Genomic DNA, 144,179 nt, shown 5'->3' with positions numbered 1-144,179 from the left:
TCGCGCCGTCGATGTTTTCCGGGAACCCAAGAAAGCGAACATTATTTCTGCGGCTCCTATCCTCCAGGTCAATCAGTTTGCTACAGAGGTATAAAAGTTCTTGGTCTCTGTCTACCTAGGAGGCAATGTGTGTTTCCATTGACGTTACTCGCTGGTCCAAACCTGTAACTTGTGACTGAAAGCCTGCTATATCCAGGCACATGGATTTTGTCTCCGCCGTCAGCAAAGCCATGGCACTGTCCATACCTTCCAGCCTTCGGCCCACCGCTGAAATCTCCTGCAGGATGCGGTCCATGGTCACGCCCTGTGTGGTGTCCGCCATAACTACTGGGTGGAGTGAGTGGATGCTACTCTGCGGACTGGACTCCCTGGTGGCGCAAAGATTCCGAAAAGAGAAGCTGCTGGGACAACTCACCCGGTTGTTTACTTGCCGTCTTACTGGCAGGCATCGTAAGCTCCCCAGTATAGGTAGGGACTGGGAAAGCATTGATCCACTGTGCAGCAGATGTGGGGGGGCAGGCGGGCGATGCAAAAGAGGAAGAAGGGGGAGGGAGGGAGATGGGTCGCCTCCTGAGTCACAGATCCCAGCAGAGACCAAAAAGCATCCACTGGGGCGTTAGTAACTGAGGATCAGAGGGCCAGAGTGAGAGGTTAGGAGTCAAAAGTCCAAAGCGGGGTGGAAAGCGTTAGGCCCAGCTGCTTATGGTTTCAGGAGGAGAAATGGTAGACCAGAGAGGCCTCCGTTGGGCCAGCACCAGTGAGACTCCCCCAGTATTGCCAGTGCGCCAGCTCGATGGTCCAGGGTGGCACGGGGGCAGTGCGGGCCCCCCCACTGCTGCAGGTAGTGCCACTACTGATCCCCTCCTGGTGGTCAAATTAGGGTCCCACCCCCGCGGTGACCATAAGGTGTAGTGTAGAGTATCCTCACTTCCAAAAGTACAGAGGCCCACTGCATGGACTCTCCGGGCTCTACCCCACCATATGCCTCTCTGCACCACTGCAAAATACAGCCTCTCCAGTCCGCAAGCCACCCACTCCACTATCGCCAGCCAAGGGGGCCATCCTCATCAGCGCCGCTCTTTCACGCTCCTGGTACCTGTAGCGGCTATTTCCTTGAGCCAGTAGATTGCGCCGATGCGCAGATCCGCACTCCCGGGAAGCTGCCCGGGTGGTGCGGGGGCAGGTCAAGCCACTGTCCCCCTATCCCTCGTCGTGGTCCTAGTTGCCTGGTCACTGAAAACCGGGCTCCAGATGCTGCCCCGGGCCTCCGCGAGGGGGAAAGATGGCAGAGTAGTAGGAGGGTAGGGTGGGCAAAGGCACTCAAATGGGCGAGGGCCTGGCCACAGTCTAAGCCCTCGCTCGCCCGCCGAGTCTGCCACCCTCGTAAGCGCCCTCCGCCAGGATGCCCGAAGCCCTTGGGGAGTCGTGTGCTCCGAGCCAGGCCTCCAGATCACGTGAGGCCGCGGCTTGACAGCCCCATGTAGGCCGCCAGGCCGCCGCGGCTCTCGAGCCTCCCGGACGGAAGCAGGAGTCCCCTGCAGGTGTTCATGGGAAGGGGGGGTCCCCGGTATCAGCAGCCTCCAATGCTCCTTCCACGATCGAAGGAGGGAATCTGGCATACCCCTAGCGCCACCGCCCCCGGTCCAAGGCCCGCCACTCCACGGAGCTCTGCACTCAGGCGGCCATCTCGATACGTTGCCAGACCACGCCCCCGGCAACAGACATCTTAACTCCAGGCACAGGATTGTGGGAGCCTCTTGCCCTTTTTGCCCCCAGTGCCTGAACTCTCAGTCACCTGCTGCTGCAATGGGGACCACCTTTCCCCCAATTCCTATGCTGTCTAGGGCATCACATGGGTGGCCACTGACGCTCCCATCAGAAGAGCAATTAGAGCAGCACGTTACACTCACCTGCACACTAAGGGGCAGAGTCCCATAACACCACCATCACAGAGCCACCAATCACAATGTGCTTCAACTGACACCTCGCACCTGCTTCCATTGGGGGTGCATAGCAGGGATCTCTCCCTCCCAGAGCTTTGCATGATTGGGTACCATGATAACTCGATGCCGAGATCACAACGCTCAGTGCCAGGCCCTTAATCCCTGCAGGGAAACCCCATGACCTCAGGCAGCCACAATGCCGGACTACTGCAGCAACAGGAATGGCTTCCCCGAGGGCCCCCGACACCACCACAAAGACGCGTGGTGTAGCAGGGCCATAACATGGGATGAGGAATCCAGTTACTGTGCCACAGGCTGTGGCCTTCCCTGCATCCGACTAGGAGCATCACAACTCTGTCGGCCTGCATCGGGCCTCTAGGCATCTCTGCCACCCCCAGGTATGGCCTCATGAACAGGGTAGTACTCCCACTGCCTCACCACCTTTAATATCACCTTTTTCCAGCCTGCATCAGACTCGCTCCCCACTTTGAAGCAACTGCATTTAATTGAATGCCTCCTTGCATTGCTGGGACTACAAGGCCCTCATCACAACCTGCCTTGCTCCCACTGACACCTACACTCCGCACCTACATTGGGGTGCATCTTCCACTAACTGCTTGCCTCCCTACATTATAATTATCACACCTGGGAGCCACATATCCCCAACAACAGACATGATTGTGGGAGCTTCTTGCCTTTTTTGGGCCCAGCACCTGAACTCTCGGTCTTCTGCTGCTGAAAGGGGGTCACCCTTTCCCCCTACCTACTGTGTCTAGGGCATCACATGGACCGCCACTGCCGTGCACATCAGGAGAGCTATCAGAGCAGCATGTTCCACTCAGTTGCACTTTTAGAGGCAGAGTCCCCTACCCCACCACCATAGAGATGCAAACTACAACATTCCTCAACTGACTCCTTGCACTGGCCTAGATTGGGGGTGCATAGCTGCCTGTGGTGATAGGGGAGCTCCCACCCAAAGGAGCACTGGGTGTTACAACCTGGGTCCTACTGGGGGGAACAGCCCTGGCAGCACACAATCCTCAGTGCTCATTTTGGGTCATGGCGTGGTACCTGATTAGGTTACTTGACGGACACCCTTACCCTTCACCCTTTCTGCATCTGGTCCAGCTGTCTTGGAGACTGCCACAGCAAGAACCCAATACCCAGTGAACCCTTATCATCACAGTCTGGAGGCAAAGAATCACCTCCCCCCAGCACCACTGATCATGGGCCGTCCAAAAGCCAATGCACCAGGATACCAGCCAATCGGTCCCTGACCCCCCATCCACTATACAGTGCACCACCCAGATGTGTGTCACAGGAAATCCTCCGGAGCCCCCTCCGCAATAAACTGGACCAAGACCTGGAAGCCTTTAGGTCTCTCATCTTGTGATTGAGCTTCCTTAGAGAAAACCACCAAAAACCGTCAGATCAGGTGACCTAAGGGGAGAAGACAACAGCCGAACTTAAGCCCCAAACCACTGGCAACCAGGGGGCCATTTGTGATCTGCAGGAACGTGTCCAAACCTTAGAGATGAGGGTGCATGATGCAGAAGATAAGTCTCACAGGAGCAATATCTGCATTCTGGGCAGACTGGAAGGCTTGGAGGCAAAGGATCCATTGAAATTCCTGGAAACATGTTGCAGGTTCTTTGTCCCCTCTTCGGAGTTCACACCATTTTTCTTCTTGGAGAGAGCGCACCGTGTCCTAGCAAACTGTCCCCCACCGTGGGAACACTTCTGTATCCTCTGTTTGCTAAATTCCTGCATTTCCAGGACTGTGACAATATTTTACGGGTGACCCCGACAGCCAACCCCCTACATCTTGAATACAAACACATTATGCTTTCTCGAGCAACACAATTGTTATCTTTCTAGAAGCCAAACGGTGACTCTGCCAAATGGGGGTATAATAGTTTTTACTCTTCCCAGCCTACCTCAAAATACTGGAGCAGATCAACTCACACTTATTCCCCGACCCCAAAGATGTTAGGGACTGGATAGACCATCACTCAGGCACCTCCTTACCTAAAATAGTGGACAGATCATCTCAGCCTTTAAGACCCAGCCAGAAATGGCGAAGCCGCTCTCGAAGGGGCCCTTCCTCGAATTCCTTGCCTTGAGCAAATCATAGAAGGCCATCGGCAGGGCTTCAAAGCTGCAGCCAACCTGGCTGCCAAGGCTGGCCCTTTGGACGAAGACAGTGCCCCATACACATTCTCCTCTGATGGCGAGTCAGACTCCTCCCAGCTTTCACAAAAACTACACCTCATCTCCCCCTGGTGACGTCAAAGATGACAGAGGACATTATGTGGCTGACCTCCACACCCCAGAATACCGTACTATGACTGTTGTTAAAATGCTCATGTCTTCCTAATGTGATGTACATTGAATACATCCTGCTGCATTCTTTCCTCCTTAATACTAAACGGCCACGTTACTGTCTCACCAGCTACTCTGTTTCTCAAATGGATTTACTCCCCCTACAGCTCACATATACTTGATCTGCTCCCACTGGCAGTCGGACAGAGAATGTCACTGCATTACTACATTGCACCCATACTGCAGGGCCCAGGCTGTCTACACTGTTAATACAAGGGATGGACTGCACTTCCACCCTTTTCCGACTTTTCACCCTGGCCACCACCCACGTATTACATGCTGTTCTTACCGACACCCAGTTTGGGCGTACTGACTGTTGTAGTACTCTCTGCTTGTTCTCCTTAGTTCATAAATCCCTGCATGCCTCTTATCCCTATTCACACTGCATGGAGGTGGACAACTCAGGCTTGCTATTTCTGTCCCGGGACAGAGAAAGAGGACGCAGGGCAGGAACTGCCTTTTATTCCCTCCTCCCTGATAAGGCCCCCAACTGCGACAGGAATGATACCTCCAACCACCATTTGACTCCTTACACTCAACATCAGGGGCATTCACACTGCATGGAAGAGATACTTCATATATCCTTACCTCAAAAGTTAGTAAGCACATATTGTTTTCCTTTGGGAGAAGCACACTACCACTACGGAGTTACCCCAACTCCAGAAACACAGGTGTGGGTCCATATATGCTACAACGTATTCTGCATACGTGAGAGGAGCCATGATTTGGGTTTGTCCTGGTGTTCCCTTTCAGGCCTCAGACACAATAATAGAAGGGTTGACATGTACTACTGGAAGGTCACCTAAATGGCCTTCCTATCCTTTCAGGAAGCATCTGTGCCCCAAGCTTCAATCAAGACATGTTCTGGACAGCACTCCCTGCGGTCCTGGCTCAAATAACTTATGGGCCTTGAAACCTGGGGGGCAACTACAACTGTGCCCTAGACCTACAGCTAGACTGATCTCACCCCCACTCGACACCCCCCCCCTCTTCCTAGACAGAACACTTAACCAACTGGGTAGAGCACTGGGCTCTGGCTGATGTGTGGAGGACTCACCATCCTTCATCTCTGGTATATTCCTTCTCTTTGGTCCCTTATGACCTATATGTATGCCTGGACCGTGTGCTCTGCTCTCACACCCTACTGCCCTCGTTTCAATCTGAAGATCATCTGGACCATGTGGTATCTGACCACGATATCCATATAGTAGATATGCAATGGGATGTTCCCCATCCCCCAGCCCCTAATTGGTGCCTACCCCGAGACTGCCTTGAAGACCCAGTTTTTAAAGAGTCACAAGAAACACACATACGTAATTATTTCACAAAGAATGAGGGTTCTGCATCTACAAAGCTTCTAAGGACATTATTGAGATGGAGCGACACCTGACCCTGGAGAGAAAAGCCGAACACACTGCTTCCCATCACCCCACATTACTTGAGCTAAATGTCAACATGCAGCCCTCTTACAGCACCTACGGAGCTTTAACTTTACCACATATGTGGTTAAGATTCATATGGAAGGTGATAAATCAGGTCAGCTTCTCTCCTGCCTGATTTGCCAAGAGCAGAGAAAAGCCCCTATCCTGGCCTTAACCTCCCCTGCTGGCACTACTCTAAATGGGCAGCATGACATTCTCTATAGAGCACCTCTTGCTCACCCTGAGGGAGCTGAGGTTTAGTTTGTTGCACACCTTCTCCTACCATCCATTGCAACTTCGATCCGCGATACGTTAGACAAAGTAATAACATCGGCAGAAGTTAACAAGGCGATCCAAGACATGGTCAGGAATAAGACGCCAGGCCTTGACGGTCTCCTCATAGAACACTACAGCACCTCTGCCAGCAATGTAGCACCCAGACTCGCCGCCATGTAAAATGAGGCCCTTAAAGCTGGTCAAACTGCCCACCTGACTCAGGGAATCCCTCCTGGTCTCTCTGCCCAAACCAAAACAAATCACGACCCCACCTGTGTATCTTCTTACTGCCCAATTGCTATATTAGGGGAGGCTACAAGATATTAGGAAAGATTCTATCTACAAGGTACTCCCAGACCCTTCTGGGACTCATTCATGCAGACCACAAAGGATTTGTCCCATGGGCAAGCATCTCTTCGCATACACCCAACTATTGTACAATAATCCTCTCTCATGGATTTGACTCAGGTTCCACATATCACTCACATTCCCAGTTGAGCGTGGCACCCAGCCGGGCTGCCCCTACTTACCTTTATTCTTCATGATGGCTATGGAGCCCCTGGCCGTCCATTTCCGACAGGACAGCAAACACTGGGGTATCTTCCTCGAAGATAGGATACATACAGTGTTGTTATATGCTGATAACCTTTTACTGTTTATCCGAGATACTACAATGGATCTCACTTTCATTCAGGAGGCACTTCAGGCTTTCTCCCTTTTATCTGCCCTTTCAGTCAATTGGGGTAAGTCCTCTGTCTGTCCACTCCACTCTGATTTAAACCTAATGGATATCACCCTAGGAGGGACACCCCTTAGCTAGCAGACCTCTGTGATGAGATATTTGAAAATCTGCTTCTACCAATCCACACCTGATCTCTACAATGGCAACCTGAGACCAATCCTGGCTGCACTAGGATCCTCTGTCTGTTTCTGGAAAAAGCTCTCTTGCAACAACAGGAAACATCCCTCTATCCAAAATGGTAGTACTGCCACGCCTCTTGTATTACTTTGACATCCTCCCGATAGTTCCCACCGCAGTTTCTACAGAGATCTTGACTCACTACTTACTGAACTCATATGAGTTGGTGACCGCCATCAAATAACGTTGAATAAACTACAACTGCCTACTAGAGAGGGTGGGCTAGGAGTTCCCTCCTTTGAGGCATACTTCCTGGTGGCGCAACTCTAATGGGTTACTATATGAATAGCCAATCACAATCTTGAGAAGACCAGCTACCACTCCCCCCCACTTCGGACCAGAGCTATCCGTGGCCTCTTGCTTCCAGGATGGCCCCGTCTGCCCCACAATCATTACAAGTTCAAGTTGTCCATGAATGTGTCACCCAAATCTGCTTCCTTAGCCAAAAAGTTCTTCCATATGCTCTGGGATTCCCACTGCAGGGCCTCCTTGCTACACAGGCACATACACAACTTCCATCCTACACAGCTGGGGAGAGCATTCACTAACCACTGTTGGCGACTTATTTTCAGACAGCCATCTCCTCTCCTTTGAACTGCAAGCAGACCATGGCCTCCCGGGTGGGCAATTTCTCTATTGTCGCCACTTAGATTACACCTTCCTAACCCTATGGTTGACCAGATACGAGGAGCCCCCCACACATGCTGTACTCAGTCAAGGCGCTTCTCACTATAGGAGACGGCATTCACTCAAGTACTTGGCTTTACAGAGCGATTCGTAAACACACAGGAATTTCTCTGGGACCGCTATGTGCTAAGTGGGAAGACGACATAGAGAGCACTACATGGTAAAGAGTGGACCCAGGATCTAGACTTCCCCCACACTGTCTCCAGAAACACCAGGATCAAAAATATCCAACTCCACATCCTCCACTGAGCATATTTAACTCCCTCTCAGTTCAATCACTATTTCCCCACAGCAGACGTGTGATGCCCCCGTTGCAACTATGGGGAGGACGACCTCCACCATATGCTGTGGTCCTGCCCTGACCTGGTCACCTAATGGTAGGACATACATAATACGCTTCGAGAGGTCACAGAACTTACTGACATATACTTATGGGAGGCTGTGCTCTCTGAGTTTTCAAGCGTAGGAAAAGACACACTGTCCACATATACTTCGCCAGCTTGGCCCTACTACTAACCAAAAGAACACTTACAATGCACTGGAGTGGTACAACTGCACCTCCAGTGACAGTCTGGCAGGACACGGTACATAAATGGGGGACTGCTGAGGGAAGTGAGGGAACCCCCCCCCCTGCTATTAAGAAGCACGCCATATCCAAAAAAGCCCCATCTCCCCAGAATGGGACACACTAATGGCACAATTCCTCAACCTTATGCCCCAAAACAACGCCTCTCAATGCAGGTCTCACCCCCAAGCTCCAACCCTTAGAACCTAACCCACTTACTCCCTTTTATCCATTGACTTATTCACACCCGCCTACCTGATATATAACCCTCTAACCCCTTTCAGTGCTCTAAAACCAATGGCTGCATCTGAGCCGCCCCCCACCTCGTCCCTGCAGAATATCTTCGCTCAGTAGCATTACCTCCACCTTTGCTTGCTTCTAGCTGCTACCCAATAGATTTCATCCACCTCCATCCCTACCCCTCCTCTTCATAGTTTGCTGTGCAGGTCACGCACAGCAGTTGCCCCCTCACCCTCTTTTTGGCTTGCTTTATATACAAGATGTTGTACCGCTGTTTGCAAAATGCTATGTATACACAATGCCTTGGCCTATTGAGTCTATGCATTCTTCCATTTTTCTTAATATAGTGATTCATGCAGGTATCCTGGTATTCAAGCACCATGAAAAACCCTAATAAAAATATACTTTTTTAGAGTGTAAAGTATTTATGTAGTGCTAAAACAGTAGTAAAGTTGAAATACAAAACAATTAAAAAAAATAGAAAAATATAGTAAACTTTAATAAACAAAATTACACTAAAATGACAAACATCCAAAAAGGGTAACCGGAAATATTAATTTTTAAAGTTTTAAGTAGAAATAGCACCAAGAACAGGATGTGCCAATGATAGTCAATAGTCATGATAGAACAGGACGTAGGTGAAATTTGATGCTGACAGCTGTAGAGCATGGGTGAGATACACTAACCAAGTTTGTAATAGTGCACTATTTCACTTGGGCTGCAATGGCAGTCCTAAAGAAAGGTTTGTTCAAGGTAAACAGTCTAAGCAACTAAGGTGGCAAGGTCAATGTCACCATCAGAGACTAAAACACCCTCAGTGGTCTCCCTAACTAGACTTTCCCCACTACATTACCAAAAGTGAGCCCAGCTACACCCTTTGTTTGGCTATTTGTAGAATGTTTCCCACCACCTCTGCTATTACTAGGGGCACTAGTAGAAGCAATGCAGGTTGTGGTGGTGGGAGGCTTGGTGTTTCTCTTTGGACAAGTGGGGTCACTTGTCCAATGGCCTTTATACTTACATAAATAACACCAATGCTTTTTCTGCTGATTATGGGAGGATTTGGACCCACCACCCCCAGAGTATTTTTGTGGGCCTGATGAAGACTCTGATGATTTTTTATCTTTGTCCCCACCTTTGTCATGTGACTTACCATCCTTCTTCTTGCTGTCCTTGTCACCCCCTGCATGAGCTTTTCTGCTCACCCTTGTTCTGACCCATTTGTCTGCCTTCTTTCCTAATTCTTGGGGAGAGGTCAGATATGAGTCCACTAGATATTGGGGCAACAAATCAGACACACAATTGTTAAGAATATGCTCTCTCAAAATCAGATTGTATAAGCCTTGCTGCCATGCAACCAACATTCTAAGGCCTTCACTGAACAGCCTACAAAATCTATCCAAACCTGTGAAGACTTTTTTCTGTTTTCTCTGAACTTGATTTCATATTGTTGAGTGGTTAAGCCAAATCCATCCAAGAGTGCAGTTTTGAGAACATTGTAGTTGTCTCAGTCATCTTCTCTAACAGTAAGGAGTCTATCTCTCCCCTTGCTAGAGAAAGACAACCACAGGATAGCATCCCACTTTACCTGAGGGACCCTCTGAACTTTACAGGCCCTCTCAAGTGCAGCAAACCACTTGTAAATGTCATCCCCCTCCTTGTAAGTGGGGACAATCTTGAACAGGTTTCTAGAATCAAATGTGTTTTCTTTAACACTGGAACTTCTGAAACTACTGCTGCCACTGCCACCATGGGGCACTAACCCAAACCCCTGTCTTTCCCTTTCCACAGCTACGGATTCCCTATCTAAGGCCAACTGTTGCTGCTGCAGCCTCAGTCTGGCCTCTTCCATCCTCAGCTTTCTGAGATCCCTATCTAGGGATTGATCCTCAGGGTTGGATGTGTGGGACACTTCTGATACAGAAGTGACATGGGAATGAGCAGAGGTTGACCTTTCCCTAACGTGAGTTACTCTAGTGACCTGGCCTCTAGGTGTGAAGGGTTCCCTACCTGTATGTGACTCCCCCCTCCCACTACCAGCTACACTTAGAGGTTTGGTAAGGGAAATATCTGTAGAAGGACCCTCACCTGGATCTTCAGGACCCTCTCCTGAATCTACCTGGGTGTAATCTCCCTCTACCTCCCATTCCGATTGTACCTGACCAGTAGGATGTTCCTGGTCATCTTACAAGAGGAGATTCAAGAGAAATGCCTTGTTAGGGTTCTTCACAATCCCTAAGCTTCTCTCCAAGCAGAGACCCCTCAAACTTTTGAAATTCAGATTTTCATAAGTGGCCTCTACAACAGACACGGTAAAAGAAAAGGTTAGGGAGAAGAGTAAAAAGTTAGCAACCTATTATACCTAGCTTTTTAGAGGAAAAGAAAAAAAAATCAGAACTTTGTAAAACTTTTAGAAAGTTGGAAAGAACCTTTTGAAAGTGAAAAAATGACTGCTAGGTATAGTTGTACATAACTCTTAGTATTGGAGTACACTTTTCTTGTGAAAAGCACTAGTAACAAAGTGGCAAAGCAATTGCAAGTAATTATCCCACTGCTGCACCACCAATGTGGGAGGCTGGCCTGGTTTGTAGAGGGTACCTAAGGTACTTACACCTTACACCAGGTCTAGTTATCCCTTATTAGTGAAATGTAGGCAGTGTTCTAGCAGATTAGGTTGTCTAGAGGTAGTTGTAGCAGAGCAGCTTAGGCTGAACTAGGAGACAAGCAAAGCTCCTGCAATATCACTATAGTTACACAGTACTTATATAAAATAAAAGACAACTCAGTGTTACCAAAAATAAAGGTACTTTATTTTAGTGACACAAGGCCAAAAATATCTTAGAGGCAATACTCCTTCTGGAGGTAAGTATTATAGACAATATACACACTAGTAACCAAAATCAGGTACGTAAACAGTCATAGAATAGTGCAAACAGTAGAAAATACCATAGTTTGCAATGGGCCTAGGGGCCACACAAACCATATACTAAAATAGTGGAATGCGAATGTTGAATTCCCCCCTAGGCAAGTGTAGTGTGTAGAGGGGTGCTGGGTGTGTAAGAGATCACCAAAGGTAAGTAAAATACCCCACCCCAGAGCCCAGGAAAGCAGGAGTAAACTACAGCAGGTTTCCTCAGGCCACACTACAAGTCGTGATAAGGGATTTTGCAAGAACCAAGCAAGACTGCAAGCAACAAACAATGGATTCCTGGACCTGAAGACCCGTGGAGAGAGGAGACCAAGTCCAGAAGTTGAGGAAGTGTCCAGGAAGGACAGGAACCCCTGCCAACCTAGAAGGAGATGCTGAAGTATATCCTCCGGTCAGAAGAAAAGTACAGAAGAGCACCAAAGAAGATGGCTGCAGGTTCCTGCTTAGTGCAGGAGATGTCCCATGTCGAGTTGTTGGGCACAGGCTGTTTGCGTCACTGGATTCCACCAACAAGCCTTGGTTCAAGCAAGTACGCAGTTTGCATCAAAAATGAGCTGTCTGGACCCAGGAGGGACCTGGGGTCTCAACTCGGAATGAGGAAACAGAGGGGGCACTCAGCACTTCAGAGAGCCCTCAGAAGACCAGGCAGCACCCTCGGGAGTCCCTGAACACGGGGACAAAGAAGATCCAAAGTGCAGTCATTGCAGCACTACACCGGAAGGTCCCACGCTGCTCAATCCCCAGGAGGGCCGAAACCTGCCTGTGAGGTGGCAGCAGCTGGGGCTGCAGTGGAGACCTCAGGGAGCTGGTTTGGCAGTACTGGGGGTCCATGGTGGAGCCCCCAGGGTGCATGGGATTGCCACCCCCAATACCAGATTTAGATTGGGGGGTCAATTCCATGACCTTAGACACCTCACATGGCCATATTCGGAGTGACCATTGTGAAGCTACATATATGTATTGCACGCTTATAATAGTGACCCCGCACTCACAAATTGGCACTGGACAATGTGGGGGCACCTTTGCTAGTGCAAGGGTGCCCTCACACATAGTAACTTTGCACCTAGCCTTCACTAAAGGAAGGTTAGACATATAGGTGACTTATAAGTTACTTAGTGCAGTGTAAAATGGCTGTGAAATAGTGTGTGCACTATTTCACTCAGGATGCAGTGGCAGTCCTGAAGAAAGGTTTGTATGAGCTCCGTATGGGTGGCAAAAGAAATGCTGCAGCCCATAAGGATCTCCTGGAACCCCACTGCCCCGGGTACCTAGGTACCATATACTAGGTACTTATAAGTTGGGTCTAGTGTGCCAATAAGAAATGGAATAGGGAGTCACTAAACTGTAGTGACAAATTTGGTAAGTAGAGAGAGCATAATCACTGGAGTTCTGGTTAGCAGAACTTTAGTGACACAAGCAAGCATACTGACAACACATATAGGCCACAAACTATGAGCTGGCTAGCAGGATCCCAGTGAGACAGGCAAAACACACTGACAAACAGACAGAAATTGGGGGTAACATGCCAGGAAAGATGGTACTTTCCTACAGTGGGAAGAAGGAGCTGGGAACAGGCTCACTTACACCTGAATAGAGTGTGTCCTGTCCCCACACAAAGGGCTGCATACCCCGTGTAGTTAGTCTGGAGCCAGGGTAGGGAGGATACTGCTATCTGTGCACTTCAAAGGCATGTTTCTGAAGTCTCCCCCACTTCAAAGGCACTACTGGGTATAAGAACTAGACCTCAGACACCACCACTTCAGTACACTTTTGGACCTGTGTATACTCTGTCAGGAAGAAGGACTGCTGTGCTGCTGAAGGACTGCCATTGTGCTGGACTACACTTCACTGGACTCCTGCTTTGCTGTGCTGGCCTGCTGTCCTCTTGCCTGGGTGAGAAGGACTGGACTTGCATCTCTCTTGAACCTTGAACCCAGAGTGACTGCAAAGGCTAGTTCGCTGGCCTCCTGATCTGAAATCTCAGGGACATAAAAAGACTTCCAACCACCCTGCTTCTGCACCTAGACCCTGCCAAGTGGTGCCACCCCGTCCTGGACCCTTGGAAGTAGGCGGAAGGTGCTTACCAGCAGAACTGATGCAGCACCTCTGCTGAGCGGGCTAATCTCGAGCAGAACAGACGCATCTCCTGTATGGATCGGCACATCCACAAGCAGAACCAGGGCACTGCCACTACTGCATAGATTGGACCTGTCGCATAAGACTTGCATCGCCACAGCAACCCGCAAATTGAACCTGACTTATCACCTTTGGAACCACTGCTAAACAATGCTCTCCCTGGAGCAGCTCCTCATATCCCTCATCAACTGCAATCTCTATGATGACGCCAAAACTCGGCATCGCAGCTTCACCACTCATTGAAAGCAAAGCATCATCTTGACTGCGTAACGCATCCCCGACACTGGTCTTCCTATTGTAAGCCCAGTCGATGGGATTCTAGAAGTCAGTGCAACAGGACCTTGCACCGCAGCCTCACTGCATCTCGGAACTAGCTCATCGCCTTGCCAGCACAACGCAGCTTCAACTCGGTTCCATGCAACGCTTCGCAACCAGGATTTAAGGTGTTTCGTTCAGCGGGCCTAACTGGGGCCCTGTAGCTGGCCTACACTCCATCACAGTCAGCCTGAACTTGTGACTATGTCCTTGTCTAGCACAACTGGATATCCCCAATGGGGCTTTGTGCTGTTTGGTGCTATTTTTACTTAAAACTTTAATCCAGTACCACAGGTTGTACTGATTGGATTTTTGTCATTTTGGTCTTGTGTTATTTATTAAAATCTAGTCTATTTCTCAGACTTCATTGTGGGCTCCTTTTGTGGTATGTTTTCACAATTTTACTGTTTTAAGTGTGGCAAAAATACTTTACACATTGCCTCTAAATGAAGCCTGACTGCTCTGTGCCAAAATACCAGGGGTTGAGCACAGGTTAATTTGGTGTTTGCTTGTGTTTTTTGTGACAAGGATTGTGGTTGTTGTTTGAATGAAGTTCATCCCTCAGTCACCCAACAACACAATTTCTTACAGTGCTGACATGTTTCAACAAGAATTATGAAGCATTTGTTTATTTGACAGGCCTGGGGGTGTAGGCCTGGCAGCATGGCCACCAGGATGTAGATTTTCAAGCTCTCATCCTGGCCCATGGCAATCCTCCAACAACTGAGCATGTGTTCGTTCAGAGACAAGCCTATAGGATTCCCAGTGTTGGAAAATGGGTTATTGGTAAGGGCTGGTAGGTACCTACACTTAGCAATAGGCCACTAACCTCCACTTAGGTCCAGTTAGGTCTCAGTAACTTAAACCCAGCTCAACCCTTGGTAGCTTGGCACCGAGAAACAAGGCTTAACTTAGGAGACAGAGTTTAAAGCATTCAAATATCACAAAAAAGTAATTAAATAAAACAAAGGAAACATTTCAAAAATCCAAAAACCAATTTATGACAATTTGATTATATTTATATCTTTAAAATGACACAAAAACGAATAAAATCGGATAAGGGGAACCGGAGATATGAATTTTTAAAGAATTATAGTTTTTTTAGCGCCTAGAAACAAAAAAGCGCCAATCAGGTCATCTGTTTGCACCTCGACCGGGGCAAAGTCAAAGTTTAAGGCCGACCGCGATGGAGCCCGGCTCGGCTACAGCCCACGGGAGGCCTCAGTCAAGTGAATTTTCTTCAGCAGGATGAACCTGCCACTCCAATCCGACCTCCTAGAACCCTTCTCCGGATACGCGTCGCAGGAGCCCTCAGTGGAGATTTTTACCTTCGGACTTAGTTGTTTCTTCGAGGTGAAAATCCTTTGACTGGGGTAAACCTGGATCTTGATCCGAGGTCCTTGGAGCCCTCCTCAGATACGCTGCCTGGGAGGCCCCGGTCAACTTTCTACGTTCTGACTTAGGTGGTCATTACAACCCTAGCGGTCGGTGTTAAAGCAGCAGTAAAACCGCCAACAGGCCAGCAGTAAAAAAAAAAATGGAATTACGACCGTGGCGGAAACCGCCAACATAGACAGCCACTTTAACACTCCGACCGCCACGGCGGTACAAACACCGCGGCGGTAACCACCAACAGACAGGCGGAATACAAGGTTCCGCCCACTGTATTACAACAGTCCAATCCGCCACCTTTTCCGGGGCGGATTCACCGCGAACAAAAACACGGCGGAAACAGGACTTGGAAGGGAAAACGCTCACCTCTACACACCCCACGAGGAACCAGGACGCCATGGAACCCGAGCTCCAGATACTCCCAGCCTTTGTCTTCCTGCTCCTCTACCAGGAACATCAAAGACAGCGGCAAAGACCACGGTGAGTACTGCACCTACGACACAGGGGAGGGGGAGGGAAAAAAGAGTGACACACACACGCAACACTCCAACCCCCACCCTCACCCACTACAACACACACACAAGTACATGTTGATACATTACATTTACAACCCCAACCCCCCCTGGAAGAATGCAAGGACAAAAGGAAATGAGTTGAACGTTTGTAATCTATTAAAATACAGTAATCAAAAATATATATATATTTACATTATAAATAAATATATCCACCAAGAATACAAGTCCAAGGTATTCCACCATTAAAGTCCGTGGACCACTGGGCCCAAAATGCATGGGCGAGGCCCACACTCAATACCCGATCAAAACGGAGAGAACACTGCAGGGGCATCAGATGGAAATACAACAGGTACCTCAGGGGGAAAGAAAGGGGGGGCACCTCAGCCGGATGAGTGCACGACGCCAGATCCACGAGGGGGCTCCATGCCCATTGATGTATCCTGGGGAGTGCAAAGCCACAGTCTCACAAGTCATTACAGTGGGTGGTTTGCCCACTGCAGCATCCTGGGGAGTGCAAAGCCACAGTCTCACAAGTCTTTACAGTGAGTGGTTTGCTCACTGCTGCATCCTGGGGAGTGCAAAGCCACAGTCTCACAAGTCTTTACAGTGGGTGGTTTGCCAACTGCTGCATCCTGGGGAGTGCAAAGCCACAGTCTCACAAGTGGATAACAGTCTCTATTGGTTCTGGAGGGAGCTTGGTGCCCAGAGTGCTTCATCCTGCCAAGGACTGAGGTAGTGGATGCCTTTCTCCACTGGTTCGGGAGGGTGCTTGGTGCCCAGAGTGCTTCATCCTGCCAAGGACTGAGATAGTGGATGTGAATCTACACTGGTTCTGGAGGGGGCTTGGTGCCCAGAGTGCTTCATCCTGCCAAGGACTGAGGTAGTGGATGTGAATCTCCACTGGTTCTGGAGGGGGCTTGGTGCCCAGAGTGCTTCATCCTGCCAAGGACTGAGGTAGTGGATGCCTTTCTCCGCTGGTTCTGGAGGGGGCTTGGTGCCCAGAGTGCTTCATCCTGCCAAGGACTGAGGTAGTGGATGCCTTTCTCTGCTGGTTCTGGAGGGGGCTTGGTGCCCAGAGTGCTTCATCCTGCCAAGGACTGAGGTAGTGAATGCCTTTCTCCACTGGTTCTGGAAGGGGCTTGGTGCCCAGAGTGCTTCATCCTGCGCGTGACGGCCTCAGTAGCGTCCGAGTTTTTGGCGCTCATTGGCCTGCAGTGCTGGTGGCCGCGGTGTCCTGTTCAGCGGTGCTGGTGGCGGCGGTGTCCTGTTCAGCAGTGCTGGTGGCAGTGGTGTCCTGTTCAGCAGTGCTGGTGGCAGCGGTGTCCTTGGCAGCGGTGCTCTGTTCAGCGGTGCTGGTGGCAGTCTTGTCCACCGTGCAGGTTTTTGGCGACTTGCCTGTTTTTCTGTGCCCCTTCCCCACCTTGGATGGTGGTGCAGCTGTCTTCCCACTCCCAACTGTACTCCTGGGAGAGGCTTTGGTGGTAGATGTTTTGCCTCTCTCCCGCCGGGCAGCTGCCAACTTTTTGTGCTTTTGAGGTGGGGGACTGCCCGTGGTCTGGCTCCTTGGCACACTGGCTGCCCTGCTGCTTGGCGCACTCCAGAAGCCAATTACTACTGGCACCACTGTTCCCACAGATGTTGTGGCTGAGGTGCTGGATTGGGACCTTGAAAGGCGGGCCCTAGGGGACTGAAGGGGTGGGGGAGGTGAGGGGTAGAGGTCAAGGTTGGACAGGAAAAGTTTTTGGGACACACTGGGACGGGTAGATGGAGGGGGTTTGGGAGTGGAGGGATTGGTAGTGGTTGGAGGAGGTGTACGTCTGCTGACTTTGGGTGAAGGTGCATGGGCTGGAGGCTGTCGTGAGGTGAATGGCTGTTGGGTGGGTGTGTGGCTGTGTTTGTGTACCTTGGGAGGTGGGCTCACAGACACACTGGGAGAGGACACAGGGGATGTGTGAATGGTAGTGGGGGTGGTGAGTGCAAGTGAGCAGGGTGTGGTAGTGGGTGTGCTGATGATGGAGGTAGTGGCTGAAGATGTAGTGCATGCAGGTGTGAGTGGAGATGAGATTGGGAGGGAGGAGGGAGACGAGGAGGAGGGGGACACAGTGGAGGCAGTGGATGTTGGTATGTCTGCATGTGTATGATGCTTGCGTGAGTGCCTGTGGGATGTGTGGTGCTTATGTTTGACTGAGATTCCCTTGTGTGTTGAGGTGTGTGCATGCTGGTCTGATGATATGCTTGGGATAGGCTGAGGTATAGGTGTTTGGGTCTGGGTGGAGGAAGTTGGAGGGGGGAGGTTGGACACAGGGACGATGGCTGCTATCAGTGCCGAGGCCAGAATCTGAAAAGCTCGCTGTTGGGCTGCCTGACCAGAATGAATGCCCTCCAGGAATGCATTCGTCTGTTGCAACTGCCTCTCTACACCCTGGATGGCATTCAAAATGGTAGACTGGCCAACAGTGAGGGACCTGAGGAGGTCAATAGCCTCCTCACTGAGGGCAGCAGGGTTGACCGGCACAGGGGCTGAGGTGCCTGGGGCGAAGGAGATGCCCACCCTCCTGGGTGAGCGGCCACGGGGCACACACTGAGGGGCCGCTGGGAGGGCGGTGCTGGTAGGAGGGGTGGCGGCCATACCTGTAGATGCGGGGGGCACAGAGGGGCCCACCACCGCAAGGGAGCTCCCATCAGAGGAGGAGTCTGTGTCACTGGTTTCAGCTCCTGTCCCCGCCGTGGAGCTCCCCTCACCCTCTGTCCCACTGGTGGCTTCTGACTCCGTTGTGTCGCCCTCCAGGGCCATGTGGGATGGAGCTCCCTCCTGCTCCGGTGCCACTGCTTCTCTGTCTGATGATGCTAATGCACACAAGAACAGGGAGACCACAAAAAGGGGGGGAGGGAGACAGAAGAAAGACATGTTCAGTGCATGCAATACCGCTACCGTAGGTGGACACCACAGACACAGAAGCCCCCTGCACTATGCCGTGCACTTTGAGTTCCCTAATTAATCACAGGGACATGGGGTACAAGGCCTATGCCCGATTGCTGTACACATGGAAGTCACAAGAGCCTGACTAGGTGTAGTTGACTCTGAACACAGGTGGGGTGGGGTGCCACATGGTCTGCCTTAAGAAGGGACCTTGGGGGTCATTCTGACCCTGGCGGTCGGCGGTGAAGCGGCGGTAAGACCGCCAACAGGCTGGCGGTCTTTTTTCATGTATTCTGACCATGGCGGTTACCGCCATGGTCAGCCGCCGCTTCACCGTTCCGACCGCCACGGCGGTAACGAACGCCGGGCTGGAGACCTGGGTCCAGCCCGGCGGTCGTCACATACCGCCGGCGGTATTCCAACCCGCCTGACCCCGGCTTACCGCCATGGATTTCATGCGGTTGGTGACCACCATGCAATCCATGGCGGTAAGCACTATCAGTGCCAGGGAATCCCTTCCCTGGCACTGATAGGGGTCTCTCCCACCCCCAACCCCCACCCGACTCCCTCCCCTACCCCCCCACCACCCCTGCCACCCCCAAAAGGTTGCAGGACCCCCGTCCCTCACCCCGATCCCCAACATATACACACACATACACACATACAGGCACGCATTCATGCACATACACACACCCCCCGCATTCATGCACGCATTCATGCACATACACACACACCCCCGCATTCATGCACGCATTCATGCACATACACACACACCCCCGCATTCATGCACGCATTCATGCACATACACACACCCCCCGCATTCATGCACGCATTCACACGCCCCCTCAATATACACACATGCACACCCCCATGCACGCACACAACTCACAACATCCCCCCACCCCCCTTCCCTAGCGGACGATCACCTTACCTGTTCCTGGTGATCCTCCGGGAGGGAACGGGCAGCTCCGCCGACACCGACACGCCAACAGAACACCGCCACAGCGAATCACAGGTCGTGATTCGCTGGGCGGTGTTCTGTTGGCGTGGCGGTGGAGGTGGAGCTACCTCCACTTCCCCGCCTGCCGCCATTATGGCTGTTGGCGGCTCTTCGTCCGGAAACGGGCGGAGCGCTGCCAACAGTCAGAATGACCCATGCGGAAGACCGCCAGCAGTGGCGGTCTTCCGTACGGCGGTCCCTCGGCGGTCTATTGAAAAGACCGCCGAGGTCGGAATGACCCCCCTTGCCTACTAAACTCGGCCTGGCATCAGGGAACCCACAGCCCACCTCCCCCCACCCAGACACCTACAATGTGCGCTGAATCAGCAGAATGAGAGTGTACTCACCCCATTGTGGCTGCTGTGATGCCCTCAAGCGCCCATCCAACTCCGGATACGCCACCGCCAGGATCTGGAACATCAGGGGGGTCATGATGCGACGGGCACCCCTCCCACGTTGGTAGGCCATCCCCAGCTGGGCCTCCGCCGTCTTCTTGCTCCAGCGGCGAATGTCCTCCCATCTTTTACAGCAGTGGGTGCTCCGTCTGTGGTGGATGCCCAGGGTCCCGACTTCCTTGGCGATGGCACGCCAAATATCTTTCTTCTGGTGGGCGCTGACCTACATAAATAGTACAGGGGAAAAGGAGAAGATATAACAATCTGCCCCGTCACAGTCATTGGCCCGCATCCCTACCCTTGCCATGACCCACATGCACTCACCGTCATTTCATGCACGCCTCATTCTCCCCCCCCCAATCTCATCCACACCACTCCACACAGGCATTGCCCATTCGGAATGCTCAGAGTGTATTTACCTGTTTGTCTGGAGGACCGTAGGGTAGCGTGTACTGGGGAGGACCCCATCCACTAGTTTCTCCAACTCCTCCGTGCTGAAGGCAGGGGCCCTTTCCCCAGACACATGAGCCATTGTCTCTTCCAGACTGAGGTCACAGCAGCACTTGCAGTGTAGGTCCTCTCCTGTCGAAGATCAGGTATCAAGTGAGTGAACAGACAGAAAATGGCGGTCACGTCCGCGGTGGTGCATACCGTCACCGCCGGCGTACATCGTCATTGGCTCCTGGAACCCATAGAGTCCAATGTTAACCAATGCAGGATTGCGCCGCGGTCTTCGACGCCTACGGCGACAATGTACAACGCCAGCGCAGTTACATCATATCCCCTTGACCCACCTTACAGGTCAGGCAGCCGCCATTTCAGGGGGCCACATGGTATTCATTTTGACTGCGTCACACATATCTAGGCCTTGCATAAACACTAATACAGGCATATATTGATTTACAAAAATTATGGAATAAAGTTGTGTTTACGTACCTCAGTGTTGGTTGACTCTCTGCTCGCTGTTCTCCTCCATAGAGCACGTCTGCTATGGGAGGTGAGGAGATGGCGGCATCCTCCGGTGTACAGACCGCTGGTGGACCTGTCGACAATGGAGGAGCGACATGTAATTGTCACATACAGACTTGATCGGACCACAATCCTAGAACTGTGTGCCCAGTTGTCAGCTATCCGCCATCCCACAGGAATCGCCCCTCTAGTGCAGGTCCTGTCAGTACTCCATTTCCTGGCAAGTGGGTCTTTTCAAACAACAGTGGCCATTGCATCAGGGATGTCCCAGCCTATGTTCTCCAACGTGTTGTCCAGAGTTTTGTCTGCCCTGCTGAAACACATGCGCCGCTACATCGTGTTCCCTCAGGTGGAGGATTTGCCTACAGTGAAAGGTGACTTCTATGCCCTGGGACATATCCCCAACATCATAGGTGCCACTGATGGGACACATGTGGCATTGGTCCCCCCCGTAGGAGTGAACAGGTGTACAGAAACTGGAAGATTTACCATTCTTTGAATGTGCAGATGGTGTGTTTGGCCGATGTTGGGGTTTTTGGTTGACAGTCAGGTTACCCCCTGTTCAAGCAAGGACCCTCACTCTAGTCAGGGTAAAAGAGAATCACCCTCAGCTAACCCCTGCTTACCCCCTTGGTAGCTTTGCAGAGCAGTAGGCTTAACTTCAGAGCGCTAGCTGTAAAGTATTTGTACCAACACAGTAAATTAATTAAAACACTACAAAATGACACAACACCAGTTTAGAAAAAATAGGAAATATTTGTCTAAACAAAACAAGACCAAAACGACAAAAATCCAACATACACAAGTCAAGTTATGAATTTGTTAAGATTAAACTCAAAAATAGCACTTAGAAACAAAAATGCTTAGATGAGATGTTAACAGGGCGTTGTGACGGAGTCGTTTCCAACAAGCCGACACCAGCGGCGCCGGACACGGAGTCGTGTAGACCCCCAAGTACAGTACCTTTGGTGAAGAGTGAAAACAAGCCGATGCGCGAAGTCGGGGATCGCAGCGTCTGTGCGAAACGTTGAATCCGCGCACTTCGAGCGGCGTCGGTCACGACGTGGTGCGGCGACTTCCACGGAGTCGCGGACTTCAGCGGGGCTGCTGCGGCGTCGGGCCTGCGAAGAGTGTCGCGTTCCAGCGAAGGTCACGGCATCAGGTGCAGGAGGCGTTACCGGATTCAGCAGCGGCGGCGGTCCGAAGTCGTCCGAAGTCGATTTCCTTGGATTCCACCAGCTTTCCTTTCAAGGGCCCAGGGACTGGATAGGGCACCACTTGTCGGGGCAGGAGTCTCTCCAGAGACTCCAGGTGCTGGCAGAGAGAAGTCTTTGCTGTCCCTGAGACTTCAAACAACAGGAGGCAAGCTCTAACTCAAGCCCTTGGAGATTTCTTCACAAGATGGAAGGCACACAAAGTCCAGTCTTTGCCCTCTTACTCTGGCAGAAGCAGCACTGCAGGAAAGCTCCACAAAGCACAGTCACAGGCAGGGCAGCACTTCTTCCTCAGCTATCACCTCTTCTCCAGGCAGAGGTTCCTCTTGGTTCCAGAAGTGTTTCTCCAGTCTGTAGATTTGGGTGTCCTTCTTATACCCATTTTAGTCTTTGAAGTCACCTTTCTTCAAAGGGGACTCACACCTACTTGTGAAATCCTGCCTTGCCCAGGCAAGGCCTCAGACACACACCAGGGGGTTGGAGCCGGCATTGTCAGAGGCAGGCCCATTCCTTTCAGATGAAAGTGACCACTCCACCCCTCCCTCCTGGCAGAGAAGGCTAATCAGGAAATGCAGGTTACACCCCAGCTCCCTTTGTGTCACTGTCTAGTGTGAGGTGAAAAACAACCCAACTGTCAAACTGACCCAGACAGGGAATCCACAAACAAGGCAGAGTCACAGAATGGTTTAAGCAAGAAAATGCTCACTTTCTAAAAGTGGCATTTTCACACGCACAATCTTAAAATCAACTTTACTAAAAGATGTATTTTTGAATTGTGAGTTCAGGGACCCCAAACTCCACATGTCCATCTACTCTCTAGGGGAATCTACACTTTAATCATATTTAAAGGTAGCCCCTATATTATCCTATGAGAGAGACAGGCCTTGCAACAGTGAAAAACGAAATTGGCAGTATTTCACTGACAGGACATATAAACCACATTACTATATGTCCTACCTTATCCATACACTGCACCCTGCCCTTGGGGCTACCTAGGGCCTACCTTAGGGGTGCCTTACATATAAGAAAAGGGAAGGTTTAGGTCTGGCAAGTGGGTACACTTGCCAAGTCGAATTTACAGTGTAAAAATACACTTACAGACACTGCAGTGGCAGGTCTGAGACATGATTACAGGGTTACTTGTGTGGGTGGCACAACCAGTGCTGCAGGCCCACTAGTAACATTTGATTTACAGGCCCTGGGCACTTCTAGTGCACTTTACTAGGGACTTAACAGTAAAACAAATATGCTAATCATGGAGAACCAATTACGTACACATTTAAACAGGAGCACTTGCACTTTAGCACTGGTTAGCAGTGGTAAAGTGCCCAGAGTAACAAAAACAGTAAAATCAGAGTCCAGCACACATCAACAACCTGGGGAACAGAGGCAAAAAGTTAAGGGAGACCACGCCAAGGATGAAAAGTCTAACAGCCGACCAGTACATCTCCCATGTGAACGCCAAGTTTCCTGGCTCAGTGCATGACGCTTACATTCTGTGGAATAGCAGTATCCCTTTTGTGATGGGGAAACTCCAGAGGCACTGTGTGTGGTTATTAGTTGAGGACATGGACCCAATACAGTGTGACTAGGAGTCTGGGGATGTCCCTAAGAGTTTGTGTGTGTCTAGCAGTTGTCCCTCGACATTTGCTGGTGAATCTGGCTACCCCAACCTGTCACGGCTACTGATCCCAGTGAGGAATCCCAGGACAAGGGCAGAGGAACGCTACAATGAGGCCCATGGGCGAACTAGGACGGTTATAGAAAGGACCTTCGGCCTCCTGAAGGCCAGGTTCAGGTGCCTCTATATGACAGGTGGTTCCCTATTCTACTCACCAAAGAAGGTGTGCCAGATCATCGTGGCCTGCTGTATGCTTCACAACTTGGCTTTGCGACGACAGGTGCCTTTTCTGCAGGAGGATGGTCCAGATGACGGTGTTGTGGCAGCTGTGGAGCCTGTGGACAGTGAAGATGAGGAAGCAGAAGAAGAGGACATAGACAACAGGAACACGGTGATTCATCAATACTTCCAGTGAGACACGGGTAAGAAGACAACACTGCCTGCTACATCTGATTTAATTCTTCTACCTCTCATCTGTCTGTCACTTTCACCCAGTGTATGGACCCTGATTTGTCACTTTCCCTTTCAATTTCACAGATGTGACATCTGCTTTGTTTCCACATGGACTAGAGCTGTGTGACATAGGTATGTTGGCAATACATTGGATATGGCATTTTTCCACAGTTATTGCAAATACACATTTTCGAAAGCACAGACTGACTCCAGATTGTTTTGTGATTTAAGGTTGTTTATTTAAGTGCAAAATAGTGGAGGGGGTTGTAAATTGGTCAGGGGTGATGGTGGAGGAATGTCCATGGCAGAGTCCAGTCTATTAGTCTCACAGGTGCATTGTCCAAAGGGGCATGGGAAGTGGAGCTAAGGTACTTTGAGAATGGACAGGGTGACAAAGTGGAACAGAAGGATGACATTCAGGGTGGTCTCATTTCTTGGCGGGGCTCTTGGCATTGTTCTCTGTCTTTGTCCTGGATCTTAGGGACCACTTGCGGGGTGGTTCTCCATCTACAGGGGGAGGGGTGCTGGTGTTGTGGTCCTATGGCGGTGCCTCCTGTCCACTAGTGCCGGCGGAGGTGGTGGGCAGTTCATCGTCTGGAGCTAGTGTCAGGGGACCCTTGTTGTGCCACAGTGTCCCTCCTGGTGTTGAAGAGTTCCTTCAGCACCTCTACAATGGTGCCCAGGGTGGTGTTGATGGATTTGAGTTCCTCCCTGAACCCCAAATACTGTTCCTCCTGCAGCCGCTGGGTCTCCTGATACTTGGCCAGTACCGTTGCCATCGTCTCCTGGGAATGGTGGTAGGCTCCCATGATGTTGGAGAAGGCCTTGTGGAGAGTGGGTTCCCTGGCCTGTCCTCCCCCTGTCACACAGCAGCCCTCCCAGTTACCCTGTGTTCCTGGGCCTCTGTCCCCTGAACCGTGTGCTCACTACCACTGCCCCCAGGTCCCTGGTGTTGTTGGGGTGGTGGGTTAGCCTGGGTTCCCTGTAGTGGTGGACACACTGCTGATTGACGTGTCCAGGGGACAGAGGTATGGGCCCGCTGGGTGGGTGCTGGTGTTTCCAGAGGGGGGAAGCTCTGTAGTGGCCTGTGCCAGTGTGAGGGGAACCGACTGTCCCGAGGTCCCAGATGGGCCGGGCTGGTCATCTAGATCCAGTTGGACAGAGCTGTTGTCATCACTGTGGTCTTCTTCTGTGGGTGGAGTGGACATGTCGGGACCCTCCTGTCCGGTGACGTTGGGTAGGGGTCTGGCAGGGGTGTAAAGGCATGATTATTGCATCTGTATGTCTCATGGTGTGCAATGGGTGGGTGACCCTGTACCCCAGTGCTTGAATTCTTGTGTGGGACCTTGCGTGATAATGGTTTAGGGGGCTGTATGGGTATGTGCAGTGGCCATGCCTTGGTGATGGGTGTCCATGCTTTGGTGTTGCATGCAGGGCTTGGGTTTGGGATGTGTGGTTTGTGATAGTGGTACATGTGTGAGGAGTTGGAGTGATGGGGTGAGGGCGAGGGTGGGGGTATGTGCTAGCATACAGGTAGGGTGGGGGATGAATTAGTTAAGATTCCATTCCTCCAGCTGCTCTTGCGAGGCCCTCAGGATGCAGTATAGCCAAGACTTGCTCCTCCCATGTTGTTAGTTGTGGGGGAGGAGGTGGGGATCCACCGCCAGTCCTCTGAACTGCAATCTGGTGTCTTGAGACAACGGAACGCACCTTCCCCCGTAGGTCGTTCCACCTCTTCCTGATGTCATCCCGTGTTCTCGGGTGCTGTCCCACTGAGTTGACCCTGTCCACGATTCTGCGCCATAGCTCCATCTTCCTAGCTATGGTGGTGTGCTGCACCTGTGATCCGAATAGCTGTGGCTCTACCCGGATGATTTCCTCCACCATGACCCTGAGCTCCTCCTCAGAAAACCTGGGGTGTCTTTGCGGTGCCATGGGGTGGTGTGGGTGATGTGTGGGGTGGTGTGTGTTGTGATGTGTGGGGTGATATTTAGGGGTGGGTTGTGTGAGGTGCGTGGATGTTGTGTGAGTGATGGTGTTGAGTGCCTGTGGATGCTAGTGTTGTTTCTGGTGGTGTCTCTCTCTGGCCTTCTGTCGCAATTTTTGTCGTAGGGGTTTGTGGGTGATGTGGGTGTGTGTTTTATATTGTATTGAGTGTGTGGGAGTGGTGTGTGTATGTGTATCAGGTGTGTGTATTTGGAATTGTCCAATGTGGATGTGTTTTGTAAGAGTGTGTGTATTTTGAGCGCGGCGGTGTGTACCACCAATGGAATACCGCGGTTGAAAGACCACCGCGTGGATTCGTGGGTCGTGATAGTATGGGCGTATTCCTGTTTGCGTGACGGTGGAGGTTTTGTTATCGCCAGTTTATCACTTACCTTTGGTGTGGCGGACTTGTTTGGGTGTCTAAATTTTGGCGGATTCTGAGCTGTGGGTCATAATAGCTGTGGCGGAATTCTGCAGCCGCGGCGGTGTGTTTGCGGTCTTCTGCACGGCGGTAAGTGCCATTTACCGCCAATGTTGTAATGACCCCCTTTGTCTCTTTTTGGGAGATTTTCCTCACCGGGACGAACCTGCAAGTCAGACAGGGTCGCGGTTGAGGCAAGCCGGCTAGAGTTGCCGCGGCGGGTCAGTCCCTCTATGGAGCTTTTTTTTTCAAAAGTTCTCCAAACTTCTGGATCTTCTCCCAGATGTTCCTTTGAGGTTCTTTTGGGGTCCATAGCTCTCCCCAAGATTCCAGAAGCTCTGAGATTATCCTTGGGGGTGTGGACTACAACTCCCAGAATGCACCTGGCGCAAACTCCTTTTTGGCCACTGGACAGTGGTCAGCTGGTTGATTTCTTCAGGAGTTGGTGCAGGGGACTCTGGTTAGCAATTTTTCACCTGTAGCAAACAGGGAGTCCCTCCTTGAACCAGTTGAAGCCAGGCAAAGTCCTTCTTGTGGTGAAGCCCCAGTGTGCATCTGTTGCAGTCCTTCAGAGTGCAGGGTCTAGGTGCAGGCCAGGGGTCCAGCAGGGCAGTCCTTCTTCTCCTTTGGTTCTTCCTTGTTGGAATCTGATAAGGATCGCAGGTGTGGGTGCAGGTCTGCCAGTTTTATCCTTGCTCCTGGGTGAAAAACAGGGGGGTCCTGATTCTCCAATCAGGTGCAGGGTCCTTCCCCCTGTGATGACCACTTCCTGGGAAGTGTGGCAAAAATCTATCCCAGGAGGCAACATTCCTCAAAACTCCATCATGGCTGAAAGTGATTTTTGGAGGTTACATCTGGCTGAGCCCACCCCCTGGTTTGGCTAAAAATCATAAACACACCCCTCTCCTGCCCTCTCCTAATCTAATCAAGGGGGCACCTAGTTGTCTGGGGTTGTAATGTGTGAGTGTTGCTCCAAATGTCCTTCTCTGCCTTTAAAGACCAGTTTGGCAGCCCTCCCCTTCCTGCCTCACCATCTGCTGATGGGAGATCTTCTCCCACAGGCACATCTCTTTGTTAAGCCAGGCCACTTCACACCTCATCAAGGCAGCTTGGCCAATCAGAGTACTGCAGCAAAACTGTTTAAAACTCTTTACCTGAACAAGTTATATTAAATCCAACAACTGGAAGTTGTGGGATCTATTATAACAATTAATTCGATACCAAACTCTTTGTATCTGTCACTTAAGGGGAGTTTTAAAATTAAAATAAAGTCTTACAATTCTAGCCTTTGAAGGCCATTCACTACAATGAGAGAAAAATGAATTTGGGTGTTTTTACCTCACCAGGGCTTATAAAACTATTTGTATAAGGTCCCTGCTTATAGTTACATGGCACCCAGCCCTAGGGGCACATAGGACACACCTTAGGGGTGACTTATATGTAAATATAAGGTAGTTTAAGACTTTGGAACTACTTTTAATTCCAAAGTCGAATTGGCATATAACTTTAATTTAAAAGCAGCTAGCAAGGCAGGCCTGCCTTTAAAATGACACTGGGCACCTCAGCAGTGCACCTATGGGTGCACTACCTATGCTGTGGTCCCTAAACCTACATGCCCTACCATATACTAGGAACTTATAGGTAGGTTAACTGCATATCCACTTTACACAGAGCACTGGCCCTGGGACTGGTAAGCAGTACCCAGGGCACAGCCAAGAGTCAGTAACCACCAGTACCTGTCCAAAACGTGTGGGGGTGACCAGGGCAAAAAGGAGGACTTTCCTACACCCAGTGCCATTGTGATCTCTGTGGCCTCCCATTTTGTGGCCTGGGGGGCGTTGGTGTGGCTCTGTCTCTGCAAGTGGGGCTGGCAGCTGAGTAGGGGCATACCTGTGGTTTCTGGGGCTGCAGAAACTGCCAGCAGGGCCGGCAAGGAGAGAAGTGCCCTGGAGCCTGCGGCCAGTGGTTGAAGCCTGTGCCGCATGGCTGCAGCTCGGCATGTGTTGCAACATATCCAGCAGCTGTGCCTGCTGAGTCATGAGGCAACAACGAACCACAAGGGGCCGATTCAGGGACCTGGAAGTGGTGTTGAGCCCTGGTGCCCTGCAGCCAGTGGTTGAGCCTGGCTGCAGTGAACTGGAGAGTGTAGCAGTGGTTTGGAGGCTGGGCCTGGAGAGGTGCGGGCAGCAGTGCTGTGTCAGGAACAAGTGCGGTTGTACAGTCTCCAGGTCAGGAGGCAGGGGCAGCAGTTGGAGCGCCACAAGGGAGAGGAGATCAGAGGTTGACCTTGTGCAGGCAGCCCAAGGGCAGACAATCTGCAGGACTAAATGCACTGAGGAGGGCCGGGTCCCTCTGACTACCCCCCTACTGCCCACTTTCACAAGCTTGTTAAAAACTCTTCAAGAGGCACAAAGCTGTAGGGTGCTGCAGCATTCCAAGCGCGAAGCTCAGAGAGTTATGCTCCCCAAGCCAGGAAGGGACACCACAGGCTCAGGCTCTTATAGAATCTTGGGTATGTTGGGGTTGACACTAAAATACTAACAAAAGCCTTTGCGACCAGACTGCGTGGAGTAGTCGTCCACTTAGTGCACAGGGATCAGTGTGGATTTATGCCAGGTAGAGGGACCCACATGAACATATGTAGGTTGTCAAATGTGTTACACTCTGTGGCTGACAGGGACATTGAGGCTGCGTTGGTCGCTTTCTACACTGAGAAAGCATTTTACATGCTCAATTGGGAATATCTCTGGGAGGTCCTCCAGAGGATGGGCTTGGGGCTGGACTGTTTTTTTCTGTCTTGGGTGTGGCCGCTCTATCCTAAGCCAGCCGTGTGAGTTCACACCGGACATGTGGTGTTGGAGTGTATCCATATTGAGAGGGGCAAAAGACAGGGGTACTCATTGCTCTGGTGATGGATGTGCTGGCAATTCAGCTCTGTCGTGATATGACCGAGTGAGGTATTGATGTGGCAGGCATCATGCAGTTGGGGTTGCTTTATGCGAATGAAGCACTTATTTATGTCACACACCCAGAGAGGCTGGTTCGGGTGTTGTTGCAATTCATGAATGATTTTGGCGCAGTGTCTGTTCTGCGGGTCAGCAGGCAAAAGACTGTACTGTTGCCTCTAGCAGTGCTGGCGATTGCATTTACAGCTTCTTTCCCTGTGACTGAGCTGAGATTAGAAAGAGAATATTTCTAGTACCTGGGGATTCATGTGGTAAACACCTCACAGGCCCACTACCACCTCAACATAGGCAGGGTTCTCAAAGGCCTAGATGCGTCAATTCACTTCTGGGTGCACTTGCTTCTGTTAGTGATGGGCAGAGTTGCCGTGTAAAATAGTTTTATTGCCCTGCTGTCTGTATGTCCTGCATAGCGCCATGTATAGGATTCAGAAATCCACATTTATGCTAAATTGAATTGGCCCCTGGTGTTCCTTGTGTGGACTGGTAAATAAACGATGCAGGGTTAAATTAGATATCCTAAAATTGGACATTGAGCTAGGGGGCCTAGGGTTGCCAGATCTAAAGATATATTATTTTGCGATTCTCTTACAATACAAAGCACAGTGGTGCATAGAAGGACTAAATGTGGTGAAGACTGCACTGCCTGATGCAGGGGGTGGGTCTCCAGAGCAATCATCCATTTATTGTCCGACAGGCGGAGGTAACCACTCCTTATGGTAGGATGTTGCCCCTCAGATGGCTAAAGCCCTTCAGGGCTATACAGTCAGTGATGAATATGTCACAGTAGTTCAGGGGAGTAGCACCACGGCTGGCAAACTGTTTCTAAATGTCACTTTCCCCACAAGGAGACATGAGACTTATTTCATCTACAGCAGGGCCAGCTTTTGCGATATGCAAACGTATCTTGAATGTTCCGTGAGATCTGGACAGAGTTTCCTGCTGAGCCTGTGGAGTCCCAAACACCCTTACCTTCTTAGACCCAGGCTCCATTCAATGTTTGATTTCTCATATTTGAGGTTCTTAAGGGTGATCATCAGACTGACATGACAGGGGTCTGGGACAGACAGGCTAATGACCTGCCCAAACCACTTTCTCAGGGCAAATGGAGGTGAGCTTTGCAGAAGTTAAAGAGGTGGCTAGCAACGCGTGGTTCAAGCTTGTCCAGTTTTAAGACTTCCACGACACTTACCTGACCCCGCAATACTTCCATACTATTAACAGAGACCACTCTGCTGCTTGCCCTAGGCGTGGGTCAGCTCCAGTGTCCTTTTTTCATATGACATTGGAGGTCATAAGGGTGCAGGTAGAAGCTTCAGTCAACCACTGCCTACTTAGGGTGCTCCCGACCCCTTAGGGTGGAGCAAAGATGAGTAATAGGTTTGCACTTCAGGGTCTGGTTCTGGCTAAGCGAAGTGTAGCTATCTACTGGATGCATCCCAGTGCACCAGCAGTTCAAAAATGGATTGTGGATATGAATGAATGGGGGGTAGTGGAGGAGAGAAGGCTGCGCGTGGTGCCTACATATGATAAAGCCGAACAAGATTTGAAACTCTGGGGGGGGGGACATGTTAGACAATTTGGCAGAGATTAATATACCGGTGGCTGATTCCCCGATTGCCGGGGTCACCTCCAGTGGAGGTTTCAAGGAGCTACATTACATATTGAATTTTGAGTGTGCCTGTTCCTCTGTGTGCTTCTGAATACTGGTGTCAAATTGTTGGGGGTCACGAGGATTGCTCCTTCCCCCCTCCTCTTTGCCACCTTCTTGCCCCTTTCCCTCCCTGTCCTCCCCTTCTGGGTGGTGGGGGGATTTTATTACTAGAGAAGTATGGATACAGTTGACCACTGCAGCTGCTTATTTTTTACATTGCTTTTTGCTATGTATTTTGTATATTGTTCCCTGTTTACAATACCTTTTGTTACTTAATAACAGGACATTCACTCAGCTGTCCTGTTCTACTTTATGCAACTGTCAAGCAGAGTGGAAATGGGGTGGTGACTTCCCCGGAAACTGGTGAAAATGAGGGGATATTGCCTTGACTGATGCTTCCTACAGGGTCGAATGCACTCTTTACTTGTGCCTTGCATTCTACTGATTTCAATACCATTGTGTTAAAAAAGCAGCCTTTTTTTGTTAGTGAACTCATGCACTCTCCAGGATTACATCTAATTTCAGATGGATCGAAACATACACAAACACATACAATAACAGTTTGAGTATGGAGGGTCGGGTTACCCTATCAATAGTAGAACAGGGTCTCATGGGGTACAGGACCTAGTGTACTCTTAGTTACACTATGCAATATATATATGCTACAGTCAATAAAAATCTATTTGGCTAACGCTCCTGCTTATTTTGTGGTGATTCTTAGAGCAAAATTATACCCACTGCTTCTCAAGGTAGCACCTACTCTGTACCAACAGTTGCAAGTCCACTCATGCCTGAACATTGTGGATGGGAGCCATTACTGCTTTTTAAAGAGGTCTGATCTGGCCACCATCCTTCCTGGCTTCCACTTGTTCGATGATGATGCTACACAGTGATGTACCACGTATGCGCCTGACAGAGCACATTGTGTAGTGGAAGGAAAACAGTGTTTGTATATTCCTGGATGATACAATGTAAGTGTCATCTTGGAACTGGATGTGGAAGACCTATTCCCATTTGAGAGCAATGAACAAAGATTGACATTGGCAGTTTTGGCCTATTGCCTCTATCATCTTCATGGCAAAGATATGTTGCATTGCACTCTCTTCCCTAAAAGTGCAAATATGCTTTTGATACTTCTTTCCCATGTCTTTGAATCATTGATTCTCTCAGTGAGCAGCATTAGACAATGCCAACCCCCTGCATGCATGATAGTCTGACATGGTTAGCAGGTTGTCTAGCACAAAAAGGCGTGAGATCTGGACAGTTGTGGGGCAGAGAATGATGGATACCTGTTCCTCACCTGGGGTGTTCTCGTCATCAGATGACTGAGAAAAGACAAAAGATGCACCTTCGTGGGAGGAGTGTGTAGGTGGTTTCTTTTAGATAAGGCCATTGTGGATTTAACTGATGAATAGGCAGAACAAGCATTTGTGGCTGCTTAGCTAATGACTGGGGACTGGCAATCCTCAAACGTGTTTTAGGAGGAACACTGCTGCCAGGCTGTGAGGTGGCTTTCCTGGAGATGTTATGTGTGGGGGCAACAATGTACTCTTCCTCATCTAGGACCTCTTCCTCCCCCTTAACCAGCTCATGCTCCACCTCCTTTTCTTGTCAAGCAATGTTGGAGGTTGCTACTGTTGCTTGGAGAAGGATTTGACTCTATTCTCTGTTTGCCGACCATTCTACGATTGTAGATAGTTCAACAGCATTGTTTCGCACAATATCCCCAGTACCTGGAAGAAGATGTCTGCGGTTGAAGTACATCAAATATAATTTGTATCTAAATTTCAAAATAGTGCTTTAACAAACATTGTTCTGCACATAAATAATAAGGGTCGTACCAGGTGAGCATAAAAAAAGAATGAAATTGAGGGATGATCCATGGATAGAATTATATGGCAACAATGTGATTTTTGGAGGCACCCCGTGAGGTCAGCTACTGAACCTGTGTCTTTGTAGTTTGTGTTTCCAAAGTATCTCTAATCTGACTGGTGGAAGGCAGAGGGCTAGGATGTCCCAAGATGTCATCGATGTTGTTGCTCTCAAGGTAGACAGGGGTTGTTGTACCACAGATGCTGACTCGAGAGAGAGATATACATGCAGGAGTAAGTCATTGTAAATCATACAAGAAGACGTAGAAGGCTTTAATACTAAATTTAAAAACCACAAATATTATTCTCCTCAAAATAGGGCAAGGGCTAACAGCTATCTTATAGTCTACTCTTATATTGGCAAGTTAAATGGCAATTTTATAAGGCAGTTCATAATATCTAAAAGAATAGCATTACATTAGACACAGCACCAATAGGGATGTGTGACAAAAGACATACAGTTAACCTGTCAGTGATAAATACAGAGGTTGGATCCAAAGGCAAAAGAACAGGCATTAACTTACCAGTCTCTACCATATGTCTTCTTTGTGGTGCCAATCTCAATTTTGGCGCACTGCTAGGAACCAAGGTCAATGTTGGGGCAGGTGGTGGATGAGACAGCACAGGGCTTTAAAAAGGTTAAAATAAAAGTATGAATATATCATATGTAAAAGGATAAACATCAAGGTTAAATGTGAATAAAAGTGAAAGCCATCCTAGAACACATTGTCAAATATAGTGTTCTGATTTAACAAGACTAGGGATAGAAATCTTCTCTAGCATGTTAGTTAGATTGTTAGCATAAGGACATACCTGTGTGTGTAGGCGGGTTGCATAGCAAGACCTGCCTTGTATGTTGCACTGCTGCTTTTGCATTAGATCCTGCCCCCACTGAGGAAACCAATGTACTTGAGTTTCTGTATGGAAATAGTAAATAAAAATATAATTATCCAATACATATGAATTTATAGGGCTTATGTTAGAGGGTGTTTTTGAGATGTATATATGTGATATGTGCCTGTGAATGCAGGTATGAGTGAAGGACAGATGTTTGTGAGTGACTGTAGGTTTGATTTTTAGTGAGAAGGAGAATTTAGAATCTTACCTGGCACAACATTAGTGTTGTCTGAAACAGGCAGCCCATAGAGCAGGGGGGAGGTGCATTGCAGAGAGAACACCCTCCTCAAGGAGAGTGTACCTCACGTGGTGAGGTGTGGGTCTCCTACCTCAATGTATGTACAGCCATCGCCTCCTGCCAAAAGATATCTTCTGGTTTCCAGTGAGGGTGAATGGAGGCAGCCTATGTAGTTGTTTGTAGTATTTTACCACAAATTTAACTACGACTGTCCATTCCACAATGAAATTTATTTTCCTCTTCAGATCTGTGGTCTGCATCCTTCAGGCAAAATGTGGTAGCTGCATGATATGAAAGATGAAGAGGAAAACAGCAGATCCTACGGTGTGGGCAATATTTATGTTGTTGGAAGGGTATGTGTGTTGGGTGTCTTACACTGGTTTCAGGTATATAGAATCCTCCTAGAATCCTCCTATTTCCTTCCATGAGAAGTTATCAACGCCAGTTGTGGAGGTCTGGGCATAGATTCCTCAAAGTGCAGAATGTAAAATACAGTTGTAAAGTTGCTAGCAACTTTGCGGTCATAAATTATGTTTATTCTGACCCTTCTCTTTAAACTGTTGTACTACAAAATTAAACACACTAAGGATCAGATAGTAAGTTTTGCAAAAAGTGATTGGCACGAGTGTAATGCAAGTCAGATTAAAAAATGCAATACCCCTAGATCTGGGGAAACATGCAGAGATTCTATCTTTTATGTAATGAACTATACAGTTTTGAAAAACATGTTGCCATAAACAACCTACTTTTGCTGATTACTTTTTCTTTTTAGAAAAAGATATTAGAAGGAGAAAATGCCAGTTCCCATTTTTCCTTCTTTTCTTCTTTAAACCACTGCTGTAATTATGCTCAGTGGCCTCCTTTCACCTTTTCTGATAGCTCTGGCAGCAGGCACTGTGATGTCAGAAGCCAACTGTAATAACTTATTACAATAGAGCAGCTATTCCACTTCTTTGTTACAGGTGACTAGAGACGTCCCAAGTAGCTCGTTATAATTAGAGACGGACTTCTATAAAGTGATCGGAGAGTTTCATGTATTATAAATAAATAAATTAAATGACAGCGCTTAGTCTGAATAGAAGGGGTGTTCAAAAAGATCTAAGTGACAAACGTGATAGGTTTAGGAAACACCATTAGGTACACAGAGTCCAAGCATTTGTGTGTCACCTATTAACTGATTTTTTTCAGGGTTCTGTGTTCTTGGGGGGCTTTTTTGGAAACATCCCAAGATCCTGAAGGGACCAAGGCTCTTACATTTCAGCATCTTAACATTTTCCACTCTTGACATGAAGGAATGGGAGCAGTCACACGGGTGCCAGCTGTATCGTTGCTCCACCAACCATTCGTTCCCTGCTAGACGAAACTATCATTTCAATATTTGTGCATTGTTTAAAAAAAATATCAAGTGTCACAGATCCCAAGTTAACAGTTGTGTGAATTGTAAACATTCACGCAAATGGCAGAACAGGTTCCTAAACACTACATATGCTCCAATAATGTAAACTCTCCGTTACAAAATCGCATTCTTCCTTTTCATGCCATCTTGAAATGAACACGGATGTGATACCCGCACACAGGCTATACACCAATCCAAAGATTGGGAAAGCCCATCCCTAAAGGAACTGTGTTCCATTAGTGACGTTACTGAGAGGACAATGAAAAGAGAATTAGGCACGTGACTAATGCAATATAGCATCTGATGAACGGGAAACGTGCCTCCCATAAAGTGGCATGTTTGGTGCCATACATGCTAATAGAAGTGGGTTGTAAATCTGCTGTTAAGAGATAATCCTATCAGGATACTTGGAACTGAAACACCATAGATAAAATCTCTGACCCAGCTCCCAGGGGCATCTGCTTCTCTAGTCCTAAATCCAATCTACATTATACACCACTTCCGCCACATTAGAAGAAATGAAAATGAAGTCAGTGCGCAGCCACCGCGGTTATAAAGCGCGCGGCTTTAATACTATCTGGACCCTCCGAAGGTGGCATTCAAAGCTGCAGCAAATCACCATGGAGAACTACACTGCTCAAACTCCTCCGCAGCTCAACTTCACTCTGCCACACGACCTTCTCCCAAGGTCGGGCTACAGCATTTTATCATTTCTGATGTTTCTTAACGCTATTTTTTCAATATTTAACAATGTTTTAGTTATCGTCGTGACGGCGAAAAATCCACAACTTCGGAACCCGATCAATATTTTCATCTTAAACTTGTCCATTTCCGATCTTATGATTGCGGTCTGCGGCACCACCGTCGCCGTAGTCACAAATTACCACGGCTATTTCTACCTCGGAGAAAAGATCTGTATTTTCCAAGGGTTTGCCGTCAACTACTTTGGTAAGCTGCCTTGCCACTAAGAGACAATTTGGTTTTTTAACGCATCACGTGCAAAAGGGCATAGCTATGAAAACTATCATGTTTGAGAATCCCTATACAATATTGATTTTCCCCATTTCTTATAGAATGGCATTTTTCTTTGTGCAGTTTTCCAGTTAGTTATTTTCTGCAGTTGCCTAATGTGTGTAATATGACAAACTGCAGGTCAACGCATTGGGCTACTGTTCTAGCCTGTTAATTCATATTAGTAGTTCTGATCACAATGACTATCTATAACTCGTGTGGGATTTTTATGCTAAATGTTTTTCTGTGTATGTAGAAGAGCACAATATCACGTACCACAACCCTGTCCAAAAGATTAAAACAGTCAAAAATAGCATGAAAACATTGCATTTGGTGAACTTTGTGAAACAAATGATTTTAAATGACAAACCCTTTACTCACCTAATACAACAACCTACATGCGTATGTGAAATGCGGACTGTCTTTTTGTCCTTAGTAAACATTTATGAACCCAAAGGATTGAAAACTCTGAAATCAAAACCCAACTGATATGTGATTTTATTGCGTACGAAAGACGTATGGGAATTAAGTATAGATTTGGTAAATCAATATTTGTATTGGTCTGTGTCGCTTTTTTCGTGTTTTCTATTTGTTTTTCAGTTTTAAGGAAGTATTGATTTTTTTGTTTTTGAACCAACTTTTTTAACTGTTCTTTGCAAATAAGAAAGCTGCTCCTTAGTGTTGATTGGGTGTTCATTACCGTTGGCACCTAGTGGTATAGATTTAAGTTGTGTACACTAAGAGGTCTTTTGATAACCTTTCAGCAGTAGGAGCTATTTATGCTCAAAGAAAATATTATTAGTGTTGTTACACTTACCATTTCAAGCACGATTACAATAGTGGCCACACTATGCAGCATTTCCAGCAGAGATCACATTAGTGCAGTGTCACCAGCAGTTGTGTAAAAAAGGCTTTGTGAATTCGGAATGCCTCTACATGGGTAATACATAACAGCCATAGATGTACTGCTCCTTCCACCAAAGCAATAATATCACCAATAGTTCTCTCCAACACCACATGTTCAACGTTTAATTACTAGTTTTAAGTATGTTTTAGAAATCACAAATTCTGACATTTTTGTCTCAAATACACACTACTCAATTTTGGTACAATATATTCACTTAACACAGCAAAAGCTTCTAATTTATTAGGCTGGACTTCATCTGGGAGAGCTATTTACAGGTAGTGGGAGAGGTACCAGAGGTTCACAAACTACTCGTTGGAGAAGTCTGATATAAAGCCTAGTGTGCAGTGAACCCTCTTAGGATGTAAAATGTGTTTTATTGGTTAAGTCCACTACATGTTTGTACTCATTTCTCTTAACAACCCCTTGGTATGCTTTGTAGACTGAATGAGTGTTTAGGGAACTATGCAAGACGATTGGTTATAAGTAGAATTAGTAAACAATGTGGTCATATTTATTTTATTTTTCAAATGCATTCGTGTTCCAAGAACAGAATTGTAAATCTTTTGTTTGCATTCAATAACTACCATACAAATTGCAAGTGAGTAAGACTTTCTAGACGAAGAATCATAGGCTGGCAATGATGACACCTTGGTGGTTTTGTACAGGTCAGTCTCTGGCCTTAGGGGGCATATAATTGACTGCTTTGTAAGCAGGATTGGACCAATCAAGTACCATTTGACAGCAGTATAGGATCATCTCACATATGATACCCTGTTTTATTTGTGGTTGTTAATGTGAGGTGTTTATTTCAACTAAGTAAAACAGTAAGTGAAATTCTGGGCTAAACTATTTGGTATAAGACAATACAATTATTTAACTTTGTAGTATGAAATGTAGAGATTTAGAAAAAACACTATTTGCGTTGTTAAAAATAAATATGTCAGTAAATGAGAGACTATTGAAGTTGTTCTCTGTCAGGTGCATCTGCCAAATGACACTAAATCAGGATGATCAGGATTTGATTCACTTTTACAAACAAAACATTAATTAAAGAATGAACAAGTGCAAGCTATGTAGTGGTTTGAGGCTATAATTATGATTTCACACAAACCTATGAGATATATTCTATATTATCACAGGGACCTGCAAAATAGTTTCCATATTTCATGACTATCTTTCAAATATAGTTTTAATACTACTGCATTTCTGCATGTATATTTTACATAACTGGGTTGGCAAAAGAGGCTGTGTAGTTATGTTTAGGATGCATTTTCCGTTGAAAATCTCCAGGATGCCTCCTTCAAAGAAAGCACACCTGGCAGAACAGCTCCTGCAGCCTCCATGACTAAAAGGTACCCACTGCTTTCAGGTACTGAAACTTCATTCTTTCTATTGATGGGTTTGTCCTCTCTGTGACTTAACAAGGACCGTCTGTAAATGTAACCCACCGTCTGTTACTGATATCAAAACAGAGGTAATTGAAGTGGCGTTGAATTTACAGATGGCCCAGGTTAAGTTACAGAGAAAGGACAAAACAATCAATAACAAGATGGACATTCAAAACCTGAGCAATGCTGGGCTAAATGTACAGTTTATCAAACATGGGATGATGTCTGCACCCATATTACTCACCACACGCACTGTGTCCCAGAAGAACGTCAAAAAGCTGCTGAATGAGGGTCTGCTGGTGCCACAGGGAAAGGAGGCTAGGAATGAAGATATGGAGATATGGTATTCGGACAGGGAAGAGGAAGATATCATACGAGAAGCAGTTTTGATTATTTGAAACAATTAATTAACTTGATAGGCTAAATGCACTGACAGACTGAAATATATATTTGCCTTAAAAAAGATGTCTTTCTCCATAAAATACTTATTGGCTGTCTGAAGTTTATGATAAACTGATTCTTAATGAATTGAATGAAAAATAAATATTGAAGTACAGTATCTTTGGATTTTGTTAGAAATGGGGTTTCTGGTTGGCAGAGCTATATACCTTGCCTAAGCAGCAGTGCCTAATTTCTAAAGAAAAACGTGCCGGTGCCCAAAGCCCTCCTCTTAAACATGCGGCTGCTGCATTTAAATGTGCGAGCCGAAATACTGAAGCAGCATAATCCTGAATCCATCTCTGGCCTCTTCAATCTATTTACAGCCACTCCCTGCCCCATCAACTCACTTTAGCAGCTTTCTGCTTTCTATCTTTGTGACGCTTTTTCATTTTTTTCTTCCTCTGTCTTTCCTATATGTGTCTTTTGCTCACAGCAAATGCTTGAGGCAGAAGACTAAGCACCGGCCCACAAAAATAAGTGCTGGTGCTCAGCACCGGAAACAACAAGCACAAATTAAGCACTGCTAAGCAGGAACCACATTCCTAGTCAAGGAATCTGCAGGGAGTCAGTAACATCCTTCTACCTAGCCTTCTCCTAAGTCTTCTGATAAAAATGGTACATCACTTGTGTGGGTAGGCCTAGTGCCGCAGCAGGAAATGGACCAAAACGCAACATTGATACATCACATTTTTCCACACAAAACTGATCTGTTTTTTGCAAAGTGGGTAGCTGTGGCTCTTTATCCCTAGCTCAGGTAGCACCAAGGGAAATCTAGTAAACCTGTACATTTCTGGAAACAAGACATCTAGGGAAATCCCGGATGGGGTGACTTGCTTGGCTCTCACCGTTTTTTTTACCCAGAATCCTTTGCGTACTTCAAACTTTGACATAGAAAACACACTTTCCCCACAATTCTGTAATGGAAAGTTCTGGAATCTGCAAGGGGCCACAAACTCCTTTCCACCCAGCATTCCCCTAAGTCTTCTGATAAAAATGGTATGCGATTTGTGTTGGTAGGCCTAGTGCCCATGACAGAAAACAGCCCAGAAAGCAACTTGGATACGTCACATGTTTTTACTCAAAACTGACCCGTTCTTTGCAAAGTAGGTACCTGTGGTTGTTGGGCACCAGCTCAGCCATCACCTAGGGAAACCTAGCAAACCTGTACATGTTTGAAAACTAGACACCTAGGGGAATCCAGGATGTGGTGATTTGCATCGATCCCATGAGGTTTCTTTTACCCACAGTGCCCTGCAAACCTCAAACTTTGCCTGAAATCATGCATTTTCCATACATTGCTGTGATGGAAACAAAGGTCAATAGGCATCCTCATGCAAGGGCTCCCATTGTCCTTGGTTTGATCTGGCACTATGCCCAGCCATGCAAGTGGTGCAGCATTTTTATCGGCACCAGTGGGGCAATCCTGGATGGTAAGAATTTTGTGGATTCCTGCGGATTCTGGAAGTTTCCATCACAGAAATGATAGGAAAAATGTGTGCTTTTAGTCAATATTTGAGGTTTTCAGGGCATTGTGGGTAAGAAAATGATGTGGGATGCATGCGAAGATCACCACCCTAGACTCCCCCAGATTTCTAGTTCTCAGAGCTGTCTGGATCTGGTAGGTTTTTCCAGGTGGCAGCCTTTTTGATTTTGTGAAGCAAAAAAGACTACATCCAAAGGTAAAACCTTAGACTGTGTCAAGACAGCAGATCTATCTGACCAGCAAAGCACCTGTCAAAGTCGGATTCCTCGGGATTTGTGTCTTTGTTCTATTATGATTTATTGTTGGCAATTATCACTTCAAATATCATACTCAAAAGGGAAAAAGAAGATCAGCATGAAAGGCAATCTAAAGAGAAAAGTTTCTTAGACATGCATAGAAGACAATTACAAGGATATTTAAACATTTATCCAATATTTATTATAAGGCAAGTAATACGCAAATATTTAATAATATATTCACAAAAATACTATCTGAGAAGAAATATTAATATCCTTCAAATATGTTATCTAATAATTAAAATATAATATGAAATCTACAATGTCTTTTAGTTAACATCTTTTTGTCCAAAATTGCACAATGAATTCTAAAACTGTAACTTTTCCACTTTGTAAAAATACCTATGAATCTTTCTTCTCAATAAACACAGTGAATTCTAATGTTTAACCTTTCACAATAGAATGCGCTCTTATATTGATTCTTTCTTCAGTTAAACAAAACATTTAAATAAGAAGTCTTTTTAAAACATGAGTGCACATGTGTAAATGTGTCATCTGTTTAAACATTTAAGAATAACATAATTCAATTCAGCTGGAACCATTTATAAAGTCTGCAAATGACCGTGCTTAGTTTTACTTAAAAGAATCCTTTTAAACAAAAATATGTTGCACTAGAATTGTAACTAATCCCCAGGGCATATTTAAACTAAAATAACACAAAGCTTTGGATATTCCTAAAGCAATGTTGTTAAAGGTCAAACAGGCTTCCCTTTTCAGATTTTTAACTAAACAAAGATACTGAAGATTAAACAAGTGATGACTTCAGTTTCCTATCCTAAATAAACAATGTTACTAAAAATGAAACTCTCAGCTTGGATTCTGTCTGCAAAATAAACAATGTTATTAAACATGAAACATTCCGCTTTGGTGCAGTCTTTCAAAAAAGAAATGTTCCTGAAAAGTAAACACTCTAACGACAGCAAGTCCGTCCACTTGCTTCTTGGAACTCCAGAGACCATCCACTGCACGGCAGGGGACCAAAAGGGCAAATCCAGATGGGAATCACCAAACCAAATCCAATCCAGGCAAAGTCCAAAATAGTAAGCACAGGGAAATGGGAGTGGTCCGTTTTTATAGCAGAACCACGCCCTCAATCATGAAAATTCCAGAAAGAACTACACCCTTAATCATGTGTACTCCAGGATGCTGGGAATTGTAGTTCCATCAACATAGACATCGTGGATTTGAGCAGTTTAACCACCACCGAACACTCTTATTACACAAATGCATTTTTCCACATGAATAAAGAGGAGAATGTTTTTTAATAGAACAAAGTAGGCAAGAACGTTTGGTAGGAGAGATACTATGTTTAGAGGTATGATTACGCCAAAGTCTGACAATACACCCCCCTCCCGGGCGTGGTTGAGGACCAGGTTTATTTGGATGAAGACGATGAAACTTGGTTACCAAACGAGGAGCATGAACCTGCGTAGCGGGTTCCCAGGAATTTTCTTCTGGTCCATAACCTTTCCATGCTATTAAATACCATAAAGAGGAACCACGGAATCGAGAATCTAAAATGGCACATACTTCATACTCCCAGTGTCCTTGTACCAATAATGGAGCTGGCCGAGATGTGCTTGATGAAGTGGCAGGCTTTAATAAAGACGTATGAAATACTGGATGTATTTTCAGAGAGGGAGGCAATTTCAATTTGTAAGTTACTAGATTAACTTGACGAAGGACTTCATAAGGACCTATGAATTTAGGATTAAATGTATTGTGATCTTTGAATGTAAAATTCTTGGTGGATAACCAAACTTTGTCATGTATTTTGTAAATGGGGCCAGGTTGATGTTTCTTGTCATATTGTAACTTATAATTGTATTTGGCTTGACGTAAATTAGCTTGTAATCGTGTATGTACCTTTTGCATATGATATAAAATGTCTTGAACCGAAGGCATTTTATGGGATGTAACTGGTAAAGTGACAGGCAGTATTTGTGGATGTCGACCATACAGACCATAAAACGGGGTTTCTTTTATAGACGAATGATAAGAATTGTTATATGCTAGTTCAGCAAGCCATAAAAGATCTGGCCATATTGTAGGGGTGTCAGAGGCATAACAACGTAAATACTGTTTCAGTGTCTGATTCAATCTTTCGGTTTGACCATCAGTTTGTGGATGGTAACTAGTAGATAGAGCAGAGTCTATTTGTAAAGCTTGACACAAAGTTTGCCAAAAGCGAGCTGAAAATTGCGTGCCTCTATCTGAAAGGATTACCTTTGGAAGTCCATGAAGACGGACAATATTTTGAAGTATAATATTGGCTAGAGTGCTGGATGTTGGAAGCGCCTTGCATGCTATGAAATGAGCGTATTTTGTGAGACTGTCTACAACTACCAAAATTGTGTTTGTATGATTTACTGCTGGGAGTCCAGTGATGAAATCCATTGTGATGTGTTCCCAAGGGTAGTTTGGAGTCGGTAAGAGAATTAATAATCCTTTTGGTTTACTATGTTTACTCTTGCAGCGAGCACAAATTTCACAGGATTGTACACATTTTTTAACATTCTCAGAAAACGTGGGCCACCAAAAATACCTTTTCAAAAGTTCCATGGTTTTTTGAGGTCCTGGGTGGCCTGCCATAGGATGAGTATGTAGCCATTGGAAGGCTGTTTGTCTTAAATCTTTAGTTGGTAAATATACTTGAGACTCGAATAATGGTAAGCCTTGTTGAATGGTATGTTTATTGCTTTGCTGTAACCAATTCTGCCAATCTGTGATATGAAAGTGAGAGCGAATAAGATCTAAAAAATCATCAGCAGCTATTAAACAGAGCACTTTGGTAGGATCTATAATAGACTGTGGTTGTTGTTTTTCATGAGAGAGAGAAGAGTCCTGTCTTGTGAGAGCATCTGCTTTTCTATTTTCAGTGCCAGGACGGAATGTTACAATAAAATCGAATTCTGCGAAGAACAACATCCATCTTAATTGTCTGGGAGTCAATATCCGAGCAGAACTCATAAACTTGAGATTTCGATGATCAGAGTATACTGTGATTTTATGCTTAGATCCTGATACATAGTGTCTCCATTCTTTGAAAGCGTCTTTTATTGCTAAAAGTTCTTTCTCCACAATAGTATAGTTTTGTTCAGCGACATTCAATTTTCTGGACATGAATGCAACTGGATGGAGTTGTCCAGTGTATGGTTGACGTTGTGATAAAATGGCTCCTATAGCCACATCTGAAGCATCGGCTTCCACAATAAAAAGGTCCGTGACTCTCGGTGGGCAAAAACAGGTGCAGTAGTAAATGCCTGTTTTAACATGATGAATGCTGCATTAGCTTCTTCAGACCAACAAAAAGGAACATTTTTACGTAACAGTCTAGTGATGGGTGCCACCTTATGGGAGAAATGATCTATAAACCATCGGTAAAAATTTGCAAAACCTAAAAAACATTGTACATCACGTACAGATTTAGGCGTAGGCCATTCCATTACGCATTGGATTTTTCTTTCGGTCATCTGCATTCCTTTGGGTGTTAAAATAACTCCCAAAAACTCCACTGTGGTTACGTGAAATTCACATTTACTAAGCTTACAAAATAAATGATGAATTCTTAACATATGTAAAACCTTTTTTACATGTTCCTCATGTAATTGTACTGAGGTAGAATAGATCAGAATATCATCAATATATACAATTACAAAAATATCATGATATTCTCTTAGCACATCATTAAGAAAATATTGAAAAGCAGCAGGAGCATTACACAAACCAAAAGGCATTACCAGATATTCAAACAGGCCATAACAAGTTTTAAAAGCTGTTTTCCATTCATCACCTTCACAAATACGAACCAAATGATAAGCACCTTGTAAATCAAGTTTAGTATAAATTATTGCATTCTTAACTTGATCTAATAGTACTGGGATTAATGGTAATGGATATTTATTCTTTACTGTGATCTTATTCATGGCTCTATAGTCTATGCATGGTCATAATTCACCATTTGACTTTGGTACAAAAAATAGTGGAGAGGCAGCTGGTGAACGTGAAGGACGAATCAAATTATTTTCTAAACATTGATCAAGATAGTTGTGTAAAACAAGATTCTCCTTTTCAGATAAAGCATAGATTCTACAATTAGGTATGATAGATCCTGGCATGAGATCTATTTGACAATCGTACGTTCTATGTGGGGGTAAGGTACTTGTGGCTTGTTCACTAAAAACATCTTCATATTCTTTATAAATATGAGGTAAGCTAGTATCTTTTTCTGCTGCAGTAGCGATACATTGTGAAACAATTTTCTGATCATTATGAAAACAATTCTTTTGACAGAATTCTGAAAGAAAGTTAACTGTTTGTTCTTTCCAGTCGATATGTGGATTGTGTAATACTAACCATGGCATTCCAAATATGAAACCATACTGGGGTGCTTGGATAATATCGAAAGAAACGCTTTCTTGATGTTCTTGACCATTAATGTTTTTACAAATTGTGTGAATAGGTACAGTACAACAGGGCCTCCAGATAATTCAGTTCCGTCCACAGCTTGTAAAATCTCGGGTATTTGTTTTTTTTGTACATGTGAGTTTCAGTGATTTAACAGTTTGAGAATCTACAAAATTTCCAGTGGCACCTGAATCTATTAGTGCTTAAACTGTCTGCCATTTTCCTTGAACTATAATTTGTATAGAAAGTCGTAAATGTCTAATATGATGACTAGTTTTGGGATGTACAGAAGGGATCATTTTTGTACCCAAGAGATCCCCTTCCTTGATTCTTGGGCCCACTAGTTTTCCTCGGAATTTTCAAGCATAGCAATTTGTTTCTTTGAATTAAAATTTAAATCCGATTTGTTCTTTGGTTTTGATAGACAATCTCTCACAAAGTGTCCTTTCTTACCACAATAAAGACATTGTCCCTTGCGGCAACGAAGTTCTGTTTCTTCCTTAGTTAGGGGTTGACGAATTGTTCCTATTTCCATGGGTTCGCCAGTATTATCTGATGATGAAGTGGATGTAAATGTATTTCGATTTTGTGCAGAACGCCAGAAACTCCGTTCACGACATTTTCTGTCTCCTCTTCTTTCTTTAAGTCTATGATCTAATCTTTAAGTGAGATCTATCAAATCATTGCAAGTTTTAGGTTGAGGATCAATTTGTGCTAGAATATCTTTTAATTCGACTTTAAGTCCCTGATAGAAAATTGCGGCTCTTTTCTCCTCAGGTCAAGATGTTTCCATAACCAGACGATTAAAGTGAGAGAGATAGGTGATAAGATCTTTATTTCCTTGTCGTAACTCTAAAAGTTCTTTATCAGCTGATAAGGTAACAGATCGTCGATCAAAAACTTTTTCAAACTCTTCTATAAACATGCGCCAATTGTATAATAGCCTACTATCTTGACGTACTAATGGTACTGCCCATGCAGCAGCATCTCCAGTTAAATATGAAATGAGGAAGGCTATTCTCAACTGTGGATCTGGAAAAGCAGCTGGACGGCATGTAAAATGTAACTCCACTTGCGTGAGGAAAATCTGTACTTTAGAGGAATCTCCTGAGAATCTTTCTGGAGCAGCAAGAGGAATTTGAGTGGGAACATGTACTGAAATGTTACTGGGAGAAGGAGAATCATGTGATTGGGCAGTGGCTCCTTGTTGCATTGTTGTTGCGCCATCTACCTTGCCTGTAATTGTGTCATCTTTGTGACGAGAGCTGCTGTGGTATTTTTTGATTCTTGCAATTCTTTTTGTAATTGGTTCAAAGCTTGCATAACAGTATCCAAAGTGGCCATTTTTGAAACAGTAACACAAACCAAGAGGAAAATAAATTTCGTTGGCTTACTATTCTGTCAAAGTCGGATTCCTCGGGATTTGTGTCTTTGTTCTGTTATGATTTATTGTTGGCAATTATCACTTCAAATATCATACTCAAAAGGGAAAAAGAAGATCAGCATGAAAGGCAATCTAAAGAGAAAAGTTTCTTAGACATGCATAGAAGACAATTACAAGGATATTTTAACATTTATCCAATATTTATTATAAGGCAAGTAATACGCAAATATTTAATAATATATTCACAAAAATACTATATGAGAAGAAATATTAATATCCTTCAAATATGTTTATCTATAATTATTAAAATATTATATGAAATCTACAATGTCTTTTAGTTAACATCTTTTTGTCCAAAATTGCACAATGAATTCTAAAACTGTAACATTTCCACTTTGTAAAAATACCTATGAATCTTTCTTCTCAAGAAACACAGTGAATTCTAATGTTTAACCTTTCACAATAGAATGCGCTCTTATATTGATTCTTTCTTCAAATAAACAAAACATTTAAATAAGAAGTATTTTTAAAACATGAGCGCGCACGTGTAAATGAGTCATCTGTATAAACATTTAAGAATAACATAATTCAATTCAGCTGGAACCATTTATAAAGTCTGCAAATGACCGTGCTTAGTTTTACTTAAAAGAATCCTTTTAAACAAAAATATGTTGCACTAGAATTGTAACTAATCCCCAGGGCATATTTAAACTAAAATAACACAAAGCTTCAGATATTCCTAAAGCAATGTTGTTAAAGGTCAAACACTTGGCTTCGCTTTTCAGATTTTTAACTAAACAAAGATACTGAAGATTAAACAAGCGATGACTTCAGTTTCCTATCCTAAATAAACAATGTTACTAAACATGAAACTCTCAGCTTCGATTCTGTCTGCAAAATAAATAATGTTATTAAACATGAAACATTCGGCTTCGGTGCAGTCTTTCAAAAAAGAAATGTTCCTGAAAAGTAAACACTCTTACGATAGCAAGTCCGTCCACTTGCTTCTTGGAACTCCTGAGACCATCCACTGCACGGCAGGGGACCAAAAGGGCAAATCCAGATGGGAATCACCAAACCAAATCCAATCCAGGCAAAGTCCAAAATAGTAAGCACAGGGAAATGGGAGTGGTCGGTTTTTATAGCAGAACCACGCCCTCAATCATGAAAAGTCCAGAAAGAACTACACCCATAATCATGTGTACTCCAGGATGCTGGGAATTGTAGTTCCATCAACATAGACATCGTGGATTTGAGCAGTTTAACCACCACCGAGCACTCTTATTACACAAATGCATTTTTCCACATGAATAAAGAGGAGAACGTTTTTTAATAGAACAAAGTGTGTGGCAAGAACGTTTGGTAGGAGAGATACTATGTTTAGAGGTATGATTACGCCAAAGTCTGACAGCACCCTTGGGGCAGCACTGTCAACTCTGAACAACTTGTACCAAAACCAACAGCTTTAGTAGGAGCTCAACAACAATGTACCTGACTTTGAAGGCCACTCACTGACCAAGCCCATGCTGGAAGATTTTTACTTTAATTTCAGAGACTAAGGGCCCTATTACAAGTCTGGAAGTCTGAAGACTGTCAGACTCGTGGTGGAGGTCGGACCGCCGCAGCTGTGGCAGTCCGACCGCCACATTAGGACCCTGGTGGTTGAACCGCCAAAAGACCACGTCTCCACCAGGATCTTTGATCCAGACAGGATGACAGCGGCTGTGGTTGTATCAGCCACAGCAGAGCTGAAGTCAGCACCACTGTGTTGATTACAATCATGTTCTCCGCCAGCCTTTTCATGGCGGTTCAACTGCCGTAAAAAGGCTGGCGGAGAACAAATGCTGGGGGCCACAGGGGGAGGCCAGCACTGCCCATGGCTTTGTCGTGGGCAGTGCATGGTCCCCCTTCCCAAGCCCCATCGGAATGCACACTGCCTGCATAGAAGACAGTGTGCAATTACGAGGGTGCTAGGAGGGCCCCCTTTGCAACAGCATTGGACTCAGCTCTACTAGTTTCCACTGGTCAGCCCAGTGGAAAACTTGTAATGGGGCCGGTGGGGAGACCGGCAGCACCGTGGCAGTCTCCTCATTGGGAGTTTGGCGGTCAAGTTTTTCCAACAGCCAAACTCAAAATCAGCCTCTTTGTCCAAAGTAAAATCTCTGAACTGCCTGCTATATCCGACCTCTACTCAATCGCAGTCAGCCTAACATTGCACCTAGGTCCCAGTCAACTGTGAATCTTTGGTTTTTCATTGTGACTTTCACATCCCAGTACCTCTTTTCCAATTATAATGATCTTGGTGGCCATTTGCTCATTAAAAAAGTTCTCTGTTTTTGTAAAGTTGTTTGTAAATGGTATTTGGTTGTTTTCTCGAGTTAGAGATTGTTAGTATGCTTAACATGCATTTCCATGGAGAATGCCTATTAAATTGTTACATAAATTAAATTACTCCTTGACCAAGTTTAGTGTAATTCATGCTAAATGTTAATAATGAAGGTTTGAGTTTAATTTTATTTATTTCAACATACATGAGGTTTGGTGTAGCACATAATGTATTTGAATTGGAACTCAATATAAATAATGGTGTATGCATGCACTATCCAGGATGTTACTGTGAACAATATTACATTGGAGCTAAGGCTGCTTAAAATCCTGGTTCAGGCTTGAAAGTAGTTGAATGTTTGAAAGTCTGGAAGAACTTGTCAAATTGGGAGATTTTGACTTTATATAGTGAGCTAGACTTAAAGGTCCAGATGTAAACACTCATGAAAAGTACTGCTGGAAGAGGCTGCCATTGTAAGTGAAAATGTTTAACAGACATAATGCTGGATTTTATATCTGACTTATCTCGGTGTAAATTGGTGTTTTAACTACATTGGGCAAAGCTATACTCATAACCACAATACTTAATCCAAGCAATAACAACAATAGCCAATTCTAAGCAACTAATAATCTACAAATTGATACACTCAAGGTTAATAAATTATAAAAATAAATGACTTAGTATTAACAAGAAAGTTAGAAATATTGAACATTGCATCTATTAAATTGAAGAAGAGCAAAGGGGCTAAGAGTTATAACTGTGCACAGTTACACATTGAACCTATTTAGTCCTGTGCTACTTGTAAATCATCCTGGGTCCCATCATCTGACCAGTGCAAAATCAGTTCCAGATTGACTAGTAACACAATGCTTCACTCATTTGTCCATTGATTAGCTAACATAGGCAGTAAGATCTTCTTTAACCAAGCAGCACACTTATGGGACTTGTGAGACACCCTGCCATTCTGAATTAGGTTTGATCCCCACTGACTAAATTCTGATTCACTCTTAAGAATTACCTTATTTCCCTAGGCCTAACAAGATGTGATAATATAGCTGAAGGTAGTAAATGACTAGTACCAAGAAAATATCAGTACCGTCTTTAAAGGTCTACAATGATCAAAGTATGTAGAGTACACACTGTTAATGGTCCATCAAAGGTGCCTGCAAATTATTTTCTCATTTTATTGATTTTATTGATGGCATCCATGTTTACCATTTGCAGCAATATTTCTGAAAAAAATGTATTCTTGTTGAAGGACTGTTAATTGACAACTATAAGTAAAAATGTCAATTTCCTAAAACACTCTCCACTGGAAAAATATTTGGTGAAATCTGAAGAGGGAGTACACAAACACAATTAAATTTTACAACAATGTTTCTGTTTTTCATACTTTTTATATAAATTATACAATGCTAGATTTCCTATACAAATGTGTGAAATGATCTATTTAGAGCAACATCTTTGACCGACAGAATAATCAAACATCATTAGCTCTGTTTTTTAAAATATATTGTACATAATTTTAAAAGTGGGATTCAATTTTAGTGTCATGCAACTCACAGACTTATAATAACAACAGTTACAATGGTCACTTAAGGCTGTATGCATGAACTCTTACATTTTTCTTTTCATTTTCCAGGCATAATTTCCTTGTGGTCACTTACTATCTTAGCCCTCGAACGATACAATGTGGTATGCAAGCCAGGTGGAGCTCTGAAGCTGAACCATAAGAGAGGTTTCCTTGGTTTGACATTCATCTGGCTTTTCTGTCTCATTTGGGCTGTGGCACCGCTCTTTGGGTGGAGCTCCTATGGACCAGAAGGCGTGAAAACATCATGTTCTGTCTCATGGGAGAAAAGATCATGGAGCAACTACAGCTATATTATTGCCTACTTCATAACATGTTTCATCATACCATTAACTATCATTGGATTTTCCTATTACAATATCCTGAAATCATTGTATAAGGTAGCTCTATTTTGGTTATTTCATTTAAAAATTGTTTTTATTTAATCTAAGCAACAAATTTGATTTCTGCAAATTAATCCTAACATGTGTAATTACTCCTAATCTGGTAAAATATTTCACACGCCACTGCATTACATTTAAATGTAACAAAAAGCAATGTGTGAATCTCTAAATTACATTGTTGTGGATAGTAATTGGAATGTGTGTTGAATGCGTATAAGAATTTGAGCATTACATCAAAAACTTTGTGATTGAAACAAATGTGTTAAGGATATTGTTTTTTCGTCAGTATGTAGAGCTATATATTGCTAAGGGCATCCCATGTCTGTTTGCTGTCTCCCATAAAAAGAGGGTATTCAGGCAGTATATGTTATTACACTCTTTCCCCTATGTTCTTAGTCAACGAGTATTCTAAAATGTACCATCACCGAACAAGATATAGCACAACCTAAAGGCTTGTAAGCATCACAACACAAGTCCCCCTTGACTGCAAGCCTCAATAGTGAAGGTCTCTGGATGCAACAGCAGAACCTGAAGGGCCAATCATACTATCCCATTAGCAAGTAAAGTTCCCATCTCTGTCAAGGGAATAAGGGCAACTGCATTATCAAAGGCTGAAAAGATTACTAATCGTGTAATCATGTTTCTGGGTTCAAGTAATAATTTATTGAATGGAAATATGGTATATCATGCACAATTACCTCAGCACCCTCTTGAGTCCCAGTGCAAGAGAGGAAATCCTGGAAGATCATGGAGGGTATATAGTGGGGACTGACCAGCTATGTTCCAAGGATCGCATTGCATTCACAACTGTAAGGCATTGGCCAATGTGATGTTGCTTGCTAGCCTCATTTTCCTTAGTCTATTGTCTTGAGTAAAAATACCCTGACTCAGACAATAGCTAATATGGGTGAGTCTAGTAATTGTGGATGGTGGCTTGTGTTTATTGCATTCTACTTTTTATCACAATGGAACCCTCTTTTGTTGTCTGAAAGTCCTGATTACATCTTCACACAATATTGGGATGTTCTTTTCACCCCATGTCTTTCTGCAACCCAACTTGATCTGTATTTTTTCCTGGCTAATGCAGCATGTAATATGCAAGCCTATAGAATTATTCTGTTTGGAAATAACAGACTGGGAAGTGCCAATCTATCACGTTTTTTTGCATTTACCTTTGGGTTTCTATCTTTTACCATTCCACTTATTTGTGGTGAAATCACCTTGTCTTGCAATTGCATTTAGATAAGTGACTTATGATTTACACATTCCACCATAAACTCTATAAATTTTGGAAGAAAATTGATTTCTAGAGTTTGTGGAAAAATAATTGAGCCAATTCAAGGCTGACTCGGTTATAAGTATCTAATGCCCTTGGTTTCCAAGTTCATTCTCTTTCCTTTCCAGTGCTTGCCTTATTCTCATCAAACTCTTCCTATGCCCAGATCTTCCTTCTTTTCAAACAGTTCAAAGAGTTTACCATAGAGATGTAGCCTCTCCTTATACCCACATTTCTTCACCATTTATAAAGCTTCCTCTGGACCCCCTACCATATCATCTGTGCCACTGTTGCTTTCCTGTCCTCAGCCCTTCTTTCTGTATGCTTACTTGTTTTCTTTTTTTTTAATTTCTGCTTCCTTCTTTTTCATTTCTGTCTTTCTTGTTTGTGCCATTCTTTTTGCTTGCTCACTTCTAATTATCAGTATTACTTTATCACAACATCTGTACTTTTTGTATCACTTTACCCATTTGTTGTTCTACTCTGCACAAACCGAGGCGACTGTCAAAAGCAGATGGTTACCTAAAGAGTAGCATATGTCCATATCCCATATTAGTATGAAAAAGGCGCTAAAGCTATTTGCCTTAGCAACAAAGTCGCAGACACAAGGAGGAAGGAATTAGGAAGGGAACAGTGGAGGAAATATACTAGAAGGCTTGGACCAGAGTCAGCAATATCTACTAAGGAAATTCAACATTCTGAAACACATACCTTGCAATGATTTGTAATGTCCTAGAATGGACATTCGGTACACTTGTAAAAGAAGATACTGTGTTTGTTCTTGTGTGTTTGTGTGTGTATGTATGTGTGTGTGTGTCGGTGCCTTGGTCTGCTTTATAACCCTTCCCGATTATCAAAGCGCGCATGGAGTTAGAATAGTAAATGCACACTTCATTATGGTCAATGGCCGGTCCTCCTAATTGTAGTTATGTCATGCTGTGTGTGTGGCGTGTGTGTGTGGGTAGGACACGAGTGTGTGTATGTTCTTTCCTAGGGAACACGTGCCCATTGAAAATAAAAAATACTACCATTGTGCCACCAGACCCAGAATAAGGAGGTGTTCAAAATTTGGAAATTTAAGGTTATAAGCATGCACTGAAACAAGCAACTTTAACACACAACCACTGTGCAGTTATAGTTAGGTAAGTGTTTTTTCTTTTGCTAATATGTTTGCCACTGTTTAACAAAACTTCACAAAATTTGACAAAAAAATGTAATTAACTTTAATATTTTTCTGGTAAGATTTGGGGTCATCCATCAAGTGGCGGACAACAAGAAGGGGGGGACCCAAAACCTTATTATCCAATGTTAATATTTTGGGAAGTAATACAGACAAAATGGCTTGGCAGAAAGCTAGAACTGTACTAAAAAATGGATGCTTTTATTTTAGTTAATCAATCTACTTTCCTCCTTAATTATACTCTGATGGTGTTTTCTTCACTTTTAGACGGCCTCAGATAAATGTAAACTTTTTAAATGTCTTGCAGCAACCATGAGTTCTAAGTTGTTCAGAAATTAGTGCTGAATGTTAGGTACTTTGTAAATGCATGTCTTTAAGCTTCAGGTGAAAAGAACCAGTAGTGACAGCCTACCTGAGAGTTACGTACCCAAATGATGTGTGCAATAACAAACCTAGGAGGCAAATAGCTTGAACTATCAGTATATCCTTTCTGGCCACAACAGAGATATACTTCAGCAGAATCACTTGAACGCTAATGTGCATCACTTGTGCCTAGCAACCTATTTTTGTGAAATTTTTGTTAAATCAAAGTGGAAACTATGGGCCAGATGTAGGAAGCCGTTTGCATGGTGCAAACTGCGAAAATCGCAGTTTGCGCCATGCAAACAGCCTTCTGCGATGCACATTCACAATTTGCGAGCCGGTACCGACTCGCAAATTGTGAATGCGACTCGCAAATAGAAAGGGGTGTTCCCTTCCTATTTGCGACTCGCATCGCAATGCAGAATTGCTTTGTGACTGCGAATGTAAAGCAATTCGCAGTTACCACCAGTGTTACACTGGTGGTAACTCATTCGCAAAAGGGAAGGGGTCACATTTGTGAATGTTGGCAAAAAGGTTTTTTCAGAGCAGGCCAGAGCAGTGGTCCAATGGACCACTGCCTACACTGAAAAAACAAAACCAAATGGTTTCGTTATTTTTTTTATTTTGCAACTCGTTTTCCTTTAAGGAAAACGGGCTGCAAAATTAAAAAAAAAACTGCTTTATTGAAAAAGCAGTCACAGACATGGAGGTCTGCTGACTTCAGCAGGCCACCATCCCTGTGAGTGCAGGGACTCGCCATGGGGTCGCAAAATGCGACCCACCTCATTAATATTAATGAGGTGGGTCTTTGCGACCCCATAGCGAGTCGCAGACGGTGTCTGAGACACCGTTCTGCATCCGAATTTGCGATTCGGAAATTGCGAGTCGCACCGACTCGCAATTTCCGAATCGCAAATTCGGACCTTGCTACATCTGGCCCTTAGTGCATAATACATGAGTCAACAATGACTTCAGTATTCTTATTTTCGATCAGGGCTAAGCCTACATACAAAAGTTTACTGTTTCAGCTGGAAACCTTTGAATCAGCATTTCTCTGTCATAGGGCCACCAGGCCACAGTGGCAGAAAGCCCTAGACTTTTTAGGATAGCATGTAACTAGGGGCCAGATGTACCAAAAGATTTTTCCCATTCTGTGTCTATGGGAAAAAGCTTTCGTAAATATGGCCCTAAAATTCTTAGTCCTAGTATGACAGTGCCAGGAAGGGAAAATAATCCACAACCCTAACGTGCAAGGAGAAACTTCCCCCTACACATAAGTACCATTAAGTGGCATATTTCATAAAATAAATCCTACTTTGGGAGTTTCTTTGTGATCTATTATTCTTAAGTGGATGTTCTGTATCTGTATTGGATGCTTATATGTCTCCCCTACAGGAGCATACTCTATCTGTTCTCTGCAAAGGAAGCAGATACTAAGGACTCCACTGACTTGGCAGGCTGCCCAATAAGGTTTAAATGACTCTGTTAGTGCCACAGATGATTTGAGAATCCAGAACACCATGATGAAGTAGTTACTGCCTAAAAGGATACAGGAGGAAATATTGCTAAAGGCAATGCAAAGAATGACATTGGGGCCAACGAATGTATTTTTGGCACAGCCAGAAGGTAGAAATCATGTTGTATGAGGGACAAGTCACAAGTTGCTAACATTCTAGTTCCCTTTGTAGGGAATTTGGGGCATAGCACAGATATTGTATAGCCATGCACTTATTAAATGCATGCAAAGGAAAAGTCTTCAGGTGGATAATTGAGCCTACACCAGAATGGTTTGTAGAAAGTTATGGTGCAGATTTATTTGATGAGGTAATGGGTTAACATATAGGCAATCGTAGGGCAACCAGCAACAATATAACCTAAGCTGGCTGCCCACCTTATTAGCCATTGAGGACCAGGAATACACAACGTGTGGTGCTGAACATTCTTCACTCCTTATCAGGACCCCATAGTCCAGGAAAAGAACTCAAGCAGAGGTGGAGTGTTATCAGGCAAGCCCCCAGTTGCTGAGGTTTACTGCCCATGGGAATAATGGGGCAATGTCGCTTTCATCCATGGGTCCTGCTGTAAGAGCTCCTAGAGTACTGGTAAAAGCCCATATGGGCTCTGTCTTGTGGTTACTTTTCACACCAAAGGCCTTTTAGATTGCCCTGTAACTTGGTCTGCAATGCAGAACAAAAGAAAATAAAACATCGCAACACTTGCATTGCATGACTAATCACAGACATGCCAATAAATGTAAATGGTAGGATGGGTTTCATTGTACTGTACTGTATTGCCAAAAGAGGATAAGCCGTAGAGTTGTGCTGCATATAAAGGAGAACTCCCACCCTGGCAACAACTTTTCTGAAGATTTTTGGCCTTCCTCTCCATATGTAACCACTCCCCCCAGCATCCCTGACCATCCAACGATAAGGATAACGTTGATGGAAGGGTGTACAGCCTGGCAGGGGAATGCTGCACTAAGCTGCTGCCCACCCAAATGTCACCCTGCATGCGACGCAGGCAGCCACAGAGCCAGTATAAAAAGATTTATAATTGGCTCAAATCTGAAAGAATTCCAGGAGTACTCCTGAGAAGCTGTGATTGGTATATCTTTCCATGAGCACCTGGACAATTATGCGTTTGGAAATCCTCAGCAAGTGATTTTGCAGATGCTCGTTTTTTGCCTCCACAGGGAAAAATATTTTTCCCCATGGAGAAACTCTGTAATCTAAACCCCAGCAATTATGTTGTGGGTTCCTTCCTCACTCCTCGCTTGCTTAGGGACTTACCAGTACCAGAAGAATTCTCCAACCCACGACGGAAATGTTTCTCTTAACCCCTTCTGTGCCCAGGCCATAATGGTTACGTCCTGAGGCACAGTGCTCGTGTGCCCAGGACGTAACCATTACGCCCTGGGCACAGAGCACAAAGGGAGCGCTAGATCCCTCTGTGGGGTTCCTCCCAACCCCCTCCAAGGCAGGGATGGAAGGGGAAGCCCTTACCCTTCCACCCCAGATCCCCCACACCCCTGTGACATCAGCGTGCGATCGCGCGCTGACTATCAAAGAGGCCTCCTCCCATTTGTATTTCTCTTCCGATCATGTGGAGGAGGCCGGAGAGGCTTCAAAGGGAAGGAAATGAATTTCCTTCCCTTTCAATTCTCTCTGAGTGTTTTAGCAGCCGGATTGCAAGCAATCCGGCTGCTAAAACGCCCACTAGACACCAGGGATTTTTTTTTGGGGGGGGAATTGGCATGAGGGAGTGACCCCTTGGGCAAGGGACGCTCCCGGGGGGGCATTTTTTAAGGCCTTTTCTGCACCCCCTTCGGGCAGATCAGCCTATTATTAGGCCGATCTGCCCCCGGGGGGGCAGAAACCTCTTGGCACCAGGGATAATTTTTTTTTTTTTTTTTTTTTTTTGTTATTTTTGTTTATTTAGAGGTAGGGAGCGACCCCTTAGGCAAGGGTCGCTCCCCTAGGGGGCAAATTATATTTAGGCCATTAGATTGGCCTATTTTTATGAGGCCAATCTGCCACCAAGGGGGACAGAACCGACTAGACACCAGGGAGTTTTTTTTTCTCGTGAATTTCACGCAAGGGGAGCGACCCCTTAGGCAAGGGTCGTTCCCCTGGGGGGCAAATTTATTTTAGGCCATTTCTGCCCCCCTGGGGGGGCAGATCAGCCTATTTTAATTAGGCCGATCTGCCCCCATGGGGGGCAGAAACCACTAGGCACCGGGGATTTTTTGTTGTTGTTGTTGTTTTACAGATGGGGAGCGACCCCTTAGGCAAGGGTCGCTCCCCTGGAGGGGCAAAATGTATTTAGGACATTTCGGCCCCATTGTTATCAGGCCGATCTACCCCCGGGGGGGGCAGAAACCTCTAGGGGCCTGGGCACTTTCTTTTTGTGTGTTTTATTTTGTTTGTTTTTTTTTTTTAGAGATGGGGAGCGACCCATTAGGCAAGGGTTGCTCCCCTGGGGGGCAAATTGCATTTAGACCATTTCTGTCCCTCTTTGGGGCAGATCGGCTGATTTTTGTTAGGCCAATCTGCCCCCATGGCACTTAGGCACCAGGGATTGGTGTGTGTGTATGTGTGTGTTTTCTTTAGGGGGGCAGCCCCTTGGGTAAGGGTCGCTCCCCATGGGGGCACATTACTGTTGGTCATATCTGCCCCCCATTGGGGGCAAATGGGCCTATTTTTGGAAGCCCACCAGAGGCCAGGGAAGTTTTTTTTTCCATACCCCCACCCCAAATAAATGGGGCTAAAGTTGTTCTGCCCACCAGTGGGCAGATGGGGCAATTACCCCTGATCCACACCCTGGGGGGGGGCAGAAAGTCTACTAGATGCCAGGGAATTAAAAAAATATATGTATATATTGGGGTGGTGGCTACCAACCAGTATGGGCCTGGTTACGCCCCCACCTCAACTGAAAGGGGTAACAGTCTTTCAGCTCTCCCCTGCACTCTAAAACATCTTATCCCACAGCAAGCAAGAAGACATTTGATTATTTTGGGTTTTAGTTTTACATTTGGGCCATGAGAACTTGGTTTACTCTCAAGTCCCACTTGGAATTGTGAGGGCTGCACTTTATGGACTTTGGGACGCTGCCATGTAGAAAAATCCACAAGAACTAGACACATCTGAAAACTAAACTTCTGGGTGATTCCAGGGTGGTGTGTTTCACATGCACCCGCACCGTTTTTGTACCCACAATCCCCTGCAAACCTCCAACTTTGTGGAAATCACACATTTTTCCCACATTTTTGTGATGGAACCTTCCGGAATCCACCCAGCATTGTCTCATTTATACCGATAAAAATTCTGCTGCACTTGTCAGCCTAAAAATGTTTTTTTGCAAACTGCCCTTTTGCACCCCATTTGTTCCCCCTCAATATTGACATGATTTGGCTCTTCCCTTTCACAAGCACTTAGCCCACCTACACAAATGAGGTATCATTTTTACCGGGAGATTGAGGGGAACATTGGGTGGTATGAAATGTGTCCCAGTGCGGTGATCCCACACAGAAATGTGGGAAAAATTTGATTTTTTAGCTAAATTTGAGGTTTGCTGGGGATTCTGGGTAAGAAAACATTGGGAGATCCACGCAAGTCACACCTCACTGGACTCCCTCGGGTGTCTAGTTTTCAGAAATGTCTGGATTTAGCAGGTTTCCCTAGAAGGCTGCTGAGCCCAGGACCAAAAACGCAGGTGCCCCCCTGCAAAAACAGGTAGTTTTGTATTTGATAATTTTGATGTGTCTAGATAGTGTTTTGGGGCATTTCCTTTCGTGGGCGCTAGGCCTACCCACACAAGTGAGGTACCATTTTTATCTGGAGACTTGGGGGAACGCTGAGTGGAAGGAAATGTGTGGCTCCTCTCAGATTCCAGAACTTTCTGTCCCCGAAATGAGAGGAAAAAGTGTTTTTTTGGTCAAATTTTGAGGTTTGCAAATGATTCTGGGTAACAGAACCTGGTCAGAGCCCCACAAGTCACCCCATCTTGGATTCCCCTAGGTGTCTAGTTTGCAAAAATGTGCTGATTTGCTAGGTTTCCCCAGGTGCCAGCGAACCTAGAGGCCAAAATCCACCGGTAGGCACTTTGCAAAAAACACCTCTGTTTTCTGTGAAAAAATGTGATGTGTCCACGTTGTGTTTTGGGCCATTTCCTTTTGTGGGCGCTAGGCCTACCCACGCAAGTGAGGTACCATTTTTATCGGGAGATTTGGGGGAACGCTGGGTGGAAGGAAGTTTGTGGCTCCTCTCAGATTCTGGAACTTTCTGTCACCGAAATGAGAGGAAAAAGTGTTTTTTGGTCAAATTTTGAGGTTTGCAAAGGATTTTGGGTAACAGAACCTGGTCAGAGCCTCACAAGTCACCCCATCTTGGATTCCCCTAGTTGTCTAGTTTTCATAAATGTGCTGGTGTGCTTGGTTTCCCCAGGTGCCGGCTGAGCTAGAGGCCAAAATCCACAGGTAGGCACTTTGTAAAAAACACCTCTGTTTTCTGTGAAAAAATGTGATGTGTTCACGTTGTGTTTTGGGCCATTTCCTTTCATGGGCGCTAGGCCTACCCACACAAGTGAGGTACCATTTTTATCCGGAGACTTGGGGGAACGCTGGGTGGAAGGAAATTTGTGGCTCCTCTCAGATTCCAGAACTTTCTGTCACTGAAATGAGAGGAAAACGTGTTTTTTTGGCCATAGTTTGAGGTGTGCAAAGGATTCTGGGTAACAGAACCTGGTCAGAGCCCCACAAGTCACCCCATCTTGGATTCCCCTAGGTGTCTAGTTTTTAAAAATGTGCTGGTTTGCTAGGTTTCCCCAGGTGCCGGCTGAGCTAGAGGCCAAAATACACAGGTAGGCACTTTGTAAAAACACCTCTGTTTTCTGTGAAAAAATGTGATGTTCCCACGTTGTGTTTTGGGCCATTTCCCTACGTGGGTGCTAGGCCTACCCACACAAGTGAGGTACCATTTTTATTGGGAGTCTCGAGGGAACACTGGGTGGGAGGACATTTGTGGCTCCTCTCAGATTCCAGAACTTTCTGTCACCGAAATGAGAGGAAAAAGTGTTTTTGGGCCAAATTGAGAGGTTTGCAAAGGATTCTGGGTAACAGAACCTGGTCAGAGCCCCACAAGTCACCCCATCTTGAATTCCCCTAGGTGTCTAGTTTTTAAAAATGTGCTGGTTTGCTAGGTTTCCCCAGGTGCCGGCTGAGCTAGAGGCCAAAATACACTGGTAGGCACTTTGTAAAAACACCTCTGTTTTCTGTGAAAAAATGTGATGTTCCCACGTTGTGTTTTGGGCCATTTCCCTACGTGGGTGCTAGGCCTACCCACACAAGTGAGGTACCATTTTTATCGGGAGACGTGGGGGAACGCTGGGTGGAAGGAAATTTGTGGCTCCTCTCAGATTCCAGAACTTTCTGTCACCGAAATGAGAGGAAAAAGGGTTTTTTTGGCCATAGTTTGAGGTTTGCAAAGGATTCTGGGTAACAGAACCTGGTCAAAGCCCCACAAGTCACCCCATCTTGGATTCCCCTAGGTGTCTAGTTTTTAAAAATGTGCTGGTTTGCTAGGTTTCCCCAGGTGCCGGCTGAGCTAGAGGCCAAAATACACAGGTAGGCACTTTGTAAAAAACACCTCTGTTTTCTGTGAAAAAATGTGATGTTCCCACGTTGTGTTTTGGGCCATTTCCCTACGTGGGCGCTAGCCTACCCACACAAGTGAGGTACCATTTTTATTGGGAGTCTCGAGGGAACGCTGGTGGGAGGACATTTGTGGCTCCTTTCAGATTCCAGAACTTTCTGTCACCGAAATGAGAGGAAAAAGTGTTTTTTGGCCAAATTGTGAGGTTTGCAAAGGATTCTGGGTAACAGAACCTGGTCAGAGCCCCACAAGTCACCCCATCTTAGATTCCCCTAGGTGTCTAGTTTTAAAAAATGTGCTGGTTTGCTAGGTTTCCCCAGGTGCCGGCTGAGCTAGAGGCCAAAATCCACAGGTAGGCACTTTGTACAAAACACTTCTGTTTTCTGTGAAAAAATGTGATGTGTCCACGTTGTGTTTTGGGCCATTTCCTTTTGTGGGCCCTAGGCCTACCCACACAAGTGAGGTACAATTTTTATCAGGTGACTTGGGGGAACGCTGGGTGGAAGGAAATTTGTGGCTCCTCTCAGATTCCAGAACTTTCTGTCACCGAAATGAGAGGAAAAAGTGTTTTTTTTGGTCAAATTTTGAGGTTTGAAAAGGATTCTGGGTAACAGAACCTGGTCAGAGCCCCACAAGTCACCCCATCTTGGATTCCCCTAGGTGTCTAGTTTTTAAAAATTTGCTGGTTTGCTAGGTTTCCCCAGGTGCCGGCTGAGGTAGAGGCCAAAATACACTGGTAGGCACTTTGTAAAACACCTCTGTTTTCTGTGAAAAAATGTGATGTGTCCATGTTGTGTTTTGGGCCATTTCCTTTCGTGGGCTCTAGGCCTACCCACACAAGTGAGGTACCATTTTTATTGGGAGTCTTGAGGGAACGCTGGGTGGGAGGACATTTGTGGCTCCTCTCAGATTCCAGAACTTTCTGTCACCGAAATGAGAGCAAAAAGTGTTTTTTGGCCAAATGTGTAACAGAACCTGGTCAGAGCCCCACAAGTCACCCCATCTTAGATTCCCCTAGGTGTCTAGTTTTAAAAAATGTGCTGGTTTGCTAGGTTTCCCCAGGTGCCGACTGAGCTAGAGGCCAAAATACACAGGTAGGCACTTTGTAAAAAACACCTCTGTTTTCTGTGAAAAAATGTGATGTGTCCACGTTGCGTTTTGGGCCATTTCCTTTTGTGGGCACTAGGCCTACCCACACAAGTGAGGTACAATTTTTATCAGGTGACTTGGGGGAACGCTGGGTGGAAGGAAATTTGTGGCTCCTCTCAGATTCCAGAACTTTCTGTCACCGAAATGAGAGGAAAAAGTGTTTTTTTGGTCAAATTTAGAGGTTTGAAAAGGATTCTGGGTAACAGAACCTGGTCAGAGCCCCACAAGTCACCCCTTCTTGGATTTCCCTAGGTGTCTAGTTTTTAAAAATTTGGTAGTTTGCTAGTTTTCCCCAGGTGCCGAGTGAGCTACAGGCCAAAATCCACAGGTAGGCACTTTGCAAAAAACACCTCTGTTTCTATGAAAAAATGTGATGTGTCTACGTTGTGTTTTGAGCCATTTCCTTTTGTGGGCGCTAGGCCTACCCACACAAGTGAGGTACCATTTTTATCGGCGGGAGACTTGGGGGAACACAGAATAGCAAAACAAGTGTTATTGCCCCTTGTCTTTCTCTACATTTTTTCCTTCCAAATGTAAGGCAGTGTGTAAAAAAGACGTCTATTTGAGAAATGCCCTGTAATTCACATGCTAGAATGGGCACCCTGGAATTCATAGATGTGCAAATAACCACTGCTTCTCAACACCTTATCTTGTGGCCACTTTGTATATACAAAGGTTTTCTTGATACCTATTTTTCACTTTTTATATTTCAGCAAATGAATTGCTGTATACCCAGTATAGAATAAAAACCCATTGAAAGGTGCAGCTCATTTATTGGCTCTGGGTACCTAGAGTTCTTGATGAACCTACAAGCCCTATATATCCCCGCAACCAGAAGAGTCCAGCTGACATAACGGTATATTGCTTTAAAAAATCTGATTTCGCAGGAAAAAGTTACAGAGTAAAACGTGGAAAAAAATGGCTGTTTTTTTACCTCAATTTCAATATTTATTTATTTCAGCTGCTATTTTCTGTACGAAACACTTGTAGGATCTACACAAAGGACCCCTTGCTGAATTCAGAATTTTGTCTACTTTTCAGAAATGTTTAGCTGTCTGGGATCCAGCATTGGTTTCTCACCCATTTTGGTCACTAACTGGAAGGAGCCTGAAAGCACAAAAAGTAGTAAAAATGCGGTATGTCCCGGTAAAATGTCAAAATTTTATTGAAAAATGGGTTTTTCCAATTCAAGTCTGCCTGTTCCTGAAAGCTGGGAAGATGGTGATCTTGCCACTGCAAACCCTTTGTTGATGCCATTTTCAGGGGAAAAAACACGAGTTGCCTTCTGCAGCCCTTTTTTCCCATTTTTTTTAAAATAACTAAGTTTTCACTGTATTTTGGCTAATTTCTTGGTCTCCTTCAGGGAAACCCACAAAGTCTCTGCCTATACCTCTATAATCCCTAGGATGTTGGAAAAAAAGGACACAAATTTGGCGTGGGTAGCTTATGTGAACAAAAAGTTATGAGGACCTAAGCGCGAACTGCCCCAAATAGCCAAAAAAAGGCTCAGCACAGGATGGGGAAAAGGCCTGGCAGCGAGGGGTTAAGACTAAGTGAAAACACACACACAATTTTACGTTTCTAGCTGGTCACGCCATTCCCACCCTTGAATGTCCCTTCCATTTCTTTGGAAACAGTTTTACTTTCCCATGATATTATACCATAGTGTTGGAATATTAAGTGTGACCACTTTTGATTTACACGTCAACACTTGCTTTTTGTGTATTGTAGCATGAATTTGCACTTACAAATTATGATAGCTGTGCTCCTACCTTAAACTTGGCTGCACAAATGGTTTTGTGAATCGAGGTGCCTCATCATTAATTATATGTTTTACCAAATACAACCTTCTTGTTCAACATCTCCATCTTATCATAACTTATTTTGCTAATAAGCAAACAAAAATACTTGTGCCATGCTCACCCCGAAGGTCCCCACTTCACATAAAGCTTCTGGTAGAAAATATTCTTTACTAATAGCTTTCCAAACCAATGCAATACCTCTGCCCCTCTTATAATCAAAACATTATTTTCTGCCGCTACCTAAACATTATGCGAACAATCTTCTAAATGGCTCTCCATCAGCCTAATATTTTTGCATTATCCGCAATGGTGCATGCGGTTCTTGACAGTGAAATAGTCCCTGATTTCATAATTAATTAACGTCTTAGCTGCTTGGCCTTTCTCCTCCTCCCCCCAGTGCTGAGCCCTTTTTTGGCTATTTGGGGTAGTTCGCGCTTAGGCCTTCATAACATTTTGTCCACATAAGCTATCCACGCCAAATTTGCATCCTTTTTTTCCAACATCCTAGGGATTCTAAATGTACCCAGAGTTTCTGGGTTCCCCTGGAGGAGACCAAGAAATTAGCCAAAATACACCTAAAAAAAAAAAAAAATCAGAAAAATTGGAAAAAAGGGCTGCCGAAGAAGGCTTGTGGTTTTTTCCCTGAAAATGGCATGAACAAAAGGTTTGTGGTGCTAAAATCACCATCTTCCCAGCTTTCAGGAACAGGGAGACTTGCATCAGAAAATCACATTTTTCAACACAATTTTGGCATTTTACTGGGACATACCCCATTTTTACTATTTTTGGTGCTTTCAGTTAGTGACAGGAATGGGTCTGACACCAATACTGGATCCCGGAACGCTAAGCATTTCTGAAAAGTAGACAAAATACTGAATTCAGCAAGGGCTCATTTGTGTAGATCCTACAAGGTTTTCCTACAGAAAATAACAGCTGAAAAATAAAAATATTGAAATTGAGCTGAAAAAAACAGCCATTTTTCTCAGCGTTTTACTCTGTAACTTTTTCCTGCAATATCAGATTTTTTAAAGCAATATACCGTTACGTGTGCTGGACTCTTCTGGTTGCAGGGATAGAGCTTGTAGGTTCATCAAGATCCCTAGGTACCCAGAACCAATAAATGAGCTGCACCTTGCAATGGGTTTTCATTCTATACCGGGTATACAGCAATTTATTTGCTGAAATATAAAGAGTGAAAAATAGGTATCAAGAAAAACTTTGTATTTCCAAAATGGGCATAAGATAAGGTATTGAGCAGCAGTGGTTATTTGCCCATCTCTGAATTCTGGGGTGCCCATACTAGCATGTGAATTACAGGCCATTTCTCAAATAGATGTCTTTTTTACACACTGTCTTACATTTGGAAGGAAAAAAATGTAGAGAAAGACAAGGGGCAATAACACTTGTTGTGCTATTCTGTGTTCCCCCAAGTCTTCTGATAAAAATGGTACCTCACTTGCGTGGGTAGTCCTAATGCACGCGACAGGAAAGACAACATGGACACATCACATTTTTACATTGAAATCTGACGTGTTTTTTGCAAAGTGCCTAGCTGTAGGTTTTGGCCTCTAGCTCAGCCGGCACCTAAGGAAAGCTACAAAACCTACACATTTTTTAAAACTAGTCACCTAGGGGAATCCAGGATGGGCTGACTTGTGGGGCTCTGATCAGGTTCTGTTTCCCAGAATCCTTTGCACACCTCAAAATGTGTCCAAAAAAACACTTTTTCCTCACATTTCGGTGACAGAAAGTTCTGGAATCTGAGAGGAGCCACAAATTTCCTTCCACCCAGCGTTCCCCCAAGTCTCCTGATAAAAATTATACCTCACTTGTAGGGGTAGGCCTAGTGCCCGTGACAGGAAATGCCCCAAAACACAACATGGACAAATCACATTTTGACAAAGAAAACAGAGCTGTTTTTTGCAAAGTGCCTAGCTGTGGATTTTGGCCTCTAGCTCAGCAGGCACCTAGGGAAACCTAGCAAACCTGCACAGTTTTGAAAACTAGACACCTAGGGGAATCCAAGATGGGGTGACTTGTGGGGCTCTGATCAGGTTCTGTTACCCAGAATCCTTTGCAAACCTCAAAATGTGGCCAAACAAACACTTTTTCCTCACATTTCGGTGACAGAAAGTTCTGGAATCTGAGAGGAGCCACAAATTTCCTTCCACCCAGCGTTCCCCCAAGACTCCAAATACAAATGGTACCTCACTTGTGTGGGTAGGCGTAGTGCCCACGAAAGGAAATAGCCCAAAACACAACGTGGACATATCACATTTTTTCACAGAAAACAGAGGTGTTTTTTGCAAAGTGCCTACCTGTGGATTTTGGCCTCTAGCTCAGCAGGCACCTAGGGAAACCTAGCAAAGCTGCACAGTTTTGAAAACTAGACTCCTAGGGGAATCCAAGATGGGGTGACTTGTGGGGCTCGGATCAGGTTCTGTTACCCAGAATCCTTTGCAAACCTAAACAAATGTGGCCCAAAAAACACTTTTTCCTCACATTTCGGTGACAGAAAGTTCTGGAATCTGAGAGGGGCCACAAATTTCCTTCCACCAAGCGTTCCCCCAAGTCTCCAGATAAAAATGATACCTCACTTGTGGGGGTAGGCCTAGTGCCCGCGACAGGAAATGCCCCAAAACACAACATGGACACATCACATTTTGACAAGGAAAACAGAGCTGTTTTTTGCAAAGTGCCTAGCTGTGGATTTTGGCCTCTAGCTCAGCAGGCACCTAGGGAAACCTAACAAAGCTGCACAGTTTTGAAAATTAGACTCCTAGGGGAATCCAAGATGGGGTGACTTGTGGGGCTCTGATCAGGTTCTGTTACCCAGAATCCTTTGCAAACCTCAAAATGTGGCCAAACACTTTTTCCTCACATTTCGGTGACAGAAAGTTCTGGAATCTGAGAGGAGCCACAAATTTCCTTCCACCCAGCGTTCCCCCAAGACTCCAAATACAAATGGTACCTCACTTGTGTGGGTAGGCGTAGCGTCCACGAAAGGAAATAGCCCAAAACACAACGTGGACATATCACATTTTTTCACAGAAAACAGAGGTGTTTTTTGCAAAGTGCCTACCTGTGGATTTTGGCCTCTAGCTCAGCAGGCACCTAGGGAAACCTAGCAAAGCTGCACAGTTTTGAAAACTAGACTCCTAGGGGAATCCAAGATGTGGTGACTTGTGGGGCTCTGATCAGGTTCTGTTACCCAGAATCCTTTGCAAACCTCAAAATGTGGCCCAAAAAACACTTTTTCCTCACATTTCGGTGACAGAAAGTTCTGGAATCTGAGAGGGGCCACAAATTTCCTTCCACCAAGCGTTGCCCCAAGTCTCCAGATAAAAATGATACCTCACTTGTGGGGGTAGGCCTAGTGCCCGCGACAGGAAATCCCCCAAACACAACATGGACACATCACATTTTGACAAGGAAAACAGAGCTGTTTTTTTGCAAAGTGCCTAGCTGTGGATTTTGGTCTCTAGCTCAGCAGGCACCTAGGGAAACCTAGCAAAGCTGCACAGTTTTGAAAACTAGCCTCCTAGGGGAATCCAAGATGGGGTGACTTGTGGGGCTCTGATCAGGTTCTGTTACCCAGAATCCTTTGCAAACCTCAAAATGTGGCCAAAAAAGCACTTTTTTCTCACATTTCAGTGACAGAAAGTTCTGGAATCTGAGAGGAGCCACAAATTTCCTTCTACCCAGCCTTCCCCCAAGTCTCCCGATAAAAATTATACCTCACTTGTGGGGGTAGGCCTAGTGCCCGCAACAGGAAATGCTCCAAAACACAACATGGACACATCATATTTTAACAAAGAAAACAGAGCTGTTTTTTGCAAAGTGCCTAGCCGTGTATTTAGGCCTCTAGCTCAGCATGCACCTAGGGAAACCTAGCAAACCTGCACATTTTTAAAACTAGACACCTAGGGGAATCCAAGATGGGTTGACTTGTGGGGCTCTGATCAGGTTCTGTTACCCAGAATCCTTTGCAAACCTCAAAATGTGGCCAAAAAAACACTATTTCCTCACATTTCGGTGACAGAAAGTTCTGGAATCTGAGAGGAGCCACAAATGTCCTTCCACCCAGCATTCCCCGAAGTCTCTCGATAGAAATGGTACCTCACTTGTGTGGGTAGGCTTAGTGCTTGCGACAGGAATAGATCACACAGCAGTCAATGTTGGTACTTACATGAGGCAACTGTTGACCCTGGGGAGATCCATTCCTTACGCAGGCACTAGGTATAGGCACTCAAGTGGGGTAGTGTTTTTTATCAGGACAGGTGAGGAATCACTGGGTGGTAGGAATTTTGTGGATCGCAGCATATTCCTGTAGTTTGTGTGACAGAAATGCAAGAAAGAGTTTTTATTCAACATTTCAGCTTTGCAGGGTATTCTGGGTAAGAAAACTTTGGGGAATCCACAGAAGTCACACCTCTGTGGACTCCCCCGGATGTCTAGTTTCCAGAAATGTTTGGGTTTAGTATGTTTCCCTATATAGCTGCCGAACCCAGGACCAAAAACACAGGTGCCTGCCTTACAAAACCAGTTTGTTTTGTGATAGATAATATTGATGTCTCCACAATATAATTTGGGCAGTGGAATTCGGGGCTGAACTAAATTGGGGAGCTCCCAAGAGAGCACCCTCTCTGTGCTTGCCCCCGCATTCACCTGCTCTCTGGGTTGGGCTAACCCACTATTGCCCTGTTGCACAGACTGTGCTAGCGAAGGGACAACAGGACTGCCCTCATCACCTCCCTCACAATTTACTGGAAGGAGTTATCCAATGGGACTCCTCCAACTGAAAAATCACTCCCAGAGTCTGCGCCATTGTCCTATCCCTCAGATGCTGTCTCAGTATCTGCTGTCTCAGTCTCTGATCCAATGTAAGAGCTGTCCTCTATAACCAGAGTGACGTCAGCAGCAGTCATCCATCAAGATGCCATCTCTGCTATTGGCTAAACTGTTGCTCTAAAACACTAGCCTACATAGACAGTCACAAAATTGCTGGTATGTGTGATACGTGCAACAGTAGAGACCACCTTACCTGGGCTTCCTCCCTCAATAAGCACGTTCTTTCAAGACACTCAAACACCTTGTCACATACCGTTCGTCATAGTCTTTAGCACCTCCTGTGCCCAGTCCAACAATCATTATTGGTGCTCCCACTCCCATGTCCTCCTCCTCGGATTCCCTCATTACCCCCCAGCAAACATGCTCGTCATCTCTCCATAGCCACCCATCACCCCGCACATACATTTAATTTGTATTATAGCGCAGGTAGTGGCTGACTTTACTAACGTACTCAGCTATTTACTTAAAATACAGATTTGCTCTTTGCAGTAGTCATATAAACCTTCTGCGCTTCTTTATGGCACTAAAACTGCCAATAGACAAAAGTCTGATCTTTTTGTAGCAGAAACATAATCACAAGACTTACTTGACTTCTTTATTGCTGCCTAAAAGCTACAGTTGAAATGCATCAGTTGAAGTATGTGCACTGCTTTGAAGACGCAAGCTGCAACTGCAAGACAACTGGTGGCAAATATATATATATAGATATATATATAGATCACTTTTATATGTGGGTCTGGTTTTCCTGGAGGCAGATTGCAGCCCCCAGGGAAACCACACATGCACTGACAAAAGTGATATATATATATATATATATATATATATATATATATATATAGATAAATCTATCTACATGGATATATCTATAGATATATATATATGTATATATATATATATATATATATACATATATATATAGATTTATATATATAGATATATATAGATATATAGATCTATATATCTATAGATATATCCATGTAGATAGACATATATATATATATATATATATAATATTTGTTTGTAGTTGTATGGGCGACCCCCTGTCAATTATATATATATTTTTTTATAAATTAGCCATTGGGGGTGGTGCGATCGCACCCCCCCACCCCCAGGGGGCCCCAACATCAAAATAGAAAAATATGGCCCCACAGGGGTTCGCCCTGCCTACGGGTGACCCCCTGTCAATGTCCTTATTTATTTTTTTAATTAGCCCCTGGGGGTGGCGCGATCGCGCCTCCCCCCATGTGACCCCAACATTTAAAAAATATTGGCCAACCCCCCCAAGTGAAATCCCTGGCATCTAGTGGTGTTTCCTGGCCCCCGATCGCAGCTGTGCTGCGATCGGGGGGCCAGGAAACGCATTCAGGAAGGCCTCGTATGAAAGGGGAGGGTCTCCCCTTTCATACGAGGCCTTCCCGAACGTGGGGAAGGCCGTTTGGGGCCGTTTTCCCATCGGAGCAGGAAGTGGCCCTACGACCGCTTCCAGCTCCGATGGCGAAAACAACACAGTGATGTCAGCGTGCCTCGTGGCGCGCTCACGTCACAAAGGCGTGGGTGGGGGGCAAGGGGGAAGACACGGAACCTTCCGTGTCTCCCAAGGGTAAAAAAAAAAAAAAGAAAATCCTCTCTGGTGTCTCCCACTGGTCGTGACCCGCACCAGGGAGGTAGTGCGGGCGTCGGCCAGTGGCCGACGCCCGCATCAAAGGGGTAAAAACTTTCAGTGGGATATTTTCGTACCAAAAAGACAACAAAGTTTACGGTCTGGAGAAAACCTAGGGTACATGTAGAAAATCTTTGGAACTTGTGCAATGACGTGGCTATTCTTAGTTGGCGAGATATGCTAAGTCAGAGAGTTACAATAATCATGTATCTAATGCCTAATATGTAAAAGGATATGCCCTGAATCTATTTCGTTTTGTGAATGTAGCAAAGCATCTGTTGGCTTTTCAGCCTCTTTATAAGCACAAATTTTAACACTCATTTCCTCATTTTGTGAAGTACGTTTCAGTCATTTACGATGAACTATATTGTTGTATAGGGCATTTCAGTTCAAAGGCTGTGTTAATTCAAAAACGTTACAATACTTTGGCAGTCTAACAAGTGGAGTACATATTGAGCTCCATTTGTCTTTATTTGAAAAATTAGATAATAGAGTGATTGTTAGGACTCACCTCTGGCATAGGTTTGAAGCTTTCCTTTCCTAACGCTTATATTTCTCCCAATTAAAAAAAATGTTGGGGTGTAAAACTTATGTTTATGAAAAATAAGTATGCAAGGTTTTGAAAGCACATGGATTCTAATATCCTAGATGTAAGGAATTGGGATGTTCATTGACTGGGATGTGAACCCTGGTCAAGCAGCAACCACAATCCTTGTCAGGGTAAGGACAAGCAAACCCCAATTTAACCTGTGCTCAACCCCATGGTAGCTTTGCACAGGGCAGTTTGACTTAACTTACAAACAATGAGTAAAGTATCTGTTCAACACTTCAAACAGTCAAACAGTGAAAAGACCAAACAAAAGATCCCACACCAGGTTAGCAAAATAGAGCAGAATTTAATAAATAAAGCAAGACCAAGCAAGACCAAAATGGAAAAAATCAAATCAGTAGAACCAGAGCTTTGAATTCTTAAAGATTAAACTGCAATATGGTGCCTAAAGGCATAAAGCGCCAACGTGGCTATCTGGTCACTCTGGACTGTGTCAAAGTCAAGTTATGTAGTGCAGGTCAGATACAGTCCCAGATTAATCCTGCTGAAGTTTTACCTTCTCAAGCTGTGCAGAAAAAGTTCACCAGGAGCAAAGAGAGTGCCTCTGGCAATAGTTGACATGAACCGAGGAGCAGGCCGGGTGTTGTGGTCTGGCATGCTGGAGCCTCACATTGGCAATCCACACAGGCTGATGCTGCATGCTGTGTGAAAAGACAGATTTGAAGCAGCTCACACTGATTTTCCATGCGAGCAGTGTAGTTCCAGTGCAAACGGGCCAGTTTGCAGTCACAAACAGACCAAAAGCTTGATTTTAAGAGCTAGAGAGACACACATATGGCCTGGGACCTGTGAGGTGCCTCTTAGGGGTCACGAGTTAGCTGAAGACAGGATCAGGAGCTGTGGGGAGCCTATTATGTCCCTAAGGCACTGATCAGGAGACTAGCCCTTTGAGTCACTCCAGAGTCCTGGGCTCAAGATGAAGTTGCAGGTCCAGTTCATCCTCCCCTTGCAGTAGGGTAACTGGCAGCAGGTCAGCACAGCAAAGCAGCAGCTCCTTCAGAGTAGCAGTCCAGCAGAGTGGCAGTCCTTTTAATAGCACAGCAGTCCTTTCTTGCAGAGGAGTATCCACAGCTCCAGAAGTGTACTGAAGTGGTAGCATCCAAGATCCATCTTTTATACCTGGGTGCCACGGTTTTGGAAGGTGGAAGAAACTTCTAGACAGTGGCTTTGAAGTCCAAAGAATTCTCTGCCTATTCTGCCCTAGCTCCAAGCTGGCTGGAATGACAATGCAGTGTTCTAAGGCCAACACAAATGAATTCAGCAAAACGGGGTGGAGGAAGGCAAAAGGTTTGGGGGTAACCCTGCAGAGAGAGCCATTTCCAACACTGGAAAATGGTGCTCACTTTTTAAAATAATTTAATGACATATTATAGCCTACAGTAGAAATGTTTAATATGCCAGTCCTTCAGCAGTTTCTCGCCTTTTTGTATTTAACACTTCGTTTATTCTCATAATTTCATTTACCATGTCAACCTGCATTTTTATTTATACATGTGATTTTTTTAATATAAAGCTACAGAATAACTTATAATTGCTGTTACCACAATAAACACAGTTATTGTTATTGTTTTCCAACACAATCCTGCAGGGTATTCCCTAATATTGAAATAAACAAGATGGTCATTTTTCTATCTCCCATCAATTTTGAATCTCAACATAGAAGCTTTTGGCACAAAGCACATGTGATTGCAAACCCAAGTTGATTTTGTTCTTTACAAGTTACTGCTTTTCTATAACATTAAATGCCTGGAATAGAAGTGCGAGGCCTTTTTAAGTGTGCATTTAGGCTTAATCTCTTTAAAAATGTAGGGTCTTAGCTTACTAACAGACTAATCATTCTTTGGGTTTCCTTATTTTCCACTGTCCTCTTTATCTTGCAAATATTGCTAATTTTTTGTGGACTTTGTGGACATTCTGAAGTCTATTGTGAAGGTTTTCAATGTCCAATCTTCAATTGGTTGCAGTGTGTTTAAAATATTTCTCCCAGGTGCGATCTCTGAGAAATGTTCTTTAACTGGCTGGTGGCTAATAGGTTTCAGTAGAACACCTCCCTGAGCTTCTCCCACCACATGTTCCTTCATAAAGGTTCAGCAAGTAGGATGGGCTGCTCTGACCCTTCTCTTTTAGTCTCAATCTTGAAAAAAAGTAGGCAGGGGGATTTCTACTTGCACTTCAGTTAATGTATTTTAGATAGGTAACAGTGAATAATTGTTAGACATGTCAGTCATAGCGTTGTCTTCCCACAAACCCTTTGCCGAATTCACTGAATTCATTTTTGTTGGCCTTAGTACTCTTTGCCCTTTACCACCGTTAACCAGTGCTAAAGTGCCTATGCTCACACTCTAAAACATGGTACATTTGGCTGACACCGAATTGGCATATTTAATTTACTCATAAGTCCTTGGTAAATTGGTATATCATATACCCAGGACTAGTAAATTAAATGCTAATAATGGACCTGGAACACTTATTGTGATACCCAGTTCAGTAGCTTTTAGAAACATGTCCCAGGCCTGCCATCACATCCTGAATTCCGAATTTAAACTACCAATTTAACCTGGCAATATAACCCCCTTGCTAAGCCTTAAACTCCCCCTTTTTAAGTATATCACCTCTTACGTAGGCACTATGTTGCCCATAGGGCAGGGTGCATTGTAATTAAACGGTTAGACATGTAATTTCATGTTTTACATGTCCTGGCAGTGAAAAACTCACAAATGTGTTTTTCACTACTATGAGGCCAAATTCTCCCATAGGATAACATTATGTTGCCTTATTTCAATTAATAAGTGCTAACGTTTGATTGGGAGCAAGTAAGGATTTCATGTTTGGTATCTGAGAAATTGGAATTAAAAATCCTATTTAATGGTAAAGTCAGATTTTAAGTTACATGAAAATGTGGCATTTTCCTGCCTTACCTAGTTGGCGTCTGCAGCTTGTCCCTGGGTCACATGACTGAGGGTAGTTAGCAGCTGAACACTTTCTATTCCTTCAAAATAACCACATAATAGAGGGATTGGGTGTGACTGGATGGACCATTACTGGCAGGATGGGGTGCAGAGCTGGGCACACCCCCACTTGCAAATCAATAGGCTGTGCCCTGCCTTCACACAAAGGACTTTACACCACTTCATGTTCATGCATCTAGACCGGAGTTTGGGCAGAGGAGGAAGGAAATTCCAATCACTTCTAATGGAATTTTCTAGAAACTTCTCCTACTTCAAAGAACACAGCAGGTATAAAAATAGGACCCTCAGACACAGTCTTCAGTTCACTTTCTGTATCTGCAGGAGGGCTCGCAGAGAACTGCCTGCTGCTGTGGCCTGCTCTGTACTTCAGAATACTGCTTTGCTACACCTGGAAAGACTGCTTTGCTGCCTGAAGCCTGATGAACCCCAGAAGTCTGCCCTGCTGTTTGAGCCCTTGTTCCACTGCTTGAACCCAAGAATACTAGAGTGACGGCAAGGGCCAGTTGACTGGCCTCCTGATTAGAGCTTCGGGGACAGAAAAGGCTCCTGCCATCTTGACCCCTACCTGGACCTAGTCTGAGTGAGTCTCAACCCTTGAAGTAATGCAAACCCTGTCCTGGACCTTTGGAAGTGGTGCTAAATGTGCCCAGGAAACCAAAATACAAAACTTGTGACTTAAAAAATGTTTGGGTAAAAACTGTTAAGAGAACTGGGAGGAGACCGGGACCAACCTGCTTATCCATCTGCCTTTAGGTGCATTGCTGGTTGGCCTGACTTCATGGCAACTCCTGCTATGTTCTTCTCTGCAACAGCAAATCCTGGTCATTGGTCCTTTCCAGAAGTGGTATCCAGCCTCGCACAGCCCTCATCGGCTACAGCCTCCAGCCTCATCCCACTGGAGATTTTCAACTTCCAAAAAGACACAAAGTCCGAACATTGAAATTTGCACCGAAACTTCACCCAACTGCTTCCGAATGATGACGCCTCCTCCTCTGACACTGCCTGCATTCTTGCCCTGCAGAACGTCTACCTTCTCAAGATATTTTGGTTGAAATTTCTTCCAAGTTTGGAGGTAAGTGCTGAGCAGACACAATCCACTTTTTGTATCCAACTCACGTACCATTGCGGTCCGCCATATTTGTTCAACTTTGACCCGGCCTTGAGCGAGTAGATATCCATGGTTGGTGCTTTGATCTTTTAGGCTCTAGTTTTTAACTTAAACTTTAAAAAGTCATAACTCTGGTTCTATTGATTGGATTTTATCCTTTTTGTGTCAAATAATTTATTAAAATGTACTCTATTCTTCTAATTCAGTGGTCTTCAAACTTTTTAATGCTGCGCCCCCCCAGGTTGAAAAATAAAAATCTTTGGGCCCCCCTCAGAATTTTTCAAAATTATTTTAGAAGTTGCCAATGTTTAAATATGTCTAAACCTATTTAAACATTGCAGTTAAGTACTGTTACCTTTTAAAACTGCAATAACATGCTTCTGCCTAAAACAAACGCATGTTATCTGTATAATATTTCTTTTGGCCAGAGTTTGGCGCCCCCCCCTGGGATCACTTGAGGCCCCCCTAGGGGGGCCCACCCCCCAGTTTGAAGACCTCTGTTCTAATTGGTTGTGGGAGTTTTCTTGTGTTGTTTTTTTACTTTATTACTGCTAGTTCTCTTTACGCAGCTTTACACATTTCCTCTAGGTTAAGCCTGACTTCTTTTGTGCCAGTCAACCAGAGGGTTAAACACAGGTTAATTTAATTGCTTTAATGGTTCGCCCTGACAGGAATTGCGGCTATTGCTTGAGCAGGGTAAATAGCCCTACTCACCCAACAATCAAATTTCTCACACTAATTATGGTGTTTCCTATCAAAGGGTTCAGAGTGACAACAAATAGACAATAAGAGTGAGACTTGTGTTTTCTGTTACAACACTGAAAATGTCCCTGGTACTATGTTTTGTACGCCCTCACAAAATATTCTGCCCTGCTTTCAATACCTACACAGGAGTAATGAAGGAGCAATACAGATCATAGACCCTTCTGCCACGCCATCTGCCCTGTGATATACTTAGGGCTTCATTATGAGTTTGGCGGATGGTTTAGGCCGCCTGCCGAACTTCCAACGGGGAGGTTGCAGACATAGTGGACACCCCACCGTCCTCACCCAGCAGCTCTTAGCTGGTATTCTGCTCTCATGGACACACCACCGCCCTCACCCAGCAGCTCCTAGCTGGTATGCTGCACTCGGGGACCCCACACTCTCCCCGCCGGGCCCAATAAGAGTTTCCTGCTAGGTCAGCGGGCAAAAACTCAAAGCAAAGCGGACAGTTAACATTGCAATGGTGCTAGCCAGGAGGACCCCTGCACTGCCAATGCCAAGTGCATGGGCTGCATGGGCAGTGCAGGGGGACCCCGATACACCCTGCACCCATTCTCCACCAGACATTTCATGGTGATGCTACCACTGTGAAATCGCTGGTGGAGAATGAGGTCGTAACCGTCAGGGCAGCGCTGCAAATGTGGATTAGGACTGTCGCAACCACCGGAATCTCTTATCTCGACAGTGTTGGTGGTCCAACTGCAGCACAACTGCGTGGTCATAATATGGCACTCGGACCATCACCGTGAGTCTGGAGGTCAAGTGACCACCAGACTTGTGATGAGGCCCTTAGTGTACAGCCACCCATCACTAATCATGAACAGTTAAGAAAATAAATACCTTGCACCGTTCCACCTTCTCATACCAGTCTTAACATTAATCCTCCACTCCCACTCAAAAATGTAAAAAATAACACCAGGACTCTTGCCACCCACTGCCACCACCATCTGCATGTACACTCTCCCAACAACTTTGAAGAAAATACCTGGATGCCTGCCTCCCATCCCCACCACCCTCTGTATATATTCACTCCTTCCCACTTTGAAAAAAATATTTGCTTGTGTTGCTGCTGCTGCAGCGGCCATCCAACCCACCATACCCTCGGGTCTCACTTTAGGTCGGCGGGATGCGCAGCCTCCTCAGCACTCTAAGTGTAGGGTGGTGCACTTCCGCCCTGGCAGGATACCACCCTTCCTGAAGAGACATACCTTTTGACAGCTGGCCTACCTGTTCACTTGTGTCACCCTACGCTCCTCCCCGTGGGGGGGGTCTCCTCGATGATACGCATGCAGCATTTTCAATGGAGCAGACTTCTATTTCCAGGCTCCTCTGTAGAGATCCTTGGGAAGGAATACTTCCCAATTCAAACTGGCCTCCATGTTTTTTTGCTTCTTCAGTAACCTTCCCAAACTAAGATGAAGGACAGCTAGTTTTACATAATTTCCTGCTTTCTGGCTTTAAAAGGTCACAAGCCTTTTATTCCTCGAGTGACAATGCTTCAAGTAGTACTTCATCATGTTTCCTCACTCAAGACTCTTTCTTGAATTGTTTCACAGTATTTTTCTTCCCAGCTTCCTGTTTTCTTCTGCCTCTCTTTCTACAGGCTCCATCATCACTCTCCAGCTTCTGTTTCATGTATTTTGTTGGAAATATTGCATTCTGCTGGTTCTCTCTTGTCCTTGTGCTGCCTAGCTGTGTATTTGAATCAATACCTTCTGGTCGACTCCAGAGCTTCACCACCATCTGGAGGTTTTTTACCCTTGGACTTTTTCCTCCTTGGGGCTCCTTCTAGGGGACACATTCTACTGGATGCTAATTGGTGTCTACAGCAACGTGGCTACTGGAAGTGGTCACCCTTACTTCTGGCAGGCCAAGACAGCAAAGAGCTGGATGTCAGGGTACCAGAAGTCTCGTAAAAGACTCCATCAGGTGTCTTTCATGTGACACCAGCCTTCTACTACCCCCCTACATTCACCTCTGTTCCTTACCCATCATCCCTTTCTCCAGTCACACATTGTTGGAGGAGTGCTGGTGCCACACTGACAATAATTTTGTGAGGGTGATTTATAATTGTGGAATGATTTTGCTGTCAGTATAGGTCATTAGGGACCCACACTGACAAGGAGTGTAGTAGCTGGAACAGGCAGCAAGCCACACTTGTACTCCTACCTCCCTCAGGTCTGTGGCGATTGCAGAGAGGTGGAAGAAGGTGAATGAGACTTCCAGCTGCCATTCTGTTGCCTCCCTCCAGTCTCCACAGATCTGGGTGAGGCAAGGAAACTTAAATGAACTGAGTTCTCCCCTTTGTTCTTATGTTAACCATTGAAAAAACGCATTTTTCATCTGGATATTTATGCCAATAGTACTCAGTGAGAGTCATGCATAAAATATAATGATATACATTATGATTGTCATGTACATTATTTGCACCCAATATTTAAGAATGGGATTTTTGACTTTCAATAAATAAATTACATATTTGAAAGTATGCAAATGTATAGCTTTCGCTTCCAGAGAGGTAACAGAAGTCATGCTCGTGTAAATGTTTTATTTTTTTCAGTAACACTGTTTGAATTTTTACAACTACTGACTTCAGTTGTGTATCAAGCACCCATCAAGTCTTCCTGCGGGTGCTGTATTAACGGTTACAAGATTCCTTCTATGTTCTCTCCTCAGTGTTTCCTAGCCCACATTTAGAATTCACACAGACAATGGCACAATTCTTCCTCTTTTGCTGTTTCATATCTGAAGTGTCATTTAACTGACTTTTCCTTTGCCTCTTGACTTTCCTGTTACTATGTTTTGGGTCCCTGTGGTATTTCTACCAATCCTTTTTAATGCTGTTCCTAGAAAACCTGCTGATTTGTGTTTGGGTTTGCCAAATGCCCTAAAGGGATAACATCAATGACAATATTGAGTGCTTTGTACTCTGATGACTTACCACTTGTAGTCTGTTTTATAATTTATTATCCCTTTTTCAATCCATCTCTTTTGCTTCTGATATTTGTAAGGCATCTCGTTGATCACCATTTATCCCTTTTTGCTAATTTGTTAAAACTAAAACGCATCTATATTTACCTATTTCTCTACGCTCTTTTTAGCGTGGAAGTGGTAGGATGTTCCATTCCATTTTCATACTTACTTAATATGATTGGCATTGCTTCTAAATTATTTGCAGTAAGTAATATTTAAAGTGTGTTTTGTTTTTTTAACTATAGTCTTATAACCGATTTGTTTATTCTTGGACCAAAACATTTATTTAAATCCATAGCCCAAGAAAAGTACACTTCCAAAGCATAGCTTCATGCTCCCTCACCAGTATTTTAATTGTCTCCTTTTCTTTCAATGATCCCCTTACTGTGCTTTCTCTACAGTACTGGATATTCGTTGCCCCTATGATCATCTGAAAAATTTATAGTCGTTTTTTATGGTAGTCTGAACATGTCTTTTCTCATTGTAAATATTTGTGTTCCATTGTTTTTCTAAGGGATACATCGAGTCACAACCTTGTGTCTTCAAATGGCTAGAGTGTAATAGATTTTGTCCCTGGAATCTTTAGGGCAAATGTATTTTTTGTATTTCAGGTACCAGTTTTTCATGTTGTTGTTCCTTTTAAGATATTTCAAAATATGTATGGCCCTGCTGTGATGTTACAGTAATATATAAGAAAAAGCATTTATATTCAATTATTGAAAAAGATGGTACCTCTTTTATGATTGAACTAACTGGGACAACATGGTACAATATCATTAAACAGTGAGGGGAAGCACTGATTTGAAAATGATATGAGATTACAGAAAAAGCCAAGAACCAGGACAAATACCAAGACAATTAAGTCAATGTAGCAGTAATGATGCATCATTTCCTACACCTGAAGGCAGTAAGAGATGTTAATTAGCTTCTGCACCCTTATGGGCCCAAGCTTTACACAAAGATACATACCAAGCAGGGCAATCAACAGTCAAGATAAAGGCAAAACAGTTATAAAGCTAGATGCTCTTCCCTGCAAAAATGGGTGAGGGGGCACTGTGGAAGCAGAAACTGCCTCTTACTTGAAATATATGTTGAATGAAAAAAAGGTTTCATTCTCTCATAGTACTCCCTCAGCCTTTTCTGAACCAGATACTGCTCTGATAAAAGGGAAGCCCAATCAGCCAAAAAGTAGAAAACATACCTTTCTGGGGCATTCAAGTATATCAATGAGTGACCCACACACACACAAACACACACACACACATGTGCAACTAAATAGATGTCCATGCTCTTAGACCAATAACATAAGGCCTGCTCTTCATCCATACAACTCCTCTAACAAACAAACACAAAAGTAATTAATAATCCAAAGAGAGAAATAGACATTTCTCAACCACTAGCCCATTAAACAGAAATATCTTACAAATGAACACAAATTTAGTTGATTCTGCTGGCCTTTGTTATGCAGTTTTTCCAGTATCCAAATTCAAAATTACAGAGCAGTCAAAATAAATGAGGGAGGAGCCCGTGGGACAGGAAGACGTTGGCACTGGATATTCCGCATTTGTGGTGCCTATTGCTCTCAATGGACTGTGTTGTAAAAACATAAAAATGCAGAATTGCTAAGTAAAACCTCCAAGAACTGTGCTCCACATTGGATATCCACTAATATTATAAATCACTAAATTTCAAGTTGAAGTGAATAAATAGAATTTTGTAAAGAGAAAAGGTTAGTTTCTATAGGTTGCATGGAGAATGTTGCCAGTGTTTGACAGTACTCATGACATTTCAGCATCAAATAAATCTTTTTGGAGAAAAATACATAGTCTGGGGTTGAAGAAGAGAAAACAAGAAACTCTTCAAACTATGTGAAACACAAAGCGCAATCTTGCATAATAAAAACTTTGCACACACCTGTAGGCCCAAGCACACTGCATCAAGGGCCTCATACATTAATATGAAACCAGTGTATCAAGTGGGCAATCACTGGTGTACTCAGTGCAGCCAAGGAGACAGAACCAGATCTCACCTATATGGTAGATCTTTAAAAAGAACTAGTGGACTGCTGTACACCCAATACCTTTTTCTGCATTGTTGAAGGGTGGCTGTCTCATGGTTACCAACAGTGCCACCAAGACTTTCAATTAATATACACAAAGCTTTCCATTCAAGAAGACAGAAGGATTTAATTATACTCAACTATGGCATTGAGTTCTGCAACCAGATTTGAGGGAGTTCTGCAACCAGATTTGAGGGAAGCAGCAACCAGAGACCTTATCATATTGGAGAAATGGGTGCTTACAAGCAACAGGTGCTAGGGGCATAAACATAGAGCTTTATGCAACCTTGTACAGGTGATGACATATGATCAGAAAAGATAGAAACAAAGATGGCAAAATCTGGTGAGGGAGGCACTCACAAACATGCAGTGTCATGCTTTCTGGAGGGATCGCCACCAAGCTGTACACAACATCTCAGGCATAGAAGCACACTAAACTACTCTTGGACATGTATTGCTACCCAGCCAAACTCCACAGATTGCAGCCCCAAGTGAGTCCCAAATGCTGGAGAGGCTCAGAAGCCATTGGTTACATGAGACATATCTAGTGGGACTGCCCCCCTATTTCCTCATTCTGGTGTGAAGTTCTAGAGGCACTTAGAGTGATTCTGTCTTATCCTGCCACTAAAGACACAGCCACAGTTCTCTTGTGAGTGAGACCTGCTGAGCTGAGATAACAGATGAATGCAAATAGGATGATTCTATATAATTGCCTGAAAGCAGCCAAAATTACAGTGGTCTCCCACTGGAAAAACACCCTTCCCCCAAGTAACACATTGGCATGCTCGTTTATGGGGCATATTGGCTATGGAGAAACTGACTGACAATACAACAGACAGAAAAATGGCTTTGAAGAGCTTTGAAGCCCTGTGTTGCCCTACTTGTTAGACGGTGTTCCTTTTCTCTCCATGTTAGCATTGAAAATACTGACGCTCTAACGCTGCCAAGGGCAAAGGTTCACAGTGGCTATTAAGATGGACCTTAGATGGACAGTCAGGGGAGTTTTGACACTTAGGGGGTCATTATGAGTTTGGCGGATGGAAAAGGCCGACCTCCAAACTCCTGCAGTCAGGTTACCGCCAGTGAGGTCCCCTTCCCGCAGGCCCCATTACAAGTTTCTAGCTGGGTGAGCAGGAAACAGCCCACAACATTGACGCCGGCTCATAATTGAGCCAGTGGCAATGCTGCAGTGTGTAGCGTGCATCAGCACTTGTCGCACTTTTCACTGTCTGCAAAGCAGACAGCTAAAAAAGCATGACAGGGCTGGCTATGAGGGCCCCTGCACAGCCCATGCCAAGTGCATTCTGCAGTTCAGGGGCCCCTATGGAGCCCCCTGCACTCCGTCTTTGCCAGCCTTTACATGGTGGGACTACCGCCATGTAATCACTGGCGGAGAAGGGACTGGTAATCCCCAGGGCAGCATTGCTTGCAGCGCTGCCCTGGCGGATTAGGACCACCAGCACTTCTAGCCCCTCCAGTGAAGGAAAAGTGGCGGGCGGCGGTCCAACTGTGGAGCAACCTCCACAGTCGTAATGTGGATGTCAGACCGCCACATTGGCGGAGGTCCGACCTCCACCACGTCCCTAGCAGTCTTAAGACCACCAGGGTCATAATGAGGCCCTAAATTTCTCTCCCTCATTAGTTGAAGGGACAAAGAGACCACTGTTTATAGAATGGGTACTATGGCAACATTGTGCATGCTTTGATTGGGGAGAAGAAGGGGGAAGTTGGATTATAGTTCTGTTTTCCATTTAGAATGGAATTGTAAGAGGTGGATTGAAGCAGTGTAGATCTGAAATATTGTTCTGGATATCATTGACTTAATATTGATTGTGTTCCAGACACTGCAGAAGTATACATTTCATGCTGTGTTCTGCTATATTTCTAAACTAAACCACTATACTAAAATTGTCTATATTAAAAACAAGAACTTGCAGCTCACAAGGGCATCATCCTAGACCCTACCTGCCGGTTACAAAGATGTCAGAAAGGATCTTATCGATAAGGCAATAAAACCTACATAATGGTTATGTAATCACAGCATTGTAACTTTCCAACCACAATCATTCAACTTTGAGCTGCCATATCCAATCTATGTCAACATCTAAAGCTATGTTGCACAATGTTGAAAAGTTGGTGAAGATCAAGGTAGACGAAATACTGGCTCTGACATTTGAAGGAACTTTGAAAGAAGATGTGTGCGAAAAGCTATCTTTTCAATGGTCCCCACATTTACTGGTGTTTTTTGTTGGTATAAATCTCTTTTCGCTTTTGCATTGCCTTTATATGTCACGGCACATATGATTTTAATTACACGTGCACGGTTGAAGTAGTACGCCAAACTGACATTGTTTACGTTTAGAGTACGGCCTTCGTAAATCGGTGCAGGTAATAGCCCAGTCACAAGTAAATTAAATGTCATGTGGGGCTGCAATTAATAATTAAACCGCCCACATATCTGACTAAAAATATGTGGCTCATTTTGATCTGGCTAACAGCAGTTTAAAAGCCAGACCAGTATATCACGTGGGGAATCACTGTACAGAGAAAAGTGATGTGCTATGGAGAAAAAACTACTTTTATATAATACACAAGTCACCTCTGAGTGTGTCTTGTAAGCTCGCCGAACTGAGGGCCAGATGTAGCAAGTTTGCAAATTGCGACTTGCAATTTGCGAGTCCGAGCGACTCGCAAATTGCAACTCGCAATTTACAATGCAGAACGGTGTCTCAGACACCGTCTGCGAGTCGCTATGGGGTCGCAAAGACCCACCTCATTAATATTAATGAGGGGGGTCGCAAATTGCGGCCCCATAGCGACTATGGGCACTCACTAACATGGAGGCCTGCTGTAGTCAGCAGACCTCCATGTCCGTGACTGCTTGTCAATAAAGCAGTTTTTTTTTTTTAAGTGTAGCCCGTTTTCCTTAAAGGAAAACGAGCTGCATATAAAAAAAAATCCGAATCCTTTTGTTTCGGAATTTTTTCAGGGCAGGTAGTGGTCCCTTGGACCACTACCTGCCCTGAAAAAATATTTTGGGGTCCATTCACAAAGGGGAATGGGTCCCATGGGGACCCCTTCCAATTTGCGAGTGGGTTACCATCCACTTCAAGTGGATGGTAACTGCGACTCCATTTGCGACCGCGTACGCGGTCGCAAATGGAATTGCATACCACTGCGAGTCGCAAATAGGAAGGGAACACCCCTTCCTATTTGCGAGTCGGAAATGCATTTTGCGAGTCGGTTCCGACTCGCAAAATGCATTTCTGCATAGGAAATTCCGGTTTGCGACTCGCAAACGGCAATTTTTGCCGTTTGCGAGTCGCAAACTGTTTCCTACATCTGGCCCTGAGTGCTTAATGGAACAAAAGTGGGGCATGCCACAAATTAAAGGAAAGTATTAAAGGGCAGCTAGCAAACCCTGAATGACATTATGCAATTACGAGACTTTTGCTATCGGAAGGAATAATTGTTAATAAAAGCCATTTGTTAGAGGTTTTCCTAAAAATAACAGACCCCTGCTTAAAGTGTGTTTAGTCAAACTCTAATTCCGTTGCAAAAGTAGATTTGTGATGTCGTAGTTGGAAAAGTAAAATTTTCACAAATCACACTTTGTGCTGTCTGAAAGTCACAGTATTAAGCCTCCAACGGCAGTAATTAGTTTTATAATTAGGCGGGAAGCGTTGAGTCGCCAGGGAATAATGCGTCAGCTTCTGAAGGTATGAAAACTGTTGTAAGACAAACACCAAACCACTTCATGAGCTATTTGGAATGGGGCGGGGACGTCCGGCATCACAAACGATCAGAGTAACAGCCTTCCTTTTCGCATGAAGACACCTTAAATTTACAGATGCCTTTCACCTACAGGGTCTTTCAGACATTCATCTCTGAGCACAGAAAGAACATACGCTTTAGCTGATAAGAACCATGAGATAATTCCACATTATAGAGACTAACATGAGATTCACAGGTCACAAGAAGGAAGTCAGACTGCCCTAGTTTTGCAGAAAGGCTTCCGGTAATGTTTGCAGAATCTGCTAAAAAAATAGGGCCGGTTGTGGTAGTAATTGTGCGGGCTTTTATCCGATGAAAACCTTAAATCACTCAAACCTCAAATCCCTGACATCTGCATAAACGTGAAACCCCACCACTAGCTCCTGAGAACATTCCTCGACATGGAAGAAAAGATATGAAGAAGCGGAAAATCTGTCAGGCCAGTTAAGGAAAGATCTTTACATGACTCCTGCTCTCCACCACTTGCATCCGATGTCTTTGCTCTGATCACTTTCGAATATATGGTGTCTAGTATCTACTTAAAATGTTTAGTGTCCATGTAATGAATATCTTTGACCATAGTATACCTATACAGTCCTGTTAAGAGTGCAAAAATCCTAGGGGATACTGCTCAGTAACTGTTCCCTTTATCTGTAGAGAGAAAGTGTAATGACATGTCAAAGAATGCAAGGACAATGACAGTTGTGTTATTGTAAAATACAGAGTCATAAAAAAAATTCTGCTTTAAAAAACGTGCAATTGAAACACTACCAAGCATTTTAGCAGAAATTTTCTTTTAGTGCAACGCTGTCAAGTATGAGCATTAGTTGTATCCTAAATCAATTCATTTTTTATAAATACAAAAATTATGTTCAGGAGATGATACAGCAGTTAATTGAGCCAACACAAGATAACTTATTTCTTATGTAAGTCTGTTTGAATTATCAGACACGACTCTGGAAATTACACATTTCCATTTGGGAGCCTTAAATAACATTCAGTGGAAACCCCTAGGATGTTTTGTGTGCAGTTTCCATGTCAATAGTTATTTTAAAAATCTCAAATTGAGATAAGCATAGATTTTGAATCAGTACTTCAAGTGCTGTTTACCCTCCTATGTATCCTTCTAGGTAGGAGAGTTATCGTCAAAGAAGACAAAACAAAATAGTTCAATGTTCTGTTGCATTTGTACCCAACCACAAATGTGAATAGCATGTATTATTGTCAAAACTGTACTCACTTGTCTGTTCTAGGTCTAAGAGGGGTCCTTTAATAATCAGTCTATTATTACCTCCCTCTGAAACATTCAAAGATGAGGGAGTTCGTTTTAGGATGAACCAAACTTGACAGAATGATCTTAACAAAAAGGAGGTCATTTCCAAAAGAGTTCTAATTTGTGGTACAATGGTGTCACTGGTGGACCAAAGAATAAAGACATTCAAGCATTTAAAATTCAGCCAGTAGGAAAACCCAATTAAAAAAATAACTTGCCCATTAGAAAACGGGTGCCAATTATTAGTCTATATCAGTAGCAATCTTAGAATGGCCTGGGATTTTTGTCATCCTTTTTCTCCTATGAGGCTTTTTTTCCTTTCTTGTTCCTCTGGTTAGTAGCTGTCCTGAACATCCCAAAAGGCTTTTCACCCCTATCTTTCCATCTTTTTCTATCTCTGCACTTTTGAGGGGTTGTGTTTGCCCTCTGCCTTACCTGATCTTTTGCAGTTACATTCGTTTGAATGTGAGACTGGCACTCATGATAGGAGGAAGACACAATTGAAAGCACGAAGGTTGATTTTATTTAGTTAGGATAATAATTTTACCATTTAACAATAGTGTTCCGTTTAAGAGAAATGCAAGTCTTATTCATTGTGGAAGTCCTGCAATAGTTCTCATTGCTTCTTGAGGGACTTTCCCAATTATGAATGTGTTGTATGTGTGAATGTGTGTGTGTATTTACAATACTTTATTCGGTATGAAAATTATCAACCATACAAATAAATTAACAACACAACTCATATCACTTTCAAAAATCACTATCAAAAATACAATCTTGCACCTATCCTATCCAATAAATACTTCAAAACAAAAATTAAAAAGAAGTTCATTAAACCAGTTTGAATATCACCTCATGTCCTACTAACCATTTTACATATATAAAAATTACATTCCAAATTTCATTAAAGAATAAGATTTCAGTAAGATAAAAACATTTAACTCATTTAAAAATACTCTATATTGTTCTGCCAGGTTATAGCTCCCTTAAGAAAAGACCCCACCCCGCCACACCAGCGCATCAGAAGCCATACGCAGCCACAGGAAAGCTGGGCGATATTGCACAAAACCCCTAGACATCAGTAGGCAGAATAAATAGCGTCGCCTAAAGGGGGCATGAAAGTCACAGAACAAAGAAAAATGACTTAAGGTCTGCAGAGGCACTCCATCGAAAGGGCATGGTTTTATGGATTTTTCTTCAAACTGACCTAGCGGAAAACACAGATTGCTTCTGATAACCCCTAGACGGAATCACGAGATAAGAGTCCTTTCCCTCACATTTCTTATCTCCAAGAGATAAGCCTCAGGACCCACCCCCATCTTTAACATTATAAAATCCCTTACTGATTTTTTTCTTAATTCCTCCTCCTCCCTCTTAACCCCCAAGATTTTGAAGAAATTCTCCTTAGTCCAACATTTGGCAGAGCTAGTTAGACCCTCTGGAGCCTCGTACATATCCGGCCACCCCAGTACATATGCTACTTTTCTTATATACATCAATAAGGGAATATCCTTCGCACACTTACTTGCCATACAATCACGCATAATCTCTCTATTAAAAGCGGCAAACTAGTTAATCCAGATAGAGATCCATAACATGAGGGGCGCAATCTTGATAGTATCTTCTATGAAGTATAAATCCAATTCAGCATGCAAACAGAAGCCAGAAGTATTTTGGCCAACTCCTAACAGCCTTCTGCAAAAGCGATCTTCCTCTATCGCAGGGGCCCTGTTCTCTGTGTAACCCTAAAGTGGAGTCCAATACAGCAGGACTGGGAGACATTTTCACCTATAAACTTCAAGCAAGGCCTTAATAGGTTTATTTCCCACCCTTGCGGCAAACTTGAAAGTGGCACCAACTGTTGCATTGAAAAGCACCCCTCTCCTGGAAATACAAGATTTCCAGGTACCCTTGTCATCGAAATTAACCCCTAAGTAGGAGAATTCCTGAACCTTACTGATTGCTTGCTCATTTAGCTTCAGCCCCACCACCCTGCTGAGTGGTTTCCCATACACCATAAAGTGTGATTTATTGCAATTTATCTCTAGGTCTAAAGCTGACATAAAAATTTCATAGGCTCTAACCGCCGAGTGGCTGGGACTGCAAACCTATGATAACCATGCCAGGCTGCTTGCCCATCCGACCGTACTGAGCCAGAGGTTATCCATGGTGATATTAGCATTTGGGGGGTTCTACCGTGTCCTCAATATATCTCCATGCATAACGTCAATCCACCCCCTCCAGATCTGGAGTGCTAATAATATAATTCCTCAAACTGGTTAACTGTGGGGCACCCTGGCCTTGATGAAGATTCCTAAGATTTCCAAATTGAGACTCAACAGACTCAACAGTCTACCATGTATGCTTATAAAGGAAACCCCGGGGGACCATACCAATTTATCCCTTTCTCTGGGAAGCCAGGCTTTGTGTTGAAAGGAGCTGCTGGGCCAGACCAGGAATTCTGCAATTTATGATAATACAATCCCCATTTTCGCTTTTACTCAAGGCCCAACCCAATCATTTCTTCTGACAAACAGGATATCCCTGAGGTCCTTGCAAGCAAAGTCACAGTTTTTACTCAGCCAATGGCCAGTCTTATTTTTTAGTTGGTCCGTGGATTCGCTGGTACCTGGAGCAAGAACAGGAACGTCTGTCAACACCACCACATAGGGGGCACAAGCCGGAGGGAGCTCCAAACAAACAAGTGAGGGACTTTTCTCCAAATGCAGATCTTGTGCTCTGCCACTTTGTAGCGACTCCCTCCCATTTTCCACAGACCCACTGCCAGATGGCATACCAGCTCTTAGCCTGTTTTTTCCCCCTATGCCTATTGATAGATCAGCTAAGGCAACCGGGGCAGCCTCCACACAAATACCATGAGCCCCTGAGTTTACAAAGTTTGCAGGTTGCCGTATGGCTCTATCCAGTACCCTGGGATAACCCTCACTAGGGAACTCCCCCTTGGATGGTTGGTTTTGGCATCTAAAGTCCGAGGGGCTGCCCTCAAGTGTGACAGGGCTGAGCCTCTCCTGCCCACACATCCAGGAAACTGCTTTCTCAAGCACCAGCAATTTTGCCAAAACTGGGGCCAGACTAGCCTTGACCATCTCCTTGAACTTCATCAATAAGATATTAGCAGCACATCCTGGGGACTGGCTGAAGCCAGTGCCATCCATCAAGCCCATAGGATTCAAATTTGCTGACAGAGGCGGTTTTAATTTAGTCCCAGCTTTCTTCAGTGCCTTTTTCTTTTTCAGGGGTAGACTGCTACTCTCCAGGCGGGAACCGGGGGGGAGGGGGACACTTTAAAAGCCTCTTACTTTTCCTTAAAGTCCCAGCCAAACCATTTGCCCCTGTCTCTGCAGGCAGCAAGATTTCAGATACAGCTCCTTGCTCTCTCCATGAGGGACCAGCCTCATCATCCAACAGCCCCTGAGCCTCACTTTATATAGAAATTTGGCACCAGTCACTCATTTCCAAAGAAAGCCTCCTGTCCGCCAAGTCAATCTCCTTGGTAACTACCCCAACAGCTCTAGCGAAAAAGGAGTCCAGAGTTGTATTTGAGCTTCCCTTCCCTCCTCCACTCTGGTCCCCAGTTTGTAGGGCCCTTCTCCTGCCCATCCTCACAGTATGTCAGGGGAGGCCTTTCTATGGGACAGTAGGTCAGCTACAGCCACAGTTAAAAGTTAGAATAGTAGTTTCTTACTGGGGAGGGAGACAAAAAGCAATAAGGCTTAGGACAGATGTCTTTAGATAACAGAACAGTGTCAAAACACTCACCCACCGAGCAGGATTAAAAGGGGTGGCCCAGCCTGGCCTCTTTCGGTCGATGACAGGCAAAGGACGGTCCCACCCTTGGCCCAGGCTTTGCCAGGGCATGGCACACACATGTCCCGTGCGGCAGTGTGGTGATCAGCGATTAATAGCGCACTGGTGAATAGGCCCGCCTCCTCCATTCCTTCTGGGACTCGAAGTCCCTGCTCCTAGTGCCTGGTGCCATGCGTATATATAAAATGTGTGTGTCTGTGTGTGTGTGTGTGTATATATATATATATATATATATATATATATATTTATATATATATATTACCTACTGGCGGTCACCATTAATTATAATTAGGATCATGTTTCCATAAAAAAAGGGTTTTTTGACTTGCCTTTATCTTTGGCACCGCTTGATGAATCTTCACAAAATGTTCCAGAAATGGAGTGCTGGTGATTCTTGTTGCGCAAGGATGTTTTGGGGTGATCTGTCAAGCGGGGGAAAAGAAAAAGAGGGGGTTCAAAAAACATGTGTTTCCCATGTTAATTCCCATAGGAGCTTTTTAAACGACTACAACCAGAACTTCTGAACGGAATTACACCAAGTTTGACAGAAAGGTAGGTTTCGTACACAGATTACCCTTTTGCATATTTGATGTAAATCCATTCAGTAGTTTTCAAGACATTAAATAAATTTGCATGTCTAGGGCCGTGGATCTGTCACTATGTTTTCGCCGCAATTGTGGCAAATTCACAAATGCACACACCAACAGGAATTATGTGATTTGCTGGCCGCAACCTGACCCGAAAGTTGCAGCCGCCATTTTAGGTTACGGGACGCAGTCCCTGGCGATGAAAAATAAAATCAAAAGTGGAATTAGGAGAAAGGGTGGATGTACCCTCACCCCAGGTTTGTGATGAAGGGGTGTTTGAGAGTCAAACTATGACCTTAAAAATATTTCTTTCATGCCTCGCAATATTTACGAATACGCCGCAACACTCAGCGCAGTCCCACGTATAATATCTCACCAAATTTGCGAATATTAGTGAAACGTTTAGTAAAAATAAACATTCACACACTCATTCATACTCTAAATTATTCCCTCATAGAGACCCAGTCGCAGACCCACTCAGAGAGTTATACACACACTTTCAGACCCACTGAGACAATTGCACACCAACTCACAGACCCACTCAGTCACTCACTCCCCCACTCACAGACCCACTCAGACCATCACATGTCCACTCACAGACCCACTCAGACCTTCACGCACCCACTCTTACACCCAGACAGATCCTCACACGCCCACTCACAGACCCACTCAGACACTCATGCTCCCATTCAGAGACCAGCTCAGACCCTTAAGCACCTACTAACAGACCTACTCAGACATTGATACACCCATTTACAGACCCACTCAGACCCGCATGCACCCACTCACAGACCCAGTCAGATACTTGTGCACCCACTCAAAGACCCACTCAGACCCTCACGCTCCCACTTTAAGTACCCACTCCCACCCACTCTTACACCCAGAGACACTCTCTCACACCTATTCTCAAACCTAGAGAGACAGACCCTGTGGCCAACTCCCACCACACACGGCCTTTGGCTGTGCTCAGTGCAAGGTTGCCAAGCACAGCCTTTGGCGAAGTGCAGTGTGAGGTTGGGTGGCTATGGGGAGTTGGCCATGCCCTGCGGCCAACCTCCTCCGCGCACGGCCAAAGGCTGTACCATGGCAGGGGTTGGATTAATGTATAGTAATTAAAATTACTTTATGTTAAAGAAAAGCCCATAGAAATTTACTGAAAAAAACAAAGGTTACAGGGACATTATAGTTAGGAAATATAATTTAAAAAAATAGAAATTCACTGAAAAAAACAAAGGTTACAGGGATGTTAAAGTTAGGATCTGATTTTACCCATACAAAACCATAGAAATTCAGCAATTTTAAATAAACCCACATATTGTAAAGCGCAGCAAATTACCCATGAGGGTCTCAAGGTGCTCAATTGTAGGTAAAGGGACATTAAGTGATTTGCCCAGAATCACAGGATGATGAGCCTATGACGAAACTCAAACCTGGTTCCCCCAGCTCCAAAGTCGGCAGCTCAAGTCGTTAAGTCACATCCTCTTCCTATAGTTATACTTATAGTTATATTTATGTCAAGAAATTATAACTCCTTGCCCAAAGTTACTTTCCGGCATGAGTTATAGTTTCTTCAGATAAATATAACTATAACTGCTGAATTTCTATGGTTTTGTATAGGTAAAACACCAATTTAACTATAACATTCCTGTAACCTTTGTTTTTTTTCACTGAATTTCTATGATTTTTGCAATGTAAAGGTTAATATTCCTGTCAGGTTGCGGCCAGCCAATCAGTGCCTCCTGGATTCGAGGAGGATCCGCAGAGGATTTGATGAGGATCCACACCCTCTACATTCATTTAATAACTAATAAACTACTAGATGAATTTGCAGCTGATTACAAAAATGACACTTTCTGGACCAAGAGCTAGCTTTCTGCCAAATTTGGTTTGAATCTGTCCAGCGGTTCAGGCTGTAGTTGTGTTCAAAGCTCCTATGGAAATTAACATGAGGAAAACGCATTTTAGGAAGAGCAACCTTACTGACCTGGTCAGTGAACTGCTCTGCCTCCGCATAGCTCCACCAGTAAGTGGAAGCCCATTCTGACTTGAACTCTGACCTCGACCAGAAGTTCGAGGACCTCCTCCACCTGCAGGCTTCGGCCTTCGCCTCATCCCTGGTGTCTAGTGGGAGAGCCCTGCTGGGCTGCCCTCTGCCCCTTTTTTTTTTTCTCCTTGTTTTTTCTCTTTCGTGTGCTGTTTTTGTGCCATTCGCTTTTTGCGCTTACCTCTATCTTTCCCTCGTTTTTCTCCTCACTCCTCTCCTTCTCGCATCTCTCTCTCTCTCGTCTCTCCCTCATTCTCCCCGCCGCTGCTGCCCCCAACCCCCTTTTTGGCATTGTTCCCGCCTCCCAGCTGTCCTTTCCTCCCCCCTCCCTACTTAATGGCGGCCACTGTGTGGCCGCACTGCTGGTGCGCCAAAGGCATGCCTAAGGCAAGCCTGTCTGTGCCCGTCTGTGAAAACAACAAGTGATGGACGGAATGCTGAACATTGTCAAACACTCACCCCCAGTCATAGATCTGGGTTTAATCCATCGCTCTTTTGCTCACCATGCCACCCCAGTTTGGACCCAGCCATATGCAAATCAGTCTTGACCCTGTTCCTCATGGGAACAGTCCAGACCGAACTGCCAAGCCAGGTCCTCACTGGACCAGAAACAAGCATCCTGGGACCGGTTTCGGGGTTTCACCCCTCATCAGCCAGGCTAGGTTGAATCCAGTGGCATGGGAAGCACGGGACCCACGTCTGAGCATACCCTTCCCACTTAGGGCGACAAAGCAAAAACAACAAGTGATGGACGGAATGCTGAACATTGTCAAACACTCACCCCCAGTCATAGATCTGGGTTTAATCCATCGTTCTTTTGCTCACCATGCCACCCCAGTTTGGACCCAGCCATATGCAAATCAGTCTTGACCCTGTTCCTCATGGGAACAGTCCAGACCGAACTGCCAAGCCAGGTCCTCACTGGACCTGAAACAAGCATCCTGGGCCTCATCAGCCAGGCTAGCTTGAATCCAGTGGCATGGGAAGCACGGGACCCACGTCTGGGCATACCCTTCCCACTTAGGGCGACAAAGCAAAAACAACAAGTGATGGACGGAATGCTGAACATTGTCAAACACTCACCCCCAGTCATAGATCTGGGTTTAATCCATCGTTCTTTTGCACACGATGCCACCCCAGTTTGAACCCAGCCATATGCAAATGACGTCCTCACTGGACCAGAAACAAGCATCCTGGGACCGGTTTCGGGGTTTCACCCCTCATCAGCCAGGCTAGCTTGAATCCAGTGGCATGAGAAGCACGGGACCCGAGTCTGGCCATACCCTTCCCACTTAGGGCGACAAAGCAAAAACAAGTGATGGACGGAATGCTGAACATTGTCAAACACTCACCCCCAGTCATAGATCTGGGTTTAATCCATCGTTCTTTTGCTCACCATGCCACCCAAGTTTGGACCCAGCCATATGCAAATCAGTCTTGACCCTGTTCCTCATGGGAACAGTCCAGACCGAACTGCCAAGCCAGGTCCTCACTGGACCAGAAACAAGCATCCTGGGACCGGTTTCGGGGTTTCACCCCTCATCAGCCAGGCTAGCTTGAATCCAGTGGCATGGGAAGCACGGGACCCACGTCTGGGCATACCCTTCTCACTTAGGGCGACAAAGCAAAAACAACAAGTGATGGACGGAATGCTGAACATTGTCAAACACTCACCCCCAGTCATACATCTGGGTTTAATCCATCGTTCTTTTGCTCACCATGCCACCCCAGTTTGGACCCAGCCATATGCAAATCAGTCTTGACCCTGTTCCTCATGGGAACAGTCCAGACCGAACTGCCAAGCCAGGTCCTCACTGGACCAGAAACAAGCATCCTGGGACCGGTTTTGGGGTTTCACCCCTCATCAGCCAGGCTAGCTTGAATCCAGTGGCATGGGAAGCAAGGGACCCACGTCTGGGCATACCCTTCCCACTAAGGGCGACAAAGCAAAAACAACAAGTGATGGACGGAATGCTGAACATTGTCAAACACTCACCCCCAGTCATAGATCTGGGTTTAATCCATCGTTCTTTTGCTCACCATGCCACCCCAGTTTGGACCCAGCCAGGCATGGGAAGCACGGGACCCACGTCTGGGCATACCCTTCCCACTTAGGGCGACAAAGCAAAAATAACAAGTGATGGACGCAATGCTGAACATTGTCAAACACTCACCCCCAGTCATACATCTGGGTTTAATCCATCGTTCTTTTGCTCACCATGCCACCCCAGTTTGGACCCAGCCATATGCAAATCAGTCTTGACCCTGTTCCTCATGGGAACAGTCCAGACCGAACTGCCAAGCCAGGTCCTCACTGGACCAGAAACAAGCATCCTGGGACCGGTTTTGGGGTTTCACCCCTCATCAGCCAGGCTAGCTTGAATCCAGTGGCATGGGAAGCACGGGACCCACGTCTGGGCATACCCTTCCCACTAAGGGCGACAAAGCAAAAACAACAAGTGATGGACGGAATGCTGAACATTGTCAAACACTCACCCCCAGTCATAGATCTGGGTTTAATCCATCGTTCTTTTGCTCACCATGCCACCCCAGTTTGGACCCAGCCATATGCAAATCAGTCTTGACCCTGTTCCTCATGGGAACAGTCCAGACCGAACTGCCAAGCCAGGTCCTCACTGGACCAGAAACAAGCATCCTGGGACCGGTTTTGGGGTTTCACCCCTCATCAGCCAGGCTAGCTTGAATCCAGTGGCATGGGAAGCACGGGACCCACGTCTGGGCATACCCGTCTGTGACCCGACTGCAACCAGCGCCAGGACCCCTGGACCTCTCGTCCACCACCGCTACACGCCAGCAGCACTCATCGCTCTCAACCCTGGGACACGACAACTGTAAGCAGGCATCACCAAGACCCAACCCTTACACCACTATGCGGGGCGCCCTCATCTACAGGCCACCGGGCCCGCCCCCATTCTGCAACACCATTGCTGACCTCGCCACCACCCACGCACTTGCTTCCAAGGACTACACCCTCCTCCGGGACCTCAACTTCCACCTGGAGAACCTCAATGACACAACTCCATGACGCTGCTCGAAAACCTCGCCAAACTTGGACTCAAGCAACTCATCACCGCACCCACCCACACCGCCGGAGACACACTTGACCCCATATTCACCACCAGAAACCACATCTCCATTAGCCACATCACCGAACTCCAATGGACCGACCACCACGGTAAGCACTTTACCTTCAGCAAAACCCCAGACTGACACCTCGCTCACCTACCCCACCCCCACAGGACCCTCAACAACTCACCCCCCCAGACGTCCTTGACACTAACACAGCTGCCCAAGACCTCATCAACTGGAAATCAGACTGCACCAACACCTTAGCCCCCCATCAACAAACCCTCCAACAGGTGCACATCAACAAAAGCCAATTGGTTCATCCCCGCCCTCAAGGTGTCCAAACAAAAGTGCAGAAGCCTCAGAAGAAAATGGCGCACCAACAAGACCCCCACCAACCACAAAGCCTTCAAAAAACCAATAAACACACACCACCAACTCATTAGGACCACCAAGAGAAACGCCTTCCAGGAACGCATCAACAACAAAGCACACAACAACATGGAACTCTTCACGATCATCAGCGAACTGACCAACCCCAGAGCGAACTCCACGGATAGCCTTCCCTCACAAGAACTCTGCAATAACCTCTACTCCCACTTCCACCACAAGATAGCAGACATCTACGACAGCTTTCAGACTCAGGACCTTCCCATGCCCACCACCGGCATATCCACCACTGATGCTCCTCTAAACCCCCACCACCTACTCTGCTGGGCCAACATCCCCGACGAAGAAACCCTCACCATCATAAACTCCATCCACTTCGGCTCTCCCTGCGATCCATGCCCCCACCACATCTTCAACAAAGCAAGCAGCACCATCGCACCCAAACTCTGGCACATCATCAACCGCTCCTTCGAAACCGCCACCTTCCCAGAAATCTGGAAACACGCCGAAATCAAGCCATTACTGACGAAATCCCCCACAGACTCAGATGATCTCAAGAACTTCCGGCCCATCTCTCTACTCCCCTTTCCAGCTAAGGTCATCAAGAATGCTGTCAACAGACAACTCACTAGACACATTGAACTCAACAACATCCTGGACCCTCACAGTCAGGCTTCCGGAGCAACCAAGCACTGAGACTGCCTTCCTGGCTGCCACAGACGACATCTGCATCCTCCTAGACAGGGGTGAGACCGTGGCTCTCATCCTCCTCGACCTGTTCGCCACCTTCGATACCATCTCCCACTGCATGCTACAGACTCGTTTCAACAAAGCTGGCATCTGAGACAAAGAACTAGAATGGATCACCTCCTTCCTCTCCAACAGAACCTGCTCCTCTCTGAGCCCCACTCTCTTCAACCTCTACATGGCCCCCCTAGCCGCCGTCGACAGACACCATGCACTCAACATCGTCTCATACCCCGACGACACTCAGCTAATCATCTCCCTCCCCAACGACCCGCACACAGCCAAAACCAACTTCAACAACAGAATGAGGTCAGTCGCCACCATGATGAAGAAGAGCTGCCTCAAGCTTAATACCAAAAAAAAAGTCCTCATTGGCAACAACCACTCAGCCTTGGACATCTCCTGGTGGCCCACTGCCCTCGGAAGCGCTCCGGCCCCCACCGACCACACCCGCGACCTCAGCTTCATCCTGGACTCAGCACTCTCGATGAACTGCTTCAACACCATGCGCATGCTCTGGAAGATCCTCAAATGGATCCCAACGAGTCCAAAAGAACAGTCACCCAGGCCCTCGTCTGCAGCCGCCTGGACTACGGCAACTCACTCTACACCAGAATCCCCACCAAGGTACAGAAAAACTGCATTGCATCCGGAACGCCTCCACCCGTCTCATCATGAACACCCCCGAACACAGCCAGACCTCCGCTCTACTGAGAGTCCTGCACTGGCTCTCAATAGAGAGGAGAATCACATTCAAGCTTCTCACGCATGCCTACAAAGCCCCCCAAAACACCAGACCAGAATACCTCAACCAAAGACTCCACTTCTACATGGCCACCAGACAGCTCCACTCCGCGTACCTAACACTCGCCACCATCCCACGCGTCCGGAAGGACACAGCAGGAGGAAGATCCTTCTCCCAACACACCGCCAAGACCTGGAACTCCCTTCCCATCCAACTTGTAAGTTCTCCCACTCTATCACAATTCAGAAAGGACCTCAAAACTTGGCTCCTCACCTGATTCACGCCTTTCTTCTACGGCTTCTCACTTACTGCCCCCCCAGCGCCTTGAGACCCTAGCGGTGACTAGTCGCACTTTACAAGTATTATGATTGATTGATTGTATTATAATTGATTGACCCCCCTTTTCTCAGCCCCTACTTGACAGATCACACCAAATCTTTCCAGACAGCAGCTGAAGTAAGCGTCAAATTGGTTTAGAACATTTTGTGAAGATTAATCGACCAGCACCACAGATATAGGCAAGTCAAAAAATGCATTTTCAGTGGAAACAAGGTACTAACTATAACTACCTAATGCGAACCCTTTGTTTTTTCTCACCACTTAGACCTGGAGTTAGGAGGCTGTAAATGTGGCAGTCCCAATATAACTTTGCACCATAATACTCCCCAAGAGCAGGACCACTCAGACACTCTTGGATGCTTTAACTCAATTCATTTAGACAGTGTAGCTTGTCCCTTATGCGTTTCAGCTGTAGACTTGATCAGGGATAGAGAGTGAAACTGACACATCTTTTACAAATAATTTGTATAACATAAACAAAACACTAGCTAACCCATTTGGTGCTCAGACAAAAACAACTGTAGCCACCATCTTAGAGTGTTCAGCGGAGCATATTTCACTGTTAACATTATCAAGAACAATTTGCAAAATGTATTACATTAATCATAACAATTACACTTCATGTCAAGAAACATTACGAAAAGAAAATCATGAAACAGAGGTCTGAGGATAGAAGCTACAGCATGAAGGTAGTTGCTCAATCATGTGCAAAAGTAGAAGAGATTCCCAGGGTACAGCTATTGCACCCGAGCAGCAACTCCAGGGTGGATGCACAGGATTCAGTAAGGTTTCTCACCACTTACTTGAATCAAGCCTATAATGTGAGAAAGAAACTGAACAGGCTGGCTTATCTTGAAAATGGATCCAGTACTGGATAAATAACTGCATAACACCCCACAGATCACTTTTCATCTGTTTTCCTGCCTGCTTACAGATGAAACATTGCTCCCGCCCACAGGGAGCAGCATTTTTAGCCGCTCCCTGCCGGTCAAAGCAATGCTGGCTCTTGCTAAGGGAGGGTGGAGCCGGTTGGGGCTGTGGGGGCATTGGGGATTCCCCCGTGGCCTCCAATAAGGATGAATTGTGTGCCCTGGTTGGGCTCTATGGCGCCCACCTTTTAATGGCAAGGCCCTGGAGTATGGAGCCCTCGGTCCAAAATTGGACTAAGAAGTGTGCACCCCCTCCCCTATTAATATTTGGCAAGGCCCCGGAGGATGGGGTCACTGGGGCTGATATTGGTCCAAGGAGGGGGACTGCATGACATGTCTCCCTATTTAAAAAGGTAAAAGGTCCCAGGGGACGGGGACCCCTAGGTCAGAAATCAGCCTCAGGAGTGGCGCTTTGTGCCCGCTTCCTAGTTACAATATGTCAGGGCCCCAGGAGATGGGGCCCCCAGTCTGGAAAATGGCCTGGGGTGGGGGAGGGCTGCACACCTCCTACCCCATAAATATAGCCGTGGAGCCCATAGAAGGGGGTCCCCCAGGGCCAAATATGGCCTAGGTTGGGGGGCCACATACCCTCTCCTCTAACAAAAATGTGGCAGTCCCCCTCCATAGTTGGCTACCTTTTGGGGGATGGCCACATGCCAGGCCCTGCAGTCTATGCCCCACCGAGCCCAGCTGAAGGCTGTGTGTACCGTGGGGTTGGATACATGTGGGGGTTAGCTGCAGGCCCATGTGGGCAACCCCCCACCGTGCATGACCGAAGGCTGTGCGCATCGCATTTGGATTCACGTATGGTAATTAAATATTACTTTATGTAAAAAAAAAACTAAAAATTCACTGAAAAAAAGCCAAAGGTTACAGGAACTTTATAGTTAGGAAATAGAATTTTAAAAAACCTTCTAAATTCTCTAAAAAACATAGGTTACAGGGACCTTATTGTTAGGGTCAGGATTTATATACACAAAACCATACATTATACATTAACTATAATTTGCTCCTTCTTTATGCATTGCTTATACTGTATCATAAATCATAATTTATACCATAATTTTACTTTTCCTAATAACAGTTATCCTACCTAAAATAAAATAATGTATGACAACAGTGTGCATACTATTAATTATAGTTAATGTGCTGTGTGTATTTTTTTTATATCCAAACAGTGCTGTGAGGTTAGTGACCAATACTATTGTTTGGTCGGAGTACAAGAAAGAAGTTAGCGTTATAACTGTAATGTTTGAATTTCAAATGTTTGTGTAGTTTAAAATGTAAGATATTGTTAAAATAATTAACGCATTATAACTATAGCTAACCTTTGTTGTTTTCCTTGAAAATATATATTTATATATATATATATATATATTTATAGTGACGTAATATATTTGAGATCATGTTGACAGCAGAAAGTTTCACACTGAAGCTTGTGACATTACTTTTCTAAAACAATATAGTTTGCATCAACTGACCACAATCTAGTATCCAGCCAAATAAATAAATGAATGCATGCAGTGGAAGTTGATTACAAAGTCTCTGTTGGTAATCACCGCTTGACTTGCATTGTTTATTACCAGCTCAACAGGAAAATCGAGCAACAAGGAGGCAAGAGAAACTCAGCAGAAGAGAAGCGGGCAGTGAAAATGGTGCTGGCTATGGTGACTGCTTTTCTTATTTGTTGGCTGCCATACACAATCTTCGCTCTCATCATTGTCATCAATCCCTCTATTTACATTTCACCAATTGCTGCAACACTGCCAACATATTTTGCTAAAACGAGTCCTGTCTATAATCCAATTATTTACCTTTTCTTCAACCGGCAGGTAAGGGCATCTATGATTGTAACTCTTACTTATATATAGCTTCTATTTTTTATAGGATTGTATGATTAATGACAGGAAAATACATTTTTAACAAAGTAGGGCTTTGTAGGTGTGTTTATTCTATTTAGTGACGCATCACTGATTTCATTGAGCACTCTGGAGGAAGCCGATCTCCTAATATAAAGACTAGAGATTCTTACAAAAACTGCGAAGACCCGGCTCATAGCAAAAAAATATCTTGCTTTTCCCCTAACAAAGCGCGATGACAGGTATGCACAGCGTCACACGCTAAGGACCAGCTCCTAATGGTACGGAGGGCACATGCACCAGGCTCTAATACGCCTCTCAAAACACACGGTTTGTATTCAGGAAAGTGGAACAATGTGTCATTTGTAGAGATACCTTCTTGTGGCAAATGGCGAAGTCCACAAGCAAACCACGAAGTTATGGGGTCACAGTGAAATGGATACGTCCACCCCTTGAAAAAATGGTAGTGTCCATAGGCCCTTAAGTCCTTTAAAAGAGGGAGGATTTGTCTCAGTCCCAGCTACAAAACAACAAAACAATTAGGATCATTGTCTGTTAATAAATAAGTTATTTCCTTTAATCCTGAGTCAGTTTAGAAAATCAACCTCTCCAATAGGCTCAAGGATTTGTTTTCTGCATGACACTAAAATACCACTATCTCAAAGAGTAGATATCCATGATGCAATAACGTGCACCTTTTCAAACACATTTTATCACTATTTTATAGTGAGGAAATCTGTAACCTGGAAAGCAATCTGTATAGGTCTGAAATGGAGACATCCTGTGGACTTTGGGAGGTCACTTGTGCAGCAAATCCATCTTTTCTGCATGGTCACTCAGATTTTTCTCCTTTTTGTGGACCCTATTATCTCTGATTGGCATATTTAATTTGCCTACAAGTCCTTAGTATATGGTGTATAAAATGTATCCTGCGCCTGAAAGTTAAATGGCACCTCTGGACTGCAGCACCTATTGTACCATCCACAGGGTAGGGCTGTAAAAACATGGATTTAGGCCTACCATGCATAGCCTCACCGCAGCAGCCTAAAAATGTGCTGTCAAACTTGTCAAAATAACCCTTTTTGAAAAGCAAGAAACTCTGCTTTTAAATATTACTAAGTGACCCCTAAGTCCACTTTGTTACCAGAAGGATGTGTGCCTCCTATTTAAAAGTGTAACGTGTGGAATTAAAGTTGAGCTGTTTCTCCACTGACAAACCTCTAAAAGCTATTTTCACTTAATCTGTAATTTGTGACAGGAACAGCTACTGTGAGAATGCGGTTTATTCGTTTGGGGGGAATGGGCCAACCAAAGGTAAGAAAGTCACCATCCTGTGAGGCTCAGTCAGTATTTCAGTAATTTAAACCTGAGCTCAAGCCTTGGTAGTAATGGGAGAGAGCAGAGAGGCTTAACTTTATGAAAATGTGTAATGTATTTAGGAACACCAAAACCTTAAACAAGCTGAAAATAAAACACAATAAAAATCCTACTCAGATTTATATAAAAATAGAGAAAACTTTAATAAAGAAAATGACACCAAATTGACAAAAATCCAATAAGAGGTAGTAGAGATAGGAATTCTTATAACCATAAGCGAAAATTGCACCAAAAATTGCAAAGCGCCCATGGCAATATTTGGTCATGGTTGACATCGAGTGGAAATGCCCCGCTAGGACCTGATAGTAGGGAAACTCGAAAACGCTTTTTAGGTCCTAATCTGAAAAAAGACTTTGTCATTTTTCTGAAGAAAATTCTTCTGTTCTCCACCTGGGAGAAACTTGAAATTCAATCTTACACTGTAGAACTGACATACCTTATGTGGTCAGTCCCCTTGATGCTCTGAAGCAAACATTTTGTAAACGTACCCACACTTTTTTTTAGTGCCCAAACAACCACAGGAGTACACCTCAAAGGCCCCCCAGGACCTCAGGGGGAGTACTTATAGACTCTCAGGGTGTGAGGCAGAGGGCAACAACAAAGTCTAGTCCAAGTCCACTTGTCACTTGTCACTCGTCAGCTGGGATTGTTCACAGGAATATCCTCTTCACCTTTTTTTATTTTCTTGGAGCCATCCAGGGAATCAGTGTTAAGATCATTGTAGGTCTTTCTGTTCTTGGATGTCAAGTGGAATGGGGTCCATCTTCCTCAGGTCTTTCTCACATGTCACAGAGGCCAACTGCAGCAGTCTGCCTGGTATCCATTCACAAGTCCAGCAGAGTTTTGAGAAAGGCTGGGTGAGGGTCCAGTTTTGTGAGAATCACCGGCCCATAGGTGGAGGACACACTAAGACACTCCTTGTCCCTCTTTGACCACAGGAGGAATTGTTCCCAGGCCCTTCTCCCCCTACATTTTTAGTAGTTCCTGTTTGTCTCACAGCAAGCAGGCCCAAGATACGCCATGTGGAATCCAAGATGGTGAAATTATTTGGCCACACTAAACATGGGCTCTGAAGGCTAGGATTGTTTAAGGGAGTGGACTTTGGTAATCACCAGTGTCCACCCATTACTAACACCAAAACCAGTTTTAAGTAGGCACTGTATCCACAAGAAGTCCAGAAACATAAGTTAGGTAGGACAAAAGCAGGGTCTTTCAGCAATTAGGCAGGTGATACACAAGAATTACCTTTGCAACTAGTTCTCTCCTTTTCAAGGTTGCCACCATGTTACAGGTGGTTCAGATGACCTGTCAGGCAGGACTTGACACTGTAAATAGCCTTCTGACAATTCAGGCGGGTAAACGGTAAATTTCTAAAAGTTATTTTCTCTGGTATTTATTAAAAAAATCCAACTTTATCATTGAATTGGATTTTTATTAACTGTTAAAAAACATCATTTGACTATGATTTTCGCTTTTCCCATTTTGAGATACAATATTACTATTTGAATCTGTACTGTTAATGTCTACATAGGCCATCTGGGCCTTCCAGAGTGAAAACAGCTTTTAGGGTGTTCTCACTGTAAGGACATGCTAACATTAATTTTCTACATTTCCCACTTTTAATTACCATGTACCCTGCCTTGTAGACTGCAATGCATACATAGGGAGGCTTACTGACATTTAAAATGGAGGTTTTAACCTGTTGAAAAGGGTTTGTTTAACAGAACGCACTAGAGGTTTTACATTGCAGCAGTTAGATCACTATGGTGGGCATTAAGCCATGTTTTCCTTTGTCACTATGGAGTATAGCACAATGACTGGGCAGTCTGCAGGTGATGTGATGGTTGTATTTCTGCACCATATTCTATGGCCTTATAAAAATGTTGAGGTTGCCAATTAGGAGTTAGCCAATTATGTCAAACTATAGAAGCAAAGGCACAAAGGCTGAACCTGTTTAGCAGTGTCCTTCTGACAGAGTCAGAAAACCAGCAGCATCAATCCAGAAAAACAGCACTGATCACACTAAAAGGGGGAACTTTCCCACAGCTACAAAAGTCATTTAAAACTATTTGTAATGTTTATTAAAATTCCATTTAAACAGTATCATCATATTTTTAAATATTCTGGGAAAGTACTTTTTTAACATTACCTTTTACCTTCCTGAACCTCAGTTGCTAATTAGTATTGATCTACTGACAGCTGGTGTACTACTGCTTGGCTTTAATTAAATGAGAAAACTGCTCCCAGAACAGGAAGAATGACTTGGGAATGGATAAGTGTTTTCTTGCCCTTGCAGGAAGGCTAGTTAGGCAGGACCCAGGATCTTCATTTACTTGTAAAAGCCTGCATAGATTGTTCAGTGAAGAAAAAGAACAGTATGCACATCAACAGCTTCAGCCACTAACATCACATAAGGCTGTCCATGACAGGCCAGGTAGAGGGGATTGGACAAAGGTAACAGAAGAAAAAGCAGTCCATGTCAGCGATGTGCAGAGGCGGGTGCTCTGAACAAAGTTTCATACAATGTTAACACTGGGAATCTTCCACTTACTGTAAGTATCTCAGAATTTCATTTACAAATGTTGAATTAACAGCCAGAGAAATATGGTGAGCAGGACACATATCTCTTAAGGGATTTGCGGTGCAGTTTTTTCTGTCTTCTGCACAAGCTGATTGTCGACTTGTTGCCACATTTGTTTGCTTTAGTTGTGATGGCAGGAGATACACAACGCTTCCAATTGGCAGCACTGGGTTTATTGAGTAAAACAGTAACGCGGCCACAGCACATTCAAACACGGCAAAAGGAGAATTCCAAAATCAAGTAGTCAATGCTCTTATTTTAAAGAGGAAAATAACTTAAAACAATGTATATGGGATGTAAATCATCTAAAAATATTCCACAGCACAAACTTCATAAGTGACTGGTTGAGGGCTTAATCAAATCACGTAAATACCACTGGCATTTGTAAACATTTGCCAACAGGGGACAGAGTGGACATACAATTAAGATACTTTCCTTAGTAGCACCTGATATTTATTTATTTTAGACGTGCACTTTATGTGTCAATAGTAGGCTACTTATTTTCCTAAAACTGCTCTACAATTGTATGCATCAATGGTACTGTCAGTTCTTTTTATTTAGGTCAGTATCCTATCATTCATCTCAAACTCTTACATTTTATTAAATATATTGTTTTTCTTTATAGCAAAACCATTTTCTATTTCCCATTTCCTATATAATGACAACAGAAGGTGAAGCCTGTCTCAGTTGTTGACTAGGGTTAGCATGCGTCTCTTATCGAATTAGGTGACCTCATAATAAAATGAAACAGAGGAAATACATTGATATGATAAAGATGCAAGTGCACATATTTTGTAGTACCTAGATATTTTCATGTTATTTTCATTATTTGTTAGTTTCATATGAATCATTTATGTGGAATTCTTATGAGAAATGTACAAGCTTCACATTTTGAAATTAGGGTATTTGTCTCGAATTCTTTATAAGTATGCTTGTGCCCCATATTTTCAGTTTTGCATAAGCCAGTCTACACTGGTTCCGGGAACCCCCAGCCCCTGCTCTGGCGTGAAACTGGACAAAGGAAAGGGGAGAGACCACTCCCCTGTACATCACCACCCCAGGGGTGGTGCCCAGAGCTCCTTCAATGTGTCCCAGACCTCTGCTATCTTGGATCCAGAGGTGTGAGGGCACTCTTGAGGTCTCTGAGTGGCCAGAGCCAGTAGGTGACGTCAGAGACCCCTCTTGATAGGTGCTTTACCTGACTAGGTGGCCAATCCTCCTCTGAGGGCTATTTAGGGTCTCTCCTGTGGGCTTTTCCTCAAGAAACGACTTGCAAGAATTCACCAGAGTTCCTCTGCACCTCTCTCTTCGACTTCTGCCAAGGATTGACCGCTGACTGCTCCAGGATGCCTGCAAAACTGCAACAAAGTAGCCAGAAGACTACCAGCGACATTGTAGTGTCTAATCCTGCCGGCTTTCTCAACTGTTTCCTGGTAGTGCATGCTTTAGGGGCTGCCTGCCTTCATCCTGCACTGGAAGCCATGAAGAAATCTCCCGTGGGTTGACGGAATCTTCCCCCTGCTTCAGCAGGCACCAAACTTCAGCATCACCGGTACTCTGGAACCCCTCTCATCCTGATGAGCGTGGCCCTTGGAACACAGGTGGTAGACCCAAGTGACCCAGACTGTCCAGTGGTCCAACTGTCCAAATTTGGAGGAGGTAAGTCCTTGCATCCCCTCTCCAGACAGTAATCCTGTGCACTGCGTGAACTGCAGCTACAAGGGCTTCTGTGCGCATTTTCATGAAATCCTGCATGCACAGTCAAGCCTAGGTCCCCAGCACTCTGTCCCGCGATGCTCAGCTCCCTGAGTTGATCTCTGGTGTTGTGGGACCCTCATTTGCAGTGTTGAGATGACCGCCATGTTCAGACTTCCTGAACCCGTGTTCAAGGACTTCTGTGGGTGCTACCTTCTTGTGCGTGGGCTCTCTACGTTGCTGTGGGCCTCCTCTGTCTCCTCTCCCAAGTGGCAACATCCTGGTCCTTCCTGGGCCCAGACAGCACCATTTTTCTTCAATCGTGACTCTTGCACCTAGCAAGGCTTGTTTACGGTATTTTGCCAAGAAAAGAGCTCTGCATCCACCAGCACTCCGTGGGACATCTCCTGCACGAAGGAGAAGTTCCTAGCATCTTTCGTTGTTGCAGAATCTTCAGCTTCTTCCATCCAGAGGCAGCCATTTTGCACCTTCATCTGGGGTTTAGTGGGCTCCTGGCCCCCGGACACTTTCACGACTCTTGGACTTGGTCCCCTTCCTTTGCAGGTCCTCAGGTCCAGGAATCCGTCTTCAGTGCTTTGCAGTCTGTTGTGGTCTTGGCAAAATCCTCTATCATGACATTAGTGTGTTTCTGGGGAAATAGTAGTACTTTACTCCTACTTTCCAGGGTCTTGGGGTGGGGTATCTTGGACACCCTTAGTGTTTTCTTACACTCCCTCTACACACTACACTAGCCTAGCAGTCCACTCATGGTTCGCATTCCACTTTCTTAGTATATGGTTTGTGTTGCCCCTAGGCCTATTGCATCCTATTGTATTCTACAGTGTTTGCACTACTTTCTGACTGTTTTATTTACCTGATTTTGGTTTGTGTGTATATTTTGTGTATTTTACTTACCTCCTAAGGGAGTATATCCTCTGAGATATTTTTGGCACATTGTCACTAAAATAAAGTACCTTTATTTTTAGTAACTCTGAGCATTGTCTTTCTTATGATATAGTACCTGCATGATATAAGTGGTATAGTAGGAGCTTTGTATGTCTCCTAGTTCAGCCTAAGCTGCTCTGCTATAGCTACCTCTATCAGCCTAAGCTGCTAGAACACTACTAATCTACTAATAAGGGATAACTGGACCTGGCACAAGGTGTAAGTACCATCAGGCACCCACTGAATCTATGTATTATCTAGATGCTCTAAATGTTTCAAACAGTTTTCAATGTTTTTAGGATTTTATCACCTTGAATCATAACTAAGAGGAATCTAGAATTTGTCACTGTTTTACTCCCCTTACCGCACCAGAACGAGCCCTGAGCCCAAAACCTCTGACCAAAACACAGCTGAGAAGGTAATAATTAAATACACCACGGAGGTCTTATATGCTGTGAATGCTAAGATCCAGAGCTCTTGTGCTAAGGTTATGGATCCAAGAAGTAAGGAATATAGAGGCCCGGTACGCTACTGGTCTCCCCAATATTCTGTTGATCCGCAAACGATTCAGGAATGTTATAAACAATCTATTTTCCTGGTTAACTGCCGCTCCTAAGGGGCTCATAAAACTGATACTTACCTTCTTTTGGAACAAACTAAACCAATGGCTCTGTTTCTTACTGAAACACGGCTGGAGGAACGTTCTGCACCAGACATTGCGATGGCATTACCCACAGGTTATAATATTAGTAGGATAGACAGGCCTACCAGGGGTGGTGGAATCGCAGTTGTTTATAGGGGCACATGCGCGATCACAATGACTCCCTCACAGATCGATGGATGTGAAAGCATGTTTTTTTCAATTAGTGCGAACCCTCATCATACTTTGTCTGGTGTCCTGATCTATCGGCCTCCGGACCCTATTGGAGATTTTCTGTCCTCTTTGGCAGAGAATATCTCACAACTAGCCTGTACTAAATCCAATCTGACTCTGCTAGGTGATTTTAACATACATGCAGAGGACATTGATAATGTATCAACAAGGCTGCTGTTAGCAGATATGAAGGCATGTGGTTTAACACAGTTGAATCAAGGACCCACTCACAATAAAGGTCACACAATCGACCTTGTTTTTTCTAACACCCCAGGACTAAAATATTTAACCTCTCGTCCTTTGACATGGTCTGATCACTACTTGATGGAATTAGAAATGACCATTCCTAAGCACAAGGTTATGATTGTTAATGCTCCATTACGCAAAAGAAGGTGGCATAAATTAAAAGTGCCCAACTTTATTAACTCACTGCAAAAAAAACAGAACAGAAAATAAAAACATTCTTTTAATAAATCGATTAGTGTTAGTCTGGATGAACTCATACCCCTTTCTGATTCAAGACATAGGCCACAGAGGAGGACATCCCCGTGGTTCACTTTAAGCCTACTTGAGAAAAAAAGAGAATGTAGAAGACAAGAGAGGAAATGGAGACAAATGCAAGATGATGCACTGAAAGAGGAATATAGGAATTTGATCCGATCTTATCATGCTGAAATAAAAAATACACAGGCTAAATATTACTCCTCAGGAATAGAAGCAGCAGCTAACTCTCCAAAAGAGATCTTTAAGGCTCTTAAGGAACGTATTCATCCTCCTGACGACCTAGAACCTATGGACACTCCGCAGTTGCATGTCGATAATCTGGCGTCTTTTTTTCATGAAAAAATCCAGGATATTTATCTATCCTTTCCTCACACCCCTAAAGGAGATCATACTTCTATTAGGCAGGAATTAAGGGAAGGGATAACCCTATCAAACCTTACTCCCATTCATACGGACACAGTAACAAAATTCCTGGGATCTATTAAATCAGGCTCCCCCCTGGACCCAGCTACACCCCAGATACTTTTTATGGGAGCGCCAGTGTTAGGTCCTGTAATCGCTAGCCTTTTTAATGTCTCACTTTCCTCTGGGACAGTGCCAGACCTATGGAAACAGGCCATTGTCAAGCCTGTTTTAAAAAAATCTAATTAGGATTCAAAGGTGATGAATAACTATCGACCAGTTTCATTGCTACCTATATTGGCTGAAATAGTAGAAAAACATGTGCAGGCCCAGCTCTCCGTCCTTCTGAAAGAGAGAAAGATCTTACACCCCACTCAGAGGGGTTTTAGGCCATCACACGGGATGGAGACCGCACTGATTGCCATTACAGAGGAAGCAAAAAAGAGGCTGGATAAAGGGATTGAAACAGCCATCATTCTCCTAGACCTCAGCGCGGCTTTTGATACAGTAGACGTGAATATCCTAAAAAAACAGGATGCAGGGGATTGGAATCTTTGGAACCGCTTTAGAATGGATCTTCTCATTTATTTACGGAAGATCTTTTCAGGTGTTAGACAGATAATGTATATCCAAATGTATTATGAGCAGTTGCGGAGTGCCTCAGGGTTCCTCTCTAAGCCTGTTACTGTTTAATATCTATATGTTGCCATTAGCAGCGATTGTCCAGTCATTTGGCCTGAAATTGGTGTCATATGCAGATGATACTCAACTTATTGTCTCCTTCTCCAATAAGCAACTGGATCTTGGGACAGCATTGGGACCCTGTCTACAAGCAGTTGCTGCCTGGATGACGGAAAGTAAATTAAAGCTTAATGACGGAAAAACTGAGGTGCTGTTTTTTGGGCAACCAAAAAATCCCTTGACAAACCCAGCTATAATAAAAGGAGTTGGTGTACTCCAGCCCCCTAAAGACCTTATTAAAAGTCTGGGAGTATGGTTGGACCCCCAACCTTCAATGTTTGCAACACGCTAATAGAATAGCTTGAACCTCTTTTGCGCTTCTTAGGACCCTGAGGAAGATCCTGGAGATTCTGCCTATTGTCACCAAAAGATTGATTATTCAGGCCCTGATAGGATCACGCATTGACTATGGCAATGCGTTGTTTATAGGATCACCTAGATATGTCATAGATAGACTACAGAGGGTGCACAATGCAGCTGCATGTCTGCTCTTAAATGTTCCAAAACAACAATCTGTACGTAATGGAATTGCCTCTTTACATTGGCTTTCAGTAGCCAAAAGGATCCAATTCAAGGCATTATGCCATATCCATAGAGCATTATATTACCAAGGTCCTGAGATGCTCAGAATATTAGCCTCTTTTTATGCACCAAGCAGACTACTCAGATCCTCCTTAGCCATGTTAGTTACACTTCCAAAAGTGAAAAAGGCAAGATGGGGAGGGAGGTCATTGACCTATCAAGCAGCCAAACTCTGGAATAGTTTACCTCCTAACATCAGATCAAGTTCTCAAGAAATTTCTTTTAGGAAAGCCCTAAAAACATGGTTATTTACAGCTTGAATTAATGTGAGGTTGTGTACTATTGCGATTCTGCGTTGCAGTGTAAGCGCTACGAGACCCTTGGGCAGGTTAAGCGCTACATAAGCAATTATAACATATCATCAGGTACCCACTATAAGCCAGGCCACCTCCCACAGATATGATACGCCAGTAAAAATATTACTATATTATTATATACGCCAGCCTCTATGAGATGGCCAGCAAGTTCATATCTGCACCCAAGTAGCTTGACTTTCAATGTTTAACAGTTGCTTCTTTCGCTTGTGGTCGCTGCATTCCTGTAGTCCACACTTGTATATTGGAGAAAATCTAGTAGCTTTGAGGACAACTCAAACGGTTCCACTTCATGTAAGCCACATGGTATGTGTACTGTGCAACTAGGGGTGTCTGCCAAAAATCTCAGAAGGGGGGGAGAATGGCTGGAAGAAAAAAAAAAGTACTTGTCCTGCCGCTGCTGTCACTGTTCCTCTTCTCTCCCAATGGTGATGGTGTCCCAGCAGTCCCTAGGGCACCAGCAAAGACTCCCCACGCAATCCTGGTGCTCCTCTCATGCTATACCTAGCATGACAGCAGTGCCAAGATTGGTCTGAGTGGCTTGATCTCCCGCACAGACAGTGCATTGGAGTCTGTGCTGTTTCTCTAACCCAGATGTGCAACACAGATGGCAGACCAAACTGAAATGTGCACTTAAGTGCACTGCATTGACTCCACTCCTTCTCCCCTCCTCCCATGGCCCAGCCTCGCCCTTCCCTGCCCATGCTGACTCAGCCACCAACTGAAAAATAAAATGATGATAAAAGATTATTTTCTTTTTCAGCTGCTGGCTCATAGTCAATGGGGCGACGCTCCTTCGCCGTTGCGGAGGAGCCGCCCCTGTGTGCAACTAAATTGTGTAAGAGCTACACCAATAACCTAAGCTGATAATTTAGACTCTGAACCCTTAAATTACATCTGACTTCAGCATACATTGTTTTCAATTTAAAAAAAGGCCTGTTACATACCTTGTATCAAACAGCTTAAAACGGTGTGCTGCTGGAATGCCTCCAATTTACTAACCCGACATAAATGGTATGAGTCCTTCATTAGTCTTATGTGCAGGGTATTCAAAAAGTCCTATATAATCAAACAATCATTAATACACTCATGAAAGATACATTGGAATGAACCAGTTATACTGATGTATCCACTTAATTAGTCCAATCACTTATCCGGGATGCAACATCTGAAGTTGTTCTTCTGGTTTACTGGTTCTGCATTTCCTGAGAAAAAACTGCTAACATAGAGTTTTTTGAAGGGCTGTTACTCATATAAAATAATGTATAAAAAGCATTGTGGGCCACATATATGGTGCTAAATAGTAAAGTCAAAAATATCATGGAACAGAATACAGAGGGTAAGGATATGGTTTTTTTAGTTATTAAATATATTTTTAGATATAGTTATATATAATTTAGCTGCATTTAATATAGTACTATAAAGTGTCATTTTTATATAGTTTGACAGTATCAATTATTTTGGTATTATTAGGATTATGACACTATTTGTGTTTAATTTGTTTCAGTATAGTTGGTACGTTTTCATATTGTATAGTTATTTTAGTATTATTATTAGGATTATGATAATATTTGTCTTTACGTTTTTTAGTACAGTTTGTACATTTTCATATATAATTTTACTTTGATTTAATAAAAAAATGTTAATTTAGGAGAAGGTTGTTGGGTTTGTAGGAAGTTTCCTAAAATGTAATTTATTTATTTTTGATTTATCAATACTGTGTATTTAATTTAATGTTTTAATTATACAAAGTATTTAGTTTTATATAATTGATTATATAAATATATGTTTTGTTATTTTAATTGTTTGTTGATTTGTAGTTTCTTTTTAATTGGTTAATCAGTTTAATTGCTACATTATTGTAATTAATTATATATGTAATTTTTGTCTTAATTTTATTAATATTTTTTATTCTTATACTATTTTTATTTTTTTATTTTAATTGTTTGCCAGTGTTTGTTTTTAGCTTGATGTGGAAGGAAGTGTTTTCATTTAAAATATATATTATATTTTTTATTTACTTTTTATACGTAATATAAAATGTTTATTTTTTATGTAATTTTATTTGTTTTCTAGTGCATACATAATGTAGTTTTAGGTCTGTATTTAAACAGTGAAGTGGAAAAAATAAAGATAACCCCTTCTATTTACAACACATTTCCTATTGTTGCTTAAAATGGACAGGAAATAGAAAGTCTTCCTCCTCCAGTGTCCAACACGTTTCTTACATTTGCTGATGATGAAGTGCAATAGAAATTCTGAGCCCTCCAAATTCCAACACTTTCACTACTGTTGCTTAGATTTGAGTGGGGAAAGTGAATTTGCCCCCTTCAAAGTACAACACTTTTCATACTTTTCCTTATGTTTACATGGTGTAGCACTTATAGATTTCTGTCAAAATAGTTGACAAAATTCTCAAGATGTAGTCTGAGAGTTCCAATCATGCAGAAATTCCTGATTTAGCAGCAATTCAAAATAATGAGCTGCTTGCCCAGATGCCTGGGACATCAGAGTGGTTCTGTACTGTGGAAGCAATAGTTTTAGATTTGAATGAAAAACTGTTCAACAGCCAGAAAGTTCTGACCTGGCTCAGTCTGCCGTAGTGTCTGTGACAATGGACAAAGATAACAAATGGTTAATAAATGCTAGAGTGGTTTGCAAGATTTACCATTTTCATTACTTGTATTCGATCAAGCATACAGCAATCTCACAGCAAACCTGGCAAAAGCACAAACTTTGTTTCCATACCTGGCAACACTTATTCCACCATACAAAACAGAAAACATGTCACAGGCTGCAATCATTACTTATCTGAACTTTAAGTCTACACACCCACATCTTGTGCCCTTTGTGCTACTTGTGGTGATTAGTGAGGTAGAAACCCCTCAATTTGGGGGTTTTATAGATTGACATTGTACACCCTGCAGTTTAGCACAACAATGCAGCTGATAGATAACATGCTGCAAATGTTTGGAAATAGAATGCTGAAATAACATTCTCTCAATAGTTTGTGATGTGCACTAATGTTCCCTGTTATCTGCCCTCTCAACATCAGAGGGGGCCTCATGTGGAATACCATTCATCATAGGTGTGACAATGGTAGACGAATCTTTGAAGGTATGTTTCATGATACATACCCCATGCATTCCATACTCTCATTACAGGCCCACTGACACCATACACACCAGCAAGTTGAACATCATTGAGGTTGGTTTGATGGAGTATGCAGCTGTCGTGCTCGGTACCTTGTTAACCTGCACAATGTTCTGTTGTGCAATAACAGTCATGTAAAATTAAAGTATGTCACGTTTTTTTACTTCCCATACAAACGTCAAGCTCTATCTGCCCAAGAACATCCCTCAATCCAAAGTTTCTTTTTGAGCCAAAAACCTGAAACTCAAGAGATCCCGAATCAGAGGCTTAACCTTTTCCATTGGAAAGCAAAATCGGGAAGCTCCATTCTGGTACAATTATCATTGATCCTTTGGTCTTTAGTAAGGATTTAATTACCAAGATCTCCCCAACTCTCTGAACTCATAATCATAGAACCTAGGAGAACCATACTATGGAATACCTCAGGGTGAATATAAACAAATTGGTATGAAATTACCGTAGTATTTTAGCTAGACATGTGCTTAATATGCCATGATTTAAACATATCACTGACCCTTATGCATAGCATCCAACATATCTTCATAGCTTCTGATTCACACGATTGTACACATGGGCAACTAGCCTCTGCATCACTCGCTAAACTGTTAAGTAATACAGCTTTGTAGAGCGAACAATCACCTAGGAAGGTTACCTGGCACTGAGCAGGTGAGAGTCTAGCCACATTTAGGGCCTAGAGGGAGTACTCAAAAAGCCAGGTCCTAAGCTTTTTGCAAATTTCAAGAAGTGAGGAGGAGATTCTTATTCGTAGTGGGGGGTCACTCCACGCTTAGGAGTGATGTTGAAGATGATTTGACCAACAGGAACAGAAGGCTGAGACTCATTGACTGGCACACACAAAGTTTGTCTCTCTTGAGGGGGCTACAAGTACTCCTGTGGACTCACCAGGCACCTCTTCAGCCAAAGGCTACAGGCCCTGATTTGATTGGCCCTGTATCAGGATACCACTTGTGAACTGGTGGAAGGTAGAGTGGGAGTGGAGAAAGAGTGCAAGATACCTGGGCTACTGACCGCCCACTCTGAGAAACCACAGAGGTCAGAGACCCGTGGATGGCCTGGGGCCTGGCTCTTGATACTGACAGCAGTCAGAGTCCTCTGGTGGTTGCTGTCCTTATGGACAGAGTTTTAAAGGGGTTGGGACAGAAGTCTGATCCAAGAAGTGCAATGGGCCACATCTCTTTGTTGACCATAGTAGTACTGTCTCCCTATTGGGATGCATCTGTGAGCAAATTAAGGTTAGGTGCTGCACAGGTAAGGTGAAGGGTTCCCCTTGGGTCAGTCATCCAGTGGCTCAGGAGAGTACAGTGGAATCCAAAAGAGTTCAGAGAGGCATAGAACTGACAAGTGCCCACACAGTAGTGGGCCGTTGTCCATGTTCTATTGCCTAAACAGGGAAGTTCATCAAGGTATTGATTAGTCTGCCCTGGCTTTAGGCTGGTGCAGTCGTGTTGTAAATGGCTCTCTCTGCCAAATTGTGTGCCCTTTTCCCTCCACTTTTTGTTGAATTTATTTGTGTTGTCCTTAGGTCTTTGTGCACTTAACCATTGCTAACCAGTGCTAAAGTGCTTTCTCCCAAAAGCATGGAATGATTGATATATACCTCACTGGCATATTTAATTTACTTATAAGTCCCTAGTAAAGTTCATAATATGTGCCCAGGGCCTGTAAATTAGATCCGATTAGAGGGGGCCTATAGCACTACTTGTGCCACCCACTTGAGTAGCACTTTAAAACATGTCCTAGGCCTGCCATTGCAGAGCCTGTATGAGCAATTTAACACTGCCATGCCGACCTGGCAAAATAAATATTTTGCAGGCCTACACCTTCTCTTTTCATACATGGAAAACACCTCTAGGGTAGGACCTGAACAGCCCAGATGGCAGGGTCCAATACATGTAAAAGGTAGGACACGTACTGTTAAGTTTTACATGCCCTGGTAGGCAAAAACTCATAAATTCGTTTTTCACTACTGCAATGCCTAATACTCCCAAAGGATAACAATGTGATTACCTTACTACATATAATTAGTGTAGCTTCCAATCTAGAAAAGATAAACTTTTCAAGTTTTGTATCTCTGGAATCATAATTTAAAATCCTACCTTATGGTGAAGTTGGATTTTAAATTACAATTCTGAAAATACCACTTTTAGAAAGTTTGCATTTTCTTGCTTTAGCCATTTGTTGCCAGCCACCTGTGTCCGATCACTTGTCTGGAGTGGATGACAGCTGGGCTTTTTGTATTTCCTCAAGACAGTTACACACAACGGGAGCTTCTTTGTGGCTTGATGGGCCTCAATGGTGCATGAATTGGCTTGATGGGGGATGGAGCTTAACTCCCTGTAGTGAGTCTGGATCTACGGCAGGAAGGAAGGACCTTCGTGCACTACAAAGCTCTTCTTTGAAGTCTCCCTCCATTCAAAAACATTATTAGGAATAGGAAATGGATTTCTGACAGTACCACTCCAGTACACTTCCAGACCTGTAGATACTCTGCCAGGAAGAAGGACTGCTGTGCTGCTACAAAGGACTGCCACTCTGCTTGACTGTTGTTCTGGAACAACTGATTTCTTGTTGTGCTGACCTGTTGCCTGCTTACCTCCTTGACTGTGTGAGAAGGACTGGACCTAGATCAATTGAATCCAGAACCAGAGTGACTCCAAAGGCTTGCTGGATTGCTTCCTGTTTTCTGATGTCTCAGGAAAACAAAAGACTTCCACTTGGACTCTGCCAACTGTGAGTCTTGCCCTGCCAAGTCGTGCCAGTCCAGTACTGGGCCCTTGGAAATGGGTATAAAGTGCTGCAAGGATAAACACAACAACCCCATTGCGCCACTCAGAACCGGCGCATCTCCATCGACACTGATGCATCGCCACCTCTGTGAGGATCAAGGTCATCATATTGCTGATGGCGCACGTATCACCTCCTTTTCCTATGCAACTCTGACTTTGCACAGCTTGCAGATGACGTATCACCTACATCTGAAAGATCATCGACCAAACATCACCTCTCGCTCTTCGCAGCTCCCTCGATGTCGATACAAACAATGTACTTTTGCAGTGGGCCACAGCTGGCCCTGAATCAGACCTGCACTCCATCGTGATCAGCATGACTTTTCAGATTTGACTAGGTCTAACTCAGGGGTCTTCAAACTGATGGGTGGCCCCCTTTGCGGGGCCTCAAGTGATCCAAAGGGGATGCCACACCCTGGCTAAAAGAAGAATAATGCAGATAATACTGCTTTGTTTGGAGCAGAAAAATGTTCATTGCATTTGGAAAAAGGTAACAGAACTTAACTACAATGTTTAAATAAGTCTGGGATTTTTTAAACATTGCCAACTTAATAGAATAGTTATGCTTTATGGTTTTGAGCACTACATTTCAGTTTATTCTTTAAAATTCATACTTTAAGTTCTATGTATTGGATTTTATGTTGTTTCAGTCTTATTTTGATCAATAAATTAAGTTCCACTGTTCTAACAATGTGTGGTTCTATTTGTGTGGTGTTTACACTGTTCGACTGCTGGAGCGGCTCGCAGGGCATGGACTGGGCAGGGCAGCGTGCAAGGGGGGTGTGTGAGAATTAAATTTAAATTTAAAAAAATTACACTTACCTCCTACGCCACACCGCACTATCCACTTCTTCTCTGCTGATTGCAAGCACAGGCTCCCAGCCAGCCCTGCAGCCAATCCTAACACTGCTCAAAGCAGCATCAGGTTTGGCTGGGCACTCCCAGGCAGACCTGGAGCCTGTGCAGGCTCTCTCCAGCCCAGTAGTTGTGTTGCTGTGCTGGAGAGAGTCTACTGCAATGTGTATTTGGCTGGCCCAGGACGGCCGGCCAAACACACATGCGCTCTGAGAGAAGAGCTCTGTGCACTCCCTTCAAGTGCTCGTCACCCCTGTGGCCCCACCCCTTTTCAAGAAACGATAATAAACACAGTTCCACAACACAGTTTATTATCGTTCTCTTGAAAAGTTTTTGCAGCTGCCGCTGCTGGCGGGGGGACAATGCTCCTCCGCCCTAATGGAGGAGCCGCCCCTGTTTTACTGTCTGAAATGTTGCAGAAATACTTTACACATTGCCCCTTAAATTAAACCTGGCTACTCTGAGCCAAGCTACCAGAGGGTGAGTGCATACTTCTGCCAACCGGAAACCCAGCTTCTAACTCCTTGCATAACACCTCCTGATCTTGTAAAAATAAATGCTAACCACATGGCGCATCATTACTCCAGAAGAAACAACCGGCCCCATGAAGTCCATCCACTCAGGGGCTCCATTGGACCCCTACGCTCACCACGCCTACTCCAGAAGACTGCAACCTATCAGCACCATGCTCCACCCATTCAGAAAGCCTGCACCTCTTCTGCGACCTTCCCAGATGCTTAGAAATATGCAACTGTCCTGGCATTGCTGAAGGAACCTTTGGTGACCCTTCAATGCTCACCAACTGCAGACCAATCTCCCATTTAACATTCCCACCCCAGGCTTAGATGAAGTCATTAACAGACACCTCAGTGAATACCTCTATGACAACCAACTCCTTAACATCAATCAGTCTGGTTTCAGGCCCAACCACAGCATGGAAACTGCCCTCATCGCCATCACAGATGACATCCGCATGACTCTGGACAGAGGAGACACAGAGGTCCTCATCCTCTGGGACCTCTACAGAGCACTTGACACAGTCTCCCACCCCATCCTCATCAAATACCCCGCAACATTGAAATCTAGGGACATGGGCTCTGATGGATCTGTTGTCAGGGTGGCATGTAGCCACCCTGGCCAGTTGTGGCCTCACCAGGGTCAGTCTTGGCGTGCTCTGTTCTCAGAGCTGGCAACCCCTGACCTATTGATCCTCATCCTATGGACTGTTTCTACCTTCTGCCCTCCATCTGGGCCTCTGCACCCTTTGTTTGTGGAGTGGAACCCTAAAACAGAAGTGGTAGGGTGCCTGTGGTGGCCACCCCACAGCAGATCTCCTGACACTGTGAAGCTCCTATCAGTAAATGGACTCTTGGTACAGACCAGGACCCCTGCCTATGCCCCAACTGAGAACAATCTAAGCATGGGGCTGGTAATATGGCAACCTGGGACTCCACCCACTATAATCTCCCCTCCCAGTCTCAGAATGGACATGGGACCCCTGTCCTCCCCCTATACTGGGACCTGTCTCATTCACTGTATATTTCCCCCTCTCTCTCCTTAGGATCGCTCACCAGTGCCTTCCCAGAATCTCTGGTACTTAGCCAGCAGTCTGCCCCTTTTGCAAGTTTCCTGGGGGCAGTGAACTTGCAATCAACCAGGTGTTAGTGTCGCCCTGGAAAACAGTGACTGAACATGTGCTCTCTAGCAATCAAATTGTACAGCCCCTCAAAAGTATTTACCTTGCTACACTTTACCCAACCGCCCGTGGCCTTGTAGAAGTACCCCCCAAACTTCCCCTGGAACTGGTGAGACAGTTTCGTACTGCCAGTGAATCTCCACCTCCACTCTTCTGTGGTTCATCCTTATCTCTTGAAAATGGTCTTCTTAATGATGAGATAGTTCACCCTGCCCCCTTCTCTAGGGCCAGTAGTGCTTCCCTACCACCACTAAGCATATGCCTCCATGTGCCAGCTCCCCAATCCTCCCCAGGGATTCTGTGCACCTCTACAGTAACCTCATTAGCCTCATACCACATGTCTATGTCATTCCCCCCTCAATATGTCAGGCACCAAGTCCATGGGTGCGTGGATCCTTCCTTCACCACTGGACATTGTAGTTTCACTTCCACCATTCTTACTAGACTCTGCCAGCTGTTTTGCTTTCAAGTCCAGCTGTCTTAGACTCAGTTCATGAGCTAGCAAGATCTTTTTCTCTTCTAAGGCTCTTTCAGCCTCAGCTGAATTCATGGCAAGTTTTTCTCTGGCTAACGCCCTCTCGGCCCTCCTCTCCTCCGCTAGAGCTTTGTCAGCCTCACCTCTTCTCTACTATTCAGCCAGTTGGGCTAACTGCAGCCTCAGGTCTGTGTGTCCTTTAACTCCTCAGAAGACAGAGTTTAAGAGGATACACTGCTTTCTACATTTAATACAGCAGGGGACTTGCTTTCTGTGGACTCCTCTTTCTCTTCTGGAGCCTTTGCCAGGTCATTTTTCTTCTCCTATTCCTCCTTATCATGACTACTGCCCTCTTGGGCCTCTGGTGGAGAGTTCAGACATAACTAGGGCTCTACATTCCCTAGTCCTAGAGTTGAAAAGGTCATCACCCTCCAGGTTCTCTTCTTCGGTTATCCAGTATGCTTTCTCAGAAGCATGTAGGGCTTTCTGCAGGTCCTGATTACTGGGAAGCCCCATCTCCTTGTAGAAATCCTTCAGGTCCCTCATAGTGTAGTAGACTATGCAGCTGCGATCCATTAACATTCTGGCAAGGTATCACTGGTGCAAAATCAAGAGTCCCAGATGTCTGAAGATGAAGCAGGAGTCAAATATTGAAAAATTACCAACTGAGAGAAAAAGGAGAAAAACGTATAATGGTCTTCTGTGTGGAATGGTACTGTACACCAAGTTACTGTAAGGCACTGCACAAACACAGGTCCTGTCCACTCTGCTGATCACCAATGTTACAAATTTGGTTTCTGATTGGCAGATGTATGCACCCTCTCTAAGCAGGAACCACAGTCCTAGTCACGGCAAGTCAGAAACAGACAATAAATTAACCTTTGGTAACCTGGCACAGAGCAGGCAGGTTTAACTTAAGAGGCAATATGTAAAGTATTTGAGCAACACTAACACTTCAAACAGTAAAACACTGAAAACATCATCAAAAAGATACCACACCTGGTTAGAAGAATAGAGCTGAACGTAATGAACAGAATAAGATCAAATTAACAAAAATCCAACAAGCAGAACTTGAGATATGAATTTTTTAAGAATAAAATGAAACATTGTGCTTAAAATCATAAAGCGCCAACTGGGGCTACCTGGTCGTAGTAGACTGGGTCAAATCTGAAAAGTCGGGTTGACCGTAATGGATTGCAGGTCGGATACTGGGACTAGCCTTAGCCCACTGTAAAACCCCCTTGATGCGTTGACGTCAAGGGAGATGCAAAAAGCAGGGGGCATGATGCCTTGTCGTCAATCCTTCAGATGTAGGAGAAGTCGGAGATGCATAGGAAAAAGAGGTGATGCACTGTGCAATCAGCGATACAATGTCCCCGATGCATCGTATTGCTGGAGATGCACCAGTTCTGAGTGGTGCAACGGCGATGATGTGTTGATTCTTGACTAGAGCAGCAATTTATACCCACTTCCAAGGGCCCAGGACTGGAGTGGCACAACGTAGCAGGGCAAGACTCATAGTTGGCAGAGTCTAGGTGCTGTGGAAGATGAGTTGAAAATCTTTTGTGTCCCTGAGATCTCAGAAAAAGGAGGCAAGCCAGCAAGCCATTAGAGTCACTCTAGCTCTGGGTTCAAGTACTGTAAGTCCAGTCCTTTTCACTCAGGCAAAGAGAGCAGCAGGCAACAGGTCATCACCGCAAGAAAGCAGTCCAGCAGAGTGGCAGTCCTTGTAACAGCACAGCATTCCTTTGTGGCAGATTATCCACAGGCCCAGAACTGTACTGAAGCGGCAGGGTCGGAAGACCAATTTTTATTCTGAGTGGTGCCTTTGAAGGAGGGGACTTCAAAGAAAGGCTTTGAAGTGCATAGAGGTTCTCCCTTCCTGCCCTGAAACTAGACTCACTATAGGGGGTTAAGCATTCCTTTGTGTGGGGACCAAACACAGCCTATTCAGGTGTAAGTGTGAGGCTGTGCCTAGCTCCACCCCGACGTCAAGCCAGTTATTGGCCTACTGAGGCCCATCAAGTCATACCTAAGCTCTCATTGTGTGTAGCTGTCTAGAGTGAATACACAAACCCCAGCTGTCACCCACCCATACAAGTGTTCAGAGACAGGCAGCTACCAACTTTCTAAAAGTGCTATTTTCAGAATTATTATTTATCATCCGACCACTAACAGGACACGTAAAATCCAAATGCGCATTTCCTACCATTTACATATATTGCACCCTGCCCTCTGGACTGCCCTGGGCCTCCCAAGGGGTGTCTTACATGTATGAAAATGGAAGATTTAGGCCTGGCAAAAGGTTTAGTTTTCCAGGTCAACATAACAGTATAAAATTGCACATAAAGGCTCGGTAATGAGAGGCCTGGGACATACCTTAAAGTGCTACTTAAGTGGGTAGCACAAGCAGTGCTGTAGGTCCCCTAGTAGCATTTAATTTACAGGTCCTTAACACATGCAGTGCACTTTACTAGGGCCTTATACTTAAACTAAATGTGTCAATTTGCTTTATACCAATCAATTCATGTTTTAAGGAGAACACTTTTTCACTGGTTAGCAGTGGTAAAGTATACAGAGTCATAAGGCCAACAAAAATGAATTCAGCAAAAAGTGGAGGGAAATTGTAAACCTTTTGGGAGTGACCCTGCAGAGAGGGCCATTTTCAACATGACATCTCTAAAGTGTGGTTGTGGGCTGAAGTTGCTGTAAATGGTGGTGATTTAATTGCTGAAGAACTGAGAGAGATTGCTGCGGAGGTCCTAAGAGGGGTTGATTGAGGTGGAAGCTGCAGATGCGGAGGTGAAATTTTTCACAATGGCAAAGACTTCTTTGCTTCTATTGATGCTGTCATTGATGTAGTCTTCCAGAGCTGGGCGTTTGATGGTCTGGATCGCTTGGTGGTAGCGTCTTAGGACGGATTTCAAAGTGCTGCTGTCTGCATTTTCTTGGCTTATTCTCCATTTGCTCTCCAGCTGTTTGCAATGGTGCTTCATCAGTCTGAGGCCCTCTGTGTACCAACTGGCCAGGGGTCTGGATCTTGTTGTATAGCTGTATTTTAACTCCACTGCCTAGTGCTTATAATTACTGTTTCCTCTCATGTTCTTTGCATGATCGATTGCATCACACTCGTAACAATACTCCAGCTATCACTCTTACAGCATCCCACTCTACAGGTTCGATGTTAATGTCTTCACAGGTGTCCTCTGGATGAGTGTATTGCATTGTAATGGCATTGGCAAAGAGCTTCAATAGTAATGTCAAATAAGTTTGCTATTCCATTTGTTATACGTGGTTGCACTAGTGTTTTTAGAGTGGCTTATGTGAACACAATGTTGATGGTGTGCTTGAGGCATGGAGCTGTGCTCCAAAAGTATTGCAGTGAATTTGTAGATGCAATTAATGTGGCATTTAGCAGAAATATATGAGAGATACAATGTGTATTACACCACCCGTCTGCCAAGTAGGAGCTGGGGCTAGCATCTTCTCTTTGAGTCCTACAGATGCCATCTGTGACACCAACTCTTGCTAGAATGCATCACTGATTAATTGCATCTTCCACGCTCACATGTACTGCCATTCTACATGACCTGCATGTGTATGGTTTTAAGCTCGAGTCCTACATACATTTGTGTGATAATAGAGGGAGTAACATGTACCCCAGCGACACTTGATCACCATATATAGCCAAATAATATTACACAGAAAGTGATTTTCCTGGAATGTAGCCTTGACTAGCCTTATATCTATGCCCCTCCAAGATGGTCTCCTCTCCAGATTTTGCTGCTTGAAGTTCCCAATCCAATTTGGCGTCATACTTTTATCCTGTAATATCTTTTACTTGCACTCAGTCCTTAATATTATTTTTGCAAGCTGCACAGAGCATCTTGGTGACTTGTTCAATCTTTATGAACCTCTCTCTACACATTGCCTAATGTACGTTGATGTTTCCTAGGGCTGAGCAGGGAAAATAATTTTTGAGGGCTGGGCTTATGTTTTTACATGAACAGACATTCTGAGTGACGCCCTGAAAGCTGAGCTGCCTATTCACATGGCCCCTTGGCTGAGACTCAAACAGCACTGTTTTTGGGACTGAGGGCATGGTAGTGGCAATGTTGACCACACTACATGAGGAAGAACCCCCTGATGGCACACCAACTGTACCACACTCCCAGGCAATAGAGAAATGTAATTTGCCACCTTGTTTTCCATCTCCCGTTGGCTGATTTAAGCCAGATACCTGTAGTTTGAACATAGCCCTGACCTGGACCAGTAGGCACCTTTCTTCCAGATTCTGACTTTAGCAGTGTGCCAGTGTTCCTGTGCCTCAGTGCTGCATCCTCACTTGATTGTTCTGCTGCATCTCATCATTATGGGCACAGGTGCCCATGTGAATGACACTGACCCCTCAGGAGAGGAAGTGAGATAACAGCCTGAGCGTGCTGACTTCAGAGCTGGGAGAACCATGTTGGAATCTCAGAGTCAGCTCAACATCCTGTGATTCTGGGCAAATCACTTAGGGCCATATGTACGAAAGCTTTTTCCCATAGACACAGAATGGGTAAAATCCTTTGGTACATCTGGCCCTTAATCTCCCTGTGCCTACAATTCAGCACCTTGAGATCCTCACGCATAATTTGCAGCACTTTACAAATCCTGTTTTTTTTTTCTCATGAGAGACCTTCAATGCATTTTGTCTTCTGAGAGTTAAGAATGTGAAGGTGGCCATGTTGCCATGCCTTTGTGACATGTCCATAAAGCATGATTCCTGTGGTCTGCTGCTCAGGCTCAAGCTTCTTGTCCTGGATCATTGCTTGATTGGTTCTGAAAGCACCTGATCAGCAGGCAGCAAATTACCTGGAGTACAGCAGCACATCTGCATGTGGCCAGAGGGTGGATAGGTTACCACAGCCCCTAGCAACCAGCTTGCAGTGTGAGATTAGTCATTAATATGCATTTTGAGGGGTCCAAGCAGTGATCTTTAAAGGGCAAGTAAGGTGCACATATTGTATGAATCCTCCCTCAAAAAAGCCCTCATAGATTTTTGTTCTGGTGAGTCCAGATACTGTCTGGTCTTCCGGAACTGAGAAGGAGCAGCTCATTTAAGGCTCAGCGGCTGCCTACCAGTTCACCAGGAAGAGAGATATCCTGGAATGCAACCTGATGGCAGAGGACCAAACCACATATAGAGAACACTGTTTCTCTGATCGAGAAATCTCTGATAGAAGTGCTTATGCAGTGCATGACCTTGAAAGCAGGGCATGTTACCATTTTTTTCAGCCTGCGCTGCATTTTATTTCTCTTGCTTTTCATCAATGAGCCCCCAAAGTGGGGATTTGTTGCTGAAAAATAAAAGACATATGCCTAGGGTTACCAGTCGTCACAGATTTCCTGGGACAGTCACAGTTTTGAGTGGGCTTAGGGGTGTGAATGTGTGTATTTTTTTTCCATTGGGTTTTGGATCCCTGGATCCCCAACAGATTAACACTGGGTGTCACACTGAGTTCTGCGGGGGATCTGTAGATCATCCAAAAAAAATGTTTGGCCAATTTTTTCCCATGTGGTGTCCCTCACAGACCTCTTCATCTGTCCTAAGGGGTTACGATACCAGTATCCTGACCACTTATGTTACTTTTTAATTGTCCTCCCCCCTGGCCTTATGTGAGAAAGAAAATGGCAGCCACAACTTTCCACTCAGGTTGCAGCCAGTCACTCAGGGCCTTGCTTTCCCCCAGGATCCTTGGATACTCCAAGAGTGGATCTACGAAGGATCCCCATCTCTAGATATCTATATTTCTTTTTCCTTTAACAACTCCAAAAATAGTGAATGGATTTTCACCAAATCACAAAAAAAGCACTCTGTCTGGACCAAGATCTAGCTTTCTGCTAAATTTGGGGTAATTCCGTTCAGAGGTCCAGGCTGCAGTTGTGCCTAAAATCTCTATGGGAAATTCCATAGGGAAAACGCACTTTGGGACGGCCTTTTTCTTTGCCTCCACTTGATGGAATGTTCCACACAGCAGGGAAAATAGCCTGCGTACTAGTTTTGAAAATTTCATGAAGATTCGTCAAACAGCACCAAAGTTATAGGCAAAACAAAAAATACTTTTCCTATGGGAAATAGATCCTAACTATAACTATGTACTAGGCTATCGTCAGTAGGTCATATATATGTATATGTATATATATACATATATATATATATATATATATATATATATATATATATATATATACACAAAACGTAGTGGCAGTCGCCACTAGGTAGTTATAGTTCGGGCCTGCTTTCTATAGAAAATGTGTTATTTGTTTTACTAATAACTTTGTTGCCGTTTGATGAATCTTCACAAACTTTTCCCAAAACAATATAACGCTCACTTCAGTGTCTGTCTGAGAAGTTTCGGAATGATCCATCAAGGGGGGTACCTGGGAAAGGGGGGAGTACTAAAATGCTTTTCCCTATGCATTTTTCCATAGGGATTTTTTGTTGTTTGGAGTAAATCTGTTCAGCAGTTAAAGAAAAAACAATTTTTTATATATAGGGACACGAAGTCTCCGTGAACCCTCCCGATCTCATGCTGAGCTCTCGTTCGCTGCCAAAACTTCAACAAGGAAGTGTTGGTAGCCATGGTGGGACTCACAGAGTCCCAGGAAAAAGAAAAGAAAAGGGGGCAGGGTAGGGACACTCTGACCCCTTAGCTCTGGTGTTGTGGTCCCAGAAGAACCCCATCAGAGCAAAAATGCTTTTTTTTTTTTATTTTCAGTGGGAGACACGGGGATCCGCAGGTCCACCATTTTTTTTTTTTTTAAATGTCGGCTCCCGCACTTGTTTAAATGCAGCCCCCTGTGGGCCAGGTCCAGGAGGCATTGCCATTTGAATGCATCAGGGGTTACTCAGCCCCCTCACAGCTCCAGGGACTGCGGCCTCCTCAGGGCTAACTTTTCATCAAATGCGGAGGGATACCTGCAACACCCCACCCCACCCCACCCCACCTTCAGCACCGGGGTCTGCCACCTCCCTGGGGCCAACCATTCATCAAGTGCGGAGGGGCCTCCCGCAGCCCCAGGGACTGCCAACTCCTTGGTGCTAATATTTCATTAAATGCAGCCCTCCCCGCAGACACAGGGACCGCCAACTCCCTTGGGCAAATATAAATGAAGTGCAGGGCAAGCCGCATGCCCCCTCGCAGCCACAGGGACCATCACCTCTCCAGGGCTAACATCTCACTAAATGACAACCACCTTCCCATGGCTAAAAGCTCATTAAATGTAGGGGGACTACCTGGCCCCCCTTTAGCCCCGGGAACCGCCACCTCCCTGGGGAAAATATAAATGAAGTGGGTGGAAGCCACATAGGCCCCCCGAAGCCCAGGGGACCCCCACCTACCCGGGGCTGAATGTAAATAAGATATGGGGTCCATTGCGGACCCCCCACCCTGGTGCTTGGTGAAATGTTGGGGGGGGCACGTGGAGGTTTCCTCTGTTTCCTTACAGAGGCAACTATTGGTCTCCCAAGGAAAGAACTGCATCTTTAGCAGCACCCTCTTTTTGACAGCAATGCTGGCTACCGCAAGGGGGGAGCCAGCTGGGACAAAGGGGGCCTTCAGGCTCCCCCCACAATTCCCAACCATTTTGACTGGGTGCCTCCGCCCGGGGCCCAGTCCAGGGGGATGAAGTACTCCGGGCTGAGATCGGTCTCCCTAAAAACAAATAAAATGTTTAGGCTGGGAGATTGGGTCCCTGGGGGCAAGATCGGCCTAGGGTGGGGGGGGAGTGTCACGTGGTCCTCCTCCCTAGAAATAAATATATTCATGTCAGGCCTAGGGGATGGGGTCCCTGAGGCCGAAATTAGCCAGGGGAGGGGAGGCCACGTGGCACCCTTCCCCCAAAAAACTTTTTTTTAGAATGCAAGGCCCTGGGAGATAGGGTCCCTGGGGCGAGATTGGCCTGGGCAGGGGGTCATGTGACCCCCATCCCCCTCCTAAAATACATGTATTAACACTGGGCCATGGGGTCCCTGGGGCCAAAATCACCCTGGGGCGGGGGGCAAGCTGACCCGAGGTGAACCCCCGCTCTGCATAGCCAAAGGCCACACACAGCGGTGGTTGGATTTAAGTATAATAATGAACATTACTTTAAGTTAAAAAACATAGAAGATTGATTGAAAAAAACAAAGGTTGCAGGGACGTTATAGTTAGGAAATGTAATAAGAAAAAAACTTAGAAACTCCCAAAGAGTTAGGATAGTCTTCAATGTTGCCACGAGTACGTACTTAACCAGTGCTTAATTTGTGCTTGTTGTTTCCGGTGCTGAGCACCGGCACTTATTTTTGAGGGCCGGGGCTTATTCTTCTGCCTCCAGCATTTGCTGCGAGCAAAAGACACACATGGGAAAAACAGAGGGAGAGAAAAACGAAAAATCGTCACAAAGGGAGAAAGTAGAAAGCTGCTAGAGTGAGTTGAAAGGGTAGGGAGTGGCTTTATATGGATTGAAGAGGCCCGAGATGGCTTCAGGATTACGCTGCCTCAGTATTCTGTGTTCGCACATTTCATTACTGCACCCGCGTGTTTAAGAGGAGGGCTTTGGGCACCGGCACCTTTTTATTTACAAATTAAGCACTGTACTTAACAAAGCGAAGATGACTACAAACACCTATAAGAATATTTATATGGTCTGCCCCGGCTATGACGTATTATGTTCCAGCTCAAAAGGTTACGATTTAAAAACGCCACATAGTTCTATTTGAGTTTACTTCCAAACCAAGAATGCTCTTAATGGTGTGCAGGTTTGTTTAGAACTTGGGCGGGGACTTAGGGGATGGTCCAACAGGTAAGATAAGCGCGTTTGTCTGTGACATCCTAAACGCACATGATCCATCTACGCGGCCACATAACTCTTCGTTGATTTGCAGCACCATAGTCGTGTGGCAAAGAGAACACCAGCCCACTGAGTACAATCTGTTGCGATTTCCCCAGTAAAATACTTTCTATGTGTGAAGTGCTGCTGTTCCTAATATGTGCATCACGTTATTTCTGCTTTAGTTTATAAGAATGTCTATACCTTACTGTTCAGAAGATGTTTTCAGAGCACTGCACCTGCCAGGGCATGACTAAGCATTTTAAGTCTGTTTTAAGAGGTGCCGCTGTCGTAGCAACTGCCTTATCTTGGGTGTGGTTCGAGTGCAATGCCAAGCGCCTGAGGATTGCAACACACACTTTCTGTTGACATTCCCAGCTCCTTGAATATAATCAGCTCTTGAAAATCACCAGAAATACTGCAGTGGTAAAACTATACACAGACAATAAATATATATATATATATGTATATTTTAAATAACAAAGAACAATGACCCCTTTTTTATCCTGTCTCACCTTGTTCTCTTGCTCCCATATCGCACCACTAAATCTTTTCTCTTTTTTGTTTTTCTCTATCCTTCAATCAAACGATCTTTCTTTTGTCTTTCTTTTCTCTTCTTAACCTGAACGCTTTTTATTCCTGGACCTGCTAGACACCTGCTGCTGTGAGAAATTTCAGAGTGTTCAACTGAGAGCTGCCCACTTCCTTTTATGTGGCAGCAAACGTGATGGTTCCATTGGGGATCTGATGGCCTGCTAATGCTCCTGCTAATCGTGCCTGTGTAGAAGCCTCCCGTCTGCTTAAAAAGTCTATAGAAGCGGATACTGCACCTGGAAGGGCTGGAAACGCTTCAATAGAGACCGGACTAGAGCTGGTCAAGCGGTGCATAGTTACAAAGTGTCAGTGAGGTGCTGAATGTGCCTGGTGTGCACACTGCTGTCACTGCAACAGATTGTATTATTTCCTCCTGTGTTCTTGATTTTGACTCTACTGTTGAGGTGGTCCAGAACCCGGTTGGCTTGCAACTAGCTAGATTGAGTGGTTTTGTGACCTCAGTGAAGCCCTTGGTACTTGGGGACCTTTCTACCATTTCGGTGGGCCAAACAGATTTCTGAGAAGCCCCCTCCCTCACGTAAGGGGCTGCTGACAGTCTCCAGAGCCATGGATCTCTACATTATTTTGCGACCCTCATTTCCATCTCTTAAACCCAGGAGGCAGACTTAATTTACTGGATTCAGTAAACTCACTAACTGAACAATTACATTTTTAGGGTCGAGCACACAAGCTCTCCGTCCCTGTTGCAATCTCTCTTTGGGCTTTTAACCACACCCATGTCACGCCTGTCACTTTCATTGGTTTGTGGGCTTGCCTTTTAAAATCCGCTTGATTTCATTAGTGAAAGGCATGCCTACGTCATGCCTTTTCCGGTGTTTGGCCCTCCTCGAGCGCACCGGCCAACTACTGAAAACAGACGAGGCTCCCTGTTTTAAGCCTGGTTTCTGCACTACTTTATCTTTTTATTTTCCACGCAGCACGATCGCGCTGGGTTTAACATAGCACGGTCGCACTCGTTTTTTTGTTTTTCAATTTCAGCACCATCGAGCTAGGTTTTACAAAGCGCAATCACCCTTTTTTTTCTTTCAATTTATGCAGCAAGAAAAGTCTGATTAGGAGTTTACATGCTGATAGCTGTAACTCAAGCAAATGCGAGACCCATTGCACTGCAAATGCTTGTTTATCATTTGCCATTTGTTTTGCTGTCCTTTGCTGTTTGGTGATAACAAAGGGTATCAAACAGTAAAGCTCACTAAAGTGTCCATTTTGGAGAGGGGTTGCTAATTCCCTGTTTTGAAAGGTACTTATCTCAGTAAACTGTTGATTGTGATGTATTGTTTGCAAACACTATTGAATCTCTCATCCGTTCATCAACTGCATTGCTATGAGATTGGCTGCAGGCATGTGCTGAGGTTTGAGGTCATCTTATGATTGCAAACTTAATATATTACAGTGAGCAAGAGACCCTGATGTTACTCCAATGTTGTTTTACAAGTACTTGATTGTGAACAATATATGCAGTTCTGTGTTTTGATTTCTAGGAGTTGACTTACCATTTATACATTGAACATATTTATATAACAGCAACCCTGGCTGACATCCTTTCTGTAATTGTTAAATTTATATTGGAACTGTACCACACCTCCCTTGCTCTAGGCCTTGACTTCTTGTCAAAATTCACCTTGAGAGTCACTAAAATGGAAGCTTTACTCCAACCCACAAAAACAGGTGTATTCACAAGCCATCCTCTCCCACAATACAAAATATGCAAGGCAACTGTACTGCATTTGCTTGCATTGTTGTTGGAATCATATGACTACGGCAGCGTCTGTCCACCATCTTGCGGTTGATTGTTTAGCAGTACATGTTAAAAGGAAACCATACAGAGGTTGTCCCAAGCCAGCTGGCGTGTGCAGTGCAGTTTAATTCGGGTGCCATTTCTTGGTAGACAGCTGATAAGTAGCAGGTTATTAATATAATGACAGTAGTGCTGATTCAGTGCTATAGTTGGCTATGAATACTGATTGTGAATCGTCAAGTAAGTGGCTACCTTCCAGGAATTTGGCCAGCTGAAGATGAACATATTTTTTCAGGATCTTGGTTGACAGAGGTAATAGTGAAGTGAGAGAAATAAAACAAGACCGCAAATGTGGCTATTGTTAAAATAATACATGAAGCTGAATAAAGTCTTTCTGAGGGTATGATTAGCAAAGATAGAGTCAAGAATATTACCCACTGGAAAAGTGTGAGTTTTTATGAACTGTTTAAAGCATAGCGCTGCAAATCCATCTATTAATTTAGAAGTAGCAGGGTCCTCTATAGAGTCAATATTGAACATGAAATCTCCCAGTAAGATGAAACTGGAAAATAGGACTATTGCATGGCCAATAAAATCCTCTATGGCATTGTTAAAATTGTGTCTAGTTCCTAGGGGGTGGTAGATTAGGGTTCCTGAAAAATATGTGCTTGCACTGGTTTTAATAGAAAAAAGTGAATCCTAACGAAAAAAGAATGTCTTCATTTTATACTGATCATGTAAGGGTGTCTTTATAAATAATGGCCACATCTCCTCCTTTTCTGCCTTCTCTATCTTTTCTATTGATTTTGTAAATTGTTGGTATTGCTGCCTCGACGTCAGTTCCACAAACGTCTGATAGCCAGGTTCAGGTAAGAAACAATATATCAGGGGAGTTAGAGTCAATCAGTTCAAATATTTCCAAGTGATGTTTAACCAGAGATCTCGTGTTGATGAAATAATGTCTTATCTCCTTACCCAACACCTTAATTTCAGTGTTAGCAATATGAGGACTGAGAGCCGGATCCCAACTAGTCTCTAAAGCAATTCAAATCTTGTAGTACTTTCTTCAATGTCATTTCACAGGTGGGACATTTAAAATTAGGAGGTATTTTGCAAATATCACAAGTATAGGTAAAGTTTTACTTACCCCATTGGATCTGCAGATGTTTCACAGCGGGGCAAACACTGATACACTTTTGACGCCAGACTTTTCCCTGAGGTAATTCCTATTTTATTTATGAGGCTGCCCCCAGTTACCCTTCCCACCTGGCTCATGGGGATTTCACCACCTCCAACTGCAGTGCCGTTTAATCAGGCAGCTGTTGATTGGTATGTGAGGACCTTGCCCTGAAACAAAAAAAACAAAAAAATCAGTGTTGGTTCCAAAGGCGATGCACTGGTTTTGAGGTGTAAGGTACAGCAGCAATGTGATTCTGGTTGGGCCTGTTCCAACCCATGCAGTAAAGGTGATGCGTCAGTTTTCTCCACGCACCACCAGCGATGCATCAATTCTGCTCCGGCAGCATTGGTTGGGCCTGTTCCATGGGAGTAAGCACCATAGACTCACTTCCAAGGACTAGGATGGCACCACTTTGCAGGACAGACACATTTTTCACAGTCCATTTGCAGGATGGTTGGAAGTCTGTTATCCCCTTGGGACTTCAGATCAGGAGGCCAGCCAACTAGCCCTTTGCATCACTCTGGGTTCTGGGTTGGGGAGATTCAGGTCTAGTCCTTCTCACTTCCAGGCAAGAGGGCAGCAGACACAGGTCAGCACTGCAAAGCAGGAGTCCAGCAAAGAGCAGTCCAGCAGAGTTACAGGCCTTCAGCAGCACAGCAGTCCTTATTCCTGGCAGAGTATCCACATGTCCAGAAGTGTACTGAAGTGGTGGTGTCTGAGGTCCAGTACTTATACCCAGTTGTGCCTTTGATGCGGGGGGCATCAAAGGCAAGCCTTTCAAGTGCTCAGAGTCCCAGACCTTCCTGCCCAGGCTCCGGACTCACTACAGGCGGTTATGCAGGCCTAGTGTGTGTATACAGAACACAGCGTATTCAGGTCTAAATGAGACTGTGCCTAGCTCCTCCCTCCCATCCTGCTCAGGATGGCCCATCAACACCCATAAGGTCACACCTGAGCTCCCAATGTGTGTGGCTGTCTTTGAGGAATACACAAAGCCCAGCTGTCACCCCACCCTAGATGTGAGCAGAAACAGGCACAAAGCATCAAACAGCTAAAGTAAGAAAATGCCAACTTTCTAAAAGTGGCATTTTCAGATTTGCAATTTAAAATCCGACTTCACCATAAGTTGCAAATTTAAATTGTGAGTCCAGAGACACCAAACTCCATGCCTCTATCTTTTCCAAATTGGAAATTACAAAGAAAAGATGTTTTATGGTAACCCCAATGTTTTCATATCGGAGAGATAGGCCTTGCCATAGTGAAAAATGAATTTAAGACTTTCTCACTATCTGGACTTGTTAAACTTCAAAAAGTGTATGTCCAAGTTTTTAAATACAGTGCACCCTGCCCTTGGTCTAGGGCCTACCTTAGGGGTGACTTACATGTAACATAAAGAAAGGTTTCAGCCTGGCAAATGGGTACACTTTCCAGGTCTAAATTGAAATTCAAAACTGCTCGCCCAGGCTCTGCAGTGGCAGGCCTGAGACATGTTTGGAAGGTGACTGTTTTGGATGGCACAATTAGTGCTGCAGGCTTAGGCCCTGGGCACATATAGTGTATTTTACTATGGACTTACAAGTAAATTAATTATGCCAATTGTGGAGAAGCCAATGTTACCATGTTTAAAGTACAATGCAGCTGCACTGCACTTTAGCACTGGTCAGCAGTGGTAAAGTGGCCATAATCTTAAAAGCCAGCAGAAATGAGTCAGAAAAATAAGAGGTCAGAGGGCAAAAAGTTTGGGGAAACCAACCATGGATGCCAGGTCTAACATGTGCCCCACTGCTGAAAGTGGGGGGGAGATACTCAACCCCTTGGGAGTTCTATTCACTAAGGTGGAAGAACCTGGAAAGACCATCATCATTGGCATGGTCTGTCCCAGAGCGGTGTTCCACAGTAAAGTTCATTCTCTGATGGGAGATGGACTACCTCAACAGTTTGGGATTCTCACTCCTCATCTGTATTAACCATCTGAGGGGCCTGTTTTCTGTCTGAACCCGAAAGTTAGTGCCAAACAGGTATGGCCTTAGCTTCTGCGGTGTCCAGAACACAGCAAAGGCTTCCTTTTCAATCATGCCCCACGTCTTTTCCCTGGGAAGTAGCCTCCTACTAGTGAAAGCTATGGGTTGATCCAGACCCTCTTCCTTTACATGTGAAAGCACAGCCCCTAGGCCAAGCTCTGAGGTGTCTGTCTGAACAATAAATTATTTGGAGAAATCTGGGCCTTGAGAATGGGTGTCGTGCATATGGCTTCCTTTAGGGCATTAAAAGCTTTCTGGCATGCCTCTGTCAAGATCACCTGACATGGTAGCTTCTTGGAAGTCAGCTATGTCAAGGGTGCAAAAATGGTGCCATTCTTTTGATGAATCTCCTGTAATATCCAGTGAGTCCTAGGACTCACTGGATATTACAGAATGGTGTCAGTCTTGGGTTGCAAGGGCTGTACCTTGCCACCTCCTACTTGGTGTCCCAAGTAGACCACACAACCCTACCCTATCTAACACTTAGTGGCCTTGATAGTCAGGCCTGCCCCTCTTCAGAGCTTGAAGCACTTCCCTCAGGGGGCACAGGTAGTCCAGCCAGTTAGAACTGAACACCGCAATGTTATCCAGATAGGTGGCACTGAAGTTCTCCAGTCTAGCTAGGACCTGATTTACCAACCTCTGGAAGGTGGTAGGGGCATTCTTTAACCCAAAGGGTATGAACCGTAACTGGAAGTGCAGAGAATGCAGATCTCTCTTTTCTCCCATTGGTCAAAGCAATCTGCCAGTACCCAGACTTTAGGTCAAATGTGCTGAAGAACTTAGCAGCTCCAAGCTGACCTATGAGCTTATCAGCTCTGGGGATGGGCCGTGCATCAGTCCTGGTGGTCACATAGAGCCCAGGGTAGTCCACACAGAACCGGAGTGTGACAACTGATGGGGCAGCCTTGGGCACCAGCACCACTGGGCTGGACCAAGGGCTATTTGAATGCTCAGTAACCCCAAGTGCAGCATCTTGGAGACCTCCTCTTTGATGTTAACCCTCACCTTTTCAGACAACCTGTAAATTTTATTCTTTAAAAAAGGACTGTCCCCAGTGTCAATATCATGTATGCACCATGTCGTGAACCCTGGGTAAGGGAGAATAAAGATGCAATCTGCCCCAACAAATGGCGGCAGACGCTCTGTTGATCTGGGGTCAGAGTAGGGGAGAGGTTGACACCCACCACTAACCCATCCTACTCTTTGGAAAGCAGGAGGTTGGGGAGAGATTCACTCTCTTCTTCCACCCCATTATCAAATACGCAAGAGCATGATCCCCTCAGACCTCTAAAAGTGGGGTTTGAGGCAGTTAACATGTACAACCCTCAAGAGGTGTCTAGTTTGAGGTCCACCAGATAGGTGACATCAGTCTTCCGCTCCTTAACCCCAGAGGGCCCAGACCAGCAGTCTTACAGAGCACGGGACTCCATGGGCTTCATGGCCCACACTTTTTGGCCAGGCTGAAACTCCACCAGAGTGACATCCTTGTCATACCACCATTACAGTCTGTCCATACATCAGTTCAAAAGGGCTACAGCCAGCCCCCTTCTGCAGTACCTCCTCTGTGGGTGAACAGCAGGCATAGCAGGAGGATGCCCCACTTACGCCTCATGGTTTCGGGCAGATGCATAATTATGCCCTTCAGGGTTTGGTTGAACCTTTCAACCAACCCATTGGTTTGGGGGGTAAGGAGTGGCGAACTTATAAGTCACCTCAGACTCCTTCCACATGGCCTTCATGTAATTGGACATGAAGTTGATACCCCGGTCAGATAACACCTCCTTGGGGAAATCCACACGGGTAAAGATCCCCATCAGTTCCCTGGCCATGACAGGCACAGTCACTGTTCTCAGAGGGACAGCTTCTGGGTACCTGGTGGCTTGGTCCACCAAGACCAGAACAAATCTGTTGCCTATGGCTCTCTTGGGATCTAGAGGCCCCACAACGTTAATGCCCAACCGTTCAAACAGGGTGCGAACAACTGGTAAAGGTTGTAGGGGGTCTTACACTTCTCCCTGACTTGCCGCTTGCCTGGCATGAAGGACAGGACCTACAGTATGCAGAAGAGATCTTCCTCTTTTGGGGTCAATTGATTTGGGTGGCAAGCCTGTCAAAGGTCTTGTCCTGCCCCAAATGACTTGCCAGTGGCACATCATGATGAGCCATACCCAGTAGGAAGGATCTGTAGCACTGCGGGACTACCAGCTCACGAATTGCACAAGGCTTAGGCTCACTATACAGGAGACTATTCTCCAGGTAAATCAGGTGCTTGCTAAACACGCCACCAGCTGCCTGGGCAACCACCCGCTGATGAAGGCCCACAAGAGTAGAGTATTCTCTTTGCACCTTGCAGAACTCCTCTCTGGAGGGACCTCCTTCCTGTTGCAAGTGGGACAGCTCAGGCAAGTTCCCTAGTTTGGCTCTGTCTGCCCCTGTAAGTAACAAGGTGACCCCTCAAGGTCAGACTCCTCCCAGAGCGTGGGAATCTTAGGAGTGGGATTCCTATGCCCTTTGCCCTTCCTCTTCTTGGCAGGACTTGGGGCCATAGTTTCAGGCTCCAGCTCCTTCTTATGACCCTCTCGAGCTGTCATGGACCATGTGGTCAGGCACACCCACTCAGTTAACCTCATCATCTCCAAGTGTGACCTGAGCTCCACCTCTTTCCAGTTGATGTGCTCCAGGTCACTACCCGGCAGACAATCTACAGGCATGGATGGACTCACAGCTACCCTCAAAGAGCATGAAACTACCCCCCCCCCCACTCAAAGGGAACCAGAGCCCATGGTAATGGCTCTCACAGTTGTCAGCAGCAACAACTTGGTGGAATGTGTTAGGGACGACTTGCTCTGAAGACAGCAGATTACACCTGACGGTTGTCATGCTGGCTCCTGTGTCTCTCAGAGACTCCACCCTCTGCCCATTGTTGGACACCCATTGACTGCACTTTTTAGTATTGTCAGCCATGTAGGTTTTTTGGATCATCTCTCTATCGCCCAGGAAGATTGGGGTTAACTCTACTTCCTCCCGAGCACTATTCAGGGCCAACACCGCCGCAAGCGCTACACTCGCCAGCCCCAGTGACTGCCCACTTGGGACACTTGGTATCTCCCTTGTAGTGCTCTTCCTGATGACATTCAAAACACTTTACAGGAGCCTTCCCTGCAGACCTGTTCTCAGGGAACCACTGTTTCTTTTTCTCAGAAGGGGGAGGGAACCCTGTCCCGCAGAACTAGTTTGGGCCCTGTGGAGAACTCCATTTGCTTTTTGTCCTCCCTCGTCCTTCTGGTGAGGACCCTGCCCACCCCTAGTGTGATTCCCTCCCCCCACTCCCACCAGGTACCTTATTAGGGACCTGGGTGCTAACCCACCGGTCTGGCTTCTTGGCAAGCTCTCTGGGGTCAGTGACCTTCCTATCAACAAGGTGCAGGTTCAGACCTGGAAAGCAAAGACTCAGCAGGTGCTCTGTTGCAAACAAACTGTAAAACCCCTGATAATCTTTTACCTCACTGCCCCTCACCCAACCACGCAGTGCCTTGCAAAAATAATCCACACAATCTACCCAGGTCTGTTGCAAAATCTTTTGACTATCCCTGAATTTCTAACTATATTTCTCTGGGGTCAGACCAGACTTGCTGATTAGAGTCTCCTTCATGGAGGGATACATCGACTTGTCACTCCCTGTCAGGGCCAAGAAAGCATTCATCCCTTCAACAGGGAGGTGTTCCACAAACTCAACCCCCCAATCTGCTACAAGGGCCTTGTGCATTGGTAGGGAAATTTCATAGGCCTCCAACCATCTGTCGATTTCGTCCCCACCACAAATTCAGACACCAGATTCTTGGGTATGTGCACCCTAGCGGGCACAGAAGAATTGCTTCCACCATTACTGTTGGACTTAATCTGTCTGGCCTTGATGTCCAGCTCTCTCAGGTTCAGCTCCTGAGCCAACATCAACTTTCTCTCTACCAAGGCCAATTTTATAATTTTCTCCTCCTCTTCTATGGCCAGTTGCCTTTGTTTTTCCCTCAAATCTGAGCTCAGACTGTTTCAAGATATACTTTCTCTCCTCCCTTCTGTCCTCCACAGCTGGTATGGGGCAGACATTTGGATGACACACTGTCTCTGCCCTGGAAGGAGCCCTCATTCCTGGAAGTAAGCTGCTCACATCCCCAACAAACAGCAGTCCAAGGCCTCCACTCAGACCCAGGTCCAAATCATCCTCCACATTCAGCTCTTCCTCAGTCTCCTCAAGCATTCTTATTTGCTACAGCATGGGTTTCCGATTAGGCTCTCAGTGCCTTCTGAAATTCTGCCTTTTTGTTCCTTGCAGGCAGCCCAAAACGGTAACAGAAATCTTTGACGCTGGGCCACAGTGTAATTCACAACTAGAGACATGATTTAGAGCAAAAATCCAAAATGGAAATTAGGGAGCATTGAAAAATGCAAACTGAAGAGAGTAGGGAAAAATTGCCATTGGGGCACTGAGACAATTAATTCGAATTGGGCTAAGTGTGAGTAGTAGCATGCACCAAATTACTGTAATGCTCTGCACAAATAAAAGTCTTATCCTCACCACTGATCACCAATGTTAGAAATTGCAGTCTCTAGTTGGCAGAAGTCCATGGGACATCAAAGACTGCCTGCAACTCTCCTAGTGCTGCTGGACTCTGCCATCTGTGAGTCCTACCCTTGCTTGAGGTGTCCCTCTTCAGTGCTGTGCCTCAGAAGTGGATTCTGCAGCTAAAACCTCCAAAGACCGTTTCCTCGCCCCAAGTGCGGGAGTAAAATCAGCTCAACGCTCATTGCCAGTGACGCAGTGGCTGCCCAATAACAGTGCATTCACTGACTGCACGGCTCAATAATGATGCTTTGCATGGCCCAACGACGATGTATTGCAATCACTTACATAGAGCCTGAAAATGATGCAGTTCCCCCAGTGTGGCAGACGTATGAAGTAAGATTGTGCCCTCACCATCGATGCATTGCTCCATCAAAGGTACTGTTTCAGTGGACCCTGCTTGGATTCTATAGCCAGCCTGCCCTCCATCACGGTCAGCCTGGGTTTTGGATTTGACCCGGTCCCTCACAACCTCAAGTAACCTTTTGACCGCTAGTGACTTCTAAGCACTGTTTTCACATTTATTCTTTAAACGTTGAGATCTTGACTTCTACTTATTAGATTTCATGTTGTTTTGGTCTTGTTTTACTCAGATAAGTATTATTCCTTTTTCTAAACTGTGGTTTAGTCTTTTTGTGGTGTCTTTCACTGTGTTACTGTTATAAAGTTTTGCACAAATACTTTACATATTGCCTCTTAAGTTAAGCCTGACAGCTCTGTGCTAAGCTATCAGAGGCTGAGCACAGGCTAATTTAGGTTGTGTATCTGACTTACCCTGGCATGGATTGTGGTCCCTACTTGGACATGGTGCATACTACTGCCAACTAGAGACAGCAATTTCTAACACTACAGGGAGTGCAGAATTATTAGGCAAGTTGTATTTTTGAGGATTAATTTTATTATTGAACAACAACCATGTTCTCAATGAACCCAAAAAACTCATTAATATCAAAGCTGAATATTTTTGGAAGTAGTTTTTAGTTTGTTTTTAGTTTTAGCTATGTTAGGGGGATATCTGTGTGTGCAGGTGACTATTACTGTGCATAATTATTAGGCAACTTAACAAAAAAAAATATATACCCATTTCAATTATTTATTATTACCAGTGAAACCAATATAACATCTCAACATTCACAAATATACATTTCTGACATTCAAAAACAAAACAAAAACAAATCAGTGACCAATATAGCCACCTTTCTTTGCAAGGACACTCAAAAGCCTGCCATCCATGGATTCTGTCAGTGTTTTGATCTGTTCACCATCAACATTGCGTGCAGCAGCAACCACAGCCTCCCAGACACTGTTCAGAGAGGTGTACTGTTTTCCCTCCTTGTAAATCTCACATTTGATGATGGGCCACAGGTTCTCAATGGGGTTCAGATCAGGTGAATAAGGAGGCCATGTCATTAGATTTCCTTCTTTTATACCCTTTCTTGCCAGCCACGCTGTGGAGTACTTGGACGCGTGTGATGGAGCATTGTCCTGCATGAGAATCATGTTTTTCTTGAAGGATGCAGACTTCTTCCTGTACCACTGCTTGAAGAAGGTGTCTTCCAGGAACTGGCAGTAGGACTGGGAGTTGAGCTTGACTCCATCCTCAACCCGAAAAGGCCCCACAAGCTCATCTTTGATGATACCAGCCCAAACCAGTACTCCACCTCCACCTTGCTGGCTTCTGAGTCGGACTGGAGCTCTCTGCCCTTTACCAATCCAGCCACGGGCCCATCCATCTGGCCCATCAAGACTCACTCTCATTTCATCAGTCCATAAAACCTTAGAAAAATCAGTCTTGAGATATTTCTTGGCCCAGTCTTGACGTTTCAGCTTGTGTGTCTTGTTCAGTGGTGGTCGTCTTTCAGCCTTTCTTACCTTGGCCATGTCTCTGAGTATTGCACACCTTGTGCTTTTGGGCACTCCAGTGATGTTGCAGCTCAGAAATATGGCCAAACTCGTGGCAAGTGGCATCGTGGCAGCTGCACGCTTGACTTTTCTCAGTTCATGGGCAGTTATTTTGCGCCTTGGTTTTTCCACACGCTTCTTGCGACCCTGTTGACTATTTTGAATGAAACGCTTGATTGTTCGATGATCACGCTTCAGAAGCTTTGCAATTTTAAGAGTGCTGCATCCCTCTGCAAGATATCTCACTATTTTTGACTTTTCTGAGCCTGTCAAGTCCTTCTTTTGACCCATTTTGCCAAAGGAAAGGAAGTTGCCTAATAATTATGCACACCTGATATAGGGTGTTGATGTCATTAGACCACACCCCTTCTCATTACAGAGATGCACATCACCTAATATGCTTAATTGGTAGTAGGCTTTCGAGCCTATACAGCTTGGAGTAAGACAACATGCATAAAGAGGATGATGTGGTCAAAATACTCATTTGCCTAATAATTCTGCACTCCCTGTAAATATAAAGTATAAATAAAAAGCCAAATAACACAGTTCAGTTAGGGGCTAATACAATTAGCTTCTTTATCTCATTCAAGGAATGGAAAAGGGTGCTGACCTACCCAAGTTTGATCTATCACAAAGAGTAATCTTTTTCCTTGAAAGGTACACATATGTTTGTTAAGAAAACTGAGAAATATTTATGCATTCTTGTGACTGAGTGATTACTTAGCTACTAAGATCATAGTATTTGATACAGATAGGTGGTTTGCTACTGAATAATCTAAAAGACAAATGTTATCTCTAATCTGTTACCAACCTTATTGAGAGGTTGCATTTATAACATGCTTCTATTTTGGTTAAATCTTTAAAATGTATAATGCTGTACACTGTATACACAATAGCATTGCATCAGCTACGTTGTCATGCCACTACAATATAAGCAAAAGTATGGATACTAGGGAAATACAGTAGTTAACAGGGCTAGGTAGAGAATGCAAAGTAAAAATAATAATAATATACTTTCCATGAGATCACTGACCTCAATTAAGGATGTCTTTATGGCTGTTCCAGTAGGGGATACGTTATTTATCAGGAAAATAAAAACTGAAAACCCAGGGACACCTACGTACTGTGTCTCATAAATAATGTCCATCATGCGTTTTCTCATTCCAATGTGTGGGGTTTGGTGATTTCTGCAACAAAATCCACATGTCTGTATGTACAGGGCATTTTTCCTTGGTAAATAGCAGGGGGTGAGGCAAGTACAGCTACTCTTGTGATTCTGATCCCTGCTCTCAGATCAGAATAAAATAGGCCACTCATAATGAGAGCCAGAGTTTCAATCAACCATACAATTTATAGTAATAATGACTTTGTTTTCTTGGCATGTCATTAAGAATGGTTAGTATTGTGAAATCTGTGCGCAAGTATAAGAATGCACACAAAACTACAGAATGTAAGGCTGAGCACAATACAGTGTGTTAGTGACTTTCACTAAATTTCACTGCTCCAGTCTGCTAAACATTGCCAGGGTAAGTGAGATGCTAATACGACGTGCCTTTTTTTAAAGTAACAATTTCCTCTAAGGAGAACTCATTAGTTTACTGAGCTGTTATACCCTGTGATTACAAATGATCATATGCATCCTATGTTTTTTGGTTTCTAGTAGAAATGATTCCTCTTGGGAAAACTTGTTGATAAAAGAAGCCTATTGAACTCTCTATATATAAGAGCAAAAATGTTTTCTTAGGGTTATCTATGATTACATTTTCTTAGTATATATATATATATATATATATATATATATATATATATATATATATATATATATATATATATATGTAAATAATTACCTTACATTTATTGTGCTGTATTTCAAAACAGTTCACAAAGTGTTAATACTATATTAATCTCCCTATCAGTAGTAGGGGTTAAAAGAATCTGCTTGAGTGGAATTAAAGAAATACATTTAAGCATATTTTGATATCCATATTTATAAATATATTGTTTAATTGCAAAGCAGTATCTCCAAGGTAGATGTTCAAATTCGACAAAAGGCATCAAGTAACAAAAACTGAATTTTCTACTATCTCATCTGCAGTTTCGAGAGTGTGCTGTTGAGTGTATCACCTGTGGCCACATTCGTTTGGTGAAATTGCAAGAAGATAGCATCTGCTCAACTGCTCCTGCTGAGTGTGACACACCCTGCAAAATCAACCAGGTGGCTCCTGCTTGAAACAAACAGAAAGACTATGAGATGCAATAGTTCACATGGACATTTTTAAACTACAAAAACAAGAAAAATAAAAATCTGTTAAATTTGGTCCCAGTTTGGAACTGCTCTATTAGCTGTATTTAACATGCAATGGTAATAAAGTTTATACTCACTACAATAACAATGAATGGCTTAATTAGTGAATAGTACCTCAATAAACATCACCAGTAAATTTCAATGGCTGAAGTGTTATTTTGAAGCAGGTGTCAGGAAAGAGGAAAAATGAAAGTCCAAGTACTCAACTGAGAAGGAAATTGAGGTTAACTTTAAAGAGACTTAACTTGACAGTTATAAATGGTATGGCAATCAGTGATTAACCTGGCTCAAAGTACAATTAATAACAGACTCGCTGATTGGTTATTTGATCACATCTGCAGGATATTTTTCTAGGGTAATGTGTCTATTTGTGGGGGACAAAAAGACTAACAATCATAAACCCCTACAAATAATACTAAAGTATGATGTGTGTAATAGATAATTATGGGCTAAAATAGGTCAAGTGTAAAAACTTGAGAAGTATAACCTAGACAACAAGGGTGAAACGATAGTCAGAGAGGTGGATACTGGGGTAATTTAAAGGTTATGGGTTCCATTCTCCTGAGGACATTCAACACAAGTATGGTATGCTGCTAAAGAATATGAAAAACTGTTCAGATAAGTTACAGGGGGTAATGTCTCTTCAGATAGAAAATACGACTATGGCAAAGCAAAAGCAAAGCCAAATAAGAACATAAGGGAAGCCTGTAGAGTTGAACCAAGTGAAAGAGAGGTAGCAATAAAATTAGCTAGAAAGGTATTTTGAAAAGAGGCAAGGAGAATTAGCTGACTTGAAAGAGAAAAGAAACGGACAGAAATTATTACTGCCTTGCGGGAGCACAGGCCCCTCATCTTTTGGAACTTGGTTAGAAATGCATTAAGTACAATGAAAAAGATCACAGCTAGTTCCATAGAGGAAGACACCTGGGTAGGCTATATTATGACATTGTACAGACTAGAAGATACTGGCAGTCAGGTAGATGCATTATTGGGGAGAGGGCTGTTGAGGATCATTAGGCAACCATCTAGCAATCAGTCCAGATCCTATCTGTTAAGGAGGATGAATATCTAATTATGAGTCTAAAAAAAC

General features: G+C 44.6%; 1 protein-coding gene across 1 annotated transcript; it reads left to right on the top strand.

Annotated features, from left to right (window-relative positions):
- The first annotated feature begins 36,223 nt into the window (after nucleotides 1-36,223).
- On the top strand, nucleotides 36,224-143,160 carry LOC138288533 (pinopsin-like). Its single transcript, XM_069230065.1, has 4 exons — nucleotides 36,224-36,666; nucleotides 51,004-51,332; nucleotides 100,578-100,823; nucleotides 142,880-143,160. The coding sequence occupies exons 1-4, from the start codon at nucleotides 36,237-36,239 to the stop codon at nucleotides 143,012-143,014; spliced, it is 1,140 nt and encodes a 379-aa protein (XP_069086166.1). The 5' UTR covers nucleotides 36,224-36,236; the 3' UTR covers nucleotides 143,015-143,160.
- The last annotated feature ends 1,019 nt before the right edge of the window (nucleotides 143,161-144,179 follow it).

Source organism: Pleurodeles waltl, chromosome 4_1 (genome assembly GCF_031143425.1).
Source record: "Pleurodeles waltl isolate 20211129_DDA chromosome 4_1, aPleWal1.hap1.20221129, whole genome shotgun sequence".
NCBI lineage: Eukaryota > Metazoa > Chordata > Amphibia > Caudata > Salamandridae > Pleurodeles > Pleurodeles waltl.
This window is presented reverse-complemented; position numbering and strand designations above follow the sequence as displayed.

Excerpts from the sequence above, each read along its gene's own strand:
- LOC138288533 (XM_069230065.1), top strand. The coding sequence starts at position 36,237 with ATGAAAATGAAGTCAGTGCGCAGCCACCGCGGTTATAAAGCGCGCGGC. Across the intron at positions 36,667-51,003 it reads GTTTGCCGTCAACTACTTTG|GCATAATTTCCTTGTGGTCA; the intron begins GTAAGCTGCCTT and ends TTCATTTTCCAG. Across the intron at positions 51,333-100,577 it reads TCCTGAAATCATTGTATAAG|CTCAACAGGAAAATCGAGCA; the intron begins GTAGCTCTATTT and ends GTTTATTACCAG.